Below are 144,179 nucleotides of genomic sequence, written 5' to 3' on the forward strand. Positions count from 1 at the left end.
TTGTGGTTATCTGGGTCCTGAAGATCTTTTTTGTGTAGTTCTTCTGTGTATTCTTGCCACCTCTTCTTAATATATTCTGCCTCTGTTAAGTCCATAGTGTTTCTGTCCTTTATTGTGCCCATCTTTGCATGAAATGTTCCCTTGGTGTCTCTCATTTTCTTGAAGAGATCTCTAGTCTTTCCCATTTTATTGTTTTCCTCTTTTTCTTTGCATCAATCACTGAGGAAGACTTTCTTATCTCTCCTTGCTATTCTTTGGAACTCTGCATTCAGATGGGTGTATCTTTCCTTTTCTCCTTTTCCTTTCACTTCTCTTTTTTCAGTTGTAAGGCCTTTGTAAGGCCTCCCCAGACAACTATTTTGCCTTTTTTGCATTTCTTTTTCTTGAGCATGGTCTTGATCCCTGTCTCCTGTACAGTGTCACAAACCTCTGTCCATAGTTCTTCAGGCACTCTGTCTATAAAATCTAATCCCTTGAATCTATTTGTTATTTCTACTGTGTAATCGTATGCTCCTATTTATTGAAAAATTTTTGTTTCAGTATTGAGAATTTATATAATTTTTTTTTCCTCCAGTAATGATTTATGTTTGTTCCTTCCAGCAATCTGAGGCATTTCCAATCCGTGACCACTTTAAATAAAATTCTTTCTTTTTAAAAGAAATTATTCATTTATTGGTTCACCGTGTCTTAGTTGTGTTATAAATTCCCTGACCTGGGATTGAACTCAGATCCCCTACATTGGAAGCGTGGAGTCTTAGCTATTGGACTACCAGGGTAGTCCCTAAATCAAATTCTTAAGTTGAATTTTTTGCACTGGTTGGAAACTGAGGGAAGACATGCTGTGGTTGCAAATTCCCCCCAGTATGCTATCTCAGTCTCAGCAGTAAGTTTTCCCTTGGCCAGTTTTCTGAAAATATTCCATAGTAGACATATGGGGTTAAGGATTATACCTAAATCAAAGGTGAAGAACTTTGAGTTCCCAGGAATATTGGGAAGTTTACTGGTAGCCTCTCTGCCTTGGATATTGTTTGGGCTTTTCTTCTGGCATCCATTTCCTCAAAGACTATGAAAACTCAAGCTGAATTTCTCTTGGTCAACAAAATCTTCCCCTCCATTTGTAAGTAAGCCTCAGTGCATTGTTTAGTTCTCTGAGCTACAGCTTCTACTTTCTTTTTAACCTCTTTATCTTTCTTGGTGCTTTTGTCAGTTCATTTGTGTGCTTTCAAAGACTAGAAAAATATTTTATTCAGCATTTTGAGTTGTTTTTCAGTGACAGGAGCAGGCAAAGAATCTAATCCACCATTTCTCCTGGAAACAGTTTTAATTTTGTGGGGCCTTGGCAGTACTATATATATTTCAGTTATTCAAACATTTATGTGATTGGCATGATTAATATTTAATTTGTTTAGAACAATATTTAGAACCTATTATTAAGACAGACACATTTCTTTCTGGTTATTCCAGTTGTTCTTTTATCATTGCTGTGGGCAATGGATTCTCCTGAAATGTGGTTTCACAAGGCAGTTTTCTATATTTGTCTTCTGTGATTCACTAACAGCTTGTTTGATTTTCATAACAGAAAATAATTCTCTCCATATGCCAAAAGACAACTCATTTAAATAAGCCTGGTTCATGGTTTATCAACTTGATTACATCAGCTGTTTGAAAATATAGGAGTTTATACTATGGTTTTAGAATAAATTGCCTTCTCTAGTGTCATTTATATTATACTAGAAAACAAACATGTAATTTGTAATGCTATGCCATCATACTAATAGAACAAGGAGGGATTTATCCCTCTATTCCATCAAAAAATCAAATGCATAACAAATCAGTGTCAATGATGAAAGTATTTCTTGTGCATTGTCAGGATCAAAGCAAACTAAATGACTTTCTCAAGGCAAGGCTATTGTCACCTGTTATCAGAGTGAAGCAGAGACAAGATGTAGGATGCAGAAATCTTTTGTATTTGTATTTGTAATGCCTATTTAAGTTAGGTATCTTCATCATGTAATTCATATCAAAGGAGTGTGAAAGCCTTTCCAAAATCAGAACACAGAGAATATGTTGATAAACAGTCTTTTTTTTTTTTTTTTTTTTTTTTTACAAAAGTTGTATATTCTTTCCTAATAACTTTGTGGGGACTGTGACAACAAAAGATGGTATCCCATTTGTTTTTTTCCACAAAGAATAAGAATAATATGAACTAAATATCAAATGTTTGTACCTGGTTAGAAATAGACATGTAATATCACAACTCAGTCTGATATTGTTATAATTTTGAAATTAAAAAGTTCAGAAGTCTCTACCTAAGAGTCTTCGATGGTTGTCATTACAGATAACTGATAAAGAAATATGAATCCATTTCTACAGTGATTGTTTTCTATACATATTCTTTTTTAATATATATTTTATATTTTATTGAGCCTAATTTCTTCCACAAATGGACAAACAAAAAAAAATGGTTGTGTAGTTATTTATTGCACATAGCATAATCATGATGAGAACAGTTATTCAATGGGAAACCTTTATACATTAATATATTTAATTGAAGTATAGTTGATTTAGAATATTATATTAGTTTCAGGTATAACATAGTGTTTCAGTAGTTTTGGAGGTTATGCTCCATTACAAGTTACATAAGATAATGGCCATGATTCCCTGTGGTATACAGTATATCCTTGTTGCCTATCTATTTTATATATACTAGTTTGTATCTGTTAATCCCATACCCCTTACTTGTACCTCTCCAGTCCCCTCACCCTTTGGTTGCTACAGTTTGTTACCTGTATCTGTGACTCTGTTTCTATTTTGCACACACATACATTTATATTATTTTTTAGAGTCTACATATAGGAGATAGCATACGGTATTTATCTTTGTCTTGCTTCACTAAGCATAATATTCTCTAGGTCTGTCCATGTTGCTGCAAGTGGCGGTATTTCATCCTTTTTTTTGTGGCTAATATTCCTTTGTATGTGTCTGTGTATATACATATATATACACACACACATATATATATATCACATCTTCTCCATCTAATCGACTGTTGATGGGCACTTGGGTTGCTTCCCTGTGAATATTCATATTGTCAAAAAAAATCGCCCAAGCAAAGCCAAACCAAAAGCTTAAAAAATAATTAACTTAAATTTATTATAACCTTATCAGTGATTTGTCCTTAAAAAGTGAAAGAAGGTGGGGGCAAGAAGGTACAGCATTGGAGCTGGGTGCATGGAGAGTCAGGGCAGGTGGGCTGCCTGGCCCCCCTCTATCCCCACAGAGAAAGCCCCCTCTCTACTTAAAAAAAAGGGAAAGGAATTCCCACATTATTCAAATTCCATACCAGCTTCAACTTTTTCATCTTACTGCAGTCAATGAGATAATTGTGAAATAATTAAGCTCAGAGTATATTTAAACTAGGATCTAATGCCTCTCACTCCTCCCTGACCCCAAGACTGTATCCATCATGTTAAACTAAACTTTCTTGAAATCACTGGAATGCCTTTTTGATATGTACAGAAAAGCACACTAGGAAAATACAGGGCACGGAGAATAAAATGGCATTTGAAGTATCCTTGGTTTTATAATAAAATAATAATGACGATGATGGAAGGACAAGAAGACATGATTATATTTTATTTGACATGCTAGAGTAGCACTGTTTCTTTTACTTTCCAAGTGGAATTTGTAGATTGTGCACAGTAAGGAATGTATAAAAAAAATACTATCTTATGGGTAATTTATTTCTGAGAAGTGAAGACAGAGTATCAAAAATGTCCCTGAGTTTTTTCTTCTGATTTTTTTGTAGAGTGATAAAACTATTTCTTACTTTTCACGATGCAAAATATCCTGAATGTAAGTAAATAGTTCTTATCCTCTGGCAAGTTATAATCCAACTGGGAGGGAGATAATATGTAATTTTTATTCATGGAGATATCCTTGCCTAAATGTGTCCAGGTTGCTTTTTTGACCAGCCATGAGGATAAAAGTTTGTTACTGAGGATGTTGGAGTAGAAGGTAAAGGAGGCTTGAGTCCTCAATGACATTAAATACAATATCTAAACTGAGAGTGGGCAAGCTTTTCCTATAAAGGTTTGCAGCTGCTCAACTCTGCTACTGCAGTGGAAAGCAGCTATAGACAATGCTGCTGCTGCTAAGTCACTTCAGTCGTGTCCGACTCTGTGAGACCCCATAGACGGCACCCCACCAGGCTCCCCCATCCCTGGGATTCTCCAGGCAAGAACACTGGAGTGGGTTGCCATTTCCTTCTCCAGTGCATGAAAGTGAAAAGTGAAAGTGAAGTCGCTCAGTCGTGTCCAACTCTTAGCGACCCCATGGACTGCAGCCTACCAGGCTCCTCTGTCCATGGGAGTTTCCAGGCAAGAGTACTGGAGTGGGATGCCATTGCCTTCTCCAGCTATAGACAATAGGTGTGTGAATGTCTAGAACTGTGCTCCTATAAAAAGGGCAGTGGTTTACTGATCCCTGCTCTATGCCCTTCTTGCACTGCCTACTACCATTTTTCATTTATCTGTTGAGATAAACCCTTTGGAGTTCAAGCCACCAGCATATTCATCTGAATCAGATTTAAGATAAAGAGTAATAAATAACTGAAACAACTGAACTACAAGGTAGAGATCATGTTGAGCAGAGCCCACCTGGAACTGTTTTCTTAAAGATGGGACCTAAAGTCCATCTTGAAGAAAGTCACTTTTGGTTCGTGAGAAAAGAATAGCATTCCAAGGAAAGAAAGAAATATAAAAGGAGATGTTAGAAAGTGCAGTGTATGCACTGAAGACTTTTTTGATTAGGGTGAGGACCTCAAGTAAGAAAGAAATAAAAAATAAAATTGGAATTCTATTTCTGTGGTTTTGCTGTTTAAAGGCATTGAAAGCCAGGATAAGAAATACAAATTTTCCCACTCTTTAATTACAGCTCACTGTCTTTGTCCCTCCTTTGGCTCCTGTTCTTCCCCCTCCTCTTTCCCAGCTCTATTTCTTGATCAGTGGGTCAGCCTTAGATAAACTATAGGTAAGGTGATCTAATGATGTCATCAGTGAAAGGTTTACATAGAAGTTGCCACACAGTTATTCTCCCTTGCTGCTGCTTCCAGGGGTTTGAAAGGCACTTTTCCATTGATCTTTTGCCATATGCACGGATACTGTAAGATTGTGTATTTACTTTCAAGAGATTTCTAGGTGTGAGAAGACAGTGCAGAGCAAGGCACAATGTGAGATAATTTAGAAAAAATCCAAAGGCCCTCTTCCTGTAGCCTCTGTATACCTCTCTGCCTAGTCAATTCCAACTAGTTTAAAATCTCATTTTATGTTTACTTTTCACTTCTTTCCAAAATTGGTATAAGGTATGGAAATTGTTATATATCAAGTACTAAGAATGATACTTTTTATTTTCTTTTTTGAGGTTGATGTGGTTGGGTTTAATTCTTGATGTAGGGTGATAATGCAAGGATGTATTTAAACTTTATCCCTTAATAAAAGCCTGTAAACAAAATTCTCGACCTTCTCCTTCTCTTTTAATTGCTGAATTTTCTTAACTTTTAGTAACACACACAAAGTCAATCATGTTTTAATAACTTTAAGTTGGCCAGTCTTATCAGAGCATCATTTTTCCAATATTCAGGTACAATATTTAATTGCCTAAAACAGTAGCTACACAGAAAAAAAATCATGAAGAAGTTTGGATCAAGACAGGGCAGAAGTAGAACTATGAGTTCCCTCTTTCAATTTTTTTTTTTTTCTTTTTGGCCAGATTTATTTTAAAAAATTGAACTTGAGCCATTTTCAGAGTTGTTTCACATGAAAGTAAATTTGGGAGGAGACCCACCTGGATCTTCTTTATTCCTCAGACCAAGCCCTATGTATGAAGAAAAGAATAGTGACCTCAAAGTAATAAGTGCTGCAGAGACAGTTTTTGCCTGGCTTGTGATGAAGGCTGCAGTGGGCACTCAATAAATGCTTGCTGAGTGACTAGTCCCCAGGATATTGCTATTCTTAAATCATTTCTCTGAGGAGTGGATGTATTGCTAAGTGATAGGAGTTAGTGTATCCATGTGTCTGCCACATGTTCACTGGGTTGATCTGTGAAACTCCATCACACCTATTCTACAGCTTTATGGGTGAACACATCTGGGGTTAGGTTCTTAAGCACAAAGAGATACCTACTGAACCAAAGCTGCCTTTTCTTTAAAATCTCCTGAATGTACGGACTTCATTTGACACTTCTGTCTTTTGACAGGAGAGTCCTGCTTCCTGGGTAATATTAAATAGTGCCCTGTAATAAATGTGGGCTTGGTAAGTGAATGGCATCCTTGTGTGTGCTCTCTCCAAGCCTGCGAAGACGAAACTGATGATTTATGGGAGAATAATATGGTACCCAGTCCCTGTACAGAAATTAAGTATATGGCTTTTTAGTGGGTATTTCAGGAGGCTGTCATGCTTAAGAATTTTGAGAAATGATGATCAGATAAAGGACTCTAAGAGGTGTTAAATAATGATTTAGATAGGAGTATAGGAACTAAGAGGGGAAAATCTTGAATGATCCACTCTAAAGACTATTAGTTGAAGGAGAAATTAGATTCTAAAGGTTATGATTATATTTTATATGTTGTACAAAAACTCCCACTAAATCTACTTAAGAATTCTAGCCAGGGAAGAATGGAGTAGCACAATTATTATTAGAAAAATCATGGAGAACAAATGCAGCAGTTTCACTTAGTACGAAAATCCTATCTGTACTGAGTTAAATAGCATTTGTCTTTCAGAGAAAACCTAAAATGTTGAAAGCACTGCTAATTCTAGTTTGCAGAAGGCCACTTTTGTCCTCAGAAGAATAGAGAGCTGAAAACAAAAAGAAACATAAACCACAAACCATGATTTTGCCAACATGAAAATCTGATACTCTCATATGGATGGCATGAGCATATGTTTATATGCAAAGAACACAGTATATTCAGTATTCTCTAAAATATCTAAGCATATGGGCAATTCAATGTTATTGTGATTTTAAAAACAGTATGCAAGAAAAATGAATCTCTACCCATGTAATAATCTTGGTCAAATTATATTGCCTTATATAATACAATTCTGAAATACAATGAAATTTGAATCGTAAATCATTCTTATTGATATGTTGAAAATTACACTTAATTGAATGATTTCATTCTCTTAAGGAAAATGACTTCTTTCATTTTAGTGGAATGAGGAGGATTCTCCTATTTACATCATAAATTATTAGTATTATTTTATTATATGTTACATTTATTATATAAATATATACTACTACTACTACTAAGTCGCTTCAGTCATGTCCAACTCTGTGCGACCCCGCGGACTGCAGCCTACCAGGCTTCTCCGTCCATGGGATTCTCCAGGCAAGAACACTGGAGTGGGTTGCCATTGCCTTCTCCAATGCATGAAAGTGGAAAGTGAAAGTGAAGTCGCTCAGTTGTGTCCAACTCTTAGCGACCCCATGGACTGCAGCCTACCAGGCTCCTCCATCCATGGGATTTTCTGGGCAACAGTACTGGAGCGGGGTGCCATTGCCTTCTCTGATATAAATATATAATATAATTGTTTTTCTTTCTGGCTTACTTCACTCTGTATAATCAGCTCCACTTTCATCCACCTCATTAGAACTGATTCAAATGCATTCTTTTTAATGGCTGAGTAATACTCCATTGTGTATATGTACCACAGCTTTCTTATCCATTCATCTGCCGATGGACATCTAGGTTGCTTCCATGTCCTGGCTATTGTAAACAGTGCTGCGATGAACATTGGGGTACACGTGTCTCTTTCAATTCTGGTTTCCTCAGTGTGTATGCCATGGATTGCGACCCACTGCTGGGCATACACACTGAGGAAACCAGAATTGAAAGAGACATGTGCACCCCAATGTTCATCGCAGCACTGTTTCTAATAGCCAGGACATGGAAGCAACCTAGATGTCCATCGGCAGATGAATGGATAAGAAAGCTGTGGTACATATACACAATGGAGTATTACTCAGCCATTAAAAAGAATGCATTTGAATCAGTTCTAATGAGGTGGATGAAAGTGGAGCTGATTATACAGAGTGAAGTAAGCCAGAAAGAAAAACACCAATACAGTATACTAACGCATATATATGGAATTTAGAAAGATGGTAATGATAACCCTGTGTGCGAGACAGCAAAAGAGACACAGATGTATAGAACAGTCTTTTGGAGTCTGTGGGAGAGGGAGGGGGGGATGATTTGGGAGAATGGCATTGAAACATGTATAATATCAAATAAGAAATGAATCGCCGGATTCCAGGTTTGATGCAGGATACAGGATGCTTGGGGCTGGTGCACTGAGATGACCCAGAGGGATAGTATGGGGAGGGAGGTGGAAGGGGGGTCAGGATTGGGAACACGTGTACACCTGTGGCGGATTCATGTTGATGTATGGCAAAACCAATACAATATTTTAAAGTAATTAGCCTCTAATTAAAATAAATAAAATTAAATAAAAAAAAGAAAAAAAAGTATTGTAAATTAAACTATCAATTTATAACCATATCATTATGAAATAATTATTATATTTTTAATAATAATAAGCAATAGTAATGCTTAAATGGATGGCTATTATCATCTTTACCCAGTATCTTGCCTAGTCTTCTTGCTTGCATGATATTTTTTATTATAGACACTTTTTAGTCACTTACATTTTGCCTTCCATCCTAGATTTTATGCTTGTTTGAATGTATGACCCGTGATTTATTGTTTTTGCCACCTTCACATTGTAATAAGAAAATATCTGTTTTAAAACATGATTTTTATTTTCAGGTAGCTTCTTTTATCATAACTGAAGCTATCATAATTGGCTTCTCATTAACTAACAAATTTGGAGTTAAGATAGTAAGTCTTTTTGGCAATGAAATAATCCCCTTCCCCTTCCCTTCCTTTACATTTTCCAGTAATTCTGTTTCCTTTGACTTCATATTTTATTCTTCATGCCAGTTCATCCATGGCTCTTGGAAGGCAGTACAATGACTGGCTTAAAATTCGCCTTTGTTTAGTGTCAGCTCTTGGCTCTAACCATTGTCTACTATGGCCATAGAGTGAAGTTTGTTAATCTCTCCTTACCTAGACACTGCCTACAAATCATGTTTACAAATTGTACAGAAAAAATTGTACACATGTATAAGTTTGATTGAACAATTTAGATTTTCATAACTAATGTAAAAACTATCAGTTCAGTTGCTCAGTTGTGTCCAACTCTTTGCAACCCCATGGACCGCAGCATGCCAGGCTTCCCTGTCCATCACCAACTCCTGGAGCTTGCTCAAACTCATGTCCATTGAGTCAGTGATGCCATCCAACCATTTCATCCTCTGTCGTCCCCTTCTCCTCTTGCCTTCAATTTTTCCCAGCATCAGGGTCTTTTCCAAGAAGTCAGTTCTTCACATTAGGTGGCAGAAGTATTGGAGTTTCAGCTTCAGCAAGTCCTCCCAATGAATATTCAGAACTGATTTCCATTAGGATGGACTGTATGGATCTACTTGCAGTCCAAGGGACTCTCAAGAGTCTTCTCCAACACCACAGTTCAAAAGCATCAATTCTTTGGTGCTCAGCTTTCTTTATAGTCCAATGCGCACATCCATACATGACTACTGGAAAACCATAGCTTTACCAGATGGATCTTTGTTGGCAAAGTAATGACTCTGCTTTTTAATATGCTGTCTAGGTTGGTCATAGCTTTTCTTCCAAGGAGCAAGCATCTTTTGATTTCAGAGCTGCAGTTACCCTCTGCAGTTATTTTGGAGCCCCCCAAATTAAAGTCTCTCACTGTTTCCATTGTTTCCCCATCTATTTGCCATAAAGTGTTGGGACCGGATGCCATGATCTTAGTTTTTTTGAATGTTGAGCTTTAAGCCAACTTTTTCATTCTCCTCTTTCACTTTCATCAAGAGGCTCTTTAGTTCTTCGTTTTCTGCCATAAGAGTGGTGTCATCTGCATATCTGAGGTTATTGATATTTCTCCCAGCAATCTTGATTCCAGTGTGCTTCATCCAGCCCATCATTTCACATCATGTACTCTTCATATAAGTTAAACAAGTAGGGTGACAATGTACAGCCTTGATGTACTCCTTTCCCGATTTGGAACCAATCTGTTCTGTTGTTCCTTGTCCAGTTCTAACTTGCTTCTTGACCTGCATACAGATTTCTCAAGAGGTAGGTCAAGTGGTCTGGTATTCCCATCTCTTTAAAAATTTTCCACAGTTTGTTGTGACCTACACAGTCAAAGGCTTTGGCATAATCAAAGAAGTAGAAGTATATGTTTTTCTGATATTCTCTTGCTTTTTCGATTATCCTTAAAAACTATACGGTAGAAAAACAAAATTACAGGATGGGACAAACCATGCATGTTACTTAGGATCAAAGAAGAGAGTGTTTTTTTACAGTCTTACTTTTTTTCTCTCTTGTTCCTTTGAATTTTGTAATAATGAGAAATTATGTAATTTTCATCCTTTTTGTCACTGAAACTTTTTTTCTTATGAAATGACCTTTAGAAACTGTACTATTCTATAGAAGAGTAAGTTTATGGAGAAGGCAATGGCAACCCACTCCAGTACTCTTGCCTGGAAAATCTCATGGACAGAGGGGCCTGGTGGGCTGCAGTCCAAGGGGTCACTAAGATTCGGACACAACTGAGTGACTTCACTTTCACTTTTCACTTCCATGCACTGGAGAAGGAAATGGCAACCCACTCCAGTGTTCTTGCCTGGAGAATCCCAGGGATGGGGGTAACCCTAGTGGGCTGCCGTCTATGGGGTCACACAGAGTCGGACATGACTGAAGCAACTTAGCAGCAGCAGGAGGAAATGATTAAAGATAGTATCAGGAAATAATTGTTATTGCACAATTAATGATACTTAGGTAAGAGCTCATTTTCCATAAAATCAAAACTTTTTATCAAGAAGGAAATATTTGGCCATTTTACATGTATGAGAAAATGTACATTTTTGAGCTACTTATACATTTCTCTCTCCCAAAATATCCTGGAGGACTTTGACAGTAAGTGCCAGAGTAATTGGAGAAGGCAATGGCACCCCACTCCAGTACTCTTGCCTGGAAAATCCCATGGACGGAGGAGCCTGGTAGGCTGCAGCCCATGGGGTGGCTAAGAGTCGGACATGACTGAGCGACTTCACTTTCACTTTTCACTTTCATGCCTTGGAGGAGGAAATGGCAACCCACTCCAGTGTTCTTGCCTGGAAAATCCCAGGGACGGGGGAGCCTGGTGGGCTGCCGTCTATGGGGTCGCACAGAGTTGGACACGACTGAAGTGACTTAGCAGCAGCAGCCAGAGTAATTGAGAGTTTTAACTTTTATCTTGTTGTTATTTAGATTCTTCAACTAAATATTGTTTAAAAATAGAGTATTTTTTAAGTTTTTAAAAAGAGTATTTCAAAAGTTTAAAAAATTACAACTTTAATATTGCATTAATTCAAGACATCTGTATAAAATTTATTCAATCTTCCTGAAAGTATTCATTTTAATTCTGTGATTACTCAATTAAAATATCTAAGGAATACACTTTTTTCATTAATTACATAATGCCAAAAGATAGTTTAATTTTTGTTCTTTGATCAATGTTGCAACTGTTTGTTTAATGCAGGGATTAATCTAAACAATATTATTTTGCAGAATTTATTTACATGATTGAGTGAGTAATATAAAGTAAGGTGTCTTATTTTGTTTTATATTTTGCAGTTACTTTGTCCTCTTAAAAATACAGTTAGATGTTAACATGCATATTTACTCCTCTCCTCTTTTTGTCAAGGCCATTTGTTGCAGACTTTTGTTTGCATCCCCTTGTAATATTCACCTTGAAGTTGGCATCCCCAAAGTGATGGTGTTAGGAAGTGAGGCCTTTGGGAAGTAATTATTAGGTTTAGTTATGGTTGTGAGAGTAGGGCCCCATAATGGGATTAGTGTCCTTACAAGAAGAAAAATTAATACCCCAATCTTATTTTCCCCAGCATGTGAAGACACAGCAGGAAAACAGGCTTCTGTAAGCCTTGATGGGAGTTCTCATAGATATCAATTTTGCAGACACCTGGATCTTGGACTTCCCAAATGCCATTGGTATTTTGATATACATTGCATTCAGGCTGTAGGTTGCCTTGGGCAGTATGATCATTTTAACAATATTGCTTCATCCAATACAAGAATACAGTATATCTTTCTATCTGTTTGTGTCATCTTCAGTTTCTTTCATCAGTGTCTTGTAATTTTTAGAGTCTGGGTCTTTTCCTTCCTTAGAAGGTTTATTCCTAGGTATTTTATTCTTTTTGATGAGATGGCAAATAGGATTGTTTCCTTGACTTCTCTGATACTTGTTATTAGTGTATGGAAAGTGAAAGTGAAAGTCTTCAGTTGTGACTGACTCTTTGCTACCCCATAGTCTATCAGTTCAGTTCAGTCGCTCAGTCGTGTCCAACTCTTTCAGACCCCATGAACTGCAGCACGCCAGGCGGCCCTGTCCATCACCAACTCCTGGAGTTTACTCAATCTCATGTCCATTGAGTCGGTGATGCCATCCAACCATCTCATCCTCTGTCCTCCCCTTCTCCTCCTGCCTTCAATCTTTCCCAGCATCAGGGTCTTTTCTAAGAAGTCAGTTCTTCGCATCAGGTGGCCAAAGTATTGGAGTTTCAGCTTCAGTGTCAGTCCTTCCAATGAATATTCAGAACTGATTTCCTTTAGGATGGACTGGTTAGATCTCCTTGCTATCCAAGGGACTCTCAAGATTCTTTTCCAACACCACAGTTCAAAAGCATCAATTCTTCAGTGCTTAGCTTTCTTTATAGTCCAGCTCTGACATCCATACATGACTACTGGAAAAACCATAGCTTTAACTAGATGGACCTTTGTTAGCAAACTAATATCTCTGCTTTTTAATATGCTGTCTAGGTTGGTCATAACTTTTCTTCTAGGAGCAAGTGTCTTTTAATTTCATGGCTGCAGTCACCATCTGCAGTGATTTTGGAGCCCAGAAAAATAAAGTCTGTCATTGTTTTCACAGTTTCCCCATCTATTTGCCACGATGGGACCAGATGTCATGATCTTAGTTTTCTGAATGTTGAGTTTTAAGCCAACTTGTTCACTCACCTCTTTCACTTTAATTAAGGGGCTCTTTAGTTCTTCTTTGCTTTCTGCCCTAAGAGTGATGTTGTCTGTGTATCTAAATTATTGGTATTTCTCCACTATATAGTCCATGAAATTCTCCAGGCCAGAATACTGAAGTGTGTAGCCTCTCCTTTCTCCAGGGGATCTTCCCGACCCAGGATCAAATCCATTAGTGTATAGAAATGCAACCAATTTCTAGGTATTAATTTTGTATCCTGCAACTTTACTGACTTCATTGATGAGTTCTAGTAGTTTTCTGGTAGCATCTTTAGGGTTTTCTATGGATAGTAGCATATCATCTGCAAACAGTGGCAGTTTTGCTTCTTCCTTTCCGATGTAGATTCCTCTTATTTCTTTTTCTTCCCTGATTGCTGTGGCTAGCACTTCCAAAAATATATTGATTTAAAGTGGCAAATAAGATTGTTGGATGACATTATCAACTCAGTGAACATGAGTTTGAGCAAACTCCAGGAGATAGTGAAGAACAGGGAAACCTGGTGTGCTGCAATGCATGGGCTCACAAAGAGTCAGACATGACTGAGTGGCTGAACAGCAACAAAAGTGGCAAAAGTGGGCATCCTTGTCTTGTTCCTGATCTTAAACAAATGCTTTTGGCTTTTCACCATTGAGTATGATATAAGCTATGAGTCTGTCATTTATGGCCTTTATTATGTTGAGGTATTTTTCCTCTATGACTGCTTTCTGGAGAACGTTTTTTTTCTTTTTTAAAAAATTATAAATAGATGTTGAATTTTATTGAAAGCTTTTTCTGCATCTATTGAGATGATCATATGACTTTTATTCTTCAGTTTGTTAATATGGTATATCGCATTGGTTGATTTGTGGATATTAAAAAGTTGTTACATCTTGGGATAAATCCTACTTGATGATTGTATTGTTGAATTTGGTTTGCTAATATTTTGTTGATAATTTTTGCCTCTACTGAAGGTCTATCTGAGGAATTGCATTTTAGGTGGAACTGGATGGTAAAAGAATGGGATAATAGATAGCAAAGAATGGTCTAGAGAGAGGGAAACTGGTAAATCAGAAAAGAGAATGGGTATAGATATAAAAGATGTATAGGGATAGAAATAAAGCCAGTGTGATTGAAGTACAGTGAACAATTTAGGGTGATAAAAGGTAGTAACAAAAAGGAAAACAGGGTTTAATTTATGCAAAATCTTGTAGGCTATGAGAAGGAGTTTATATTTTTATAATTGTGGAGTGTTGTAAGTGGGGAGAGGGGTTGTTGTTCATTCACTAAGTTGTGTCTGACGACAGGACGTCATTTAGACTTTGAGAGATCATTCTGGTTTCTGAGGAATGGGAACAAGAATAGAAGCAAGAAGACAAATTAGGAGGCTCTTATGGCATTCCTGGTGAATGATGATGGTGGCTTGGCTCAAGATTCTACCAGGAACAAAAATTAGTTGTCGTCCAATTCAGACACATAGTAGGTATCAATGTGTAGTGACTAATATTATTGTACATTGAACTCAGGTCAATGTGAGTCTGACAGTAAGGCAGTCTGTGAAATTGTTTCTCTGACTTGAAAGAGCACCAATTGAAACTGCCTCAGCAAAAGTATCATTTCAGGAAACAATGCTCAATAGGCTAACAGTGAAGAAAATGGCTTCTGAGTAGCCTATGGTTTATTTGATCTTTGACTTGTATCGAAATGTAAAGAGTGGAGCAGTGGCTGGTCAATTAGAATTGGTGTGTTAGGGAAGGAAAGAAACCAGGGACAAGTTAATTCTGAGATTTAATGTGTTTTTCAGTCAAGCTGTTCACTTGATACAGCTGGATATAAGAGACTGGAGGTCTTTGGTGAGGCAGGAACTGGAAAAATAATAACTTAGCTGAAATGATTACAGAAAGGGAAACTTTGATGAGCTGTTTTTCTTTTTTTCCTGAATAATTGAGAGTTGACAAGATATCTTTTTGGCCTTTAGAAAGTCTTTCCAAAATATATGTCTGCTGACCATCTTAGACATCCACAGTGCAATATTCTATGTATTGAATGCACATAACATGTCCAATGAATGCTTCCTGATTAAGTGGTTAATTAGTAGTTTATCATTCTGATACTCTTTACATTTCAGTGTTGACTGAGACATTTCTTTGGGTAAAGGGCTTACCTGGGCAATTTCTTCATCTATAAAATGAGTATAACAGCATATTTCTTGCAGGATTATCATTAATAAGGACCACACACATAGTAGGTATCAATGTGTTGTGACTATTTAATATTATTGTACATTGAATTCAGGTCAATATGAGTCTGACAGTAAGGCAGTCTGCGAAATTGTTTCTCTGAATTGAAAGAGCTCCAATTGAAACTGCCTCAGCAAAAGTATCATTTCAGGAAACAATGCTCAATAGGCTAACAGTGAAGAAAATGGCTTCTGAGTAGCCTATGGTTTATTTGATCTTTGACTTGTATCGAATACCTATATTGTTGGCTTCAAGAAACCCTGTGCTAACACGTTTGATATGTATTTTTATTAGTTATGGTTTTCCAAAGAAACAGAACTAATAACTAATAACATTATCTAGACTTAATTAACCTTAAGTCTAGATAATCCAAGGAACATAGTATGAATTTTCATGGTTCCAGTGTTCCATAACTCAGCAACCTTGTTATATTTTATCCATATGTAAGAGAGGGTCAGTTAGTTTTGTCTAGATGATATATAAATAAAAGGTAAAATAATTTTAAATGAATGAAAAAGAAATAAGGCAATTAAAAAGGGCAGATAGAATTGAGAAATACCTGTTGAAGATAATATCAGTCAGTCAGTCAGTTCAGTCGCTCAGTCATGTCCGACTCTTTGTGACCCCATGAATCACAGCACGCCAGGCCTCCCTGTCCATCACCAACTCCCGGAGTTCACCGAGACTCACATCCATCGAGTCAGTGATGCCATCCAGCCGTCTCATCCTCTGTCGTCCCCTTCTCCTCCTGCCCCCAATCCCTCCCAGCATCAGAGTCTTTTCCAATGAGTCAACTCTTCACATGAGGTGGCCAAAGTACTGGAGTTTCAGCTTCAGGATCATTCCTTCCAAAGAACACCCAGGGCTGATCTCCTTCAGAATGGACTGGTTGGATCTCCTTGCAGTCTAAGGGACTCTCAAGAGTCTTCTCCAACACCACAGTTCAAAAGCATCAATTCTTCAGTGCTCAGCTTTCCTCACAGTCCAACTCTCACATCCATACACGACCACTGGAAAAACCATAGCCTTGACTAGACGGATCTTTGTTGGCAAAGTAATGTCTCTGCTTTTCAATATGCTATCTAGGTTGGTCATAACTTTTCTTCCAAGGAGTAAGATAATATAACATACCACTATTTTTGTAAAACAAACTTACGGTTCCCAGTGGGGAAGGATGGGGGGAAAGGACAGTTAGGGAGTTTGCGATAAACAGATGCACACCTCTGTATTTAAAATAGATAACAAACAAGTGAGAGAGTCAATTCCTAGGCAGGTTGATAAGAAGTCCAGGGTCCCAGAAGAGGAAAAAGGGGTCTGAGGCTCTCGAAGAGGAGATAGGGGTCTGGAATTCTCAAGGAGGAGGAAAGGACAACAATTTTTTCTACATTCTTAGTAAGGATTATATAACAACAATGTATCCTCCTTGAGGACAGTTTCTCCTTCTTTAAAACCTTCTGACTAATCCTGTTATCTTAAAATGTGCATTATGGGAATGGATCTGGTAAAATCTTTCTGTTGTTAGTTCTAATCCTGTCATTTTAAAATACAAATTATGGGAGTGGGTCTGGTAAGATCTTTACAACCTTGAGGCATTCTTTTGATTTATTGTAATAACCAACTAAAAAAGTATATAACTCCCTTGCTTAGACTAGCGAGGAGGCATTGCCTGTCCCCCTTCTGAAGTCTATGTCAGAAGCTTTCTCTGTCCCTTTTTATACTTTAATAGAACTCTGCTACACAAAACAGAAGGCAATGGCAACCCACTCCAGTACTGTTGCCTGGAAAATCCCATGGACGGAGGACCCTGGTGGGCTGCAGTCCATGGTGTCACGAAGAGTCGGACATGACTGAGTGACTTCACTTTCACTTTTCACTTTCATGCATTGGAGAAGGAAATGGCAACCCACTCCAGTGTTCTTGCCTGGAGAATCCCAGGGACCAGGGAGTCTGGTGGGCTGCCATCTATGGGGTCTCATAGAGTCAGACACGGCTGAGGTGACTTAGCAGCAGCAGCTATACAAAAGCTCTTGAGTGATCAAGCCTGGTTCCTGGTCCCAAAGCTGAATCTTCTGTATTGGAGATCATGAATCTGACATCATTCACCATAAGCTATCATCTTGGGGGCTCGTCTTCTTGGGGGATCTTCAGGACAATGTAAGGGCACTCAGAGCTCTAGCCTCTCTGCTTTCTCAGTATACACATTTTCTGCTTTACTTTACTAACTCTTCAGTGTGCTTGTGTGAATGAATGACATGACCTGCGTGAAGCAAATGATGAGCCCTGCTCTGTGGTTTCGCAGTGCCTTGTAATGACTGAAGGCAGCCCCCAAAAGGGGAGCCTTGTCTGGGGTTTATACCGACCTGCCAATGCCAAGAGACACCCACCATCCCTGCGAAGGGAGTGGCTAGAAATGGGCGAAGCGTGTGGACCAAACTTTCCTTTCTAGTTCATGTTTTCCTGGTTTCTTTGATCATTTCATAATTGTGTGGGGAATTAGAACTACTAACCTAATCTGTCAGATTATAGACTTTCAAGGGACTTTTGATCCATGCTGTTGCTATGTACTTTTACTTAGACCCCATGCATGGAAGCGCCTAGCCTTACTAGGAGCCAAAAGTTACAGGAGCGCATTTGGAAATGAAGTGGAGCTCTAGCTTCAGCAGCGTTGTCTGTCTTGGCCGCATGCCTCAGGGGCCAGCGGCCTGAAAGTGAGTCTTTGTCTTGGCTGCGCCTCTGGTCTATGTGGTTTGAAGCACTGCAGGTGACCGTGAGGTTTCTGAGGACACAGATCAGGAATTGCAGGATCTGGTCAGATTGGAAGTGCAATGGCCTTCTTCCTTTGGTAGTGCTAGCTCTTAGCAGACCAGAGAAAGCTCTCCAGTGGCTTCTGTTTCATCTCCTTAGGTATACTTTTTGTGGAATCTGTGGAAATGAACTGGAAGGATTGGCCCTAATGCTTGAGGACAAAAATCACTTTTTCCTCACTGGCTGACTGTCCACCACCTCTTTTGCTATCACATATACTAGTGTGGTGACACTCAGAAGGGACATCTTGGTTGTTGTTCATCCCTGGGTGACTCACCGTTTCTACTGCAGTCAGGACTGTACTCAGGAATGTGCACAGGCAGAGGGAAGACGGATGCTTCCCCTAGTAGTCCTAGCTTGGGAAACATTTCAAAAGACTTCTCTGCTCCACTCTGGGCAGCATCAGAGGAGGATAAGAAATCAAACGAAGGTCTTGGTGGTAAGGAACTAAATAAGTTTGGGTTGCCATCAGGTCTACCCCTGGTGCATCTCCACCAGCTTCGGTGGTAGAACCGGGAGAGATGAGTAAGGCGCTTGTGTCAGTAAGCGACAGACTGAGTCCGACCAGGGGAGGAAAGCTTCAGTGGAAAGTCTCTCTACACCCCCACCTAGAACGGGGAGGGATGCCTCTGGTGGAAAGAATGCATGACTGTGGATGCTGCTTTTTTCTCTTTACAGATGGGAGCTAACAGTTCCAGAACCACTCTTTTAAAATGTATTTTTTAAAAAGCTGGGACAAGTTTGATCCCCAGAGTTTAAAAAAGACACACCTGATCTTCTTCTGTGATACTGAATGTCCACAGGATCCTTTGGAAGATGGGGAATGCTGGCCTGTTGAAGGGTGTCTTAATTATCATACTGTTTTATAATTAGACCTGTTTGGTTCTGTAGAAAACAAGAGAAGTGGGTAGAAGTGCCATGTGTGTTGCTCTTTATCTCTCTGCAAGACATGCCAGACTTATGTCCTAAGGGTGCAGATTTGGGTGTGAAACCTGTAGCTCCCTCCTGTCTTCTTCCTTTCCCCTGTATCTGGGGCTCCCAATTGAACAGGCTGAGAGGGCACCCTTCTAGGAGGGGTTGCCTCAGTCTCTGTAAAAATTTGAGCAGTACCAATTGCAGTTGAGGCTATTTAGGGGATCCAAAAAGTACATAGAAGCCTTTACGGAACTAGTTTTACTTTACTTGAAAACTTGAGTTTTGGGAGAAGCTACTACTTTTGGAGATGAAGGAGCACGAGATTGCTCTTCTCCCTACTGGGAGCCAAGCGGTTCCCATAACAGAGCCACTTTGCCAGATGTATTCTTGAAGGACTCAAGCAAGTGAGCACTGACTGTAAACTGTGCTGTTTCCTAGATAGACTATGGGAGGCTCTGCAAGTTTACTGACGTTGATCTCAAAATTACAGAGGGAGAAATAATTTTAAAAGATAGATTTCTCACTCAGTCAGCTCCAGATATCTGCTGTAAGTTACAAAAACAGGCGTTTGGGCCAAATCAGTCTTTAGAAAAACTGTTGCAGCTGGCCCAGATGATATATTATGGTAGAGTATAGGAGGAGGAGAATAGGAAGGGGAAAAAAAAAAATCAGGCAAAAGACTGAACCTCAACAATGGCTGTTAGACGTGCTCTGAAAGAGCCTGGGTAAAGTTCCCAGAGGGACCAAGGTGAAAAGGGATGGACTTGCTATTACTGTGAAAAGGAGGGGCATATCAAGAGGGATTGCCCTTAGGCATCTAAGCCACCCCCAACTCCCTGTCTGCTCTGCAAAGGACTAGAGAAGAGACTGTCTTCTGAGGTGTAGGCCCCAGGGGTCAGACTCTCAAGACAATTGGGACCAAAGGTGCCCAGGGCCCCCACACAAGCCCTCATCCTAATAATACCTGAGGAGCCCTGGGTATTATTAACTGTGGAGGGGCAGTCAGTCATTCCTTTTGGACACTGGGGCAACTTTCTCTGTGCTCACTGAAGTCCCTGGTCCACTTTCCTCCCAATCCACTACTGTAATGGGACTGTCGGGTCGAGCCAAATGCTCTTATTTCAGTCATCCTTTAAGCTGCAACTGGGACTCCAGTGCTATTTTCTCATGGGTTTCTAATCATGCCAGAGTCTCCCTCACCCCTTCTGGGGAGGGATATGCTGAACAAGGTCCAGCCCTCTGTTTTCATGAATATGGAACCTGCTTTTTTTAATTGAACAAAATGTACATCCTAGAGGGTGGGCTGATGGAAAAATTATGGGTCGAGCACAAAATGCGGTTCTGTTGTTATCAAGTTCAAAGACTCTCGCCCATTTTCACATCAAAAGCAGTATCCATTAAAGCCTGAGGTTAAGGAATGGGCGAAATCTTACTGTACTGACTTCTCATGATGTAAGTAGGATCTTAAACTCTAAAGTTCAGAGCAACAATGACTCCATCTTTAAAGCTGATGTAAATCAAGGGGTGTTGAAAGCTCTAGCAATAGAATATCACTTACACTGTTCCTGGAGACCCCAGTCTTGGGGAAAGGTAGAAAAAGGCTAATGGCATTAGTAAGAGTCATCTGTGTAACCTAACTCAGGAAACACAAGACAGTTGGTTTGAAGTTTTACCAATACCTTTAATGAGTGCTCTAACTGCTCCCCCAAAATGGGATTATCTCAATGACAGACAGTTTTTATGCATAGATATTTCATAGATCCTAAAGCCTTAGAATTAACCGTGTGACTCAGCTTTCAGCTTTTCAACCTCCTTATCAATTGAAGGCTTCCCATGGTGGGTCTCTCCACTTCAAGGAAAGGACTTTCTTCAAGTCTATGAATACCTTCACCAACAAAAATCATATGTGACACCTCTTCTTGATCTGATGACATCTAACAATCCTAAGATGGACTAAATGTAACTATGGACATAATGCGACTCTTAATTTTGATTATGTTTTAACTTGGTTTAATGACTATTTTGCCTTACCTCTGTGACTGTAAAATGGCGTTTGTTTCTAACTGTTTGCAACCTTTTAAGTTACAAATGTTGTCCAGGCTCCTACGAGTGCCACAGCGTTCCTCTAACTATTACTTGGGGCCCCTGGATCATAGACCCTCAATATGAGGGTTAGGAAAATATGTTGCCTCAACAACTTAAGGACAATGCCCCATCACAGAAGGAAGTAGTTATGGAATGAAAATGACGCCCCTTTCCCTTGGCAACATAATTCTCCTAAAAGAAAAGGGCGGTGGGCAGGGTGGGTGCGGGGAATGAGAGAATCAGTTCCTAGGCAGGTTGATACTTCTGGGGTCCCCAAGGAGGAGATGGAGAAGGCAATGGCACCCCACTCCAGTACTCTTGCCTGGAAAATCCCATGGATGGAGGAACCTGGTAGGCTGTAGTCCATGGGGTCGCTAAGAGTCGGACGCGACTGAGCGACTTCCCTTTCACTTTTCACTTTCATGCATTGGAGAAGGAAATGGCAACCCGCTCCAGTGTTCTTGCCTGGAGAATCCCAGGGACGGGGGAGCCTGGTGGGCTGCCGTCTATGGGGTCGCACAGAGTCGGACACTACTGAGGTGACTTAGCAGCAGCAGCAGCAAGGAGGAGAAAGGGGTCTGGGGCTCTTGAAGAGGAGATAGGGGTCTAGAATTCTCAAGGAGGAGGAAAGGACAAATTTGTTTTTCTACATTCCTTTAAATAGGGATTGTATAACAACAATGTATCCTGCTTGAGACAGTTTCTCCTTGAAAACCTGACTAATCCTGTCATCTTAAAATGTATATTATGGGAAAAGAAGAAAGAAAGAAAGTGAAGTCATTCAATCATGTCCAACTCTTTGTGATCCCATGGACTGTAGCCTACCAGGCTCCTCCATCCATGGGATTTTCTAGGCAAGAATACTGGAGTGGGTTGCCCTTTCCTTCTCGAGGAGGTTTTTCTGACCCAGGGATTGAACCCGGGTCTCCCACATGGTAGGCAGACACTTTACCACCTGAGCCACCAGGGAAGTCCATATTATGGGAGTGGGTCTAGTAAGATCTTTGCAACCTTGAGACATTCTTTTGATTTTTTCAAATAACCAATTTTAAAAGTATATAACTCCCTTGCTTAGACTAGCAAGGGGGCACTGTCCATCCCTCTTCTGATGTCTGTGTCAGAAGCTTTCTCTGTCCCTTTTTATATTTTAATAGAATTCTGCTACACAAAAGCTCTAGAGTGATCAAGCCTGGTCCCTGGTCTTGAAGCTAAATCTTCTTTGGAGATCAGGAATCTGACATCATTCACTGTAAGTTATCACAAGGACCTATTGTATAGCTCAGGGAATTCTGCTCAATCTTATGTGGCAGCCTGGATGGGAGAGGAGCTTGGAAGAGAATGGATATGTCTATATGTATGGCTGAGTCCTTTTGCTGTCCACCTGAAGCTATCACAACATTATTAATCAACTATTCTCCAATATAAAATTAAAAGTTAAAAAAAAAAATAGTACTCAGGGCTGTTCCAGGGACTTTGTATGTTGTAACTGATTTACAAAGTGTGAAACTTGCAAAAGGTCTGGAAAGGTGATGATTGAGGTGACCTACTAGGGAACTGTACCATTTTTAAAAAAATACATATTAAGTACAGATTGCTTGACAGTTTCTTGTTCACAGATGCAGAGGAGAAACTTAGATTAAGCAGCTTGTCTGAGGAAACCCAGCTTAGGAAGAGTAGAGGTGCTGATTGGAGGCCATACACTTTCTGTATTATCATACTTAGAACACTATCTTGTTAATCTTCTTTTTCAGTTCTTTTCTAAATGCTCAGTAGCTTACTCTCTTAACAGTTAAATCCTTGGAATAAGGAGAAACAAAGTTCCCACCATAACATAAATAACAATAGATTCTACTGCCAATAACACAATATCTTTAATTCACATCTTTCTGACTCAGGAAACACACAATGCACTCAGATTCTCTCACTCTTTTTTGCTTTCCATCTAAATACTGTAATTTTCATTATTCCCAAAGTAATATTACCATGTTTCTGCTTAATGAAGTTTAAAGTATTAACTTTGCTGGATTTAGAATATATGTTTTCTGCTTTATTCTTTCTCCTATTGCCACAAAGATGAGAAGGGTATTAACTGAAAGGAGATAACACTTTGGTGTCTACTCCATGTAGCTTACACATTCTGGGCTCCCACAGTGATATTTGGCCTGAACATTTTGTTAACTAAATCCCAATGTTTATACAAATAACATGCAGTAACTTTATTCTCAAGACTCTTTTATATGTATTTCTCCCTCTCTCTCTGTTAGTCACTTAGTTGTGCCCGACTCTTTGTGACCCTGTAGACTGTAGCCTGCCAGTCTACACTGTCTATGGGATTTCCCAGGCAAGAATATTGGAATGGGTTGCCATTTCCTTCACCATGTTTTTCAAAATTCTTCCACAGCTTTTCAGGCTTATATCTTAAGGTCTGCAGTATTATATTCTAGAGGCTAGATAGCCAACCTTCTTTTAATTTCCTTTTAAATCTTTGAAAATTGCAAGTTTGTTTTAGTAGATATCTTCCATGATGAGATAGAGGGAGTGTTAGACTGTGAAACAAAAGGTCAAATTCTAGTTCCTTTCTAACACTTTTTTTTTTTTTTTTGCTTTGTGACTTTCCCAGCTCAGCAGTCTATAAGCTTTTATCCCTGAGGCTGTTTAGAGAAAGTAATGTGTATCACCCACAAATTTTGTTATACCCTGGGAAGCAAGATTCAAATTAGATAGAGCTATAAAGTTGCTCGTTTGGATGCTTTTGGTCATTGTAAGTGCATGAAGTCAGAGAAAATAAAGATCAGAGGAAGGTATAATCTAGGTAGAGGAAATATAAGGTGCACAGGGCCTATTGAAAAGGGAGTACCCTTTGGATTATCAACGAATTTAAAGAAGACTAGTATGACTGGAGCACCGTAAGTGAAGAGATGGGCGAGAGTTGACAATGGGAAGTAGGCAGGGGTCAGATCATATTGCACTTTGTATGTCATGGGGGAGAGTTTGGATTTTATTTTATGTGAAAAGGAAAGGTTTATACACGGCAATGATCTGACCTGTTTCGTGTTTTCAAGTGTCTCTTCTTTAGTTATATAGAGTATGGGTTGTAGAGGGTTCAAGTGTAAACCTAAGGAATGAATGGGAGGTTACTCCAGGTGAGAGATGCTGGTGGCTGGAATTAGAGTGGCGGGCATGGAGGGAGAGAGTAGTAGGCGATTTGGGGGTAAGGTTTGAAGCATTGCTGATAGGATGTGGTGAAGGATTGGGTGTGGTTTTTAAGTAAAGAAAAAAAAATATCTAGTAACTAGAGAGGCAAACATACTGATTTTGAGATGCAGATTTAGTTAGAATACTGTTGAAAAACATCTAAAAATAACAGTGGCTGAAATAAGATAGGCTATTTCTTTGCACCAATCTGAATATAAGTAGTTCAGAACTGAAGTGATAGGGAATGATGGGAACCTAGGGGTCTATTATTGTTTTCTTCTGTTATCTTCAACATTGGGCTTCCCTGCTGGTACATGCAATGCAAGAGATGTGGGTTCAATCCTTGGGTTGGGAAGAACCCCTGGAGGAGAAAATGGCTACCCACTCCAGTATTGTTGCCTGGAAAACTCCCATGGACAGAGGAGCCTGGGTGGCTACAGTCCATGGGGTCACAAACAGTCGAACACGACTGAGCATGCATGCACACATATCGTCAACATTAAATTTTTTCCCTCTGGTTTATGGTAACTGCTTTGGATCCTTCTATCACTTTCCAAGCAGTGGAAAGGAAGAAAGGGAAGAAAGAGGGTGCATTTATTTTGTTCTTAAGAAAAGAAAACTTTCCAAGTCTAGGGAATTCCCTGGTGGTCCTGAGGTTATGACTTGGTGCTTTCACTGCCAATGCCCTGGTTCAATCCCTAGTCAGGTGCCTAAAATCCTGAAGGCTGTAAGGTATATTTCCGCCACCCCTGACCCCCCCAAAAAAGAGTACAACTCTAAAGTTACATTTACCAATTCTACTCTTATCCCACTATTCAAAATTATGTGATCTCACATACCTGCAAGCAGGGCATGGGGTTAGGAAACCGTGTCTTTAACTGGGTGGCCCCCATGACTCAGAACTATGACACCTACATCGAGGTGACATAACGAGGGCTAAGAACTGAGAGCATCTGTGTCAACATGACTTAGCTGTTTGTTTCAGCCCAGAAGAGATAAGACTGTAAATCAATAAATAACTTCACTATTTGCTTCAAGAAATTCTTATAAATCAATTTGCCTGAGACAACAGTCTGCTGCTCATCGGTTCAAACAGGTTGCTTATCAAAGTATTTCAGTACTTACTAAGACCCTTCCTTCCCTTACTATCTCCACCAATCCTGAACAGCCCTGTCTTGAACTTTGATCCCAATCACTTCCCTTCTTTGAAGAGCCTTCTTTAAATCAGTTGAGGCCAGAATCCAAACTCTATAAATATCTCACTTCTAAAATCCCCCTTGTGATACCTTAAAACTTTGTCAAGATGGTATTTCTTTCTCCCTTACTGAAGTGAGTTTAAATAATCTTAGCTTTTACTTTATTAAAGCTAGTTATTTTGAAAATTTCAGCTATCTTAAAGTTTACTGGGATCCAGCTAAGATACCTTTCAAGGCCACAGCATAAGACCTGGGAACCTCCCCTGATCAGAATGGTGGGGCAAGTCTTGAGTTGGATCTGAGTTCCAATTATTTTTCATTGAGCAACAAATGATAAGTTTATGTTGGGTTGGCCAGAAAGTTCATTCGAGTCTTTCATACAATCTTATGGAAAAACCCTAATGAACTTTTGGCCATCTCAGTTGAGAATTCTTTGGCTAATAATTGTATTGATGAAGTCTCATCTGTGGTTGAACGTTGCCTTGTTGCTAATTAAACCACTGTTTTGCTTGTCCCTGTCTACTTCTGTTTCTGTATGTTTTGAATTTACTACAGTGAATGTGTAGAAAGAGGATAGGTATAGATGTGATAATCTGTGAAACAAGTTCAGAAAGTCTTGCTGGATATCCCTGTATACTTTTTACCTTGGGTCATCTTATCTAGGCATTAGGAGATGCTCCTCAGTTTTGTTTTTATATCCCCTACAACTATTTGGATTAGTCCCATCTCCATACAGGCTGGAGTTTTGTCAGATTCTCTGTCAGGGTGATTAGTCAATTGGTTACATACTGGAGATGTGAAGTTACATGCTCAGTGCTCTTACTAATCATGACAGTACTCTATAGACTGTCTTAGTCTAAATCTAGTTTGTTCCTCCCCTGGGTCACACCCCTTACACATATTTATTCTGTAACTTTATTTGGTGTGACTATTGTACCAAATGGCACAATCTCACAAGCGTCATTTAGCATAATAAGAGCCACTTTTGTAGATTTTTAACATGAACAAAATTCATGTGAGAAGTGTTATACCATGAAAAGGTAGTAAAATTCCAAACATTCAATGGCCTTTAATTTTTTGATTAGTATGCAGAGACTTTCAAAATAAATTTTGATTCTAAAATATCTTTCTTAGAAGAGTGTTTGGCAAAGGCAAATGGAAAGTGTGGAAAATCTAAGGAGATTTCTTTTAATCTCCCCAAATCAAGAGCTGAAGCTAATGAGATAAACATTATTATTATCTTAAGTTGGCAGAGGAGGAAGCAGGCTTAAGGAGCAGGTAACTTGTCCAGTGACTGCCAGTGTGGTATGCCTAATAATGACCTCTTTTCACTCCAAAGATGTCCATGTCCTAACCTCTAGAATCTGTGGATATGTTACCTAACATGTCTAGAGGAACTTTGCAGATGTGGGTAAGGATTTTGAGATGGTGATGTTAATCTGGATTATCAAGGTGGCCTCGATTTAATCAAAGGAGTCCTTGTAAGGAAGCAGGGAGGTAGGAGGGTCGAAGTCAGAGAGAGGTTTAAAGATGCTGCACTGCTGGCTTGGAGGATGGAGGTGAGGGACATGAGCCAAGGAATGTGGGTGGCTTTGAGAAGCTGAAAAAGACAGGAGAACAGATTCTTCCCTGGAGCATCCAGAAAATATGCAGTTCTGCTCACACCTTCAAGCATGCCCAGTGGAACACATTTTGGGGTCTGACCTCAAGAAATGTGGATAAAAATTGGTATTGTTTCAAACCACCAAGTTAGTGGTGATTTACAGAGAAAGTGAAAGTTGCTCAGTCATGTCTGAATCTTTGCGACCCCTTGGACTATTCAGTCCATGGAATTCTCCAGGCCAGTATACTGGAGTGGGTAACTGTTCCCTTTTCCAGGGGATCTTCCCAACCCAGGGATCGAACTCAGGTCTCCTACGTTGCAGGCAGATTCTTTATGAGCTGAGCCACAAGGGAAACCCAAGAATACTGGAGTGGGTAGCCTATCCCTGGGATCTTCCCAGCCCAGGAATTGAACTGGGATCTGCTGCATTGCAGGCAGATTCTTTACCAGCTGAGCTACTTACAGTAGCAGTAGGTAAATAACACAGCTTGTAAATGTTGAAGCAGGTCTTTGTCTGGTTTAACACTGACACACACATTTTCAATCAGCCCCCATAGCTCCCCCCAAATGAAAAGCACCAAACAAGCAAACCTCACAAACCCAAATGGGGCTGAACACAAAAAGGAAGCCAAGGCAGAGGAACCAAAAGTAAAATCCAGTTAAAAAATACGTGTGTTTGTGTTGTGTGTGTGACTGTGATGGTAGTCAGGAGAAGCTGTAGTGAGGGAGCTGTTTTATTGTTTAAGGCCTCAAATACACATTGGTTTTATTGCACTCTGTTCAAAGTGTGTAACTGGGATGTTCAAGTAAAAAGTATCCAATTAGGGTAGGAACGATCCACAATTTTTAACACTGCAGAAATGGTTTCTTTTGAAAAATGCCCCTATTTTTAATTGATTTGCATCTCTATTCATTGCAGGAAAGCCCTTGCTAAATTTACTGTTATTAAGTTCAAAGATATTATCAATAGAAAAATATATTTATCATGTTTCCACATTCTCCTTTACGTTCTCCTGGTTAACAGAAGGATTTTTGACATTGGCTACTTCAGGCAGGGGGAGGTCACATGATAAATTGGAAAGGAGTTTATTTGGTTTTCACAATATTATATCCTTGTTCACCCACAGTGATACAATAACAGCCTGTCTAATTATTCAAAAGACCTTGATCGCCAGTGTTCTCAAGGTTCTGTGAGACTGATGCCTGTCACCTCTGCCCTCATTCCTAGAATTGCCTACAACAGTCTATAACCAGCACCCTCTTCACTCAAATGTCCCTGATTTCAGTTACATTCTAAAAAAGCTAGAAAAAGAGAAATCTTGCCATAGATCCTACTCCATATTTATATATGCTGTTGGCCTGTCCCTTTCTCCATGACTTGTATTGATGAAAACAGATTTAGAGAATCCAAATTTCTACCAAACATTTATTTTCATCTCTTAATCACTCATCTTTTTCTCTGGTTCCTAATTACATCTAGCGAATGATACTTGAGCAAATCAATGTATGGTATCATCATCATTATATTTATAAATATATAAATATTTATTTATACAAAAATGTAAATACAAAATATAAATTTGTACCAAATCTTGTACCAAAAATACAAGGCTTTGGTTTAATTTAAATTGCTATAAAGACACCGGCAACTATTTTCAGTGATGGTGCTTATGTTAACACCCTGCATAAGATACTCTTTTGTGAAACTATGATAATAAAGAGCCACGTATTCTCACTAAAAAAGCAAATTCGAATCCCTTTTCTGCCCTTTCTATTTTCCAACTGAAGTTTTGGAAAAGTGTACATTTGCTTCTCTCTCCATGAAAGAAACAAAGCATGTAGTCTGGGGACTCTCTTCAGCACTGGGTATGGACAGCACCAGGGATGACAGTCTATCCCAGACAGGAGTTGTTCTTCTTGGATAAAACAGATCCGGAGGCAGACATTGGGAATTATAATCTTCTTTAAGTAATCTCTTTGCTGCATTGGCCACATGTCAGAAGCTGCTCTTCAAATCACTGTGAGCAGGGAGAATAAAATGTTGTTCTTGTATACAATTTCTTTTTTGGTTCAGTAATGCATGCAATTGACATAAAATTCCCCAAAGTGCAAAAATATATTCTCTAGTCAATTAATTGCCTTCCACAGAGCTTGCCACTGTAGCCATCAGGCATATATTTTCTTGATGGGGCACATCAAAGCCTTTTTGTGCTAAGTAATTCCAACCAGCATTTTGGAATTACTAATAACTAATAACTAATAATAACTAATGACTTAGTTACACAATATGTGCTCAGTTGCTCAGTCAGGTCCGACTCTGTGGCTTCATGGACTGTAGTCTGCCAGGCTCCTCTGTCAATGGGATTTCCCAGGTCAGAATACTGGAGTGGGTTGCCAGTTTCTATTCCAGGGCATCTTCCCAACCCAGGGGTCGAACTTGTGTCTCTTGCATCTCGTGCTTTAGCAGGTGGATACTTTACCACCATACCACCTGGGGAAGCCCCTTGGGCAATATGCTTGGGGCCATTTTATACAGGAAAATCACCAACAAATAGCATAAAAATATAAAGAATGAGGCACTAAGCAGAGGCCCCCCAAAATACTTCTTTACAGTATAAGAAATGAAATAAGGCAGAGAATCACTTTGTTTGACTTCAGCTCTGAATATGTGCACCAGGGGGTCTCAGATTTTTTTTTTTTTGCTGCCCTGTCTGTATCCACAAGTGAATGCAGAAGTTCTTTGAGTACTGATTTTAGAGTTACAAAGAGATTTTACCAAGTAGGTGAATCTGCAAATGTGGAATCTGTGAATAATAAGGATCAATTTCCTTAACAATATACCTTGGCCATGTCTCTTAATAGTACACAAAATAGTTCACAAAATTCTTTTAAATAGTTACATTTTATTCCGTTTAGAAATGGAGCACAATGGATTTAACCAACTTCTTGTTAATCAGGATTTAGAGTATTATTTTTTGTTACTGTTGTAAACAATGCTACAAAGAAATATTCTTATAAATTTTATTTTGCCCATTTTTAAGTGTAACTGTAGTATATGTTTCTAGAAATTGGATTGCCAGATCAGAGTATACCTAAGTTTTCCATTTTGATATTTTTCCTTTGCTATTTTGTTACTTTTAAATCATAAAGCAACTCCCCTAGAATATTGCTTTCCAGATTTTGTAAGCAAACATGTCATCTTTTAATAAGAGACATATAGCCTTCCTTTAAGAAGGAATAACATATTCTCAGGTGGAAAGTCTAACACTTGAATTGATTTCTATCCTCTAGGAGAAAAGCAAGATCCTTTTGAATTGATTTTGATGCTGTGAGACAAAAATAAGTTAAAAAATAAAGAAGGTGAGTTTTGCCTCATTTCATATTGGTTACTGGGATTTGGTAAAAGTCCAATGTGTTTCAAGCAGAACATGATGATTAATAAGTGATGACAAGGTTCAAAGGCAGTCACACACCCAGGCAGCTCCCATCTCACCATGCTTCTTTTGGCAACAGACTTATTGGTACTGGAGAATGGTAACAGGAGTTCCATGAGTGTCCAGGGAAGCAGATATGCTGCAGTCTTCCTGTCAAATAAAAATGTGGAAGGAGATAGACAATGACCTTGCACACATGATAGCTGGCCTATTGAGAACTGTAAGGTTACTTATAACTGTGAGAAAAAGAGTATATTTTGGCATTACTTTTTATCAAGGCACTCTGTTTTCAACATAAACCCAAGCTGGATTTGCTAATGATATTTGACCTGAATGTTGACTTTTCCTTTGTTTGACCCGTATGACTGAGAGAAAGGGGGAAATTTGGCTCTCCAGGGAAAGAAAGAGCTTGATAAGATTCTCACTATACAGGGATCTGGAGGCATAAAAGGTTTGAAATTCAAGAAATGTTCTTTAGATAAGAAGCCCAAAGCAAACTCTAGAGTGTAGATTTAGGTAGGTGATAAATGTATGGGCTATTTATGCTAAGAAAAGAGTCAAATCAGAGCCAGGTTGCTGGAATCAGATGAACCACCCGAAAGAGGATGAAATATCAGAATTGGGTCGTGAGCCAGAACAGACAGTCTTGGAGGACCAGGAAGGCATTGAAGTTTTTGAAAATGAAAAAATGTCATGAAAATAAGCATGACACATGTGGCTTATTAACTATAGACCCACTAAAAAATGGAAAACAGTGGTAAAAGAAACCAAGGCAATTTGTGTAGGTTAAAAATTTAATACAGTGGATCCACACATTGGCTTGGAGCAGGCAATGGCAACCCACTGCAGTATTCTCTCCTGGAGAATCCTATGGACAGAGGAGACTGGTGGGCTATTGTCCATAATGGTGCAAAGAGTTGGACATGACTGAAGCAACCAATCACACATTGACTAATGAACTGTCTCATCCTTGGTACATTTAGGTTCCTGTCAGAATAAGAACTGATTTCTAAGTTTGAGTCTCCTGGCTTCTGCAGTTGAACTGAAGCGGGTACGCAAGGCAGTAAAGTAGTCTCAAAAGCTTATGGTACCATATTTGCTCAGTCTTGGAGAACTTCTACTATATCAATCTTATAAATTTTGCTTTAACAAATCCCTCGGAATTCTACTGCCTATAGGATCAGTTATAAACTCTTGAATATGTCATAGAAGGACCATCATTTTTATCCCCAGCCATCATTCTTGACTCGGTTTCCAGCTCTCCACCACATCTTCCTTAATCTCTAGCCACTTGAGAACATTTTAATTTTTTTACTGTGCCATATTCTCTCTTGCCTAAGATGTTGTACATTCTGTCTCTCCTCACAACAGCTCGCCTCCAACACCTCCCCCTTCCTATTGTCCACTTGTGAGACTAGTTACCAGTCAAGCATTACTCCTCTTTGAAGTCTCCGCTGACCATCTAAGGAAGCTAGGGGCTTCTCCTCTTCTCAGTATCCATAACATCTTCACAAGTCACTCTGTTAATCTCATCCCTGTGCTATTGATAGTGATAGAAATTGAAGCTCAAATTACATCAAAAAGGCACCTGCCCTGAATATAGTTTTCCCAAGCCATGATCACTAATGGATCTTCTCCAAGAGGTTTAATTGTCTCTACTTTCTAATATGAAGTATTCCATCCCCAGTCTCATTCTCTCTGAGTGGGATAACATGTATGCATGATTTAAAAATACAATGATAGCTAAATTTATTTTTAAAGGGAAAAGGTCAATAACCTTGAATTAAATTTCATCAAATTATATATTTCTCATGTAAGAATTTGGAGAAGGCTCTTATCTATCTCCAACTATATATCTAAATGTCATCCGGTAATCTTGTTTACATTCCCAGTCATAATCATTACAATAATACCTGGAGCTTGTGTGATTTACAAACTACTCAGAAATTCCCTGGAGCTTCCCTGGTGGCTCAGATGGTAAAGCGTCTGCCTGCAGTGTGGGAGACCGGGGTTCAATTCCTGGGTTGGGAAGATCCCTTGGAGAAGGTAATGGCAATCCACTCCAGCACTCTTGCCTGGGAAAATCCCATGGATGGAGGAGCCTGTTAGGCTACAGTCCATGGGGTTGCGAAGAGTCAGACACGACTGAGCAACTTCACTTCACTTCAGAAATTCTCTGCTCTTTTTCTTCAAAGCAAGCCAATAGGATAGTTGTTTAAGAATTATTACAGACAAGAAAGTGTTTTGTATCCAAAGTAATATTGTCAATGGTGGCAATGGGACTTGAACACAACTTTTCTCATCCTTTGTATCCTGATCTCTCTATTATGTTAAGTAAATAAATCTCCTGTTGATTGCCCACATAAATTCTCAACTAAACTTCTACAAATTAAGTATTATATGGTATCATAATAAAAAATGAGGACTTAGAATTTTATATGGGCATGAAATCACTCTGAAAACTCAAGCAAACAAGAAACAGTACATTTCTCTATTTTCCATAGATGAGTTGATTCCCACATTAAGCCCAATATCCTGTCCAGAGAGCATGGAATTTAATCTCAGTAAATCTTGGGCATCTCTTCTTTTTCAAGGTTATGTAAGAGGCCCTCCTCCTTTCCTTTTCAGCACTAAGTGATATAAATATAGTTTGTGTGGGGGTTGAAAATATGGCTGAAGGATGTCTTTCTCTGAGCTCTTCAAATCAACAGGCTTCTACTTGCAAGCTACTTTTTCAACAAACTTACTAATTTTTCTACAGACTTAAGCTTTGGAAAACCAGAAATGCTGCAGTTTACTCATTTTTTTGGTTCTTTTATGTACCTTCTTTGCTCTGAGCTGATTCCCTGTTTGCAATAGGAAGGAAGGCAGATGAAATATGTGTGGTGAGGGGAAAAGGGAATATACAGCAGGGAAAAAAAAAAAAAAAAAAAAAGACCTGTAAATCACTCACAAATCTCAAAATCACAGTATCACTGACAGTGTGTTAACCAGGAATAGGGTATAAGACTAGGAGAAAAATAAAGTATATGGCATAATTTTTAAGACATTTCAACCTCAAGCCATTGCCTCTGAAAGTACAGTTATCACATCAGATATTAACAACCACATGACTTTAAAACCTGGACTAAACAGCAAATGTGCTCACAATATTTTAATGAAAGTTTAGTCATTTAAGAAAATCTGTTTGGCTTCTGAGCTCCCATAACTGATTTTCTTTAGGAAAGAGATGAATTCTCTCTAAACACTTGATGCTTTTGTCCTGTGTCAGTGTTGAACCCTAGGGCTTCTTAGTTCCACGATAAACTTGAGTTTCCTCATAAAACTTTTGGGTGGGAAGGAAACTTCCATGACAGTTTCCATGTAGGAGGATATTCTTTGTCTAAATACTCTCAACCTTGGGTCTTAACATTTATTTCTCCCCAAGGAGGTGAGGAGAGTTCTTTCATTGTTGAGTTTGGCAGAAGTGGTGGGAATCCATCCCCCATCCTACTCTCTGGGGTCAACCTGCCTGTAGAAAACAGGCCTTTTGACCTCTGCCATGAATTAAGTTTGACAGAGAGGGGCTCCATGTGGGAAGTTTTGCCTTGCTCAGCCTCCGAGTGTGTGGGTGAATTGTCCAGCTCTGGGCAGCCTCAAGGGAGCAGTTGCAGTTCCCTCTGAAAGCCACATTAATCAGTGTTAGTTGTATCAGTAACACAGATGATTTTTTAAAATCTTCACTCTGTCAGACTTGCTGTCTTATTTCTTAATTGGTTCACCCTTTGGGTGTGGAAAAACAACAATATAATTAATTGGGCTTCTTCTAAAATATTAACTATCACTTTGAACAAGCTCTTCACTTTCTAGAGTTAGAAGCTGTGCTTCATACGGAATAAAAGCAACTGGCTGAAAAGTTCAAAGCGAAAAAAAAAAAGAGAAATTAATCAAATTTTCAACACATTGCCAAATAAGGATGGCTGTATTGTTTTTTATTACTTAATTGAATTTCTAAATTGAGGTCAGCTAAATCTAGCATTCATTTTGTTGTCATAGTTTCCGTGCCCTATACAGGTAAAATCATTTTGGGTATTTTAAAATCTTTAACTAAGAGGCAGGCTCGCATATTTCATAAATATTTTTGAACATGGCTCTGAGCTCCCATGCACACTTACAGCCTTACACCCAGTCATTTTTTTTTTCCTTCCAGCTCTTCCTTCAAACACATTTCCTACAGTGGTACTGGTTAGAATAGTCTTTGCCTTTTGGATATTTTCAATAACACTGAAAGTGGAGAATAAAAAATTTGACTTGTCCCCTCTAGATTTTGTGAATATGACTGCAGAACTGTTTCAGTACTAAATAGATATAATCTTCCCCAATATTGGTAAGCTATGATCTCAAGACAGAATTTTCAGCAGAAATCACCAATGTTATTTGGTCTTTTTTGGTACTAATTAGAAGGTGATCAGTTTGAATGAAAATAATAATAAGAATCTAATTTTATGCATTTTCCCTAGGCTTACGGATAGTTCAAATGTAGAGAACAAAGTCAATGCAGATAGGAGGAGGTTAAGTTGGTTTTCTCAATAATAATTAACATTGACTTAAAGACAACCAAAATTTTTATAATGTGATTAGCAATTGAGTATGGCTATAATTTCAGACTTTGCCTATACATATATAAACTATGTATAACTTTCTTAGATTTCTCAGATTTTAATAATAGTATTGTGTTGCTTGGTCTATGAATGTAATGGGAAAATAATAACATGAATATGCAATTAAGATTGATGGCAGGAGGAGGGGGGGACAATCAAGGGATGACATGGTTGGATGACATCACCAACTTGATGGACATGAGTTTGAACAAACTCTGGGAGTTGGTGATGGAAAGGGTAGCATGGCATGCTGTGGTGCATGGGGTTGCAAAGTCAGACTCAGCTAAGCAACTGAATTAAACTGATACAATTTAAATGGTTTTGTGCAGGTACTCATCTTATCTTTACTTACTAACTTTTCACTTAGGATGACATCATTGAAATGAATCATTGGTTTGTTCAGTAATTACCGAATAGCAATTTAAAATCCTAATTTTTACAATGTATTGGCTATCTAAGAAGTGAATTTTGGACTGAAGGCCTTTTTCTGTTACCATCCTACCCACCTGACCATTCACTCTTTCAATACTCATCTGTTCATTTTCTTAGTAATGAGATTTTTACTTTTATAAAAATTTCTCTCATTTGTGAGATCAACTATGATTATTCATTAACTATGATTAGCTCTAATAAGTTAGTAGTGGAGAAAGAGCTCTCTCTCCCATATTCTTTAGAAATGGGCAATTTAGCAGTGAGATTTTAAAGTGTTATATCAGGCTAATAGAAGACTTGTTTGTGGCATTTAGAATATAATAGGCCTATAGAATAGGTATTTGAATATTTGAAGATTTATAACTTTCATGTTATCATCTAGTCAATCATTCATACATTGAACAAACATTTCTTCAGTAGCAAGTATTGCCCGACACTATTGTACTAAAGGTTAAGGTTTCAGAGCCTCATGCAAATTCTCAGGTCATCTATTTTAGTATCCATTCCATCCAGCCGTCTCTCCATCTGTCCTTCTGTCCACCCATCTATCAATCCAATGAGTTATCCGTTAATGCGTCAGTCTCTTATTCAGTATTTGTCTTTCCTGTCAAAATATAAGTTTTACAGGGAAGGTTCCAGTATTACATGCTTGTGGTGGCTCAGATGGTAAAGAATCTGCTTGCAATGCAGGAGGCCCACGTTTAATCCCTGAGTCAGGAAGATCCCCTGGAGACGGGAATGGCAACCCACTCCAGTATTCTTGCCTGGGGATTTCCATGGACAGAAGAGCCTGGTGGACTACAGTCCTTGGGGTCACAGAGAGTCAGACACGACTGAGCGACTGACACAACCTAACATAGTATTTCGAATATGGTAGCTTACTAAAGATTTGTTGACACAGTGAATGAGTATGCCAAGTCTTGCACTTGGTGATGGGAAAATATCAAATAGCACACTGCCTTAGCAGTACTATACTTAATACCTATTTAGGAAATCATAGAAAGTTGAGTCTTGTCATCTGAGTGATTATTTCCCATCTCTTTACTATAAGTCAATATTAATTTTCCAAGTGAAAGTCTCTTAGTTGTGTCTGACTCTTTGCAACCCATGAATTATATAGTCCATGGGATTCTCCAGGCCAGAATACTGGAATGGGTAACATTTCCCTTCTCCAGGGCATCTTCCCAACCCAGGGATTGAACCCAGGTCTCCCACATTGTGGGTGGATTCTTTACCAGCTGAGCCACAAAGACTTCTTCATTAATCTAAGAATGAAGAAAGCCAGTGTCTACTGTTTAATTTCACAAGTTTATAAAGAATGTTTTACACATCTGACTTATTGCTAACACTTTTGCTCTTTCTTTTGCTCTTCTAATTAAGTTAATATAAATAAAATACTTTATGTGCTAATAGCCTTTTCTTTACCCCTCCATTCTCCTTCCATATTTCCTTCCTTCCTTCTTCCCCGTAAAGTCACCATTAAACTGGAATAACTGCGTATAGTTCTGAATTCATACTTGGTTTTTAGAATATATTTGAAGGCTGTATGAAAATCTGGCTGCCATCATTTCTTAAAAGGTTTTATTTCACTGTCACATTTGTATTTATCTACTGATATTAGAGTATTGGTAAAATTCACATATTATATCAAACAGTTAAAGGTAAATCTGTCACAGAGGTTGCACTGATCCTTAAACTGTTAGTTCAGATGTGTAAAAATTTGGCAGACTAAGCCACCTCCCCAGCGCCTCCCTTGGCAATTCATAAAGCTTAATGTCTCATTGTGCACATGTTGAAAGCGTGTCTGCACTGAGGCTTGACCAAAGGACGCACCTAATGAAACACATATTTGCATTGTTTGTGTTCACATTTAGAGCTGCCCCAAGAAATAAAGGCGTCTTCAGTGTTGTCTCGGAACAGTTTTGATTTTTCTAGGTAAAATCAAAGTGTTTCCAAGAAGCTGCGATGACGCAATGACAAACATCTGAGGAAACAAAATGTCTGTTACTAGGCAAGTACCATTAGTAGAACAACCACTTGCCAGGTGTCAGTTTGAATTAGATCACAGTTAGAACTGGTAAAGCCTCAGGAAAAACGCTGAATTTGGGGGTGGGGTGGGGACTGTTGGTGTTCTGGCCTCTCTGGATCTTTGCACAATTCAGTGACTTTTCATTAATTATGTGGTCAATGCTGTAGGCCCTGGTACCCCGAAAGAGCCTGTGACTCCTCAGAGGAAAATATAATGGAAACACTTACAAAGGATTTTCCAACCAAGTACCTGTCAGAAACACTTACTTCCTACTTTACTCCAGCACTCTTGCCTGGAAAATCCCATGGACGGAGGAGCCTGATAGGCTACAGTCCATGGGGTGGCAAAGAGTCGGACACGACTGAGCGACTTCACTTTCACTTTCTTTAAGTCAGTGTGAAAATAAAGGAAGTCAAGAAAAAAAAGTAGGGATTTTTTTTTTTTTTTTTTTTTATCTGACTGGAGATCCTTGTGTGCACAATGCAGAAAATTTGAAAGGATGTGAATTGCTTGCATGCAAATTCTTTTCCTTCCTATCCCTGGAATCCACTTAGCTTATGCAAATCTGGAAATGGTATTGTAACACTGTAGACTGCCATGAATCAGAAGTAAATCTTGTTTTCTACTTTTTGTTTAAGAAAAAATGAAAACATGAAAAATGAGCATTTCTACAGTTCATCATAGAGATGAACGGATTAGGTATTCTATCCATATTGTCAAGTGGATCAAAGGATGAAAATTTATACCTGATTTGGATAAATAGAAAAATATAAAAGTTAATATATAGTTAATATAAAGTTAACTCAAACTTTGAGGGCATTTGTATAAACAAAATAATCAGTTTGGATGGTATATCCTCACTAGGTAGTCACAAATATTAGCTTTAATTAGATACCATTAAATTTCTAGAAGAAAAGAACATATATATCGGTTGTACAATTCTTAGCATTCCGTATTTATTTTTATAGCACTCAAGAGTTTCATTATTTCTCTAATCTTCTGTTATCTGGCAAACTAAATAGAGGTGTGAATTTGGTCTGTTTTGCTTATCTTATTTCCAGTGCCTGGCACATAAAAGGATCTCAAAGTGTTGTTGAATTAATTACTATTTTGAGGATCAATTCTATTTACACTTATTGTCATAATAGTTTCTTGTTTTCCATCTTGTTTATGTTAACTCTAGGCTTCTTTGTTGGTTTCTTTATTTTCTAAATTTTGCTATATGATCTATTACTCAATTCCTGCCCACTACTACTGATCATTTGTTAGGGAGGCCTCATGTCCTCGGTTCAACTAATTATCACTGTTATAACTTCAAATAGTAATCTTAAATGTATACTTAGTATATTTCCTAATTTATAAACTTCTGAAATTAAACAGTAGACACTGACTTTATTTCCAAAGATGATGAAATTCTCCACTTTTTTTTTTTTTTTTTTTGGCTCCTTTTTTCCTGTCATACTGTAACTTATTCATTTGTGAGTTTTTTTATTTGAATATGTTCGTTGCCTAGATTGGTTTAAACATTTTTCTCTCCAGGAAATGTCTGACTGTCTGTCTATCTAATTTCACAATCCCTGAATATTTGAGACTGTCTGTTTAATCCCTTCAAATATGATTAATAACTGGACTGATGGAATGCATAATTTTGTCAAAAGACTTTTCTCATCAAAACTTTGTTATCTGAGATTACTGAGAATATTCAGGCCAGTCACATTTTTCTTCTCTGATTAGTAGATGATCTCTTTTTTCCCTATTAGGCAAGGTTTTCTTCTTGCCCCTTGAAGCTAAAGAATATCATCATTAAGGTATATCTTTTTGTAGCTCATTTTGTGTGTGTATGATAGGGAGGCCTGTTCAACTGTAGATTTGGGTCCACCTTAATCTCTTGTTTTTTTTTTTTTTTTCCTTATTTAAAAGTGCATTTTGCTTCATTTGTACACATCTCTTCTTTAGACACATCAAATAACTATATGTCAACTCATTTGTTTGCCTTCAATATTCTTCACCTTTCTTCAAAATTCGACTTCTCTTCTATTTATCTTTCTGTGTTTTTTTCTCAGAATATCTTCCCTGTCAAAATAGTGTATATTCTCTTATTCTCTATAAAGTTTTTATCCCTTCCAAGTAAAGTCTGCCATTGCATTATTATCCACTGGATTTTTTTGCTCGGTCAATAACTGATCAGTCAGTACCTGCTTTATCTTGTTCTCTTGCTGAACAACCCATTCTGAAACTTCTATTTCAGTGTCCACATCTGCCTTTATATCTTTGATAACATGAATCAGTTATATTAAAATTTCTTCTGTTTTCTGGAATAATGAATTAAGTTTCTTTTAACCTACCTTTCTTCATGGACTCTTTTTCTCCTTCCTCACACCCAACACACAACTGTAACCCATCCCGCCATACCTTTTAACTGTCAAATAGTTTTATATTTTGTTTAACTCATCTTACAATAGAGACATTTTCATTGAACTTTTATATATTCTACTTCCCTGTTATCCAAACCCTTCTCTTAAACTGGAAGCAGAGCTGGATATTGACAGTTTGTATCATTTGTTCAGTATCTCATCTGTGTAATACGTTGGAACAGTACTTTAAGCTGTGAATGATTATTTGGAAATGATTGTCTCTGGGCTTCTCTAGAATCGTCTGCATCAAGAATTGCCTTTACAAATTGCTGACATACAATTTTGAATCAGAGAAAGTTTCTTAAAGTTTTCCATAAAATCTCTCTACTCAACCTCACTGCTCTTATTGGTAAGATTGTTATTTGATTATTGTAAGTCAGGTTGGCCATAGCTATTACACTCCATTGGCTTTTGTTTTGGAGTAACTTCAAAACTATTACTGTTTGCCATGCTTGGTGTTAATAAACAACAATGTTCCCCTTAAAACTGTTTCCTAGCTATACTACTTTACCCACTTCTCAGATAAAATTTTTGCTTTTGATAAACAATGGAATAACAGGGACAATATTTAACCTCCCATCAAAAACAGCTAGAAAATAAGAAAATAATATAAAGAGTTTTTTTATATTGGGAAACATCCAGTGCAATACTGTGATTTTGGGGAGTGGGTAAGGAAACAAGGTTAACCCTAAAATCATCTCTGCTTTCTCTTTGGAAGTACCATCTAAACTTTAGATCAGGGAAAAGGATCCCAAAATAGATCATGGTTGAAAGTTGTGGGGGTAGATGTTGAAAATAAGGTATTTACATAGAACAAGTGCTCCATAAACCTGCCCAAGTACCCTATTGATTCTATTCTGAATATTAAATTGAACATGTGAAGGATGAAACTCCATAAGGTTGGACAAAGAAGTATGTGTGATCTGTGAGCTGAATTGTTTTCAGATCTTGCACAGTGAGATTGAAAGATATTTAATTTTCCAGTAGCCAGAGTTGTGAGTCCTTATTGATCATTCAAGGCATTCACTTGACATCCAAAAAGTTATTCCTTAGAAATGTGGCTAAACATTCCATATAGTGTAAGCTATTATATAAGTACTATATACTTATATAAAAGTATATAGTACTTCTCTAGAAGTACTCCCAAAAGTTAAAGTAAATCTTGAAAGGATCAAGCTTAACTTTAAATAACAAAATTGATTAGCAGAACAATAATCAACACCTTTTAAAGGTAGTAAACAAAGACAAAACATTCAACCACATGAAGTTTACAGTGTCTAATTTTCAAAGAAAAGTTTCTCAATATGCTGATAGGTGAGGCACTTTAACATAACATTGGATGAGTGTATAGAAAAAGATCCACAATTGAAAAATGAAGGGTTTACCAGTATGTTATTACAAATATACTCAACTATATAAAAGAAAATATGATAGTTGGGAAATGTAAGATATAAAAAGAACAAAATAAAATAAAACTTACAGGAAAAAAAAATCTAAGATGAAATAGTCACTGATGTTATTAGTAGAAGGCTAGAATCTCCAGAAGAAAATCAGTGAACTTAAATTCCTAGCAACAAAAACTGAAAAATCAAGCACAGTGAGAAAAAAATTCTGAAAAAAATAATGAAGAGATCTTTAGTGAATTGTGTGACAAAATTGTGTAATAAGATTCCATAAAGGGAGAGTATCAGAAAAACGATTTAAAGTGTCATATAGTATAATAAATACTTGAGCCTAATGATACTAATACTTTCATTAGATGTAAATAATCTAAACACTTCATTAGAAATAAGAGATTGTTAAATTGGATGAAAAATCCCAGTTGAACTGTCCTCAAGAAACTCTCAATATATAAAGAAACAGCTAGATGAAAATTAGAGGGATGAAACAAAATATTCAAGGTTAACAATAAATCTTAGAAACATTGACTTCACAACAAGAGATGAAGAGATGAATTTCAAATGATAGAAGGTCAGTTTATTAATTAGACGTGTGTATGTATGTTTGTGTGTGTGCTCAGTTGCTCAGTTGTGTTCAACTCTTTGTGACCTCATGGAGTGTAGCCTGCCAGGCTCCTCTGTCCATGGGAATTTCCCAGGCAAGAATACTGGAGTGGTTTGCTGTTTCCTTCTCTAGGTGATCTTCCTGACCCAGGGATCGAACCTGCATCTCTTGCGTCTCCTGCATTGGCAGGTGGATTCTTTACCACTGTGCCACATGGGAGGCCCCATTTAATTAGTTAGACTTGCTAATTCGAAATATGGGTACAATTAACAATAGAGTTTTAAAATGCGTGAATTAAATACTGACAAACTGAATCAAAAATAGCTAAACCCACAATTATATTTGGAAACTACAAGTCTTCTGCCAGTAATCAATAGAACAGGTAGACAGAAAATCAGTAAGGACACTGAAGACTAGAACAACATTGTCACCAACTTGACCTAACTGACATTATAGAATACTTCACCTAGCAATTGCAGAAAACACAGTCATTTCAAGTGTGCATGGAAACATTCTTAAAGTTAGACTACATGCAGCTATTTGAAAAGTCTCAATAAATTTAAAGGTCTAAATCCATACAAAGTATGTTCTTTGCTCATGATATAATTAAATTAGACATAATAAGATACCTTGTTGTTCAGGTAAGTAGTGTTCGATTCTTTGCAACCCATGGACTGTAGAATGCCAGGCTTCCCTGTCCTTCACTATGTCTCAGAGTTTGCTCAAAGTCATGTCCATTGAGTCAGTGATACCATCCAACCATCCCATCCTCTGTTGCCCCTTTCTCCTCCTGCCCTCAATCTTTCCAAGCATCAAGGTGTTTTCCAATATTCTAGGAAAGAGCCAAATACCCAGAAATTTAAAAATGTTTCTCTAACTAATGAGTCAAACAAGAAATAACAAGGGAAATAAAAATATTTAGAAATGGGAAAAAGTAAAAATATAAATATCTGAAATTATAGGATGCAGTTAATGTGACACCTAGAGAAATTTTAAAGCTTTAAATATTTATAGTAGAAAAGCAACAAGGTCCAAAATAAATTACTTATGTTTTCAACTTATGAAGCAAGAAAAGAAAGGGCAAATTAAATTCAACCTCAATAGAAGTAGGGATGTAAAAAGAAATCCGTGAAAGAGAAAATGAAAAGACTCAGTGTAAACAAAAGCTCTGAGAGTGACAAAGTAGAGAAACTTCTAACCAGATTAAAGAAGGGAAAAGAGGAAAGACACACACCACCAATATCACGAATGAAAGGATGTAACAGAGATTCAACAGATATTGTAGGGCTAAAAGGAAATATTATAAGCCACTGTATATTAATAAATTATAACACCCTCATGAAATAAGCAAATTCCTTAACAGACACAAATTACCGAAATTGACCCCAGAAGAAATAAAAATCTAAATAGCTTTATAACTATTAAAGAACTTGAATTAATAACTAAATTCTTCCCACAAAGACAACTGCAAGCTAGATGCATTTGTAAATTCTATCAAACAATTAAATAATAACACTAATTTCACCAAACTCTTTCAGAAAATAGAGCAGGAAGGAATTCTTTCTAGCTCATTTTATAAGGGCAGCACTTACTCAGATGTGAAAATCTGCCAAAGACATTTATACAAAAGAAAACTCTATACCAAGATCCCTCAAAAATATGTGTAAAAACTTTTAAATCCTAGCAAATCAGTAAAAAAAAAAACCCAAGAAACAAAAAAACAACATGATTGATAATATCAAGTAATTGACCAAATAATGTTAAATCAGAAATTTAATTTTGCATTTAGAAATATATTTCACCATATTAAATGAAATAAAGGAGAAAATCCATATGAAATAGAAGCAGGGAAAAAAATAATAAAAACTTAATCAATTTGTGAGAAAAACTATCACCAAATTAGACACAGAAGAGACTTTCCTCAATCTAATAAAGAGCTTTTACAGAAAAATATAGCAGTGACTGCATGCTTAGTCATCACATTGAATAGTTTTGCTCTAAAATTGGTTAAACGGTAAGATTGTCCTTTCTCTTTACTCTTATTCAACATTTCAGCAGTAACATATTTTAAAAAAGACATTCAGATTGAACAGGAAGAAGCAAAGGTGTCTGTTAATCAAATTGTTGTTTAAAAAACACTAAAAAATAGTCACCAAAGCTATTATATTTAATAAATAGATTTAACAACATTAGAGAACAATTAGTATCATTTACTAGCAGTAAATAATTAGATATAAAATCCATTGAGATAGACACAAATTTTTGACATAGGACATAAATGCCCAAACTGTAAAAGTGTAAGCTGATAAAGGTGTTTTAGTTAAAAAAATTCTCACAAAAGATAGTTAATATAATGACAGGCAAAAAATATTTCAACACATGTATCTGATGAAGGATGTGTCCAGAATATGTACAAATTCTTACTACTCGGTAATAAGTTGAGCCAATTAAAAATAGGCAAAAGATTGAATATACTTAAAATATACAAATGACTAATTATCACTTGGAAAGTTGCTCAACATCATTAGCCTTCTAAAAAAAATGCAAAGTAAAGCCACAAGTTTCATTACGTAGTTATAATAATGATTAAATGAGAGCTATAATATATACCTATGTAAAACCTTGGCCAGACACATTCGCATTTTTCATGATGCCCTTCTTTGGAAAAATATCTCAAATGTTCCTCAGTTGATGGATGGATAAGCAGATGGCTGTGTATACACACCATGGAGTACTACTCAGCAGTATAAAGGAATAAACTCACTGATACATACAGCCATATGAATAAATCACAATTAAATCCTGCTGAGCTAAAGAAGCCAGATTCAAAGCCTGATGTAAAAATTGCATTTATATGAACCTCTGCAAAAAAGGCAAGTTTAATCTAGAGTGAAAGGAAGTTGGTCAGTGTTTACCTGGGGCTGGGGGCAGAAAGAGAAGGATTGTTGGCAAGGGGTACCTGGAACATTTTGGGGTTATGGAAGTGCTCAGTATCTAGATTATGGGTAAGGTTACCCAAGTGTACAAATTTGTCAAAGGTCATTGACATGTACACCTAAAATGGGTGCATTGTATTTTATGTCAAGAAGACTTAAGATGCTATCCTTAGGTGTGTTTGCAGGGACAAGGTATCAGTAAATATTCTGGAGGGGGAGAATATAAGTGGACTTATTTATAAGCATGCACAGTGCAGACTAGGGACTCTTAAAAATGATTCAGTAGCATCGTGGGGTGTGGAGGTTGGAGCTGTAGCAGTTTATACAGGTGGATTACAGAACCAGTAAATGGTGATGTGGTAAAAAATCTGATGTGACCTCATCCATTTCTGCAGGCCAGTAAGGTCTGATGATATATGAATTACATCCAAGGGTACAAAATCCTTTCTTTTTTCCCTTAAGTTAAAAAAAGCAGTAGTTAATAGATTTTCTATTGTAATCTAATTGTGGTCCTCTCCGGAAATAGAATAATAAATGTATTACATTTCTTGAAGCATCTGTAGTGTGTTATAAATTTAATCTCCACAAATACCTATGATTAGTAGGATAATAAAAATAATTTGGAATGGTAAAGCAATATATTGAAAAGTTTATTACAGAACTGTAATTACAGAGCTAGAAAGAACCTAAAAATATCAAATCCAATTTCTTCATTTCAAATATAGTGCTAGCAGGCTCACTGGGAGTGGTGGTGGTGGCAGATTGCATCATGGTCCTTGATTTTTTTTTTTTAAATCTTTCTATCTGGGCCCTTTGACATGTGGATTTTTCAGTTTCTCACATAGAAGTGAAGTATATTCCCCAACCATTGGCTTCTGCATTTGGCCATGTGATTTGCTTTGGGTAATACAGTAAGGCAGAAGTGACAGGGTGCCAATGTCAAGCCTTGAGTGAATTCGGAATGGTTCTGTTGTGTTTCTGTTACCCCCATAAAGAGAACATGCCTGAGTTAACCTGAGGAAGTGGATGAGACAGTTGAGCAAACTTGCCCAGTGGAGCTGTCTCATCTAAGCCAGCTCTAGAATAGCTAATCCCTAGGCCACCTTATATAATTTATTGGTCAATTTAGGTGTGTGCATGTGTGAACTCTGGCTTTTCAGGAGGCTTAGCTGGTAATTAGCCACATGCCAATGCAGAAGATGCAAGTTCAGTCCCTGGTCAGAAAAATCCTCTGGAGAAGGAAATGGCAACCCACTTCCATATTCTTGACTGGGAAATTCCATGTACAGGGAGCCTGGCAGACTACAGTCCATGGGGTCGCAAAAGAGTCAGACATGATCGAGTGACTGAACAACAAAGCGACCTGCAGAAACAATGTCTTCTTATCAGTGCTTCCTCATTACTTTCCCATTGTCTAATAAAATAAGTTATTTGGAGAGCATCTGAGGTTGGTATAACATAGGCCATAGGGTTAGAGTTCAGTTCAGTTCAGTCTCTCAGTCATGTCCAACTCTTTGCAACCCCATGGACTGCAGCATGCCAGACTTCCTTGTCCATCACCAACTCCCACTGGAGAAGGGAATGGCAAACCACTTCAGTATTCTTCCCTTGAGGACCCCATGGACAGTATAGGGTTGGAAGTGCTCAGTAAACTCTAGTATTTCTCTATTAAATGGAGAACAGACTTTTACTAAAGTATATAAGAATTGAAAGCCCAAAGCAAAAAATATAAAAACAAAAACACCTTTGTTTTGATGCATGTTTAACCTATTAGAAGTTAAGTATTTTCAGGTGACCTTTAGCCTGGACTTGGAGGAGGCCTAAGAAGTCAATGTAAAGCATAGGAGACCCTAGCTGCTGCTGTTAAGTCACTTCAGTCGTGTCCGACTCTGTGTGATCCCATAGACGGCAGCCCACCAGGCTTCCCCGTCCCTGGGATTCTCCAGGCAAGAACACTGGAGTGGGTTGCCATTTCCTTCTCCAATGCATGAAAGTGAAAAGTGAAAGTGAAGTCACTCAGTCATGTCCGACCCTCAGCGACCCCATGGACTGCAGCTTTCCAGGCTCCTCCGTCCATGGGATTTTCCAGGCAAGGGTACTGGAGTGAGGTGCCATTGCCTTCAGACCCTAGCTAGGTCAGCTCAAATAACCCCACTGTAGACTGAACTAAGCACAGAAAATTCAATACACTAAAAAAATGATTTTAAGAAATCACAGGTTTTTCTGATCAGATAGAATAAAGTATTTCTGATTTAAGTAATGGGCTTCTGCCATTGGCTAGAGGTAGAGAGTCCACCTGCTAATGCAGGAGATGTAGATTCGATCTCTGAGTTGGGAAGATCCCCTGGAGAAGAAAATGGCAACCCATTCCAGTATTCTTGGCTGAAAAATCCCATGGATGGAGGAGCCTTGCAGGCTACAGTCTAGAGGGTCGCAAAAAGTCAGACATGAATTAGCACGCACGTGCACACACACACACACACACACACACACATGCTTTTAAAGCTGTTATTCTGCTACTAATACTCTTTATCTCTTATATATTCTACATTTGGCATTACTTCATTTTTTATTCTTTACCACTGCACCACCTGGGAAGCCCCTTTAAAAGCATATAAAGGTTAATCCTTACATATTTGAAATTTGACTTCAGTAAAGCAAAGGGAAAGGAATTTTACAGTCAACAAAACTGAGAAGGAAAAAAAAAATACTCTACAGTCTAGTGAATCTACCAGGAACCCTGCATCGTTAAGACTTGGAGGGGGGAATGCTGACAGCTCAACAGACTGACAGTGGGTAAAATGAACTAAGCTCTCTGGGTGAGGCTGAACTTAGGGAATTAAGGGCACGATGGAGTAAGCCTCAGTGGGCGTGGCTAGCTGCTGCCCTGTGCTTTGGGCATTAGGAGACAAAACCCACAGGAGCTAGCTAGAGCCGACAACATGACAACAAGGACAGAAAGGCATTTGTGGAGGAGACACAGAGTTCTCTTTTACAAAACTGAAGATGGTGGAGGACAGTTGGTCTTCAGCAGGACTCATGGCTGGTCCGTGCAGTCACTCCGAGCCTCACGCTTCCCAGGTCTCATGGCCTCTTGCCTCTGATTCTCTGCCTGTCTGCGTCATTCTCCATTCTTTGCAGTCTAGCTTTACCCTCCCTTCTGTGATCTTAGCAGATAATGCTAACCTCATTTTCACTGTTTTTGCATGATCTGCTTGACTAGACTGTCAGGTTAATCTAGAATCTCAAATTGGAAAATTCCAGGAAATATAATTTCACTGGTTTACTTTTCGATGCTGTGCCCACTTCCAGTCTATCCATTATGCTCAGAGAGGATATCTGCATAGTCAGGTTGTATAGACAGACTTCCAGGGACTCTGCAGGTCAGGTACCATATAAGAAAGTTGTCGTGGGATGGGAGACACTGTCTGAGTTGTTTCTCTAGTACTTTTCTTGGCTGCTCAACAGAAAAAATAACATTATTCCCACATATTCAGAGATGTTCTTGACTGCATCACTCCACCATTTTGTAATACACAACAATCCACAGGCCTAGGCAGCTGTAGTGTCCAGAGGAAATTCTGGCTCAGCTGATAAAGAATCCACCCACCATGCAGGAGACCTGGGTTCGATCCCTGGGTTGGGAAGATCCCCTGGAGAAGGGAATGGCTACACACTCCAATATTCTGGCCTGGAGAATTCCATGGACTATATAGTCCGTGGAGTTGCAAAGAGTCGGACACGACTAAGCAACTTTCACTTTCATAGAAGGAGAGGAGTAGAAGAGAAAGCTGTCATTAAAAAATTCCTACTAGCAAAGGGGGCTAAAAGCTGACATTTCCAAAACATTTCATGGAATCGTGTATCCAAAGGGTAAACAGCATGATGAAACAGGTGCACAGCAAAGTAAATGAAAGGATCACTGTTCATTGTAGCAATCTGTGTTAACTGGTTCATAAACATGAACTCTGTTTTTTTTCCTTTACTGAGTGGCTTTTTCTTGGGTAGGGTCTTTAGGAACCACTGGAAAGATTTGGGGTAGTGTCACCCTGCTTATGTAACTTATATGCAGAGTACATCATGAGAAACGCTGGGCTGGAAGAAGCACAAGCTGGAATCAAGATTGCTGGGAGAAATATCAATAATCTCAGATATGCAGATGACACCACCCTTATGGCAGAAAGTGAAGAGGAACTAAAAAGCATCTTGATGAAGGTGAAAGAGGAGAGTGAAAAAGTTGGCTTAAAACTCAACATTCAGAAAACGAAGATCATGGCATCTGGTCCCATCACTTCATGGCAAAGAGATGGGGAAACAGTGGAAACAGTGGCAGATTTTATTTTCCCGGGCTCCAAAATCACTGCAGATGGTGACTGCAGCCATGAAATTAAAAGATGCTTACTCCTTGGAAGAAAAGTTATGACCAACCTAGACAGCATATTGAAAAGCAGAGACATTACTTTGCCAACAAAGGTCCATCTAGTCAAGGCAATAGTTTTTCCAATGGTTATGTATGGATGTGAGAGTTGGACTGTGAAGAAAGCTGAGCACTGAAGAATTGGTGCTTTTGAACTGTGGTGTTGGAGAAGACTCTTGAGAGTCCCTTGGACTGCAAGGAGATCCAACCAGTCCATTCTGAAGGAGATCAGCCCTGGGATTTCTTTGGAAGGAATGATGCTGAAGCTGAAACTCCAGTACTTTGGCTACCTCATGCAAAGAGTTGACTCATTGGAAAAGACTCTGATGCTGGGAGGGATTGGGGGCAGGAGGAGAAGGGGACAACAGAGGATGAGATGGCTGGATGGCATCACTGACTCGATGGACGTGAGTCTGAGTGAACTCCGGGAGTTGGTGATGGACGGGGAGGCCTGGTGTGCTGCGATTCATGGGGTCGCAAAGAGTTGGACACGACTGAGCAACTGAACTGACTGACTGACTCTTCGGAGGTGGTACAGACACTGCTTTATATATTTGTAATCAGTCCTTGGACATGTAAAGGAGCTGTAACCCACTGCCCTAAGGTTCATCTTCTATATGTGTGCATGCTCAGTTGTGTCCAACTCTGTGCAACCCCATGCACTGTAGCCCACCAGGCTCCTCTGTCCATGGATTTCCCAGGCAAGAATGCTGGAGTGTTTTGTCATTTGCTCCTCCAAGGGATCTTCTGGACCTAGGGATCGAACCCATGTCTCATGTCTCCTGCATTGGCAGGTGGATTCTTTAACACTAGCACCATATGTGAGCTTTGGTTTGCTACAACACTTCTCAAGAATTCTTAAAAAGCCATAAGCAGGGATGTGTTAAAAGCCAGATTTGGACCATGTGTGCATGCATGATAAGTTGCTTCTGCAAGCCTATGGATTGTAGCCCACCAGGCTCCTCTGTCCATGGGATTTTCCAGGCAAGAATCCTGGAGTGGATTGCCATACCCTCCTCCAGGGGATCTTCCTGATCTGGGGATCAAACTCATATCTCTTACATCTCCTGCACTGGCAGGCAGGTTCTTTATCACTTTTGGATGGACTATAGGTAATAGAAGACTTCAGTTTCTTAGCAGCAAATTTGGATACAAGCATATTATTCATCTTCTCATTGGCCTTAATCTTAGGGCATTATTGCAAATAAAAATGTGGGGATAGTGGAGACTATTTACATTCCATCTTTAGAGATCTAGGTGTTTTGTTTTGTTTTGTTGCTTGCTTGTTTGGATTTATTTAAGTTATTTTCATTACATTCAAGCTGGATACTTGGAGGGCCCTAGTAATGATCTCAAAGTTGGATCCTTTTAGTTATTTCTACTCTAATAGCCAAGCATCTACCTTCTTTCAGTCAATTCATTAAACTTTTTTTGCAGTGTGTAAGTGGGGGAGAGTGATCAGCAAAGATAATTCTTGAATATGACAGATAAACTCCCAAATTTCAATCTAACACAGTAGAAGTTTCTAATTCTCAAGTCTAGTTGATTACTAGTGGAGAAGACAGTCATTCAAGAACTTAAGCTAATTTTGCCGTCTTAAAATATTTGCTTGCAGGGACTTCATGGGATTGTATCTCCAACTAATAGATGTGGGAAGAGAGAGATGATTGGTCCTGAGGGCTTTGCATTGCCTCTTCCAGTTGAACAGAATTCAGTCACATGACTGCACTTAATTACAAGGGAGGAAAAGTTTAGTTGTATGCCCTAGAGGAAAATCACATTAATTTGGTCAATAGCAAGCCACTTTCTGCAACTGTTGTATGAGTAGTCTTTTTGGTGACCAGGTATCTGTGGTACTCTTTTCCCCACACATGGAGATTACCCAGAGTCCCACTTGGCTTGTCATCTTCATCAGACTAAAGTTTGGCATCTTCATTCAATGACGTTGGAACTAAAGACAAGTTATCTCATCCATCTTTTCCCCCACATAACCAGCAACAGATAATAGAAATCAAACTCCTATGTAGAAACAGAAAAAAATGGTAGAAATATGGCAATAATTGGTTCATAAAAGTTACAAAATTTTATCTGAAGAGTAAGGAAATGTCCTTGATCAGAACCTGATTCTGCTCCTTTGGAGAAAATGCTTTGTTTGCTGTTCTCAATGAGCTTAGGATACATCTTCTGAGGATGCTTTCTTTTAAATTATCCTTTATGGTCAAATCTAAAACTGACACTGAAGATTATTCTCTCTAGTGGCCACATAGTTTTCAGAGTATTTCCTGCTAGTGCAAATTTGAGAACCCCAAATTTACATTAAGCTTGATACAGATAAAGATTAATTAAGTCTGGGATTTGCTTTTGGAAATACAATTCCATTATAAGTTTAGTAGGCTGCTGATGTACTTGCTTGAGTAGGTTTCATATATCAATGACCACTAGCCAATTCTTTCCTAGATATAATGCCCAAGCTTGATTTATATCTTCTTGCCCTCATGCCTCCTTCTCAGTTTGTATCTGGCTACTTGAATGCCTTCTGAAAGAATAGATGGGATGGCTGCACTCTGAATCTGATCATTTTTGTAGGGCTGAATATTAAGGGATTTTTATAGGTCAATTTTTTTTTCAGTCTTAACTCTTCTTGGGGTTTGAAATAGGCAGTGCTTTAACTGTCAAGTCTCCAAAATTTTGAACTCTATTCTTCCTCCATCTACTGCCTAGATTCAGAGAATTTAACAAAGGAATCAAAATTAGGGCATAGTAGAGCTACAGATGGATGGGCTCCCCCTGGTGGATCAGATGGTAAAGAATCTGCCTGCAATACAAGAGACCAGGGTTCAATCCCTGGTCTGGAAATAGCCTCTGAAGAAGGGAATGGCTACTCATTCCAGTATACTTGCCTGGAGAGAATTCCATGGACAGAGGAGCCTGGCAGACTATAGTCCATGAGGTCATAAAGAGTTACTGATGGCTGGAGTTTGTGTCCCTGGTATCTGTAGGATATCTTCCTAAACAGATCTTTGCTTGAGTGAGAAATAATCTTTTAGCATGTTAAGCCTGAGAAACTTTGATGTTTGTCAGAGCAGTTAGCCTGTATTTACTGATTACATGGGCAAAAAATAGAATTTTCTTACCATAAATTTATTGATGTAGACATCAGCCATCTCTAGGTATATGCTCTATTCTCTCCATTCAGTGTAAAAAAGCCTGAAATAGATTTATCTCTTTCTGGTTTGGTATACTCAAATTTCTGAGAGTTACCAATAATGTTTCCAATTCTTCCAGTTTAGTTCCAAACAGTGCTAGCTGCCAGCTTGGTGCAGGGGAAATTCTCGTAACTATGCTATTTTGGCTCAGCCAATATGACACTTTCTCTTAGAGCCTGTTGCAGGAGAAGCAACAGGTATTTCCTGGTATGAGTGTGTGGCGAGGATGCAGAGGTATTTTATAGAAGGCAAAATTAGAAAATATAGAGAAACCTTGAAACTAGAAAGTCATCAGGAACTGGGAAAAAATGCATAAGCAAAGCAGTCTATTTTGCGGTTGCCTGGTCTTTGCCTTTCTTGTTCTCTGCATATCAGCTTTAGTCCTGTCTTCTGCTGACACTTTTCATGCAGTTCTTCATCTGGCTGCCCTGCAGTTCCAGAGTTTCCATTACTTCCATCCAAGTGAATAGCTCAGACTAGAAAGAACCTCTCAGTTCTAATTCTCAAATCCTAGAGTGAGAATCCTATCAGTCTCAGTCATTTCAGCTCAGTTGTGTCCGACTCTTTGCGACCCCATGGACTGAAGCATGCCAGGCCTCCCTGTCCATCATCAACTCCCAGAATTTGCTCAAACTCATGTCCATTGAGTCTGTGATGCCATCCAACCATCTCATCTTCTGTCATCCCCTTCTCCTCCAATCTTCACTCTTTCCCAGCATCAGGGTATTTTCTACGAGTCAGTTCTTCGCATCAGGTAACCAAAGTATTAAGGTTTCATCTTCAGCATCAGTCCTTCCAATGAATATTCAGGACTGATTTCCTTTAGGATGGACTGATTGGATCTCCTTGCAGTCCAAGGGACTCTCAAGAATCTTCTCCAATACCCCACTTCAAAAGCATCAGTTCTTCAGCACTCAGCTTTCATTATAGTCCAATTTTTACATCCATTCATGACTACTGGAAAAACCATAGCTTTGGCTAGATGGACCTTTGTTGGCAAAGCAATGTCTCTGCTTTTTAATATGCTGTTTAGGTTCGTCATAACTTTTCTTCCAAGGAGCAAGCGTCTTTCAGTTTCTTGGCTGCAGTCACCATCTGCAGTGCAAAATCAGTGATTTTGGAGCCCCCCAAAATAAAGTCTGCCACTGTTTCCACTGTTTCCCCATCTATATGCCATGAAGTGATGGGACAAGATGCCATGATCTTAGTTTTATGAATGTTGAGTTTTAAGCCAACTTTTTCACTCTCCTCTTTCATGTTCTTTAAGGGGCTCTTTAGTTCTTCTATGCTTTCTGCCATAAGGGTGGTGTCATCTGTATATCTGAGGTTATTGATATTTCTTTGGGCAATCTTGATTCCAGCTTGTGCTTCTTCCAGTCCAGCGTTTCTCATGATATACTCTGCATACAAGTTAAATAAGCAGGGTGCCAATATACAGCCTTGACGTACTCCTTTCCCGATTTGGAACCAGTCTCTTGTTCTGTGTCCAGTTCTAACTGTTGCTTCCTGACCTGCATGTGATTTCTCAAGAGGCAGGTCAGGTGGTCTGGTATTCCCATCTCCTTCAGAATTTTCCAGAGTTGGTTGTGGTCCACACAGTCAAAGGCTTTGGCATAGTCAATAAAGCAGAGGTAGATTTTTTTCCTGTAACTCTCTTGTTCAATGATCCAGCAGATGTTGGCAATTTGATCTCTGGTTACTCTGCCTATTCTAAATCCAGCTTACATCTGGAAGTTCACAGTTCACTTACTGTTGAAGCCTGGTTTGGAAAATTTTGAGCATTACATTGCTAGCATGAGATAAATGCAATTGTGCAGTAGTTTGAGCATTCTTTGGCATTGCCTTTCTTTTGGATTGGAATGAAAACTGACCTTTTCCAGTCTTGTGGCCATTGCTGAGTTTTCCAAATTTGCTGGCATATTGAGTGCAGTACTTTCATAGCATCGTCTTTTAGGAGTTGAAATAGCTCAACTGGAATTCCATCACCTCCACTAGCTTTGTTCGTAGTGATGCTTCCTAAGGCTCACTTGACTTGGCATTCCAGGATGTCTGGCTCTAGGTGAGTGATCACACCATCATGATTATCTGTGTCGTGAAGATCTTTTTTGTATAGTTCTTCTGTGTATTCTTGCCACCTTTTCTTGATGTATTCTGCTTCTGTTAGGTCCATACCATTTTTGTCCTTTATTGAGCCCATCTTTGCATGAAATGTTCCCTTGGTATCTCTAATTTTCTTGAAGAGAGCTCTGGTCTTTCCCATTCTATTGTTTTTCTCTATCTCTTTACATTTATCACTGAGGAAGGCTTTCTTATCTCTCCTTGCTATTTTTTGGAACTCTGCATTCAAATGGGTATATCTTTCCTTTTCTCCTTTGCCTTTAGATTCTCTTCTATTCACAGCTATTTGTAAGGCTTCCTCAGACAACCATTTTGCCTTTTTGCAATTCTATTCCTTGTGAATGGCCTTGATCCCTGCCTCCTGTACAATGTCACGAACCTCCGTCCGTAGTTCTTCAGGCACTCTTACAGATCTAATACCTTGAATCTATTTCTCACTTCCACTGTATAATCATAAGGGATTTGATTTGGTCATATCTGAGTGGTCTAGTGGTTTCCCCTAGTTTCTTCAACTTAAGTCTGACTTTGGCAATAACGAGTTTATGGTCTGTGCCACAGTCAGTTCCGAGTCTTGCTTTTACTGACTGTATAGAACTTCCCCAATTTTGGCTGCAAATATTATAATCAATCTGATTTCAGTGTAGACCATCTGGTGATGTCCATGTGTAGAGTCTTCTCTTGTGTTGTTGGAAGAGGGTGTTTGCTATGACCAGTGCGTTCTCTTGGAAGAACTCTATTAGCCTTTGCCATGCTTCATTCTGTACTCCAAGGCCAAATTTGCCTGTTACTCCAGGTATTTCTTGACTTTCTACTTTTGCATTCCAGTCCCCTATAATGTGGAGAAGGCAATGGCACCCCACTCCAGTACTCTTGGCTGGAAAATCCCATCGATGGAGGAGCCTGGTAGGCTGCAGTCCATGGGGTCGCGAAGAGTCGGACGTGACTGAGGGACTTCACTCTCACTGTTCACTTTCATGCATTGGAGAAGGAAATGGCAACCCACTTCTTGTTCTTGCCTGGAGAATCCCAGGGATGGTGGAGGCTGGTGGGCTGCCATCTATGGGGTTGCACAGAGTCGGACATAACTGAAGCAATTTAGCAGCAGCAGCAGCAGCCCCTATAATGAAAAGGACATCTTTTTTGGGTGTTAGTTCTAGAAGGTCTTGTAGTTCTTCCTAGAACTGTTCACCTTAGTTTCTTCAGCATTGCTGGTCGGGGCATAAACTTGGATTACCATGATATTGAATGGTTTGCCTTGGAAATGAACAGAGATCATTCTGTCATTTTTGAGACTGCATCCAAGTACTGCATTTCAGACTCTTTTGTTGACTATAATGGCTACTCCATTTCTTCTAAGGGATTCTTGCCCTCGATAGTAGATATAATGGTCATCTGAATTAAATTCACCCATTCCAGTCCATTGTAGTTCACTGATTCCTAAAATGTCGATGTTCACTCTGCCATCTCCTGTTTGACCACTTGCAATTTGCCTTGATTCATGGACCTAACATTCAAGGTGCCTATGCAATATTGCTCTTTACAGCATCGGACCTTGCTTCCATCACCAGTCACATTCACACCTGTGTGTTGTTTTAGCTTTGACTCCATCTCTTCATTCTTTTTGAAGTTAGTTCTCCACTGATCTCCAATAGCATATTGAGCACCTACCAACCTGGGGAGTTCATCTTTCAGTGTCCTATCTTTTTGCCTTTTCATACTGTTCATGGGGTTCTTAAGACAAGAATACTGAAGTGGTTTGCCATTCCCTTCTCCAGTGGACCACGTTTTGTCAGAACTCTCCACTATGACCTGTCCGTTTTGGGTGTCCCCACATGGCATGGCTCATAGTTTCATTGAATTAGACAAGGCTGTGGTCCATGTGATCAGATTGGTTAGTTTCCTGTGATTGTGGTTTTCAGTCTGTCAGCCTTCTGGATTATGGAAGTTTCCTGATAGGAGACACTGACCTTGGGGGAAATTCTTCTGATGGGTGGGGCCATGTTCAGTGAATCTTTAATCCAATTTTCTGTTGATGGGTGGGGCTGTGTTCCCTCCCTGTTATTTCAGTTCAGTTCAGTTCAGCTCAGTCACTCAGTCATGTCCGACTCTTTGCGACCCCATGAATCGCAGCACGCCAGACCTCCCTGTCCATCACCAACTCCCGGAGTTCACTCAGACTCATGTCCATCGAGTCAGTGATGCCATCCAGCCATCTCATCCTCTGTCGTCCCCTTCTCCTCCTGCCCCCAATCCCTCCCAGAATCAGAGTCTTTTCCAATGAGTCAACTCTTCGCATGAGGTGGCCAAAGCACTGAAGTTTCAGCTTTAGCATCATTCCTTCCAAAGAAATCCCAGGGCTGATCTCCTTCAGAATGGACTGCTTGGATCTCCCTGCAGTCCAAGGGACTCTCAAGAGTCTTCTCCAACACCACAGTTCAAAAGCATCAATTCTTCAGCACTCAGCTTTCTTCACAGTCCAACTCTCACATCCATACATGACCACTGGAAAAACCATAGCCTTGACTAGATGGACCTTTGTTGGCAAAGTAATGTCTCTGCTTTTGAATATGCTATCTAGGTTGGTCATAACTTTTCTTCCTTTGGCCAAACTTCAGTATTCCTGCCTTGAGAACCACATGAACAGTATGAAAAGGCAAAAAGATAGGACACTGAAAGATGAACTCCCCAGGTTGGTAGGTGCTCAATATGCTATTGGAGATCAGTGGAGAAATAACTCCAGAAAGAATGAAGAGATGGAGCCAAAGCTAAGACAACACACAGGTGTGGATGTGACTGGTGATGGAAGCAAGGTCCAACGCTGTAAAGAGCAGTATTGCATAGGAACCTGGAATGTTAAGTCCATGAATCAAGGCAAATTGGAAGTGATCAAACAGGAGATGGCAAGAGTGAACATTGACATTTTAGGAATCAGCAAACTAAAATGGACTGGAATGGGTGACTTTAACTCAGATGACCATTATATCTGCTATTGAGGGCAAGAATCCCTTAGAAGAAATGGAGTATCCATCATAGTCAACAAAAGAGTCCAAAATGCAGTACTTGGATGCCATCTCAAAAACAACAGAATGATCTCTGTTCATTTCCAAGGCAAACCATTCAATATCACAGTAATCCAAGTCTATCCCCTGACCAGTAATGCTGAAGAAGCTGAATTGAACAGTTTTATGAAGACCTACAAGACCTTCTAGAACTAATACCCAAAAAAGATGTCCTTTTCATTATAGGGGACTGGAATGCAAAAGTAGAAAGTTAAGAAACACCTGGAGTAACAGGCAAATTTGGCCTTGGAGTACAAATGAAGCATGGCAAAGGCTAATAGAGTTCTGCCAAGAGAATGCACTGGTCATAGCAAACACCCTCTTGCAACAACACAAGAGAAGACTCTGTACATGGATATCACCAGATGGTCAACACCGAATCAGATTGATGATAATCTTTGCAGCCAAAGATGGAAAAGCTGTATACATTCAGTAAAAACAAGACTAGGAGCTGACTGTGGCTCAGATCATGAACTCCTTATTGCCAAATTCAGACTTAAGTTCAAGGAAGTAGGGAAAACCACTAGACCATTCAGATATGACCTATATCAAATCCCTTACGATTATACAGTGGAAGTGAAAAATATATTTAAGGAAGTAGATCTGATAGAGTGCCTGATGAACTATAATGAAGGATATACCCATTTGAATGCATAGTTCCAAAGAATAGCAAGGAGAGATAAGAAAGCCTTCCTCAATGATCAATGCAAAGAAATAGAGGAAAACAATAGAATGGGAAAGACTAGAGATCTCTTCAAGAAAATTAGGTATACCAAGGGAATATTTCATGCACAGATGGGCTCAATAAAAGACAGAAATGGGATGGACCTAACAGAAGCAGAAGATTCAGGAAGAAGTGGCAAGAAGAACTCTACAAAAAAGAGCTTCAAGGCCCAGATAATCACGATGGTGTGATCACTGACCTAGAGCCAGACATCCTGGAATGTGAAGCCAAGTGAGCCTTAGGAAGCATCCCTACGAACAAAGCTAGTGGAGGTGAGGGAATTCCAGTTGAGCTATTTCTAAATCCTAAAAGATAATGCTGTGAAAATGCTGCACTCAGTATGCTAGCAAATTTAAAAAACGCAGCGGTGGCCACAGGACTGGAAAAGGTCAGTTTTCATTCCAGTCCTGCAAAAAGATATTACCAAAGTATGCTCAAACTACCACACAATTGCACTCATCTCACATGCTAGCATAGGAATGCTCAAAGTTCTCCACACCAGGCTTCAACAGTAAGTGAAGTGTGAACTTCCAGATTTTCAAGTTGGTTTTAGAAAAGGCAGAGGAACCAGAGATCAAATTGCCAATATCTGTTGAATCATCAAAAAAGCAGGAGAGTTCCAGAAAATCATCTCTTTCTGCTTTATTGACTATGCCAAAGCCTTTGACTGTGTGGATCACAATAACTGTGGAAAATTCTGAAGGAGATGGCAATACCAGACCACCTGACCTGCCTCTTGAGAAATCTTGTGCAGGTCAGGAAGCAACAGTTAGAACTGGACACAGAACAAGAGACTGGTTCCAAATCGGAAAAGGAGTACGTCAAGGCTGTATATTGTCACCCTGCTTATTTAACTTATATGCAGAGTACATCATGAGAAACGTTGGGCTGGATGAAACACACGTTGGAATCAAGATTGCTGGGAGAAATATCAATAACCTCAGAAATGCAGATGACACCCCCTTTATGGAAGAAAGCGAAGAAGAACTAAAGAGCCTCTTGAAGAATGTGAAAGAGGAAAGTGAAAAAGTTGGCTTAAAACTCAACATTCAGAAAACTAAGATTATGGCATCCGGTTCCATCACTTCATGGCAAATAGATGGGGAAACAGTGAAAGACTTTATTTTTGGGGGCTCCAAAATCACTGCAGATGGTGATTGCAGCCATGAAATAAAAAGATGCTTGTTCCTTGGAAGAAAGGTTATGATGAACCTAGACAGCATATTAAAAAGCGGAAACATTACTTTGCCAGCAAATGTCCGTCTAGTGAAGGCTATGGATTTTCCAGTAGTCATATATGGATGTGAGAGTTGGACTATAAAGAAAACTGAGCACCGAAGAATTGATGCTTTTGAACTGTGGTATTGGAGAAGACTCTTGAGAGTCCCTTGGACTGCAGGGAGATCCTACCAGTCCATCCTAAAGGAAATCAGTCCTGAATATTCATTGGAAGGACTGATGTTGAAGTTGAAACTCCAATACTTTGGCCACCTGATGCGAAGACCTGACTCATTTGAAAAGACCCTGATGCTCGGAAAGATTGAAGACAGGAGGACAAGGGGAGGACAGAGGATGAGATAGTTGTATGGCATCACCGACTCAATGGACATGAGTTTGTGTAAACTCTGGGAATTGGTGATGGACAGGGAGGCCTGGTGTGCTACAGTCCATGGGGTTGCAAAGAGTTGGACACGACTGAGCGACTGACCTGAACTGAACTGAACTGAAACTATGGTGGAAGTACTGTAGATAATGGTGACCTCTTTCGAAAGGTCCCTTGCATGCAGTGCTACACTCAGTGCCCCCAGCCCTGCAGCAGGCCCCTTCTGCCCCAAGCCTCCACCAGAGACTCCTGGACTGTTATGGGCAAGTCTAAGTCAGTCTCTTGTGGGGTCACTGCTCCTTTCTCCTGGGTCGTGGTGTGCACAAGGTTCTGTTTGTGTCCACCAAGGGTGTGTGTCCCTGTCTTGTGTAAGTTCTGGCCACTCTATGGTGGGGTTAATGGCAACCTCCTCCAAGAACGCCTATGCCATACCCAAGTCTGCTGCACCCAGAGCCCCTGCGGCAGTCTACTGCTGACCCACACCTCCACAGGAGACACTCAAACACAGTTTCGTCTCAGTCTGTGGGGTCTCTGGGTGCTTGTGTGCACAAGGTTTGCTTGAGCCCTCTGAGCATTTCTGGCATATCAGTCTGACTTGGTCCAACTCCAGTGTCCATCTACAGCTTGTAAGCTGAAAGGTGGGTCACATAGTATGAATATGGTAGCAAGAGGTCCAGCCCATTGAAATGTCAGGGAACTTCCCAGAAATAAAAAACAGTAGGTTACAGACCAGACAGATAGTTTGTAAGATTTACATGCTAATCAACCACAATACCCAGGGAACTGTTACACTCATATTCAATCTGGGATGATGACTGAGGTCTACATTTGAGAGAAAACAATTGTGCCATTGTATACAAATAAGTAGCTATGGAATTGGAGACCCTCTGGTGTGGTTAAAAATACTCAATTTTGATTTAAAGTCAGTCAACATGGGATAAGTTATGGCTTTGCTTATGTCCAAAGTATGGCATTAGACAAACCATTTAACTTCTTTGGATCTCATATTTTAGTGTTTGAAATTGGGTTAAGGGTCTCATGGTTTCTTTTGTAGATTTGCTAGGCCCTAACTGGTTGTTTTTGATTATATAGTTTGATAAATACTAACTGTTGCTGTTCAGATGGTGATAGTTTTACTTTTTAGGCCTCGGGCTGTCTTTCTAATGAACTGAGTGAATAAATGTATTCCAAACACCAAGTTCATTTAACCTTATACCAGTCCCTATATACTAATTTCAGTGCAACAGGATCTTTCCCAAACAGGCACTAGTTTCTAAACAATCCAATGTGGAAAATCTATAAATTAAGCCTTAATTCATTATTAAAGCCATATTTGCTTAGATCAAACAACTGCCAAGTCTGAGAGCCTTATCTGCCACAAATGAGATTTGCCTAAATGTGTTTTTAATCACTTTGTTTTCCCTTTACCATAAGTGTCTTATCTAACCTAAATGAATGTTGGTACTAATTCATGGAGCAGTCAAATAGCTTCTTCCACTGTACGTTGATAGCACTCAAGGACTCTTTGATTACGTCTCCATACTGTTTCAAAAGGATCAGGGGTGAAGTTGGTGAAGTGAGTGGTTTGCCTTGTTGTTCAGTCGCTAAATCCCATCCAGCTCTTTGCGACGCCATGTACTGCAGCACTCCAGGCTTCCCTGTGCTTCACTATCTCCCTGTGTTTGCTCAAACTCATGTCCATTGAGTCAGTGATGCCATCCAACCATCTCGTCCTGTGTCACTTCCTTCTCCTCCTCCCCTCAGTCTTTCCCAGCATCAAGGTCTTTTCCAATGAGTCAGCTCTCTCATCAGGTGGCTGAAATATTGAAGCTTCAGCATCAGTCCTTCCAATGAATATTCAGGGTTGATTTCCTTTAGGATTGACTGGTTTGACTCCATGCTATCCAAGGGACTCTCAAGAGTCTTCTCCAGCACCATAGTTTGAAGGTATCAATTCTTCGGCACTCAGTCTTTTTGATTGTCCAGCTCTCACATCCATACATGACTACTAGTAAAACCATAGGTTAGACTATATGGATCTTGGTAGGCAAAGTAATGTCTCTGCTTTTTAATATAATGTCTAGGTTGGTCATAACTTTCCTCCCAAGGAGCAAGCATCTTTTAATTTCATGGCTGCAGTCACTGCCCTCAGTGGTTTTGGAGCCCCCCAAGATAAAGTCTGTCACTGTTTTCACTGTTTCCCCATCTATTTGCATGAAGTGATGGGACCAGATGCCATGATCTTCGTTTTCTGAATGGTGAGCTTTAAGCCAACTTTTTCACTCTCCACTTTGACTTTCATCAAGAGGCTTTTGAGTTCCTCTTCACTTTCTGCCATAAGGGTGGTGTTATCTGCATATCTGAGGTTATTGATATTTCTCCCAGCAATCTTGATTCCACCTTGTGGACCTATAAAATGACAGGAAATAACATTTTTTTCTTACTAGTATTAAATATGTAGAATAACAACTGAAAAAGTGTGTGTGTGTGTGTGTGTGTGTGAGTCGCTCAGTCTTGTCTGAGTCTTTGTGACCCCATGGACTGTAGCCTGCCAGGCTCCTCTGTCCTTGGGATTCTCCAGGCAAGAATACTGGAGTGGGTTGCCATTTCCTTCTCCAGGAGATCTCCCCAACCCAGGGATTGAACCCAGGGCTCCTGCATTGCAGGCAGATTCTTGACTGTCTGAGCCACCAGAGAAGTCTAGCTGTTTTTGACAACTAGCATATATAAGGAACATGAACCTATAAAATGATAGGAAATAAAATTGTTTCCTTGTTAGTATTAAATATGTAGAATAACAACTGAAAAAAATGTGTAGTAGAGTTCTTTCTAGAATGAAAAAATGCTTGACAATTTAAAAATATTGTATTTTATTAGCAGACGGTAGTGGTTGTTTCACTCCTGCCTCAACATTTTTCCTCTTATGGGCGAACAAAATAGAACATTTTCTTTTGACTTTTTAACCCTTTAGGTAACACATACTTATACTGTCCCGATTAAACATTTAGAAGACTACTCCTATAGATCATCAGTGTGCTCTGCTATTTTGGCTTGTAACTTGTCACTGTGATTGCATAAGTATGTTGTGTTTAATTCTAGCTCTTTCATGGTAACTTTAACTGTATTAGTCACAGATTTGAGTTAATAATTCTTTAAATTGCTCAGAAAAATGACTGATCCCCCCCAAATTATAATTTAGGGACAAAGGCCAAGGTACTTTAGCATGAGGTGTTGTACTTAGGATCTTCTGAATACTGTAAGTGTAAAGAAATGTTTTGTTTATTTCCTGTCTGTATAGGCCTCTGAAATGGTCCTACCTTGCCGCATTTCTGTGTTCTTTTGTAGTGCTGATGATCTATAGGTGTTCGACCAAGTGAAAATACATTCTATTGGTGCATTGGTCCATTCAGGCTGCTGTAACAAAGATGGCATAGACAGATGGCTTTAGCATCGAACATTTATTCTTTACAGTTCTGGAGGCATGAAAGTTCAAGATCAAAGTGTTAGTAGATTTGGTGTCTGATGAGGAGCCTCTCCTGGTTCATAGATGGTCATCCTCTCACTGCGTCCTCACGTGGGGAAAAATGTGAGGGAAAACTTTGGGGTCTCCTTTATAAGGGAACTAATATCATTCATGAAGGCTCTACCCTCATGACCCAATCACCTGGCAAAGTCCCCACCTCCTATTGCCATTATATTGGGGGTTAAGATTTCAACATACAAATTTTGGAGGGGAGCGCATAAACAGTCAGTCCAGTAGGTGATAAATCATGTATTAATTATATTTAGAGTTTGTTGAGGAAAGCTTAAGGAGTAAGGGCCTGGTTCCAGAATTTCCTTAACTATTATGTTGTTTATTTTTTCTGAGCTTTGTAAACAATTAAAGAAATATAGTATTGAGCTTTTTTCTTTTTTAGTTTAATGTTTTACAGAGTCTTGCTGTCTCAGTTTCTATGTCCCTTCACCAGTGTAATGATCTAGGGTGGGAAGAGCAGGTGAGGTGGGTACCTAAAGTGACCCAGATTATATTCAGCCTTGAAGGACAAAGTAGACCTAGTATTATATTCTAGACTTCAGAGGTTTTTAATCAGGAGAGAGATCTGTTCTAGGTTAAACACCACTTTGTGGCTTCAGCAATGTAGATGTCCTCGAATGACATTTATGGCTGAAAATATTCATTCCTGAGTGTTCTTCTTTATGCCCCTTGTAGTTTTCACTATCGACTGCAGTCTTGGCTGCTAAGAGTGCTGTCAGCAGGTACTTTGCCTGGCAAATGCTGCTTTCAGTTCAGTGGCCTTGTGTTATCTCAATGAACCCGAATTGCCTATAGGGCAATTACCATAGGAGATTAGACTTGAATGCCAGAGGAAACGGAGAATGTATTATAATTGCCATATGTAGCCCTTCATTTTACCTCCATATTTTTTCCCCTGAGGCAGGTAACTAATAAGGATATGACTGAATGAGTACATTTTATTTATTTAGTTACTCATTTATTTTTGGCTGTGCTAGGTCTTCGTTGCTCTGCAGGCCTTCTCTGATTGCAGCGCTCGGGCCTCTCCTTGCAAGGGCTTCTCTTGGGGAGCACTGGCTCTAGGTGCATGGGCTCAGTAGTTGTAGGGACTGGGCTCTAGACCACAGGCTCAAGAGTTGTGGCAAACAGGCTTAGTTGCTCTGTGGCATGTGGGATCTGCCAAGATCAGGGGTCAAATCTATTTCTCCTGCATTGGCAGACAGATTCTTCACCACTGAGCCACCAGGGAAGCCCCAGGTACGCTTCTTGTGAGAAAAATTTTGATTAAGTTCCTAGGTATAGAATCAGATCTTCCCTGATAGCTCAGTCAGTAAAGAATCCACCTGCAATGCAGGAGACCCTGGTTCGATTCCTGGGTCGGGAAGATCCCCTGGAGAAGGGAAAGGCTACCCACTCCAGTGTTCTGGCCTGGAGAATTCCATGGACTGTATAGTCCATGGGGTCGCAAAGAGTCAGACACGACTGAGCGACTTTCACTTTACTTATAGAATCAGTGAAAACGTTAAAGATTATCAAGTTCTCTCTTATTTTCACCCACTAGAGATTCAGAGAATGAAATTCTTCTAGATAGAATACTATTAAACTGTAGCATGAAAGTTGGTTTCTCTCTCGCAGAGGCAGCTATTTAGAGAGAAACTGACCAACTAGAGAACATTCTTTCAAGGCATGCTTGTGGAAGACAGGTCAAATGTAGACACACTCACACACACATCAAAACATAGAGCCTGTGTCCTAAAACAGTGCCTCCTGCATTTTTCACATCATGGCACACATAGGAAATGATAGCATTTGTATGGCACACTCAGATAAAAGGTTGGGCTGCTGGTTGAAGTAGGTGACTGTGACTGAATTCTGAAAAGGTGAAGGATAGGACTAGTTAAGGAAGGTTACATGCTTATATGGCACTGAATAGACAGCCAAAAGACAGTAAATACAGTTTATGAACATCTCCATAGGGAAACAAATTTGTCTCTTTGAAATGTTCTTTTCATTAACAGCTCGTTTTTTGGGTTAGCTCTCTAAAATGAGTACGTCACTCTTGAGAGGCTCCTCCTGTCACACTTGTTTGCAGTAAATAGTTCAACAATCATCAAGATACAAGCTGGCAGGGGGCTGTGCATGGGACGAGGTTTAGGCCCATAAAAAGTAGCCATGTTTCCTCAATTTGGAAGATAGCACAGTAATTTTCCACTTAAATTTCTGTCTGTGAGTCTATAATAGAAACTGTTTTCTTGTCAGTGGTTTTTGCTGCATTAACATTGTAGTTGTTTCAGGTTTGTACTGCCAGCCTCCCTTTCCTTTCATGAATTAGATACTTAATTTTATGAATTAGATCCTGCAATTGTGCAGCGTCTTTGAGAATGTATCTTAAAGGGAATTTTCTGTTTTCCAAGTTTTTGAAGCGCCTCCCCTTGTTCAGGTAAGTATTTCTTACGGCTGTATTGATTTGGGTCTAATTACTTGACCCAATTGGTGTCATTTCTCTGTATTAAGGCTCTTTTATGGCTTTTGTCTCAGGCTTTTAGTCTATGCTTCATTAATGATGTTTTCTAAAGGTTACAGACATTTTCTATTGAAAAAACTCTTCCTTAATTCATCATTTTTAAGATTTGCAGGTATATTTTCTAAGCATTAAATATGATAGTATCACTAATATTACTATCAGGATATTAGTGAAAAATGAAAGTTGCTCAGTTGTGTCTGACTCTTTGCAACCTCATGGACTATACAGTCCATGGAATTCTCCAGACCAGAATACTGAAGTGGGTAGCCTTTCCCTTTTCCAGGGGATTTTTCCAACCCAGGGATCAGACCCAGGTCTCACACACTGCAGGCGGATTCTTTACCAGCTGAGCCACAAGGGATATTAACAGGATATTAACCAAGTGTCAATACACTGGACAATCTAGAGTACACAGAGAGAAATATTCTCTCTCTACAACCAGCTAAAATTTTGTAGGAAACATTATCTTATCTCCCATTTAGTTGAAAAAAATGAAACTTTTGGCTGGATGGAGAGGAAGCTCTGACATTTCATGCATAGTGATTATTTCTTCAAATGTCTGTGGTATGAGTAGGCCAGTTGCTGTACATCTGGGAGCATAATGAAGCAGCTGGCTCCAAGACTTGTATTTTGTTCTGTTGGCAGCAGATTCAGATTCTCCTTCCTTTTGGTGTATGGTTGTTCATGTGGCATGAAGCGTTGCAGTAGTGGTAGGAGACACAGGAAGAAACATCCTGCACTTTGAAGGATACAGGTGGACTCTGACACTTACTTCTGCAACCATCTACCTTCTTACCTGTAATGCACTCTTGAAAAATGCACACAGAGGCTCCCTGAGCTTGTACATGCTAGAGAGCAACTGCCCAAAGTTCTTCTTCAGAACAGGTAGGAGAAGACAGGGAACTTTGGGCCAGGTATTTCCAATTGCTGTGTCTTCTATTCCACATCAGTGAAATCTTTCTTAAAAGTTGCAAACACAGCTTAGTAATAGTCACGCAAGTCCACTTACCGCTAAATTGTTCATCAAAGACCGTTGTGCTCACTTGGGACAGCTCCCTGGGTCCTTGAATATTATTGTGACTCTTCTGTGGAGTGTGCCAGGTCATTTGGGTTTTCTTTAACTCTGCTGTCTTCCTTATCCCAGATCCAAGTACAAGCATGCCTTTGTTTTATTGCACTTTGCTTTATTGCCCTTCAGAGATATGGCATTTTTTATAATAGGTTTGTGGCAACCCTGCGTCCAGCAAGTCTTATCAGCACCATTTTCCTGCAGCATTTCTCACCTGTGTCTCCGTGTCACATCTTGGTAATTCTTTAAATATTTCAGAACTTTTGTTATTATTGAGATTGTATTGTTATGGTTATCTGTAGTTAGTGATCTCTGATGTTACTTATTGTAACTGTTTGGGGGCACCAAGAACCATGCCCATTATAAGATGGCAGATTTAAATGATAAATGTTGTTTGTGTTCTTACTGTCCAACCAGCCAGCCCTTCCCCATCTCTCTCCCTCCTCTTGGGCTCTCTATTCCCTGAGGCAGACCAATTTGAAGTTAGGCCCATTAATAACACTGCAGTGACTTCTAAATGTTCAAGCAGAGTTGCAGGGCTCTCACTTTAAATCAAATGCTAGAAATGATAAGCTTAGTGAGGAAGGCATGTCAAAAACCTAGATACACGGAAGGCTAGGCCTCTTGTTCCAGTTAGTCATGTTGTGAATGCAACAAAAAAGTTCTTGAAGAAAATTAGAAGTGCTACTCCAGTGAACACACAAATAATAAGAACATAAAACAGCCTAATTGCTGATATGGAATAGTTTTAGTGATATGGATAAAAGAGCAAACCAGCCACAATATTCCCTTAAACCAAAGTCTAATCCAGAGCAATCTTACCTCTCTTCATTTCTATGAAGGTTTAGAGAGGCAAAGAAGCTGCCAAAGGAAAGCCTGAAGGTGGCAGAGGTTGGTCTGTAGGGTATAAGGAAAGCAGCTGTTTCCACAGCAAAACAAGTGCAAGGTGAAGCAGTAAGTGCTGATGTAGAAGGTGTAGCTTCCAGAAGTTTCCAAAACACCTAGCTCAGACAACTAATGAAGGTGGCTACACTAAGCAACACATTTTCAGTGTAGACTACACAGCCTTATATTGTAAGAAGATGCTAAATAGGACTTCATAGCTAGAGAGAAGTCAATGCCTGGCTTCAAGACTTCAAAGAACAGGCTGCCTCTCTTGTTAGGGGTTAATGCAGCTATGGGATTTAAGCTGAAGCCAGTGCTCACTTAGCATTCCAAAAATTTGAGGGCCCTGAAGAATTATGCTCAATCCACTCTGTCTGTGCTCCATAAATGGAGCAACAAAGCTTGGGTAACAACACATCAGTTTACAACACGGTTTACAGAATATTTTAAGCTCACTGTTGAGACCTACTGCTCAGGAAAAAAGAATCCTTTCAAAATATTACTGCTCATCAACAATGCACCTAGGCACTCAAGAGCTCTGATGGAGACGTACAATGAACTTAATGTTTTTATACCTGCGAACACAACATCCATTCTATAGCCTAAGGTTCAAGGAGTAATTTAGACGTTCAAGTCTTAATACCTAAGAAATACATTTCATAAAGCTATAGCTTCCATACATAGTAATTCCTCTGATAGATCTGGGCAAAGTTAATTGGAAACTTTCTGGAAAGCATACACCATTCTAGATGTCATTAAGAACATTTGTGATTTCATGGGAAGAGGTCAGAATATCAACATTAAGAGGAATTTGCAAGAAGTTGATTCCAACCCTCATGGATGACTTTAGGTGTTCAGGACTTCATGAGGGAAGTAACTGTCCATGTGGTAGAGATAGCAGAACTACAATTAGAAGCGGAGTTGCAGTCTCATGAGAAAACTTTCATAAATGAGGGGTTGCTTCTTATGGATGAGCAAAGAAATAGTTTCTGAAGATGAAATCTACTCATGCTAAAGAATGTTGAAATGACAACAGAGGATTTAGAGTATGATATAAAATTAGTTGATAAAGCAGTGCTGGGCTTGAGAGGATTAATTCCAATTTTGAAAAAAGTTCCACTGTGGGTGAAATGCTATCCAACAGCATTGCATGAAAGGAAGGGTCAATTGATGTAGCAAACCTCACTGTTGTCTTACTTTAAGAAACTTCCAAGTCACCTCAGGCTTCAGCAGCTACCATCCTGATCAGTCAGCAGCCATCACCATTATTGAGGCAAGACCCTCCACCAGCAAAATTTCACTGAAGGCTCAAATGATGGTTAGCATTTTTTAAAAAATAATAAAGTATTTTTAATTAATATTTTTAGAAGACATGATGTTATTGTATACTTAATAGAGTACAGTATAGTGTAAACATAATTTTTATTTGTACTAGAAAACCAAAACATTTGTATAACTCACTATGTTGCAGTAATTGCTTTATTGCAGTGGTTTTGAACCACACCCGCCATATCTCCAAGATGTACCTATAATACAGAGCCTTGCCATTTTTGTCTTTAAACATTTTTTCAAGTATGTCCCCTTATTCTCCATCTGCAAATGCCATCTTGGGTGACACCCTCATCATCTTACAAGCTGATCACTGAAACGGTCTTTTAACCAATTTTCCCAGCTTCAACCTTTCTCCCTTCAAATCTGTGAATGGACCTAAAATAGAAACCCAACCCTGTCATTCTTTTGTTTAAAATCCTTGAGTGGTTTCTGTTGCCTGGAGCATACAGTCTGTTTTCTCTTTTTTTAACTTTTGGCTGCTCTGGGTCTTTGTTGATGTGCACAGACTTTCTCTAGTTGCAGTGAGCGGGGCTGTTCTCTAATTGCAGAGCACGGGCTTCTCATGGCAGTGGCTTCTCTTGTGGAGCACAGGCTCTAGCTCTGTAGTTGCAGCGTGTGAGTTTTGTTGCCCCACTGCATGGGGATCTTCCTGCACAAGGGATCCAACCTGTGTCCGCTGCATTGGTAGGTGGATTCCTAACCAGTGAACACAAAAGAAGTTTCTAATCTAAGCTTTTTACTGTGCAAATCAAAGCTCTGCCTATAGACCATCCTCCCCTCTGATTCACCTCCACTCTCTGCTTCAGCAGCACTAAACACGTGTCGTGCAGTTTCTCTCTTTATGACTTTGCTCCCAATGTCCTATCTACTTGGACTAGGTCTTTTCTTGTATTCATGTCTGAATCTTTCTCATCCTTTAAAACTCTCTCAGTTATCAACTCCTCCAAGAATGCTCGCTCCTCCCTACCAGGCAGAGGTGGATGCTCTTACTCTGTACCCCATATGCGTGTAATGCACTTACCTTATAGTGGCACTCTATCATCTGTGTGCTCGTTTTCACCACTGTACTGCAAGCTCTTTGAGGACAGAGGATCTGTCTTATTTTTTGAATTCTTGGCCTCTTACCAAATACATGACTCATTAAGAACACTCAGCACATGTTTGTATAAAGAATGAATTAAAACGCCTTCTGTGGGTAGATGAAATCCCTATGAAGTGAAGAGAGCGAGAGGAGAGAACACTGGAAGGAGCCTTTACAAATTCCGACAAATTATGTTCTTTATTGTATTCTATTTCATCTGTCTGGTCTTCTTTTTATCTTTAGATCAAGGGCTATAGCTGATTTCGTGCTTTCTCAGAACCACTTCAAAAATGGATGGGATGGTTCTCAACACATACGCTGTGTGTTCAGTGACTCTTTGTGATTGACTAATAGTCCTTGGGACACCGCTGAGATATTGCTCCGTGTCAAGACTGAGCAATGTATAAGAAAAATTGGTTCAGAGCAGAGATATAAATACTCAACATTATATGGCAAGGAATGTTATTGTGCTTTATAGAAAAACATATGAGAACATTTGTGAAAGCCAGAAAAATGAAAAGCGGAAAAATCTATCCCTTTAGTCTATTTATCTTATAATTTATCATCCATCTGTTATCTTCCTCATCTATCTTACTTTACCCATCATCTGTTTTCCCACCACTAAACACTGCATTGGTTTAATTCAGTGGCATATATTTTATTTCTGTAGCACCAGTTTGATGTATTTGTAAATAGGAGGGCAAACTGAATGCCAGCTGTAATTATTTACATAATCCTACCACTTATATAGAAGCCAAGGTCATTATCTTCTTCATGACATAACTAAGTAGGTAGACAACTCTTTACCTGGAGAAACAGGAGCATTTATGTCAATCTTATATGCCTAGAAAATCAGAAATAAGTGCTTTCCATAAAATTGTTCCATGTGAAATTGGCATCAGTTAATGCACCGAACTGTTCTTACTCCCAGATGGAAGTGTCATTTAAGAAATATGAAGATACTACTTCATTGTACTAAGAGAAAAAGCTAGGCATCCGGAGGATTCTTATTCAGGCACAGGTAGCTATTAACACCTTACCTGAGGTGCCCTATAGCAGGGCCTCTTTCCCTTCCTGTCTTATCTTTGACAGCCTGTCTTAATGCAGAGTCTTAAGACCAAAGACAGGCCACAGCTCAGGAGGGGTGAACACTGTGTCTATTACACTAGGTTCTATAGTAAATACCTTCATCCATGAATCCCAACAGTCACTAGCTTTCTTTATCACCGTATATGTCTATGAGGCTCATGGCAGTTGACATCTGTCAATCAGGAAGGGTTCACTCTCCCCCCTTGCCACTCACAAGGCACTTAGAGCATTGAGGCAACACAATTCCATTGAATTGTATATTTGGCCACAAAGGATGTTTCACATTTATCTGAGGAGCAGCAAGCTAGCATGAAATGAGGCATGGTTAGTTCCAGTTATACACTTGATCTTGTCAAAAGAGATAAAATTCCTTGCTAGACTATCTGAAGCTCTTAATAAAAATTCCTGGAGGCCTGTGAACTTCTCGCCAGCATATGTAAATTTAGGAGAAAGAAAGAATCACAAATCTGTCATGCTGAAAGGGCTGATTGGGGTTTTGGGGGAACACTGGAAGAGCTACTAACAGTGGTATAGTTCTTTTCTCAGAATAATGAATATATTTAATTTTCTCTGAATAGTATCTATATCTGAAAGAAAGGAAAAGCTAATCTATAATGAAACCATGGATCTTGAAGAACCTCTTGACACACATTATAAGGAAAGTCTGGCAGATATAGGGAAATTTTGAACAAAATGAAAGAAAATACTGAGATTCACAATGACTGCAAAAGGGTGAACATGATGTTCTCAATAAAGAAAATGATAGAGTTGGGGATCATAAAAACAGTAGTCCCTGTCTTGGAAAGATAGGAATGAGGCATAGGAAGGAGCCAAGAGTGGAGTGGAGTGAGGGGCCCACTGCCTGAGGCCTATTTTCTTTTTTAGGAGAGCATGGAACTGGGCCTGAAAGAACTCTTTGGACTTTTCTATCATCTTAACTCTTCATCGGGTTTAAACAGAGAGGTGGCCTGGTTGGCGTCAAATGATGTTCTAGAGGAAGCAAAAAGAAGACAGGCATTGATGAAAGAACAGCAGGCTATCTGACAGTTTCTGGAGGAAGTGATAAATGTCGTGGCTGAGAGGTGAAGGATGTCATCTAAAGCCAAGAACTGACCAGCTCTGTGCAGAGGACAGAACAGACTTGGAACTTAGAGACAAATGTTTATACATTAGCTGTGTGTTGCCCTGAGGCATTTATTACTTCCAACTCCACAGGCAGTTAAAGATGGAACCAAAGAAACAAAATAAACAAACAGTATTTAGTTCTCCAGCTGGAGACATAGAACAATGATTCAAAAGACATGTTCTTTAAAGAAGAGGCAAGTCAATGAGGTTCACCCACACTATCTTTCTGCACAGTGTAAATCAGATGCTATGGACTCCATTTAAGGATGATTAATAAATACAAAAGATCTGGAATGCCTAATATGGCACACAAACAAATGCAGAAATGGTTCTGCATTTCATTCAAAAGACTATGAAGATTGAATTTTAGTAGAACTAGGAAAGAAAAGATTGTTAAAAAATTATCTGCATTCTCAAGGAAATTAAAGTGAGTATGGAATTTCTATGTAACAAGGGATTATATAAAATGGTATAATAGACAAATTCAGGGGAAGAAATGGAAAAGAAACATAAAATATGAAAATAGTTAAAAACCACATTAGAACTGGTACACTGAAAAAAAATAACAGTAAATACTAAAAAAAACAGGAAAGTCATATAGGAGGTAGGGAAGGTAAGATCATACACACTGCAAAAATTTTTTTTAAATAACAAAACTGATTAGAGATAAAATGATAACACACATATGTCAGAATGGCCATGTAAATACCTGTGCAATATATGATAATTAATGGATAGTTAAGAGTTCTTAGGAAGAGAAATCAACAATGTTATAAAAAAAATTAAGGAAATATAGACAAAAACTTTCTTTAAATAAAGGGAGATTTAAATATGCATATTTATCATTATCTGGGCTTCCCAGATGGTGCTAGTGGTAAAGAACCTGCCTGCCAGTGTGGGAGACTTAAGATAATACCTGGGTTTGATCCCTGGGTTGGGAAGATCCCCTGGAGAGGGCATAGCAACCCACTACAGTATTCTTGCCTGGAGAATCCCATGTTCAGAGGACCCTGGCAGGCTACAGACCATAGGGTCACAAGAGTTAGACATGACTGAAATGACTTTTTGTTGTTGTTGTTCAGTTTCTCATTCATGTTCAACTCTTTGCGACCTCATGGACTACAGCACTCCAGGCTTTCCTGTCTTTCACCATCTCCTGGAGCTTGCTCAGACTCAGGTCCATCGAGTTGGTGATGCCATCCAACCATCTTGTCCTCTGTCATCCCCTTCTACTTGCAATCTTTCCCAGCATCAGGGTCTTTTCCAACGAGTCAGTGTTTCTCATCAGGTGGCCAAAGTATTGGAGTTCAGCATCAGTCCTTCCAATGAATATCCAGGGTTGATTTCCTTTAGGATTGACTGGTTTGATTTCCTTGCTGTCCAAGGGACTCTCAAGAGCCTTCTCCAACACCACAATTCAAAGGCATAAATTCTTCAGTGCTCAGCCTTCTTTATGGTTCAACTCTCACATTCATGCATGACTACTGGAAAAACCATAGCTTTCACTATGCAGACCTTTGTTGGCAAAGTGATGTCTCTGCTTTTTAATATGCTGTCTACTTTTATCATAGCTTTTCTCCCAAGAAGCAAATGCCTTTTAATTTTGTGACTGTAGTCACCATCTGCAGTAATTTTTGAGCCCAAGAAAATTGTATCTACATCATTATCTATTGATGTAAAAGAAATTAGTCCAAATCTTAAAGACTTAAAACAATGGCAACTTAAAAAAAATACACACCTGTTTTCCTGAGTATTTCTGCTGAGGACTCTCAGCGGTAGCTAGAGCTAGAACAGCTGAGGCTGAGCAGTCCTCTCTGTTTATGGAGATTATGGCCTACCCCCGGGGGTCTCACAGTAATCTTGTTTAGGACTCTACAGAGCATCATATCCTGTTGCTGAAGACTTCCAAGAGATAATGGTTTTAAGAGAATGAGGCAGAAGTGCAGAGCATTTTCATCACCTACTCTCAAAAGTCACTTGGAGTCACAGTCACATCTAGTCACAAACCTGCCAACATTTCAGATAAAGGACCGTGCATTCCACCTCTGTATAAGTGATGGTGTCACATTTTAAGAAGGGCATGTGGGTTAGAGGATATTGTTATGGTGATTTTGAAAACGTAATGTCACCCATATTGAAAAGGGTTGCTATGAATGTAGTTAAGACAAGGAAAAATTAATAGAGAGTAATGTCAGGGCGGAGAAGGCAATGGCACCCCACTCCAGTACTCTTGCTTGGAAAAATCCCATGGATGGAGGAGCCTGGTGGGCTGCAGTCCATGGGGTTGCTAAGAGTCAGACATGACTGAGCGACTTCACTTTCACTTTTCACTTTCATGCATTGGAGAAGGAAGTGGCAACCCACTCCAGTGTTCTTGCCTGGAGAATCCCAGGGACAGGGGAGCCTGGTAGGCTGCCGTCTATGGGGTCACACAGAGTCGGACACGACTGAGGCAACTTAGCAATGGGCAGAGATGTAACAGAGTGAAATTTTAGAACTTTAAGATTGAGGAAAGAACACTATAATCATTCTGGAAGAACACATAATCACATGCAAAGGGAAATTCAGGATGGGCTGAGATTTCCACAGAGGATTGTTCAAGGACAGGACATGATGGAGCACTTTCTTTAGAGTTAGGAGAAAAGACTTTCATCCCAATAACTTATATCTGGTCTATATATACAAGTGTTGTGTATAAAAATGACAGGAAGAAATGTTTAAATATGTAAACATTCAAAGTATATTTCATCTATTAACCATTATGAAAGATCTTCCTGAAGACCAAACCTAGCCACATTAAAAATAGAAGAATGAAAATTCAAAATAAAGAAATCATGAATAGATTGTCTTGTTTGAATGTTAAAGTATAAAAATCAGCATTTTTCCCTTATCTCCTAGAATTTATCCAAAAGCACCAAGGAGAACAATGAAGGAAAGATAGAAACACCATGTCTGGTGAAATTGGAAAACAACTAACATCCAAGGTCATGAGGTATAAAGAATAGCAATAAAGAGCATATGGGAGGCAACTTTTGGAGACGATGACTACGTTTGTAGTGCAGATTGCAGTGGTAGTTTCACAGATGTATACATTAAGTTGTATATTTTAAATATGTACAACTTTTTGTTCTGCTGGTCGTACATCAATAAAATAGTTTAAAGAAATATCTGGAAGAGTGGCTTAGAACAGAAATCATGCAATGGGACGAGTAGAAAGATGCCAATAAATGGTGATGCATCAGAAAAGAGCCAGCAAAAAATACAGAATCAAAGATGAAGGTCATGCGAAGTGATAAGCCCAAGTTCCTTATTTTCAGCATTAGACAGAGTGATGCATCTGGTGTTGGTTTTATTTGACTCAGTGTGGTCCCAGGGAGCAGAGGAATTGGGACTAAATGAGCAATCCTATGGATAATCCATATGTGCAAGTGATATTGTTTCTGTTGAAGCAGAAAAGAGATTGAATTGAGAAGAGGTCCAGTGATGCCTGTCTTCATTGCAGGGGGAAAATCACACCCAGAATCCTTGATCACAAGAAGAATTCATGCTTGTCCTGAATACTATTGTTTTCTGTCTGATATATACTCCTGGCTAACGGTTGATGCAGGAAAAACTCACCTTTTCCAATGATAGAATTAATTTAAGAAAGCAACAGCACAGGATCTGTTCAAAGACAGAATTGGAAAAGAGGAAGGAAATTCATCACTATAATATTAAAAAGACATCAGTAAATTAACTCTCCTATCAAGGGTACAAAGCAAAAATGCAAAAGCTCTGGAAAGATATGTTGAGATAATAAAAGTTATCAAGTAACTGAGATTAGGGAAGTATAGAAAAAAACACAAAACTATTAAGCGTATTAAGCTGAACTTAAGAGAATTCATTTAAGAATAGACTTCTGAAAACAAAGGCTACAATGGAAAATGTAAGTGAAATTAAGTAGAAAAGTATATTAATATGAGAATTATACAATTAAGGAAAAAATGACATTTAAAATGTGACTGATTTGGAAGTTGTATGTGTAGTTGGAATCCTCTACAAAGAAATGGAAACAGTGAAACAATGAATATATAAGGATATGTTAACAACTATTTGAAATAAAAATAAACTTGCAAATTGAAAGGTACTATTGTGTTGTTCCCAGAAGAAAAATGATGGTTAACAATAGACATATTTTAGGATAGTTATTTGTCTTTTAATGTACAAAAATAATTCATCTAGAAAGCCAGATGAGACTATAAAGCAACTTATTATGTCAGTTAGTTAAACATATACTTTTCCTCAGCAGTCTTTTATGCAAGTAGTCAATAGAACAATATTTACAAAATGCTACAGAAAAGAGAATGCACCCAAGGATTTTATGTCTAACCCACCGTCACGCAAGTATTAGGGCAATCAACATGGTTTTGAGTGTTTTAAATACTTTTTGCTTACTCCCCTAAGTTTTATTTTAGAAATTAAAAAAAAATTACTAGAATATTTTGACAAACATTTGTATATATCCTCCCCTGAATTCAACAACTTGTATCTTTTTTTGGTACATTATTTCTACACCTTTAGTGTCTCCCCTCCCTCTTTATTTGAAAGTAACTTTAAGACTTCAAGTCACTTCATCCCTAATTACTTAAACATTCATTTTCCAAGGACAAGGGTAATTTCTTGTGTAACAGTATATTGTTATCGCACCTAAGAAGTAGAAAATGATTCCGTAATTTCATTTAATGTCCAGCCCATGTTAAATTTTTTAAAAAATTAATTTATTTTAATTGAAAGATAATTACTTTACAATATTGTGGTTTTCGCCATACATCAACATGAATCAGCCACAGGGGCACATATGTGCCCCCATCCTGAAGCCCCTCCCACCTCCCTCCCCACCCCATCCCTCCGGGTTGTCCCAGAGCACTGGCTTTGGCTGCCCTGCTTCATGCATCTAACTTGCACTGGTCATCCGTTTTACATATGGTAATATACATGTTTCAGGGCTAGTGTCTCAAATCATCCCACCCTCACCTTCTCCCACAGAGTCCAAAAGTCTGTTCTTTACATCTGTGTCTCTTTTGCTGCCTTGCATATAGGATCGTCATTACCATCTTTCTAAATTCCACATATATATGTTAATAAACAGTATTGGTGTTTCTCTTTCTGACTTACTTCACCGTGTATAATAGGCTCCAGTTTCATCCACCTCATTATAACTGGCTCAGATGTGTTCCTTTTTATAGCTAAGTAATATTCCATTGTGTATATAGTCCATGTTAAAATTTTATAAATCATCATAATTTATATATTTAACACTTTGCTTTTTTAAAGAACTGGGATCCAACTTAGGCTGATGCTGTGTTACTAGTGATTTTGTTTGTTTTTAGTTTCTCTTAGTGAGAAAATACCCTTGACTTAGTTTTTTTCCATTACATTCACTTTTTGAAGAATTGAGGACAAGCGACATATTTTTCCAACTCTGCATTTATATGATTGTTTTCTCTTTGTGGTATTTAACCTGCTCCTTTATCACTTCTAATTTTTATAAACTGGAAATTAGATTTAGAGGCTTGACAAGAAGTTTTTAAGTTACACAAACATGGGGACTATTTTCCCATGAATTCTTTTTGAGGAATGTACTGAAAGAAAACTTTATCAAGATGTAACTGGAAATTTTTCAAAAAAGAAAAATCAGTAATGATCACTGGATTTATTTTAGTATTACTTACAGTAGAGACTAGGGCTTCCTCGGTAGTTTAGTGGTAAAGAATCTGCCTGCAATGCAGGAGACCTGGGTTCGATCTCTGAGTTGGGAAGGTCCCCTGAGAAGGGTATGGCAACCCATTCTAGTACTCTTGACCAGAGAATCCCTTGGACAGAAGAGCCTGGCAGGCTTCAGTCCATAAGGGTCGCACAGAGTCAGATACGACTGAAGCAAGTAAGGAGTAGCAGCGTAGTGGAGGCTAAGGCAGTGTCAGAGAATGACCCCACAGACACTGCTTTAAGTTGGATAAGTTTTTGTTGTTGTTCTGTTTTCATGGAATGATCCAGGGATGAGTAGTCCAGAGCTGATGCAGAAGCTGTACTCTAGGGGATCTAAGTCTGCACATCATATTTCTTCACCATCTCCCAGGCTAACTACAGATTTCATCTGCATGGCTTACACTGCTGCTAAGTCACTTCAGTCGTGTCCGACTCTTTGCGACCCCATAGATGGCAGCCCACCAGGCTCCCCCGTCCCTGGGATTCTCCAGGCAAGAATACTGGAGTGGGTTGCCATTTCCTTCTCCAATGCGTGAAAGTGAAAAGTGAAAGGTAAGTCGCTCAGTCGTGTCTGACTCTTAGCGACCCCATGGACTGCAGCCTACCAGGCTCCACAGTCCATGGGATTTTCCAGGCAAAAGTACTGGAGTGGGGTGCCATCGCCTTCTCCATGGCCTACACTGACTTATCCCCAATCCATGCTTCTAGGGGAATATGGATGTCAAGAGCAAACAGCTTCTTCTTTAAGAAGAACATTCTCCTGGAATCTCCTGGAAGGAGAACACATTGCTTTAGTTCAGACTCAACTGGCTTGAACTTAATAAAAAAGACACACTTAAGTAGATTGGAGGCGGAGAAATTTAGCCTACTGTTTGGTGGCTATGAGCCCAGCTAAAATGAAAGGATCTCATGATTGAAATGGAAAATGATGACATTACCGTGGGACCACTAGCAATCCTTACTATAATTTGAATGTTAGTAACATTAAAAAATATGAGGATGGGGAGACTGTAGAATACGAAAGTTAAATGCACTGGCAATGTACAAAATTAGAATTAAAAGGGAAGAGAAGTAATACATACTGTCAAACAAAATGGAGTATTATCAGTATCAGATAAGATTATACACCAAGTTATAAGCGTAAACAAAGGATATATTAAAAACGTTAAAATAAGACAGTTAAATGTTTGAAAGTAACAAAATCAGAAAATATAGCATAAGCTAAATTAAACAATTATAATCTTATCAACAAATATAAATAACTAGGCATATCAAAGAAGACTTTCAGATTAGATTACAAAGCAAAAGCATGTACCATGTTGTTTATAAGAGAATTGACTTCCCAAGTAATTTAGAAAGTTTGAAAATTAAATATATAGGGATAGATATGTTGAGCAAATGCAAAAAAAGTTATGATCTTACTTTCATTCAAGTTTGAATTATGATTTACTTTCATTCAAGTTTGAATTAAAGAATTGCTAAGGTGGGCAGTTAACAGTGAAGAAGATCTAACATTATAAATGTCTATGAGGAAACAAACCTAACATTATACATAAATTAGAAATTACAGGAGATAGAGAAATGAACATATATCAGTAGCAGTAAAATATAAATTTATAGATTTTAGTCTGTGACATGTAAACAAAAATCATGTGAAGATATCAAAGACTCAAATGGTATAATTAATAAAATCAATATACTGGAAAGCTATCAAATTTTGTATGTATTAATAAAATCTTATATCCCTTTACCTATTCTTGAAGCAGTCATAAAAATAGGCCATGCATAGATTTCAAGGAAAATCCTAATAAATTAAAAAGTGTCAATTTAAGAAAATATTGAAACATTGCAAATTATAAAGTGATTGGAATACATCTCAAAATCAATTAAATACACAGGAAGTGTATTTAAAAAGTATACACTACTTTTTATAAATAAAGCAAATACATCTACAAAACAATAAAAAAATTCTTTCATTGATTCTTGGTTTAAGAGAAAATCTAATTCTCAATTGCAAAACACCAGGAATATTATAAAAATGGTAACACTACTAATTAGAAACTTAGCAATAGAACAAAAGGAGATCTTAGAGAAAATGTTATATTCTTAAATACTTATATTAGTAAGCAAACTACAATAAAAATTCAGGATTTAACTGAAAAAATAGGAAAAGAACAATATAAAAATGTTTAGGCTATCATTCATGTTGTCAGTAAAGATAAAAGTAGAAATCAATATTTAGAATACATGGAAAACTGGATCCAAGGAATAGATCCAGAAGTGTGTTCATTGAAAAAAAAAGTAAAGCAGATAAACTGCTAATCTGAGAAAAAAAAATGGGAGGACACACAAATACTTAAGATAGAAATGAGAACCACAAATACAGAGAAAACAAAACTGCTTGTTCTAGACCATATATTTAATTCTACTCAGAGATTAAAAAGAATTGAAAAACTTATTTTTGTAGGAAGATTAACCAAAACTAACTTTAGAAGTAGAAAAACAAAAACATAGGTAAAGACAAATGATCACTGAAGACATTCAGAAAGATGTCAGAGCACGATTACCCAGTGTAACACTGCTGCTGCTGCTGCTAAGTTGCTTCAGTTGTGTCCTACTCTGTGTGGCCCCATAGACAGCAGCCCACTAGGCTCCTCTGTCCCTGGGATTCTCCAGGCAAGAACACTGGAGTGGGTTGCCATTTCCTTCTCCAATGCATGAAAGTGAAAAGTGAAAGTGAAGTCGCTCAGTTGTGCCTGACTCTTAGCGACCCCATGGACTGCAGCCTACCAGGCTCCTCCGTCCATGGGATTTTCCAGGCAAGAGGACTGGAGTGGGGTGCCACACTAAGCTTATGCAATTTCAAGGGAGAATTCAGCCAAACCCTTATGATCAATATCTCCAGGGCTATTTGAATATTAACAAGACACAGAAAATTATTTTATGAAGTAAATATATTAATTGAAAGAATAAAGAATCAAACTGCCAACATATTATTTCATGACTATCAAAAAATTGATTATAAAGTTTATTTAGAGAGGCAAAGACCCAGAATAGCCAGCACAATATTGAAGAACAAAGTTGGAGTTCTGACTTAAAACTTATCATACAGCTGTAGTAATCAAGAAAATGGTGGCATTAATAAAAGAATAGACAAACAGATTGATGCAAGAGTATAGAGAACCCAGAAATGGACCCACATAAAGATAGCAACTGACGTTTCACAAAGGAGCAAAGGCAAATCAGTGAAGCAAATACAGTCTTTTCAATAAATGGTCTGGAACAACTGGACATCCATATGCAAAAAAGACAAAAACATATTCTAGATATATTTATATCCTTCACAAAAATTAAGTCAAAATGGATCATAGACCTAACTGTAAAACACAAAAATATAAAAATTCTGTAAGATAACATAGGAGAAAACCTAGATGACCTTTGGTATGGTGATGATGGTGATAACTTTTTAGATACAACACCAAAGGCATTATACATGCATAAATGATAAGCTGGACTTTATTAAACTTAAAAATGTCTGTTTTGCAAGACAATATCAAGAGATGAGAAGACAAACCACAGACTGGGAGAAAATATTTGCAAATGATAAACTGATAAAGAACTGCTATTAAAAATATACAAAGAACTTTTAAAACTCAAAATAAGAAAACAATAAATAATAACCTGATTTTAAAAAATAGACCAAAGACCTTAACGGACACTTCACCAGAGAAGATATATAGAGAGCAAAGAAACATATGAAAAGATGCTCGACATAATATGTGTCATCAAGGAAACGCGAATTAAAATGAGATACCACTATATACCTACTGAAGTCTCAAACACTGACAAAACCAAATACTGGCTAGGAGATAGAGTAGGAAAAGTAGTAGAAATGCAAAATAGTGAAACCACTTTTGAAGACAGTTTGACAGTTTCTACAAAATGATGCATAATTCTTCCATATGATCCAACAGTTGTTTTCCATGGTATTTACCCAAAGAAGCTAAAAATGTATATATATACATAAACCTGCACACAGATGTATAGCAGCTTTATTCATATTGCCAAACTTGGAAGCAACCTTGACATGCTTAGTAACTGAATAAATATATAAATTGTGATTCATGCAGGCAATGAAATGTTGTCATTTTTTAGTTGCTAAGTCACGTCTGATTCTTTTGCAACCCTATGGACTGTAGCCTGGCATCCTCCTCTGTCCATGGTACTTCCCAGGCAAGAATTTTAGAGTGGGTTGCCATTTCCTTCTCCAGGCCATCTTCCTGACCCAGGGATTGAACCCTGAGTCTTCTTCATTGACAGGGGAATTCTTTACCACTGAGGACCTCCATCAGGTAAGTCCAAACCAGGGAAGCTAAAAAAAAACATGAGCTGTCAAGCCATGAAAAGACATGGAGGAAACATAAATGCATATTACTAAGTAAAATAAGCCAATACTGAAAGTCTACATACTTGTATGATACCAACTGTATGACATTCTGGAAAGGGCAAAACTATGGAGACAATAAAAAAGTCAATGGTTGCCAGTGGTGTAGGGGGTAGATATGAATAGAGAGAAAAAAAGATTTTTAGGACACAAACTACTCTATATGATACTCAATTCAGTTCATTCACTCAGTCATGTCCAACTCTTTGCTACCCCATGAATTGCAGCACACCAGGCCTCCCTGTCCATCACCAACTCCTGGAGTTCACTCAAACTCATGTCCATCGAATTGGTGATGCCATCCAGCCATCTTATCCTCTGTCATCCCCTTCTCCTCCTGCCCCCAGTCCCTCCCAGCATTGGAGTCTTTTCCAATGAATCAACTCTTTCCATGAGGTGGTCAAAGTACTGGAGTTTCAGCTTTAGCATCATTCCTTCCCTGTATGATATAATGATAGATATAAGTGATTAAGTGAAAGTTGCTCAGTCGTGTTCGATTCTTTGCGACCCCATGGACTATAGAGTCCATGGAATTCTCCAGGCCAGAGTACTGGAATGGGTAGCCGTTTTCTTCTCCAGGGGATCTTCCAAACTAAGGGATTGAACCCAGGTCTCCTGCACTGCAGGCAGATTCTTTACCAGCTGAGCCACCAGGAAAGCCAAGGAATACTGGAGTGGGTAACATATCCCTTCTCCAGCGGATCTTCCTGACCCAAGAATTGAACAGGGGTCTTCTGCCTTTACCAGCTGAGCTATGAGAGGATGATAAATATGGGTAATATGCATTTGTCCAAAACCATATAAAGTGCAAAAACAAGGGTAAACCTTGAGGTAAATTATGGGCTTTGGGTGATTATGATGTGTCAATGTAGATTCATCCTTGGAAGAAGGAAAAAAAGTGGCATTCTGGTGCATGACATTGATGATGGGGAAGCTGTGCATGTGTGAGAATAGGGGGTATATGAGAAGTCTCAATCATTTCCTTTTGATTTTGCTGTGAACCTAAGATTACTCTTTTTATTATTATTATTATTTTTTTTTACTCTTAAAAATAAAGTTTTTTTTCAAGCAAAGAATAGCAAAAAGAAAAACACACAAACCAAGGAAGTTTTATATAAAAAAACTACAAACCCATCTATGAATATGGAAGCAAAATTCCAAAGTAATCAGCAGTTGGTATAAGACCATCATACCTGTGCAAAGTGCTATTATTTCAAGAAATGAAAGAACAATTCAATAATGACTAAAATTAATCATAGTAATTGATTTAAGAAGAAGCAGCCTTCCATAATTTCCATGCTGAAAAAGTATTTTTTAAGATTATATGTCTATTCCTGATATGAATGCTTAAAAATAAAGTCAGAATTGATGAATACAACTTCAACATGGTAAAATAAGCATCTCAGACAAAAGGTTGAAAGAATCTTTGTTGATAAAACTTTAGAAGTATTCTCCTCTATATCAGCAGCAAGCACATATTTGATTATTACCACTATTAATTGTGTAGACAGTAACCAACATATTTAGATAAATGAAAGAAGCTACAAATTTAGGAAAAAAGCTTATTACTATGCACAGATGATATGATTATATTTTTGGAAACCTTAAATTTTTAAGCTAAAACTAGTACTTCATTTGGGAATAAAGTAAGGTGGTGAGGTACAAAATTAATATACATAATCAAGAGCCTCCACTGATACAAACAATAAGTTACATGATATAATGCAATATAAGATCTCATTTATATTAGCAACAGTAAAAGACAGAATGCCTAGTATATTAGCTTTTTATGGTGGCCGTAACAAATTAGTGTTTTAAACCTAGTCACAAAATTAGTGATTAAAACAACACAAATTTATTGTCTCATACTTCTGGATGTCAGATGTCTCACTTAGAACCATGATGTTTCTAAGTGATAAGCTAAAATCAGGTCAGTCATTGCATTCTTTTTGGTTGCTCTAAGGGAAAACGCATTCCTTGCCCTTTACAGCTTCTAAAGGCAACCCAGATTTCTTGGCCCAGAACCTTTTTCTTTCACCTCCCAAACCTCTTCTGGCCAATTCTTTTTGTACTGCTAGCTTTTTTTGCGGAGAAGACAATGCCACCCCACTCCAGTACTCCTGCCTGGAAAATCCCATGGATGGAGGAACCTGGTAGGCTGCAGTCCATGGGGTTGCTGAGGGTCGGACACGACTGAGCAACTTCACTTTCACGCATTGGAGAAGGCAATGGCAACCCACTCCAGTGTTCTTGCCTGGAGAATCCCAGGGACAGGGGAGCCTGGTGGGCTGCCGTCTATGGGGTCGCAGAGAGTCAGACATGACTGAAGTGACGCAGCAGCAGCAGCAGCAGCAGCTCTCTTTGCACCTCCTCCTCTGCCGCCTCCTCCAGTTTATAAAGGAACTTTGTGATTACATTGGGCCCACCTGAGTAATCATGATAATCTCCACATTTCAAGGGCAGCTGATTAGCAATCATGATTCCATCTGCAACTTTTGTTCCCCTTTGCCATGTAACTCATATAGTCACAGTTTCTGAGCATTAGAATGTAGACATCTTTGGGGCAGGAAGAAGCATTGTTCTTCCTACCATATCTAGTAATAAAATTAACAAAACAAGGTGTAAAGTTTTGAAAACTTTGAGAAGCTTTAGAGAGCTACTAAACAGTGCTTGAGCAAATTGAAAGACATACTGTTTTCTTAGGAGTCGTGTAGTAGTGTTAGTCACTTAATTGTGTCTGACTCTTTTGCAACCCCATGGATGTGGCCTACCAGGTTCCTCTGTCCATGGGATTTTCCAGGCAAGAATACTGGAGTGGATTGCATTCCCTTCTGCAGAGGAATCATCCTGACCCAGGAATCGAACCTGGATCTCTTGCATTGCAGGCAGATTCTTTGCCATCTGAGCTACAGGGAAAATTGACTGTTTTCTTGGTTAAAGATAAACAGTGTATACTTTAATGGGAATAAACATTACAAAGTTATCAGTTCAGTTCAGTCGTTCAGTCCTGTCCGACTCTTTGCGACCCCATGAATCGCACCACGCCAGGCCTCCCTGTCCATCACTAACTCCAGGAGTTCACTCAGACTCACGTCCATCGAGTCCATGATACCATCCAGCCATCTCATCCTCTGTCATCCCCTTCTCCTCCTGCCCCCAATCCCTCCCAGCATCAGAGTCTTTTCCAATGAGTCAACTCTTTGCATGAGGTGGCCAAAGTACTGGAGTTTCAGCTTTAGCATCATTCCTTCCAAAGAAATCCCAGGGCTGATCTCCTTCAGAATGGACTGGTTGGATCTCCTTGCAGTCCAAGGGACTCTCAAGAGCCTTCTCCAACACCACAGTTCAAAAGCATCAATTCTTTGGCACTCAGCCTTCTTCACAGTCCAAGTCTCACATCTGTACATGACCACAGGAAAAACCATAGCCTTGACTAGACGAACCTTTGTTGGCAAAGTAATGTCTCTGCTTTTCAATATGCTATCTAGATTGGTCATAACTTTTCTTCCAAGGAGTAAGCATCCTTTAATTTCATGGCTTCAGTCACCATCTGCAGTGATTTTGGAGCCCCTAAAAATAAAGTCTGCCACTGTTTCCACTGTTTCCCCATCTATTTCCCATGAAGTGATGGGACCAGATGCCATGATCTTCGTTTTCTGAATGTTGAGTTTTAAGCCAACTTTTTCACTCTCCACTTCCACTTTCATCAAGAGCCTTTTTAGTTCCTCTTCATTTTCTACCATAAGGGTGGTGTCATCTCCATATCTGAGGTTATTAATATTTCTCCTGGCAATCTTGATTCCAGCTTACTTAACTTATATGCAGAGTACAAAATTATCAGTTACCCCTAAATTAACTTTTACATTTAATGTGTCATAATAGGAATTTAACTGACTCAATAATTTTAGGGACAGGTAATTCTTAAAATACATATGGGAAAAAAAAAACTAACAAGAATAAATAGGAAAATTCTGGAAAGGAAGAGTAAGGAGGTATCAGATGTAGGTTCAGTGATTCAAACACTTTCATAAATAAATAAACACATCAATGGAATCACATTAAAAAGTCCAGAAACAGGCCCTAATCAAAAAGGAATTTACTAAATGATAAAAACCACAACTTGGTGAAAAAATTATATCTTAAAACCAAATATGTTGGGACTCTTGGTAGTCATCTAGGCTGAAAAGTTTTCTTCCATGTCTCTTATTTTATACCAGAGTAACTTCCAAATGAACAAAAATGTAAAGCTAGAAATAAAACTATGAAATTACTATAAGAATCTGTGAATAAAAGTTATAAGAACAATAAAAATCATTCTATGACAGAAAAACCAGACTCCATAAGAGAAATGATTAAAATTTTGCACTACTTAACCAATAAAAACAGCCATTAAAAAAAAAGGCCTAAATTCATCACAACTAAATTAAAAATTCAGGTGGGGTAAAACTATCTGTAACTCATAGACAGTAGTCTAATTTCCCTCACATACAAAGCATTCCTCCAAATTGAAAAGTAAAGACCAATAAACAAATATTAAAAATGTAAAAAGCTATGAAAAGATAGCAAAGAAAAAGGAAAGACAATTTGGATTTTAGGTATGTGGAAATATCCTCAAACCTTTGTCTATGAGTCAAAACAAAAATAAGGAGTGAATCTATATTGAGATACCACTTGTCCCCTTTTAGGTCATCCACAATGCAAGAAGTTAATAGACTCTGCTGTGGGTGAGGGTGAAGAGAAAAGCCACATCCATTTATGGCCTGTAAGAATGTAAATTGGTACAGTCCTGTTGTGTGGAAGTATTGTCTGCTAAAATTATACATCACAAACTTTAGCATCCAACAATCCAACACCTACAATGTATCCAGTTATGTACAAATTAAAAACATTAGTAACTGCAGCGATCCTTTTCTCTTTTAATTGGAGAATAATTGCTTTACAGTATCGTGCTGGTTTCTGCCATGCATCAACATGACTCAGCCACAGGTATACATATGTCACCTCCCTCCTGAAACCCCCACCCATCACCCACCCCTCTCAGTTGTCACAGAGCACTGTGTTGAGCGCACACAGCAATCTGTTGTGTCACACAGCAAACTCCCACTCGCTATATATTTTACACGTGGTAACATACATGTTTCCATGCTATTCTCTCAATTCGTCCCACACTGTCCCTACTGTTCCCTGTGTCTCTGTTTCCACTGTTGCCCTGCCTGCAGCAATCTCTATGTTTAATACCAAAATATTTCATGAAACCTAAACAGTTCTCAGTAGGGGACTGGTTATATAAATTATGGTACACCAGACAATGGATATTATTTAGCTATAAAACATAATCATAAAAGTATTTATGTAGAGTATGGAAAGATCTCCATGACATATTTTTAAATGAAAAAAGCAAAAATAGACTAATATGTACAACACCGAGTTGTGTGAAAAGAGAAAACAAAGAATTGTACTTATAATAGCCCAGACTTACAAAACACTTCTTATCCATTTTAGTTAAGATCACTCTTTAAGGCAGGTACTGTCACTCCTTTTCTTACACCATAAGCAACACATCTGTGTTATTTCCTGTTTTATCTTCAGTATCTACCGCAGAACTTGACACAGAGAGAGTTCACTCAATATTCTGACAATGAATGAATAAAGGATTTCCTATTTAAAGAAGAAAAAACTAAAGCTCAAATAGGTTAAACAGCTTGAACCATGTCATATAAGCCATGTCGTAAGTGGAAGAGTCTCATTTCTGGTTAAACTGTCTTTTTGATTATATGAGTATATGTATACCATATGCATACATGCCCCTCACTCAAGCACACAGACTCATCCCATTAGTTATCTGTGAAGACAGGAGCTGGCTGGAGGGAGTTGGGGATTTGAATATATTCGCATATTTCAGAAAATGTACATGAAAACACAACTCATGAATACGAATGCTGGTAAATAAAACACAAGACATGAGCACAAAATTCCTTTAAAATAGAAATAATACGAATGAATTATGTAAGTTAAAGTGGTTAATATTGTTACACAAAGGACAATTCTTGAATTGTATCTTAAGATAGTTATGATTTGAAAATAACAGGCTGAAAGGAAACCTCAAATATAACTACAAAAGCTAGGGCAGAAAGTTACAAGGGAGAGAAGCACTGGGCTTCCTGTAGTTTCTCAGTCTCTCTTAGATGGTATGGTAGCCTCTCTACAGATTTTCTGAAGATGGTACATTGATACATAGGCACGTAACTATTTTATTTAAATGTATAAACATAATCTCTAATAGTATTAAAAACCATTTCCACTCCTGTGAGCAATGAAAACAAAGCATAACAAAAAATACCAGTGGAAGGAATATTATGTGAATAGTAAATGCACAATAAACCCATATGAACTCATAAATAATTCCAAATTATGTTAGCAAGTTTTCCAAAATAACTTAGAAATTTGAAATAATGGTCTAAGATATAATTAGCATATGTAAACAAAAAGGGAATATCAAGGTTACCCAAAATATAATTTTAGAAAAAAAATTATTAAATAGGACCATGGTACCTTTAAAATTGTGATAAATAAATTCTCAATGAGCCTTTCTATTCCACTGACACATCAGAATACCTGAAGGAAATATTGCGGGAAATGAAATGAGAAACAGATGGAAAAGCAACGGGAGAGAGAGAATTTAAGAGATAATTTTTTTGTCCTTGAAATATCATACACATATATACACACATATATATGGTGTTGCTACATGAAAATCTAAGCAATACTGTGAAATTTGATATGTTCTAATCAATAAGTAAACACATATATTAAAAGCTGTAATAAAAAGATAATATTTTTTCAATGGCCCCTGGAGCCTTTTACAAAAAAATGTAATCACATATTAGTCAAAAAGAAATACTCTTTAAATTCAAAAAAGGAAAAATACTTTAGATCATATTCTAAAACCACAATCTAATAAAATCAAAAATAAATGTCAAATTTTTTAAGAAACAAAAATACCAAAGCATTTGACATTTTAATGCCTTTCTTTTCTAAAGAACTCTTGTAGCAAAAGGAACTAAAACCCCACAGTTTCAGAGTATTTATTAAATAGTGACAATAATAACCTCAATATTTTTATTGCAAGCAAAAGTAATGAATAAAATCTATTAAGTAGTGAAAAAACTACACAGTGAACCTAAGGAACACAAATGAAAAAAAAATTAATGAAGAGAAAAGCATAAATTGATCAGGAAATAGAAATGATAGAATTACTAACAGCTTATTTTTAGGGAAAAAAGAATTCAAACCACTCACCCATGCAAGAGAAAAAGAGAAAATGTTGCATAAACATAAGAACATTAGATAGGAGAAAAGAAAATATTGACTACATTAAAGAATTTTAAGATATACTTTATTTCATTCAACTCTGTTAGTGAATTAATATACAAGATAGTTAAGTTATATTGAATTCAAAATTGGAATATTTAAAATGGATCTAAGAATGGAAAGAAAACATGAAACACAAAAATAAAATAACCAGAGGGAAAAACTCAAAAAATTTGTCTGAGTTAGAAATGTCACACAGTTCAGATAACTGTATGTTTTAACTTTGTCAATCTAATATCAGAACATCTAATTTTTATGCCAAATGAATGATTCCACCAAAATAGGCAAAAAAAGAGAAAAAGTTCTGCTTTCTGTTTCTTGTTGTGAAGTCATGTGTCTAAGATGGCAAAATTCAACAAATATGACACAATTCTAAAGACTAATATTTAAAAATACAGAATAGAGCTAAATATTAAATATAACTCAATATAGCTCCAGTAGGGTTTATCTTAAGGTGTGCAAATATGGTTTAATATGAGGAAATTTGTTAGTACAATTTACCACACTTAAAGAATAAAAACCATATAATTATTTTGATACACAGGAAAGGCTTTGGCTAAAATTCCTTCTTTGTTCCTGATAAAACTTTATATATACATTATAATAAGCAAACACTCCAAAACTTCAGACTCTTTTGAAAAAAAAAAAAAAAAAAAACCTGCAAGAATTTTAAACAAAACTTTGAAACTCTTTGTAAGCTTCTAAACCTAACTTTCAGTTTATAGAAAATAGAAGTGATAATGGAGTAAGTTAAACACCACCAAGAGAAAGCAATCAAATAGAATCAAGTTTTGGAAAAATATGTAAGACAATTCACATATAGAGGTAGCAATTATATTCATGGATATGGTTCTTAAGTGTTCAGTGATAAAACGTTGTTAGAACTGAAAAATTATTACTCAATCACCATTATTTTTTACATTTTTTTTTGTAGATACTTGCCAATGTCATTAAGCAAGACAAAAATTAATTGGCAAATGTTTAAAAGAATAGGGAGAAAGCAATTGTTTAGAGAGGTTATGCAAGAAGGAAAGAAAGAAAGTGAAGTCGCTCAGTCATGTGTGACTCTTTGTGTCCCCATGGACTGTAGCCTACCAGGCTCCTCCTCCTCCATCCATGGGATTTTCCAGGCAAGAGTACTGGTGTGGGTTGCCATTGCCTTCTCCAGGAGGCTCCTCCTCCTCCTTCCATGGGATTTTCCAGGCAAGAGTACTGGAGTGGGTTGCCATTGCCTTCTCCAGGAGATCTTCCCGATCCAGGGATTGAACCCGGGTCTCCCGTACTGTAGGCAGACGCTTTACCATCCGAGCCACCAGGGAAGTCTTGCAAGAGGGAAAATTTAGACTAATTTCTTGAAGGCTTGCTTCTCTAGAGAGCTCTGAGGATCTGAGACAATGTTCACAGGTTCTGTGCTTCTCTGTCAACTACAGTTGAAAAGTTTGAACTCCAATTTCATCCCACCTTTTAGAGGAATGAGTGTTTTCTTAAGCACTTGGGTTTAAGATTTACAGCTTAAAGTCTGGGAACCTCTCCCAGAGCCTGAGGTCCAGCTCTGCTAGGTCTCTGTGCTCTGCACTAGAATAAAGGAGGTAGGAGGAGAGCTGCGCCCTTGATAATCCTGCTAGCTCTGCAGTCACCTCAATAAAAGCTGTACTATCAATCTTGGGGAAATCCAAGTAAAACAACAAAAAATAAAATGTTTATAAACAATGATAAAGTGTAATTAGATTTTAATTATTATGAAAATATCATTAGCTTTGCTGTATACAAATCAGCATCTGTTAGAAAGAAAATGAAAGCCAATATCCGTATCGAAAAATAAATATGCAGCCTGTGGAAAGAGAAAAATGGAAAAATGCAGATAGTGGTATGTATGAATACTAATGATCCTTGAGAATCGCCAAGTTTTAGGAATGGCTCATAATCCTACCAGCCACAGATGTTATTTACAAATGCCAGCAGGGCAAGTGGAATCTGATTGAACAAGGAGTTTTTGAATTGATAAGAGACTAGAAGAGGTAGAATCTAGATAATCTTGATTCTTTTTTATACCATGAGGCTTCAAAAGTCATACACTTTTTCCTCCCAATCCTCATACCCAAATACCATCTTGAATATAAGCTGTTTTTGGAGAACCTACATTGCCGGGAGAAATATCAATAACCTCAGATATGCAGATGACACCACTCTTATGGCAGAAAGTGAAGATGAACTAAAAAGCCTCTTGATGAAGGTAAAAGAGCTGAGTGAAAAAGTTGACTTAAAACTCAACATTCAGAAAACGAAGATCATGGCATCCGGTCCCATCACTTCATGGGAAATAGATGGGGATACAGTGTAAACAGTGTCAGACTTTATTTTTTTGGGCTCCAAAATCACTGCGGATGGTGACTGCAGCCATGAAATTAAAAGACGCTTACTCCTTGGAAGAAAAGTTATGACCAACCTAGATAGCATATTGAAAAGCAGAGACATTACTTTGCCAACAAAGGTCCATCTAGTCAAGGCTATGGTTTTTCCAGTGGTCATGTATGGATATGAGAGTTGGACTGTGAAGAAAGCTGAGCACCTAAGAATTGATGCTTTTGAACTGTGGTGTTGGAGAAGACTCTTGAGAGTCCCTTGGACTGCAAGGAGATCCAAGCAGTCCATTCTGAAGGAGATCAGCCCTGGGATTTCTTTGGAAGGAATGATGCTAAAGCTGAAACTCCAGTACTTTGGCCACCTCATGCGAAGAGTTGACTCATTGGAAAAGACTCTGATGCTGGGAGGGATTGGGGGCAGGAGAAGAAGGGGACGACAGAGGATGAGATGGCTGGATGGCATCACTGACTCGATGGACGTGAGTCTGAGTGAACTCTGGGAGTTGGTGATGGACAGGGAGGCCTGGCGTGCTGCGATTCATGGGGTCACAAAGAGTCGGACACAACTGAGTGACTGAACTGAACTGAACTGAAGACTAAGAAATCCTAGTGATTGAATTAGCATTATTTTTCTCTAAGCACAGAACACATATACTGAGAGGTGCTCAAAGTAGCCCATGCAAAGATCAACCCATCTGAACTATGGGATGAGACTAAGCTGTACATCAGATTGGACATCATTACTTGTTTTATTCTGCAAGCTAGTTGTTGGGGATGCATGAGGAAGACTAGATTCACTGTGTAAAATGGGTGAGTTTACATTTTCTCTGAAGAACTGAGTTGTAGGGTGAGTTAAGTTTGTTATCAGAGATATATGAATGTTATAAAAGGTGCCAACAAAATATTAAAACAATAATATATGCCAACATTTTAATATGATTTTTTCATGATTGGTTAAGATTTCAGAGACCTTTCTCCTCTTATTTTTCACATCTTTCAAAATTTTTATAATATTGATTATTTTGGCAATTATGAAATGTAAACATAGTTAAATCTGAACAAAAAAGAGGATAGCAAAAAATGACAGGTAACAATTTTCAAGACATACTACATTCTAGGTAGTATACTAGGCCCTTAATATGTGATAACTTATTTAATTTTTCCATCAACTCCATGAGTTATGTTATTACTGCTGTTTTACAGAATTGAGGCTTTGCAAGACTAAGGAACTTGATCATGATCATAAAACTAGGTAAAATTGAATCATAGATTCAAAGTCAGACAGTCCAACTTCAGAGGATCTAAGTTTAACTAACTTGCTCTATTGCTTCCCCTGAGGCACAGCCGCTGCTGCTGCTAAGTCGCTTCAGTTGTGTCTGACTCTGTGGGACCCCATAGACAGCAGCCCACCAGGTTCTGCCTTCCCTGGGATTCTCCAGGCAAGAACACTGGAGTGGGTTGCCATTTCCTTCTCCAACACATGAAAGTGAAAAGTCAAAGGGAAGTCACTCAGTCGTGTCCGACTCTTAGCGACCCCATGGACTGCAGCCCACCAGGCACCTCCACCCATGGGATTTTCCAGGCAAGAGTACTCGAGTCAGTTGCCACTGCTTTCTCCACCCTAAGGCACTACAGACCATCCATAGACTGGCTATTGAACCGTTTTTCCCCCCTCTCTCATCATTTCTATGAACAAAATATCTGATTGGCTCATTTAGAACTCCAAATGTACATTATATGCTGGGGAATTGTCCACAAAATTCATTTAATGGAAATTATCAGTGGAAAAATTTGAAAGGAAGGGAGACCCTAATACCACCTGTAATTTTATTATTTACCAAACAGCATTGCTGGCATTTCCTTAAAAAAAAAAAAAAATTCAAACCCACAAGAAAGATAAGACAACATCTAGATTACCATACTCAAATCACTTCAAATTATGGTAAAATGTGTTTACCAGTGCCTAGAGCCATTCTGGCAATATATTAGAGGGATCATATGATTTATTGCTGTTATATCAGTAGCTCTTGTCTTTGTATTGATCACATATTTTCACAGATCTTTCTGGCCTCTCTTGCCCTTTGTGTATTATTTAAACAGTTCATTTATTGATCATGCATATTGTAACCATGTTTGTAGGGTGATACAAAAATAAGACTGGGTGCCTCCCTTCAGAGTGTTGTAAGCTAGTAGGGAAGATAAGGCACAATTATACTCTAGGCAGAAGGCCCTGGTGTAAATGTCTATGAAAATTTTGTGTTGAGAAAGATCCTTTTTCATCAGAGAGTAAAGACAGCTTTATGAAGAAAGCCCCATTTAAAATGAGATATGGGTAGGATTTCAACTAGAGGAAATGGGAGAAATTATGCCGGATGGAAAATCCGTATGTGCAAAGGCATAGGGATTAAACAATGAAACATATGTGCAAAGATTTGTGAGTAATCCAGGTGGATTTTAATGAAGGTAGACTAGTAGAGTGGGAGAAGGCTAAAAACATAGAGAACAGACATGTAGACACAGGGTGGGGAAAGAGCGGGAGAAATGCAAGATTGCAACTGACATATATACACTGCCATGTGTAAAATAGATAGCTAGTGGGAAGCCGCTGTGGAAACTCAGGAGGCTCAACTCCCTGCTCTGTGATGACCTAGATGGGTGAGATGGGGGGAGGGGAGACGGGAGGTGGGAGGGAGGCTCAAGAGCGAGGGGATATATGCATATATATAGCTGATTTACTTTATAGTACAGCAGAAGCTAACGCAATATTGTGAAGCAGCTACACTCCAATTAAAGAAAAAAAAAAATGGAAATTGAGAACCCATTCAAACATCACCAAATATCCAGTAAGAGAGTGTGCACTATATTCATCAACAAGGGAAGTCATTTACATTTTTTCAAAAAGTAAGTAAATCACAAGTAAAGATTTAATCCTATGACCATTACTGTTTTCATTACAGAGGAGAGAAACTAAAGGTTAAAAAAATAAATCAGATGGGGAGGGAGATGGGAGGGAGGTTCAAAAGGGAGGGGATATACGTATACCTATGGCTGATTCATGTTGAGGTTTGACAGAAAACAATGAAGTTCTGTAAAGCAGTTATCCTTCAATAAAAAAATAAATTAAAAAAATCAGAAGTTCATTTAACAGCTCAGCTAAGAATCTATAAGAGAAAGGTTGTCCTAGAAATAAGAAAAAAGAGAGCCAACAAGGCTGCAATGTCAAGAAAATCTCTGTGCGACTTTGTGACTGATTGTGAGGAATGAAAGAAATAAGAGGATATGATTCTGAGTTTGGATAGCAGGAAGAATTTGGTATTTTTGAAGACAATAGAAAAGTAGGACTAGGAACTGGTCTGAGAAGGAGAAATTGGTAATTTACCCTTGTACATGAAGCGTTTGAAATACCGGTGGTACTTGAAGATAGATATTAAAGTCCTACAAGGGGTTGGACATATCATAATACAATTGGAAAGAGTGGTTAGTTTGGTGAACTATAAATTTTGGAGTCCTTCACAATATGATAGTCATAATGTTGAAATGGTCAGGCTGTGCAAGCTGGAAGATTGAAAGGAATAATAAAGCTGTGAAAAATTTTGAGGAATGTCTAGTTTTCAGCAGCAAAAGGATTAGAAGCAATTAGGAGAAGAGACAAATGAAATGGTCAGAGACTGAGAAATAAAGTGAGAAATAATGGACATGTTAAGAGAAAGCTCTTCTTTCTTTTATGAAAGAAGAGTTGGTCACTAATTCCAAATACTGGAAAATTTTCAAATTAGAGAAGGAAAGGCATTAGAGAATAGGAATAAGTATTATTAAAAGTTATTATTGACAAATACATCAAATAGGCTAAATGAGACAAGTGAAAATGCAAAAGTTTGTGCCATGAGTTTATTACTCTCTGCTCCTTTCATTCTATAACTTGCTTTGTGTGCTGTACAGTTTTGTGGGTGCTAATCAACCAGTCCATTCTGAAGGTGATCAGCCCTGGGTGTTCTTAGGAAGGAATGATGCTAAAGCTGAAACTCCAGTACTTTGCCACCTCATGCAGAGTTGACTCATTGGAAAAGACTCTGATGCTGGGAGGGATTGGGGGCAGGAGGAGAAGGGGACGACAGAGGATGAGATGGCTGGATGGCATCACTGACTCGATGGACGTGAGTCTGAGTAAAGTCCGGGAATTGGTGATGGACAGGGAGGCCTGGCGTGGTGTGATTCATGGAGTCACAAAGAGTTGGACACGACTGAGAGACTGAACTGAACTGAATCTTATAATCTAATCTTTACTTAGATTTAGTAGCTAATAATGGCCTACCAGTTTTCTTTTGTTTCAGGAATACATTTCACGAATGATGTCAATGTTTTCAAGGATATTAATGGTGAATAATTATTTGTTGGGAGGAGCTGTATTTAAAATACAGTGGAAATTTTAGATTGGAGATATTTTAAGATATGAAGAACATAAAATTTAGGTGTTCTTAAAATCAGAAATACTGTAATGCTGATTTCAACTACTTGATAATCTACTTAGATTCTGTCTACTCAGAATATTCATACATCAACCATCAACTCTCTTTGCACCCCAAACATGAAAATATGGGGTCACCATCTCTTGAGAGTGATTAATTTCCTAAGCAAAGGAAGAGATTGTCTCTTGCATTCTTCTGACTAGGCGGAGATGAAATTTCTTAAACAACAAGATATTCACTTGAGAAGAGATCATAGGTTATTCATTAGGTGGTTAATTAACAGAGAAACACATTCTATTTTATAGATTACTCAGTTGAGATTTTTTTTTTGAAACCTTAGCAACTCTATTTTGAAATAGTTTCAAGATTCCAGGTAATTATTCAACCTTCAAAAACAATGGTTAAAGCCTATGAAATTTCCTCCTGAAGATAAATATAGACTTTTAATTGTGTGTGTATGTGATATGTGTGTGTGTGTCTGTATGAATGTTTGGAGATGATAGGATATTAATAAAAATGAAGTGAGTTAAAAAGTGAATAATTCTTAAAGAGATCAAAGCCTTCATAAAGGTGGTTTCAATATACTTTTATGAAGGACAAGTAAGAGAAAAGTAAGAATATAATAAAAAATTCACAAAGGTCAATAGAGTCCACATTAAATTTGAGAATTCTAGTTTTTTATTTCCTTTACTGCTTTCTGCAAATGGACACTGGTCTCAACTTCCTTTTTAAAATTGTATTATTTATATTATGAAAAATGAAGGAATGCCTGTATGATGTGATGATACACTAGAGAAGTAATTCAATAATTTTAATTTTAAAAAGTACATACAAAATAATTTGGTGGGTTAATCAGACATGGGCATAATATCCAGTGGATTAAATTATAATCCAGAGGAATACATTTATACATCACCAATGACTATGATTGCTCTGCAGCAAGACTTATTTATTTCTAGCCTTGAGTTAATATTTTTCTTTGATTTATATGCCAAGTATTTCCCATAAAATAATGTGCTTAATTGTTTTCTTCAACAAGCATTTTAAAAGTACAATTTGATAAAATAAAATTTATCCTTTTTAAAGTACAGTTTATTGTTTTGACAAATATGTAATTTCTGTAATTACCACCATGATCATGATAGAGAAAATTTGATTTTCTGAACATTTCCCGTGTATCCTTCTGCAGTTAGTGTTTTCCCTATACCACTGGCCTCTGACAATCACTGATCAACTCTCTGTCACTGTACTTTTCCTTTTCTATATTTTAATGCAGATGAAACTATACAGTTTGTAATCCTTTGTATTGGCCTCTTTCACTCAGCAGGATGACTTTTGAGCTTTACCCATGTGGTTGCCTGTATCCGTAGTTTATTCTTTGAATTGTTGAATAGTATTCCATTGATAACTATTCCATGATTTGCTTTCCCGTGAGGAACGTGTGAGAATTTCAATTGCTCCATGTTCTTGCCAACACTTAATCTCATGTTCATTTCCCAATGACTTTTCTCTTATTTCCACACTCTCTGCTTTCCTTAGGACGCAGGAGCATTCCTCTTTACTTAGGTAGTAAAATTTTGAGTGTATTTTCCTATCTGTATATAGCATGTGTGCAAAGTTGCTTCAGTCGTATCTCTTTGCAACCCTGTGGACTGTAGCCTGTAGGCTCCTCTGTCCATGCAATTTTCCAGGCAAGAATACTGGAGTGAGTTGCCACGGCCTCCTCCAGGGGGATCGTCCCCACTCAGGGATCAAACCCACATCTCTTATGTCTCCTGCATTGGCAGCAGGTTCTTTACCACTGTCACCACCTGGGAAGCCCATCTCCATGTAGGCCCACCTCCTAATCATATCTGACTCTATTTTCAATGACTTGCCATTATTTCACACTGAGTCCTGTTTCTTTAGCAGCACATAGCACACTTAGTCTGATTTAGAAGTTCCTTATTTACTTCTACTAAAACTGAGCTCCGCAAAAACAGAGGTTCTATCTTCATATAATTGTATCCCTTTTAGCATCAGCATGTCATAGTAAATAGATTAATGCCATTGGCTAGGGAAACAGTCAGAGAAGGCAATGGCACCCTACTCTAGTACTCTTGCCTGGAAAATCCCATGGGCGGAGAAGCCTGGTGAGCTGCAGTCCATGGGGTCGCTATGAGTCTGACACGACTGAGCGACTTCACTTTCACTTTTCACTTTCATGCATTGGGGAAGGAAATGGCAACCCATTCCAGTGTTCTTGCCTGGAGAATCCCAGGAATGGTGGAGCCTGGTGGGCTGCTGTCTATGGGGTCGCACAGAGTTGGACGCAACTGAAGCGACTTAGTAGCAGCAGCAGCAGCAGCAGGGAAACAGTACTTAGCAGTAGAAAGTTTTTAACAGAGTATCCTTGTTTTAAGAATCATTTTATATGATAGATTTATGAAGCAAGGTTCCCTGGAAGATATAAACGTGTTAGTTGGTCAGTCGTGTCTGACTCTTTGAGACCCCCATGGACTGTAGCCTGCCAGGCTCCTCTGTCCATGGAATTCTCCAGGCAAGAATACTGGAGTAGCTTGCCATTCCCTTCTGCAGAGGATCTTCCTGACCCAGGTATTGAACCCAGGTATCATTCATTGTAGGCAGATTCTTTACTGTCTGAGCTACCAGGAAAGCCAGGAGGGTATCATGAAAGCCATTAAATGATCTGAGTACAAATTGGAGATGTTTAACAATAGAAATGCTCCTTGCTTCCTGTGAAAGTAACTTGTATAACTTAGAGATGCTCTCTGTTCTGAATGGGCCAGAGAGTGAATATTTAGAGTGCTAATGACTTGGGGAGTTATATGGATGGCTGACCTGGTTCACCTGTGCCTCTCTGTTGCTTGTTTTGTTTAAATCCATTAGTAAAGCTTGATACTAGCTGTGGTAAGAATATTGGCCTATTAAGCATTAATATGTCCACATCTCAAATCTCAGTATCTGTGTATATATTATGCCCTAGAGTGCCGAAGAATTGATGCTTTTGAATTGTGGTGCTGGAGAAGAGTCTTGAGAGTCCCTTGGACTTCAAGGAGATCTAGCCAGTCCATCCTAAAGGATATCAGTCCTGAATGCTCATTGGAAGGACTGATGCTGAAGCTGCAATACTTTGGCCACCTGATGCGAAGAGCTGACTCATTGGAAAAGACGCTTTTGCTGGGAAAGATTGAGAGCAGGAGGAGAAGGGGGCAGACAGAGGTTGGATGATATCACCAAGTCAATGGACATGAATTTGGGCAAACTCCAGGAAATAGTGAGGGACTAGGAGTCCTGGCCTGCTGAAGCCCTTGGGGTTGCAAAGAGTCGGATACAACTCAGTGACTGAACAACAACAAAGGGCACAGAAGCACTAAGGCTGCAGATGTAATTAAGATGATTGTGAATCAGCTGATTTTGCCACAGGGTAATTAATGCGGATCATCAGGATTGGTCTGAGATAATCACAAGACCTCAGACTGAAGCCTACTTATATATAAGAGTATGCAGATGAGTGAGAACTATAGAAAGGGCAGAACGGTAAGGACTCAGACTCCTAACTTTGCTGCTGGCTTTGAAAATGGGGACTAGGACCACAAGGTGAGGAATGGAAGCAGCCTTTAGATGTTAGAAAAGCCAAGGTTATGGATTCTTTCCTTGCTCTCCCAAAAGGAATACAGCCCTGTTGACACCTCGATTTTAGCCCAGTGAAACCTATTTCAGACTTCTGACTTCAGAATGGTAAGATAAAATTGTGTTGTTTTTAAGTCACTGTGTTTGTGGTGATTTGTTACAACAGCAAAAGGAGACCAAAAGTAGATAAGACCTCTGATTCATGAAAACCCAGTCACTTGTTTTAGTTTAGCAACTGAAACGTAAAATAAGGTTTTCAATAATGATTTTTCGGGGTTAATGAGTGGTGCACTGTCTCTAAGATTAACTTAATCATTGTTAGGTTTTTAAGCATTTGGTATTAGAAAATCATTTATATAATGGCAGACAGGTTTACTGCTTGAAAAATTAATCTCTGACTGTTTTAAGAAGGCAGATTTGGGTAAGTGTGGTCACTATAACTCAGTTTAATTCAATAAGTATTAAACATGGTTTATGTTCAAAGCATTTTACCAAGTTGTATGAATTACTTTTTTAAAAGGCAACTGTAAGAGTCTGTCCTCCATGAAACTACCATCTTTTGGTAGCTATAGATAATATATGACAACATAAGAAGGATTAAAATATATCAATAGCTACAAAAACGCTGTATAAGTGTTGTGAAGATAAATCTGAGGCTTTGTGAAGATATGCTCTTTGATTTAATATGTAAAGAATCAGTATAACTCAGTAAAAGTCAGAGGTGGGCTATCATGTAGACTCATGTGGGCAAATATTGTGGATTAAAGCCTTACTATAGGCTTTGAGATGACTATAGTTATAGGGTGCAATTTAGAAGAGTCAAAAATATTCTGCTTTGGTGGTATTACCAAAAGAGGGGGGGGTCTGGCTGCTTGCCGCTTTAAAGCCAATCAACAGGCCGGGTTGGTGGAAAGGAAAGTTGGCTCTATTTCAGATGTCAGAAACTGGGGGCAGGGGTGGGTGAACATCTGTCCAAAGGCCGACTCCCCCATTCCCCCACCCCGGGAACCAGTGGGGCAAGAGCTTTTATAGACAGAAGTGAGAGAGGGGATTATATGCAGAAACAGCACAGTCAGCTCTGACAGTCCTCTTCAGATTGGCCATCAGTGGTGTGACCAGTGTCATCTTGATGGTTTTAGGTATAGTCAACCTTCAGTTCCAGGGTCCATTTGTTCTTTGAAGCTACTTCTAGGAATTGTGGCAGCTTATTTGGTGGATATGGTATGGTCATCACGTAGTTAACTTCTTCCACCTGAGGTTTCAGTATCTATAAAGACAACTCACTGGATATGGCTCAGAGTATTATCTATCACCCTTGAGAAGGAACTTAAGGTCCTTGACTATGCTTAATGACTACATTATTAGAATTTAGTCTGCTTTGACTGTTTTCCTTTGTTTACACATTTCTTACTTCTCTGATTTTCTTTGACTAAGGTTTTCCAAAAGGCAGGCAGAAGATGTGGGGTGGGGGAGGGCAAAGACCACAGGGTCCTGCTGTGTTTCAGTATCTTGCAAAGACAAGCCAAGTGTGTTCTGTGCTCATTAGAAAGTGTGGGTCACATTGTGCTCTGCCTTGGATCAAGCAGATGAAATTCATTTCTTACAGCAGGTGGGCAGCTGCTGAAGACGTTTGAGCAGGGTACTGCTATGATTGTAACAGTATCTGATAGGGTTTTGTGGGCAGGTGGATGTAAGAGTGATTGGAAGTAGAATGACCTCTGAGAAGGCTATTACAATTTTCAAACAGAAATTTATCAGTGCCTCTCTGAGTACTGACCACTTCCATTCATACTGCGAGTGATAGCATGTGGAATGCTGATTTTGTACACGATCAATTCTTCTGTGTGTTCTCTTACCTGCCCTTTGTAAATATTTTCTTTGCAAGATACACATTACTTTTAAGCTGTGCAATTAAATCCTGACAATTAACAAGCAGCAAGAAGAAAAAGTAATCTTCTTATGTTAAGGTCTCCTGGATCATGTTATCACTGTAAACTCATGTTTACTAAGTATCTAGGGGAGATGTATGAACTCTACTGACTTTAGTATTATCAATTAACCAAAAGCTAAATATCTGCAGTCATAAGGAACCAAGATCTTAATACCGTAGAAATAAAAAGTCTATACTTTCTTGCACAAGCAATATACCTCTATTAGTAAAGGAAATAAAGAGCTCCATTAGTACAGAGGAAATGCTATTTTAATATATTAATGGAATTTGTAATTCTTTTTCATGAAACTAGCTCTTTCTTTCATTCCCAGCCATATAGCAACCAAATGCTTATTTGTTGAAGTCAGTAATAATGAAATTAACATCAGTGTGTGTTAGCTCTACTTCAGACATTGTTCTAAGAATTTAAACACATCAAATCATTCTACTTTTGCAACAATTTTAGGATGTTCTATTATTAACTTTATTTAGAGATTTACAAGTAGGAGTACAGAAGTTGAGTAACTTGTTTAAGATCACAAAGCTACTCAGAGATGGAGCTGAGATTTGAACCCATTCAGTTCAGTTCAGTTCAGTTGCTCAGTCGTGTCCGACTCTTTGCTACCCCATGAATTGCAGCACGCCAGGCCTCCCTGTCCATCACTAACTCCCGGAGGTCACTCAGACTCACGTCCATTGAGACAGTGATGCCATCCAGCCATCTCATCCTCTGTCGTCCCCTTCTCCTCCTACCCCCAATCCCTCCCAGCATCGGAGTCTTTTGCAATGAGTCAACTCTTCACATGAGGTGGCCAAAGTACTGGAGTTTCAGCTTTAGCATCATTCCTTCCAAAGAACACCCAGGGCTGATCTCCTTCAGAATGGACTGGTTGGATCTCCTTGTAGTCCAAGGGACTCTCAAGAGCCTTCTCCAACACCACAGTTCAAAAGCATCAATTCTTCGGCGCTCAGCCTTCTTCACAGTCCAACTCTCACATCCATACATGACCACTGGAAAAACCATAGCCTTGACTAGACAGACCTTTGTTGGCAAAGTAATATCTCTGCTTTTGAAGATATCTAGGCTAGTTGGGTTCAAATTCTTACTACTTTGCCTTCCTTCCAACAGAATACTTCTTAGTGATTTTTATTTGGATTCACCATGTATTGTATCATCTTCCGATACAGTGTCAATACTGGTGTACTCCCATCCTACCTGGCTCATTTGGTAGGAGCAATAATCAGGCCTAACACTGCAAAAAGAGAAAGCGAGAGCAAAGGGACAAGAGAGACACAGAGGGAGAAAAAGGCACTGGGTGGTTGGTTTAGTCGCTGTCTGTCCTATTCTTTGCAACCCTATGGACTGTAGGTTGTCAGTCTCTTCTGTCCATGGGATTTCCCAGTCAAGAATACTGGAGTGGGTTGTTATTTCCTTCTCCAGGGGATCTTCGTTACCCAAGGATCAAACCCTGGTCTCGTACGTCTCCTGAACTGACAGGCAGATTCTTTACCTCTGAACCACCAGGAAGCCCCCGAAAAAGGCATAGGTAATTCCTAATATAAGTAATGAAACCCATTCTTCAACACAATTAAAAATTTGGATACAATATTATTTTGTAACAAAATTTATGTTCCCAAAATTAAAATAGGTGGAAAAATGGATTCCTGAGTGGTTAAGTTACTAGTCCAAGGCCATGTGCTGTTGTAACTCATGAGAGCTTTCAGTCTAATGCCATATTTTGATAAACGTGACATGGGGGGAAAAAAGCTCTTTAGAGAACTCTATGTGTATGTGGGCCTTAGGATGGTTTCATTGTCATTAGAGCATGAGAATGATCATTTCTTTTGTTGGGTTTACTTTGTTTTTTATTAAAGTTACAAATTCATGTTGTCTACACACATTCTGTATGTCCTCAGGTGAAAAACAGCATCACCACTTTCTCACTCCAAATTTCCCTTTCCCCATGCTAAGTGGTTTCTGTTGTGCCTGACTCTGCGGCCCCATGGACTGCAGTCCTCCAGGCTCCTCTGTCCATGGGATTTCCCAGGCAAGAACACTGGAGTGGGTTGCCATTTCCTCCTCCAGGGGATCTTCCCGACCTGGGGATCAAACCCATGGCTCCTGCACCTCCTGCATTGCAGGCAGATTCTTTACCACTGAGCCACCAAGGAAGCCCCACCCATTCTTCAGAGGTAACCAATTTTTTCAACTATTAAAAAAAAAAAAACCAAAACATTAACTTTACTATTCTCTCCATATCTTTAAATAACATGCTTTTTATCTCTACTCTTTGCTTTTTCAACTGCAAACATTAAATTTCAACATCTTACTGTGGAAGATGAGTCAGCTTGATCACATACACATTTCCCACGTCCTGTCCTTCCAACTCTGTTATGTCATCATTTTGGTTAGATCGGTACTCTGTGTGCTTCGCAAATTGCATTGCTTCTTGGTTCTTTTCAGCGCTTGCTTGAATTCAGCTTCTCTGTGTCTGCTGATTCATATTGCTTGTTCTATTTGGCAGGTGGCAAAACTGTGTGGCTATCAGCTTATATCCCATTTTATTTATCTTTGTATGCTTATGTCTTTACACTATCTCCTTGCTGAGGGATTTGTGTTTGTGGAAGGGATGGTAAATGTGTTCAATGTGGTCTTTTCCCAGGTCTCCTTTTATTTCCATAGTATCCATTAGAAATCTGGGGCAAAACTATAATACAGTTTTCACTTACACAGGAGCAATGCCTTGAGGATAATCAGAACTCTGAGTCAGGTAAATAAAGACAGTAGAAAATGAGCTGTGTATTTTGTAAAATGGATTTAGAATGTGGAGAACTCTGCCATGGTGCCAAACTCATTAAGTGGCAATAGTTCTTTCATAAAGGTGGTTTGGTTTGTAACACAATGTGAAAACAGCTCAAAGACTGATAATTTGGAAATATTTTTTATAAAGTGGATTAAAATTTTGTTCACATGATGCTATACCTCCCTTCTGTACAAATAGTGATACAATTAAAACCATGAAGCTGAAATTGGTAATCTCTCTTCTAAACTGACTCAAAGAGATGCCATATTCAATATAAAAGATGAAAGATATTAGTGTAGAAAAGACTGGAGTTTATAATGCTTATGGCAAAGTATTGATTTGTATTTGTTAAATTCTCAGTTCAGGTAGATAAATAAATTTGGATTAAATGTTTAGTTATTTCAAGGATTTCCTGAAAAAGCAATACTTCTTGGATACTCGCAAGTTATAGTTATGAATCATTTGAACCTATCAAGATTGTACATACTTTACTTCTTTTAATGACAGTTGTAACTTTTAGTATGTTGAATTTGGACATTCATATCCTAATACATTATGGTTACACCTTTTAAATATTGTAACGTTCTCAGATTTTTCCCTTTAAATGTTATAATATTGTTTCCTGGAATAAGCTAAACATTTTGAAAAAAATCATAACATTTCAAGAATTTGTATTATTTTTCAGGGGCAAATATGTCTGCAGAACTCATTCATATTTAGATAAAATTTTCAGCCATTTATCACCTATAAGGCAATTAATTTATCCATTTATCTAGTATTTATTGAACATACTCAATGTATGACATACCTTCATTGACCCTATCGATGCAATGAATGGCATCACTGTGGCCTTCAAGGAACTTTGAGTCTAAGAGAAATGCCATTGTTGATGTTCTTTTCAAGTAAAACCTGGAAAACTATATTTTCTATGTTTTTACATTTCTAAGAGAATGTTAATACACAAAGGAAACACTGTTGAGGACTTCAGTCTGTGGACTTTGAGGCTACTCAAGCTTTAATCCCTAGCTTTGGCAGTTACTGCTTCCCTGATGAGTCAGTTGGTAAAGAATCTGCCTGCAATGTAGGAGATCCAGGTTCGATCCCTGGGTCAGAAAGATCCCCTGGAGAAGGGAATGGCAACCCACTCCAGTATTTTTGCCTGGAGAATTCCATGGACAGAGGAGCCTGATTGACATTTCTACAGGCATGAATACCTATAGGCTCATTGTTAAGATTAAATAATTCAATATATGCAAAAGAGTGGATGTATAATAAAACTTAACAGTTTCCTTTTTTTCATTGATTTTGCCATATGCAGTATTCTCAATATAGCATTAGCTCCTTAGGTAGAGAATCGCCACTAAAGTGCCAACAATTTCCATGAGAAGACTGCAAATATTTTGAAAAAAACTTTAAACTAGAAGGGACTTTAGCAGTGATGTAATCCAGCTCCTTTGTAATTACCTGTCTCAGTCACACAGCTAACTGAATCAAAGCCAGGACAGAACAGAACTCAGATTCCTAAATTTTATGCTCTTCAACCTTTAAAATATAAAAGATATGAAAAATAATGTTCAAATGATGGTCAATTAAAAATAAAATCAAAATAATTTGGGCATTTCAGGTAGCAGTTTGTGAAATTAATGTCTTGCTGTGTAGTAAGATTGTGTTTTGGAGATTTAAGTGATAGAAAAGAGTTTACCAGATGTTTGTGCTATTCTTTCTGAGCTCCGTTTTGAAATTGTTGTGGTTGATACTGAATGTTCACTCCCAGTGCTCTGTGTTGTTAAATCAGAAACCATAAACAGCACCAGAAAACAACTTCTGATCTTACTGCACTTGTCTAACTCAGTTGATAGTTAGCTGCTTGCAGAATTGTTCTCTTTGATACCCTTTCTCTAATCTGTTCCTCCTGAGAAGAAAAATGGTCTGGCTGCTTCTGTTCAAATCAGATACCTGCGTGAGAAAAGGAAAAAAAAAAAAAAAGGCACAATGAACTGTAAGAGCATCTGTTTCTGGGGCTGTAATGATTTGGAGAGTAATGGAATGCTACCTAATTGGAGCTTCCTCAGAGCAGCTTTTAGACACAGATCACAATAAGCTGTAGTTTGAAGAACTTTCTACAACAAACAGAGATGTCCATTCTCAGGGCACACCCTGAGTTAGGCTAGGTTTTAACACGATCACAAAACAGAATCTTTTTTAAAGATGGAACTCTTGTTGCCTCTTTCCCTGGAAGGTGTTAGGGGAACACCATTCCTTAGAAGGAGGTGAACAGCTGCTTCTTCAGTCACCAAGCCTGTCAAGTTGTTCTGACTTCAGTTACGTTGACAGGCCATTGGATTTGGGGACCCCCTTTCTCCCTTGCTTTTGTTTCTTGCTCGAATAAGGGAAGTAGCTTCCATTGTGTGGGTATCTAAATCACAGTGAAATAAGCCCATGCTGGGGCAGGTTAAATACTTGGCCTTTAGGGCTCTATCCAATTCTCATTGCTTCCTATAGAGCAGCCAGAAAATGCCAATTTACGAGGAGAATAAAAGAAAGGTGGTCTCCATGGTCTTGTTTCATCCTGCAAAGCCATGATTTTTCAGATGCCTTATGGATGAATTCCCTTTTTAAAGATGAATTCCCACCCCTTCCGTTGGAATTCTCTCGTCCTTCAGATCTGGGGACAGCTTAGGTTTTGCTCTTCATTTTCTCGAGACCCACACTTGATCAGAATTGAATGATCCTCTTTGGATGCATGTGTATTATATTATCTGTCATGCATTTTCCCTCTGCAGTGAGTTGAAATAAAAGCAATTATCCTATGACTTCCCTCTCTTATTCCTCTCCTGGATTTTCTGAGTACAACTAATCAGAACGAAGCCGACATTAGCATTTTCCGCAGCAGACACTGAGCCAGTGTAGAGTCTCCTTTGAAGGAAGGAGCGTGATTGCGGCTCTCATGCTGCTGTCAGTCTCTTGCCCGAGTAAGAAATAAATGAGAAACCACCAATTCTCATAGGGAAGGTACTTTCAGACTTTTCGGTTGATGGTTAAAGTACTCTATTGCTCTCTCAAAACGTACCCACTACTAATCTCACTTTGACGGCTGACGTGTAAAATATACCGTGCAACTGGCGAGGGAAACCATTTTGAATAAAACAGAACGATACCAGTGAAGGCTCAATGATTATGAAAACTGTTTCTGGAGCTCTTTCCCCTTCATTGTTCAGATTTATTTGGTCTTGCACTGTCCCATGTACATTAATTGTTGGCTGGAAATTTCCTTGTACAACGCGGGTGGGTCCTTGTAAGCTGGCTGTTGGGAAAATGATTACAAGACCGTTGACTCTCATTCTCTCTGCACGTGGGGGTGGGGAGTAAGCGGATGTAAAGAGCTTTTAGTGTGTCATAGTGGAATGAATTGCGTCTGAACCCATGCCTCCCTCATCACCTTTTTATCTTGATATGTAAGCTTCCCTATTTCTGGCAGCAGGCACAAGGTTTGCAGGAGGCCCTTAATACGGTATGTTATGTGCTTATTTGTGGCAGAAGTGCGAACAACACATGTAATGCTTACACAGACAGATACACACACATACACTTTTTATTGACAGACTGTGTGGCAGGCCTTACATGTCAGTGAATTCATGACATATCTGTCTCTTCCCATTCATACAGTGGTTCTGGTTCCTTCAATTAACCAGTATGCCAAGGGTAACTATTCTGAGGAAGGTATTTGTATTCTCATTTAACGTGAGAAGACTTCAACCCAAGATGATTAAATTTTTTGCCTGAGTGATTGCAAAATCCTGCATTCATGCTTCTTACTCTTAATTACGCCATCACGGTGCAATTCCACCTCCCTGCCACCTCTGACTGGGTACCAGAGCTGCTCAGGCTGATCAAGACATAGGCTTCTGATATATGACCTCGAGCACATTTCGCTTCACTGCTCACAGACGCAAATGTGGAACTTTCATAGATCGAATATTTTCAAATATTTTTGCATCATCCAATGTATAAAGGAAGCTCTTTGAAAGGCCACTTAGCTGAAGTAGGACTGGGATTCAGGGCCCAGATGTTGATTTCTGACAAAGGGGCCTTTACTCATCTTGAATCAGAACCAGCTGTTCGTCAACTTGGTTCTTTCCCATGTTTTTCCTTTTGAGTATTTGCATGCATTCTAAGTTGCTCAGTCGTGTCCGACCCTTTCTGACCCCGTGTACTGTAGCCCACCAGGCTCCTCTGTCCAATGGGATTCTCTAGGTGAGAATACTGGAGTAGGTTGCCATGTCTCCCTCTGGGGAATCTTCCCAATCCAGAAATTGAACCCGCATCTCTTACATCTCTTGCAATGGCAGGCAGGTTCTTACCACTAGTGCCACCTGGGAAGCCCTTTGAGTGTTTAAATACCTATAAAGTGAACTTTCCTAGTTTTTGTTGGACAGTTAGTTGTACTATGATATATGTGTGTTTTAAAAGTTATTGTGCCATGAAAAATTATATAATGAAACCATAGGGATGATGGAACAGAATGAACTCAGGGCCACAGTACTGAAGACCTGTTACTTAAACCTGGTGAAGCTAAAGAAGACCAACCACTCCAGCTCCTCAAAGGCAGGGATCTGCCCTGATGGTCCCTTCCTGACCCTGTATATAGCCATCAGTCTGACTATCATAGTGGTTGAATGATGTGTAAGGAGACAGTTATTACTGATAAAGTTTCCATTGCTCTCTCTTTCTTTTTTGTCATCCTCTGAGACCCTGAAAGCCAAGCTCCTGCCTTGCTTGCTCCCCAAATTTCATTTATAGACAATTCAACCTAAATACTTAAGGGCTGATAACTAAAAATCTCAGGTATTACAGCTAGCATTAGTGAGAAAGATGACCATTTAGCAGGTATCAGGTGAAGTTCTTTATAATCATTACTTCCTTTCATCCTCACAACAACATAGGAGGAATAGATGATTACTCTCCATCTAGCAGATGCATAAAAGTTTAGAAAGGTTTAGGAATTCATTGCAAATCTGTAGAGGAGATCAATAGCTGATTTGAAGATTAAAACTCTGAATCGCTTGCTACTTGACTGATGCACTCAGAACACTTCACTAAGCTCTGCTGCTTCCTGAGTGGAGTCCTGGGTAACAAGCATAACCCAAGATGTCTTCATTTTCTGACCCTATTCACTTCCCACTTGTAGCTCTTTTTGCCAGATTGGATGTCCTTTTTTCCTTCTCCCTACCATTTATCCTGCCACCAGCCTATCTTTCTTAACCAGATATCTAAGGTTTCTGGGCTTGAGCTTCAGATGAACAGCATCATTTGTCACTGTGTCTAGCCTGTCTGACTTGACCCAAGAGTCACCTCTGCCACTAGTCTGGCCACTTTGTACCTAGCTGGACCTGGATTGGCTTCTCCCATTAAGGGAGCTGAGGCCTGACTTATGGGCCATTCTTCCTCCAAGGGCCCTTGCCTTATACCTAATCCTTGATGAATCTTTAATGAAACATCATTTTTGAATGTGAAATAAGGTTCATCTCCTCTGCAGACATTAGTACTTCCCTACCTGGGTTGCCCTTGAATCTTAGTAACAGACCAAGAATGCTCATGTTTCAAGTAATGTAAAACAAAGGCAAAGTCTTTTTCTTTTTCTCAGGAACCTCTCACTTCCCAACCAGAGTCCAGTTCTAGCATCAGAGTTTATTTGCTCCCTACTGCAGTTCAAGGAGCCAGATACCCGCCCTGCAGGTAGGTAAATACTGTGAGTCTTCAAGTAGGTTCAGTATTTTTTTTCCCCTTTATGTTGGAAGATATTGAGCTTTGAACAAATTTGTACTGAATTGTTCATCACTACAGGGACATTTATTATCTTCGCTATTTCTGTTTTCAAAACCAGGACACCTACTGCCCCTTCACACTCAAAATGATAGCTGTCACACTGTCACAAGTAGAATTAATGAGCATCATCAGGTTGATTTGGAAAAGGCTGGAGCAGGGACAAGATAATTGTGTCATCGACGGTAAGGATGGGAGATCGAAGCGAATGAGTTAATTGATTTGTATGCCAAACCAATCTTTTAGAATTCAAATACTTTTGAAGATTTAGGAAAGGATGGTCAATTTTTCTTGGCAGTAGACCGTGTTTTCTGCTGCACAGAGTAATTGTGTGACAAACTGTCTATCCTCTCAGAAAAAGACTTTGCTGCCTTCAGATTGCTCTCTCGTGTACAAGTTAGATTTTTGCATTGCTATTATTCCTCTTCTTTCTATTAGGAACTGAGACTTAAAGTCTTATTCTCTGGGTGATTGTTTTGGTCAGTGTTTTAGTGTAGAAATGACTCTTTTGAGGTAGTCAGAAACGAGGGCAGCAAACTGTTCAAGCAAAACTAAACAGCAACTCAAGTGTTGGGAAAACGGGGCAGGACTGAAATGTACCCTCTACCCAAGGCATCTCTCCTTTTGTCTCCGTTTTATACCTTCAAAATAATTATGCACTGCAAGTTATTTTCTGGGACAGAGAGACTCCCATAATGTACTTTTAAATGCCCTGAAGGTAAAAAAAAAGGCTGTGTGTCAGAATCTAATTGACAGAGAGAAATTGTTTTTATGTTGTTTTTGTGCATTGACAGCCAACACTTAGGGTTTTTTTTTTTTTTTAAAGGAAATGAGTGCGTGTTTTTATGCTCAGAAAATGCTATTTCCTCTCTTATTGTAAAATGAATGCTTTTTGGACAAAAAATTATTGCCCATGTCCACAGGCTCCCCAAAGTACAGAATCTTGGTTGACTGATACAATAACAGACTTCCTGCTTTGTAAAGTAAGTCCTATTGAATATTCCAATATCCTTCTTTTATTAAAAGGAAACTGGGAGGTCATCTTTCCTCCCCTTCATTTTACAGATAAATAAAAAAAATAGAAACTTCGAGAAGGTTGTCAACTCGCCGGAGTTCTTACAGCTCCTTAGAGGCTGATTGGACTATACCATTGTCACATTCTGTGAAAAAGTGGAAATGTTAGTTGCTCAGTCATGTCAGATTCTTTGCAACCTCATGGACTGTAGCCTTCCAGACTCCTCTGTCCATTGAATTCTTCAGGAAAATACAATAGAGTGGGTTGCCATTTCCTTCTCCAGGGGATCATCTCGACCCAGGGATCAAAACTGGGTCTCATGTATTGAAGGGGGATTCATTACCATCTGAGCCACTAGGGAAGGCCTACTTCTGATTATATTTTTTCTGTGAACCTCCATATACATATGGGCTTATAACTGTTAAATAAAATTTGCCCCCTGAAACTTTGCATTTTAATCCCAAGTTGGAATCAAGACTGCTGGGAGAAATATCAACAACCTCAGATGTGTATATGATACCATCCTAGTGGCGGAAAATGAAAAGGAATGAAAGAGCCTTTTGATGAAGGTGAATGAGGAAAGTGAAAAACTGGCTTAAAACTCAACATTCAAAAAACTAAATCATGGCATCCTGTCCCATCACTTCATGGCAAATAGATTGGGGAAAAATGGAAACAGTGACAAACTTTATTGTCTTGGGCTCCAAAGTCACTGCAGACAGTGACTTCAGTAGTGAAATTAAAGGATGCTTACTCCTTGGAAGAAAAGCTATGACAAACCTAGACAGCAAATTAGAAAGCAGGGACATCACCTAGCCGATAAAGGTTCGTATTATAGTCAAAGCTATGGTGTTTCCAGTAGTCATGTATGGATGTGAGAGTTAGACTATAAAGAAGGCTGAGTGCTGAAGAATTGATGCTTTCAAACTGTGGTGCTGGAGAAGTCTCTTGAGAGTCCCTTGGACAGCAAGGAGATCAAACCAGTCAATTCTAAACGAAATCAACCCTGAATATTCATTGGAAGGTTTGATGCTGAGGCTCTGATACTTTGGCCATCTGATGCAAAGTGCCAACTAATTGGAAAAGCCCCTGATGCTGGGAAAGATTGAGGTCCAGAGGAGTAGGGGACAGAGGATGAGATGGTTAGTTGGCATCACCAACTCAATGGGCATGAATTTGAACAAACTCTGGGAGATGGTGAAGGACAGGGAAGCCTGGGGTGCTGCAGATCCTGGGGTTGCAAAGAGTTGGACACGATAGAGAGACTCAACAGCAGCAACAGCTTCCCACTGGTGGAGATGCCCTGATACAGCCCCAATTCTGGACTAAGGAGACATCAAAGGAGGCTGGAGATATTCTTTAGGAAATATCCCAGGGCTTGCCCAAAAGCAGGATTATGAAGATTAAGAAAAACAGAATTCTCAAGATGAAGTCAACCCCTTATACCTTTCTTGTGTCCTTTTCCCTGTTACCTCCATTCAGTTATCCCCACTATCTTGGGCCAGTTTCCTGGAGAAATTTATATCTGCCAGGCCTTTTCAGTGACAGGGGAAAAAAAAGTACTATTGCCATTTCAACTTATCAGTTAGTTCAGTTGCTCAGTCGTGTCCAACTCTTTGCGACCCCATGGACTGCAGCAGGTCAGGCCTCCCTGTCCATCACCAACTCCCAGAGTTTACTCAAACTCATGTCAATTGAGTTGGTGATGCTATCCAACCATCTTATCCTCTGTCATCCCCTTTTTGTCAGAGATATACTAAACATCACTGATTTTATTCTTGAATATGTTTTGTCCTACATTGAAAATCTGGTTTTAACAATATCAAAATTACTGCTTATTTGCTTTATCCTAATATCCATCTAGTCAAGGCTATGGTTTTTCCAGTGGTCATGTATGGATGTGAGAGTTGGGCTGTGAAGAAAGCTGAGCACCGAAAAATTGATGCTTTTGAACTGTGGTGTTGGAGAAGACTCTTGAGAGTCCCTTGGACTGCAAGGAGATCCAACCAGTCCATTCTGAAGGAGATCAGCCCTGGGATTTCTTTGGAAGGAATGATGCTAAAGCTGAAACTCCAGTACTTTGGCCACCTCATGCAAAGAGTTGACTCATTGGAAAAGACTCTGATGCTGGGAGGGATTGGGGGCAGGAGGAGAAGGGGATGACAGAGGATGAGATGGCTGGATGGCATCACTGACTCGATGGACAAGAGTTTGAGTGAACTCGGAGAATTGGTGATGGACAGGGAGGCCTGGCGTGCTGCGATTCATGGGGTCACAAAGAGTCGGACACCACTGAGCGACTGAACTGAACTGAGTATACTAGTAATGTGCGAATTGAGAGATTGGGATTGACATATATACATTACTATGCATGAAGTAGGTAACTAGTGAAAACCTACTGTATAGCCCAGGGAACTCTGCTCAATGATATGTGGCAGCCTGGATGAGAGGGAAGTTTGGGGGAGGATAGATCTGTATATATGTATGGCTAAGTTGCTTTGCTGTGCGCCTGAAACTATCACAACACTGTTAAGGGCTATACTCCAGTATAAAACAAAAAGTTAAAAATATAGAAAATGTATTTATATTTTAATAAAATACATATTTTCATATTTATATCAATAAGATTAAATTTACTATATATTTTAAATTAGAAAATATATAAACTAAAATGAAGCATCAATTTCAATATTACTAACACCAATTAATTGTTGAGTGCAGCTTGAAATTTCCTTCTAGCTTTTTATTACCGTTAAGTACATTCTATTAAGGATGGACAATTAAGTACTGTTAATTGAAATATCTTTTTGTTTCTCTCTGAGGTGGTTGGCTATTAATTTGTTATACATTAGGTTTGCTTGTTTTGTTTTAGTTTCAATGCTATGGCTTGCTTTTTTGTTCATTTCAATTAGATTTTAAAATTTTAAAACAACAAAGTGGTCTCCCAACTAGAGCTATAAAAAAAGGCACACTTGGAAGTCTAATCTCGGTCACCACTGCACTATTCCCACTACAGTATGTATTGTATGTAATCATTATTAATTTCTGGATTATCTTTTAGGGTTTTGTGGTTGTAGCAATTGTTATTCTCGGAGAAGGCAATGGCACCCCACTGCAGTCCTCTTGCCTGGAAAATCCCATGGACGGAGGAGCCTGGTAGGCTGCAGTCCATGGGGTCGCTAGAGTTGAACACGACTGAGCGACTTCACTTTCACTTTTCACTTTCATGCATTGGAGAAGGCAATGGCAACCCACTCCAGTGTTCTTGCCTGGAGAATCCCAGGGACGGGGGAGCCTGGTGGGCTGCCGTCTATGGGGTCGCGCAGAGTCGGACACGACTGAAGTGACTTAGCAGCAGCAGCAGCAATTGTTATTACAAGGATGTATATATCACGTTTGATCTTTTTCTTCCTTTTCTTATTAAACATAGCTTGCAATTTCCATTTTCCTGCACCACATCATATTCACTTGACAGGTTGCTGTTGTTCAGTTGCCAAGGTGTGTCTGACTCTGTGCAGCGCCATGGACTGCAGCACATTGCCTCCTGTATAGTAGTATGGACCTCTGTCCATAGTTCTTTGGGTGCAGTGTTTCCTAGACCTAATCCCTTGAATCTATTTGTCACTTTCTCTGTATAGTCCTAGGGGATTTGATTTAAGTCATACCTGTCTGACCTAGTGGTCTTCCCCACTTGACAATATATTCTGAAAATTATTCATATTAGTATAGAGAGATCTTTCATGATCTTTTTTGTTGGCGGGGTGTGAGGTTGTTTTGATTTTCCAAAACTTATTTCACCAACTCTTTATTAATCATTTGATAGATTTCCAGCTTTTGCCCATTACAGATAATGATGCAGTGAATAATCTTTTCCCAGTGTCACTTTCTATCTATAGAATGTGCCTTTGGGATAGATTTCTAGAATTGGGGTTGCTGGATGAAAAAGAACATTGATCTGTAGTATTGCTAGGAGTTGCCAAATTCTTCTCAAAGGGGGAATTATTTTGTATTCCACTAGTAATGTATGAAAGTGAGTTTTTCTGAAAGTGTTGACAACCCAGTTTATAGTCATTTTAAATTTGCCAGGCTGATATGTGAAAGGTGATAATTCAGTTTTATTTTGTTTTTTAAAAATCAAGTAAAGTGAACATCGTTTTATATGTTTATATGAGATGATTTAAGGCTTGTTTTGAAGTTCAGATTTTTTTAACAGAATAGGGTTAGTTGTTGTTCAGTCGCTAAGTCATGTCTGATTCTTTGAGACTCCATGGACTGCAGCATGCCAGGCTCATCTGTCCTCTACTGTCACTTGGAGTTTGCTCAAATTCATGTCCATTGAGTCTGTGATGTTATCTATCTCATCCTCTACTGCCCCTTCTTCTTATGCCTTCAGTCTTTTCCAGCATCAGGGTCTTTTCCAATGAGCTGGCTCTTTGTATAGGTGGAGTTTGGCTCCGATGCCAAAGTATTGGACTTCAGCATCAGTCCTTCTAGTGAATATTCAGATTTGATTTCCTTTAGGATTGACTGATTTGACCTCCTTACTGCCCAAGGGACTCTCAAGAGTCTTCTCCAGCACCACAATTTGAAAGCATCAACTCTTTGGTGCTCAGCCTTCTTTATGGTTCAACTCTCACATCCATGCATGACTACTGGAAAAACCGTAGCTTTGACTATCTGGAACTTTGTTGGCAAAATGATGTCTCTGTTTTTTAACATGTAGTTTAGGTTTGTCATAGCCTTCATTCAATGGATCAAATATCTTTACTTTCATGGCTGAAATCACCACCTGCAGTGATTATAACTCTACAACAGGCTGGTTCTAAATCAGGAAAGGAGTACATCAAGGCTGTATATTATCACCCTGCTTATTTAACTTATATTCAGAGTACATCATGAGAAATGCTGGGCTAGATAAAGCACAAGCTGGAATCAAGATTGCCAGGAGAAATATCAATAATCTCAGATATGCAGATGACACCACCCTTTTGGCAGAAAGTGAAGAAGAATTAAAGTGCCCCTTGATGAAAGCAAAAGAGGAGAGTGAAAAAGTTGGCTTAAATCTCAATATTCAGAAAACTAAGATCATGCCATCTGATCCCAGAACTTCATGGCAGATAAATGTGCAAACAATGGAAACAGTGACAGACTTTATTTTTGGGGGCTCCAAAATCACTGCAGATGGTGACTGAAGCCATGAAATTAAAAGATGTTTGCTCCTTGGAAGAAAAGTTATGACCAACCTAGACAGCACATTAAAAAGTAGGGACATTACTTTGCCAACAAAGGTCCGTCTAGTCAAAGCTATAGTTTTTCCAGTAGTCATGTATGGAAGTGAGAGTTGGACTATAAAGAAAGCTGAGTGCCGAAGAATTGATGCTTTTGAACTGTGGTGTTGGAGAAGACTCTTGAGAGTCCCTTGGACTGCAAGGAGATCCAACCTGTCCATCCTAAAGGAAATCAGTCCTGAATATTCATTGGAAGGACTGACGCTGAAGCTGAAACTCCAATACTTTGCCCACCTGATGGGAAGAACTGACTCATTTGAAAAGACCCTGATGCTGGGAAGGATTGAAGATAGGAGGAGATGGGGATGACAGAAGATGAGACGGTTGCATGGCATCACTGACTCAATGGACATGAGTTTGAGCAAGCTCCAGGGGTTGGTGATGGACAGGGAAGCCTGGCGTGCTGCACTCCATGGGGTCACAAAGATTCGGCCATGACTGAGTGACTGAACAGAGCAGAAAGCTTCACAAGAATATAATCCTTATTTGTGAATTAAAAGCAATTGCACTTTACAGTATAAAAAATATGGGGATATCACCTAAAGAAACAAAACTGCTAATCACTGAACATTTGCAAAGTATGTAGAAGTGAAGACAGTTGTATCATCTAGAACCAACATGTTTTGGAATATTTTCTTTCAGCCTTTTTCTATTCTTCTGAAACATTGTCCATAGTAATATTTTTTATTTTACTAGACTTAATTTTAGAGCACTTTTAGTATTAAAGAAAAATTGAGAAGAAAAAGAGTTCCCATGATTTCCCATGGAATATCATTCCATTTGCTTAGATCTTTGATTTCTTTCATTTAATTTTTGTAGTTTTTCTCACTTAGAACGTGTATATATTTTGTTAGAACCATACCTAAGTACTTGAGCTTCTGTTGATAATATGAGTTGTGTTGCTTTTAAATTTCAATCTCTAATTGTTCATTGATGGTATTTGGGAAAGCAGATTTACTTTTGTATATTAACCTTGCATCTTGAAACCTTGCTATTATCACTTACTGGTTCCAGAAACTTTTGTTGATTCTTAGGATTTTTTTTACATAGCCAATAAATTACGGAAAGAAGGGGTTTTATATCTCCCTTTCTAATATGTATACCTTTTCTTTTCTTACTGCATTAGATAGGGTTTCCAGTACAATACTGAATAGGAATGGTGAGATTGTTTTTGCCTTGTTTCTGTTCTTAGGGAAGAGCATCTAGTTACTTACCATTAAATAAAATGTTAGCTGTAAGGCTTTTATAGAAAATATTTGTTAAATTGAGGAAGTTTCACTTCTATTTCAATTGAAGATTTTGTCCTGGATGGCTGCTGAATTTTGTGAAATGCTTTTTCTACATCTGTTAGTAATCATTATATAATCTTTCATCATTTGCCTGTTAATATGATGGATTACATTAGTTGATTTTCAATTGTTAAAGCTTGTACAACTAGAATAAATCTCATTCAGTCATAGTATATAATTTTTTTTCATATATTTTTGAATTTGACTTACTGATACTTTCTTAAAGATTCCAACTTGATCTTAAGAGATATTTGTCTGTAGTTTTCCTTTCTTGGTAATACTAGTACTTTTGTCTTATTTTGGTATTATGCTGGCTTCCCAGAATAAGTTAGGATGTATTCCCCTTTGCTTCTATTTTCTAGAATAGATTGGAGGGATTGGTATCATTTCTTTCTTAAATATTTGGTAGAATTCTCTGGTGAAAACATCTGCACTTGGTGTCTTGATCACTGATTTGATTCACCAAGAAAATCACTCTCAGTCTCTGTCTTTTAACTGGTATGGAAGTGGAAGTGAAAGTCACTCAGTCATGTCCGACTCTCTGCTATCTCATGGACTGTCCATGGAATTCTTCAGGCCAGAATACTGGAGTGGGTGGCCTTTCCTTTTTCCAGGGAATCTTCCTAACCCAAGGATTGAACCCAGGTCTCCTGCTTTTCAGGTGGATTCTTTACCAACTGAGCCACAAGGGAAGCCCTTTAACTGGTATATTTAGCACATTAATATTTAAAGTGATTATTGATATATTTGGACCAATATCTCCTCTTTTGTAACTGTTTTCTATTTGTACTTGACTTTTTCCCTCCTTTGCCATTTATGCTTTCTCTGCTTTTTAAAATTAATTAATTTCAGGTAATATTGGTTATAACATTATCTAAGTTTCAAGTGTACAAACTATTTCAACATCTGTATTATATTACGGTGTGCTTACCCTCAGAAGTTTGATTTCATTCTTTTACAATGCATTGGCCACCTTTACCCATTCTGCCCTTCCCTTCAGGTAACAACTAATCTGTTCTCTGTGTCTGTTTGCTTGTTTTTTTTTTTTGTTTTTTTTTTCATTTTATTTAATATTCCACATGTAAGTAAATTCATATGTCATTTGTCTTTTCTCTGACTGATTTTACTTAGCATAACGCCTTCGAGGTCCACCCATATTATTGTAAATGGTAAGATTTTATTTTAATGGCTGAGTTATATTTTACTGCATATATATATGTGTGTATATATATATCTCTCACATCTTCTTTATCCATTCATCCATTAGTGGGCACTTATATTGTTCATATCTTGACTATTGTAACTAATGGTGTGATGAATACAGCACTGCATGTATCTTCTTGAATTAGTGTCTGAAATTCAGTTTGCTAATATTTATTGAGAAATCCCAGGTGGCGCTAGCGGTAAAGAACCTGCCTGCCAGCACAGGAGATGTAAGAGACATGAGTCCAATCCCTGGGTCAGGAAGATCCCCTGGAGAAGGAAATGGCAACCCACTCTAGTATTCTTGCCTGGAGAATCCCATGGACAAAGGAGCATTGCAGGCTACAGTCCATGGGATCACAGAGAGTCAGACACGACTGAAGGCAACTTAGCACCAGCACTATTGAGAAATTTTGCATCCATGCTCTTCAGAGATATGGACCTGTCATTTTCTGTTTTTGTGTTGTTCTTGTTTAGTTTTGGCATAAGGGTAATTGTTGTCTTGTAAAATGAGTTAGGAAATATTCCTTCCCCCTCTGTATTTTGGAAGAGTTTCAGTTGGATAGTTATTAAATCTTCTAAGAATGTTTGGTAGAATTTACCTGTGAAGTCATATGGTCCTGAACTTACAGTTGCTTAGGAGATTTTAAATTACTGTTTCAATCTCCTCACTAGTAATTGTTCTATTTCTTCATTAATCAGTCTTCTAAGATTGTATGATTCTAAGACTGTATCCATTTCGTCTAGGTTGTCCAACTTTTTGACATATACATTTTAATAGTATTCTCTTATCCTTTGTATTTCTGTGGTATCCCTCATACATCTACTATTTTGCTTCAGATTTACCTCAGTCTTCTCTTTTTTTCTCAGTCTAGCTAAAGAATTGTCAATTTTGTTTATCTGTCCAAGGATCAGCCCTTAGTTTCATTGATCTTTTCTGTTGTCGTCTAAATCTCTCATTTATTTCCACTCTGATCTTTATTGTTTCCTTCCTTTGACTAATTTCGGGCTTTTTTTTTTTTTGATGTTCTTTTTCTAGTTTCTTTACATGTAAGGTTCGATTGTTTGATTTTTGTTTTTCTTGTTCTTGAGGTATGCCTGTATCGCTGTTAACTTCTCACTTCGTATTATTTTTGCTGTGTCCCAAATAATTTGGGACCATATTTTCATTTTCATTTGTCCTTAGATGTTTTTTGATTTCGCTTTTGATTATCTCATTGATGCAGTAGTTGTTCAGTAGTTTATTTTTGTTGTTGTTGTTTTTTCTTTTTGTTTTTGTTTTTTTTTGGGGGGGAAACACTTTTATTTTTTATTATTTTTTAAATTTAATTTAATTTTTAAACTTTACATAATTGTATTAGTTTTGCCAAATATCAAAATGAATCCGCCACAGGTATACATGTGTTCCCCATCCTGAACCCTCCTCCATCCTCCCTCCCTATACCATCACTCTGGGTCGTCCCAGTGCACCAGCCCCAAGCATCCAGTATCGTACATCGAACCTGGACTGGCAACTCATTTCATACATGATATCATACATGTTTCAATGCCATTCTCCCAAATCTTCCCACCCTCTCCCTCTCTCATAGAGTCCATAAGACTGTTCTATACATCAGTGTCTCTTTTGCTGTCTCGTACACAGGGTTATTGTTACCATCTTTCTAAATTCCATATATATGCATTAGTATACTGTATTGGTGTTTTTCTTTCTGGCTTACTTCACTCTGTATAATAGGCTCCAGTTTCATCCACCTCATTAGAACTGATTCAAATGTATTCTTTTTAATGGCTGAGTAATGTTCCATTATGTATATGTACCATAGCTTTCTTATCCATTCATCTGCTGATGGACATCTAGGTTGCTTCCATGTCCTGGCTATTATAAACAGTGCTGCGATGAACATTGGGGTATACGTGTCTCTTTCCCTTCTGGTTTCCTCAGTGTGTATGCCCAGCAGTGGGATTGCTGGATCATAAGGCAGTTCTATTTCCAGTTTTTTAAGGAATCTCCACACTGTTCTCCATAGTGGCTGTACTAGTTTGCATTCCCACCAACAGTGTAAGAGGGTTCCCTTTTCTCCACACCCTCTCCAGCATTTATTGCTTGTAGACTTTCGGATCGCAGCCATTCTGACTGGTGTGAAATGGTACCTCATAGTGGTTTTGATTTGCATTTCTCTGATAATGAGTGATGTTGAGCATCTTTTCATGTGTTTGTTAGCCATCTGTATGTCTTCTTTGGAGAAATGTCTATTTAGTTCTTTGGCCCATTTTTTGATTGGGTCATTTATTTTTCTGGAGTTGAGCTGTAGGAGTTGCTTGTATATTCTTGAGATTAGTTGTTTGTCAGTTGCTTCATTTGCTATTATCTTCTCCCATTCTGAAGGCTGTCTTTTCACCTTGCTAATAGTTTCCTTTGATGTGCAGAAGCTTTTAAGGTTAATTAGGTCCCATTTGTTTATTTTTGCTTTTATTTCCAATATTCTGGGAGGTGGGTCATAGAGGATCCTGCTGTGATGTATGTCAGAGAGTGTTTTGCCTATGTTCTCCTCTAGGAGTTTTATAGTTTCTGGTCTTACGTTGAGATCTTTAATCCATTTTGAGTTTATTTTTGTGTATGGTGTTAGAAAGTGTTCTAGTTTCATTCTTTTACAAGTGGTTAACCAGATTTCCCAGCATCACTTGTTAAAGAGATTGTCTTTTCTCCATTGTATATTCTTGCCTCCTTTGTCAAAGATAAGGTGTCCATACGTGCATGGACTTATCTCTAGGCTTTCTATTTTGTTCCATTGATCTATATTTCTGTCTTTGTGCCAGTACCAGACTGTCTTGATAACTGTGGCTTTGTAGTAGAGCCTGAAGTCAGGCAGGTTGATTCCTCCAGTTCCATTCTTCTTTCTCAAGATCGCTTTGGCTATTCGAGCTTTTTTGTATTTCCATACAAATTGTGAAATTATTTGTTCTAGCTCTGTGAAGAATGCTGTTGGTAGCTTGATAGGGATTGCATTGAATCTATAGATTGCTTTGGGTAGTATACTCATTTTCACTATATTGATTCTTCCAATCCATGAACATGGTATATTTCTCCATCTGTTAGTGTCCTCTTTGATTTCTTTCACCAGTGTTTTATAGTTTTCTATATATAGGTCTTTAGATTCTTTAGGTAGATATATTCCTAAGTATTTTATTCTTTCCGTTGCAATGGTGAATGGAATTGTTTCCTTAATTTCTCTTTCTGTTTTCTCATTATTAGTGTATAGGAATGCAAGGGATTTCTGGGTGTTGATTTTATATCCTGCAACTTTACTATAGTCATTGATTAGTTCTAGTAATTTTCTGGTGGAGTCTTTAGGGTTTTCTATGTAGAGGATCATGTCATCTGCAAATAGTGAGAGTTTTACTTTTCTTTTCCAATTTGGATTCCTTTTATTTCTTTTTCTGCTCTGATTGCTGTGGCCAAAACTTCCAAAACTATGTTGAATGGTAATGGTGAAAGTGGGCACCCTTGTCTTGTTCCTGACTTTAGAGGAAATGCTTTCAATTTTTCCCCATTGAGGATAATGTTTGCTGTGGGTTTGTCATATATAGCTTTTATTATGTTGAGGTATGTTCCTTCTATTCCTGCTTTCTGGAGAGTTTTTTTTTTTTATCATAAATGGATGTTGAATTTTGTCAAAGGCTTTCTCTGGGTCTATTGAGATAATCATATGTTTTTTATTTTTCAATTTGTTAATGTGGTGTATTACATTGATTGATTTGCGGATATTGAAGAATCCTTGCATCCCTGGGATAAAGCCCACTTGGTCATGGTGTATGATCTTTTTAATGTGTTGTTGGATTCTGATTGCTAGAATTTTGTTAAGGATTTTTGCATCTATGTTCATCAGTGATATTGGCCTGTAGCTTTCTTTTTTTGTGGGATCTTTGTCAAGTTTTGGTATTAGGGTGATGGTGGCCTCATAGAATGAGTTTGGAAGTTGACCTTCCTCTGCAATTTTCTGGAAGAGTTTGAGCAGGATAGGTGTTAGCTCTTCTCTGCATTTTTGGTAGAATTCAGCTGTGAAGCCGTCTGGACCTGGGCTTTTGTTTGCTGGAAGATTTTTGATTACAGTTTCAATTTCCGTGCTTGTGATGGGTCTGTTAAGATTTTCTATTTCTTCCTGGTCGAGTTTTGGAAAGTTGTACTTTTCTAAGAATTTGTCCATTTCTTCCACGTTGCCCATTTTATTGGCATATAATTGTTGATAGTAGTCTCTTATGATCCTTTGTGTTTCTGTGTTGTCTGTTGTGATCTCTCCATTTTCATTTCTAATTTTATGGATTTGATTTTTCTCCCTTTGTTTCTTGATGAGTCTGGCTAATGGTTTGTCAATTTTATTTATCCTTTCAAAAAACCAGCTTTTGGTTTTGTTGATTTTGCTATGATCTCTTTTGTTTCTTTTGCATTTATTTCTGCTCTAAGTTTTAAGATTTCTTTCCTTCTACTAACCCTGGGGTTCTTCATTTCTTCCTTTTCTAGTTGCTTTAGGTGTAGTTAGGTTATTTATTTGACTTTTTTCTTGTTTCTTGAGGTGTGCCTGTATTGCTATGAACTTTCCCCTTAGGACTGCTTTTACCGTGTCCCACAGGTTTTGAGTTGTTGTGTTTTCATTTTCATTTGTTTCTATGCAAATTTTGATTTCTTTTTTGATTTCTTCTGTGATTTGTTGGTTATTCAGCAGCGTGTTGTTCAGCCTCCATATATTGGAATTTTTAATAGTTATTCTCCTGTAATTGAGATCTAATCTTACTGCATTGTGGTCAGAAAAGATGCTTGGAATGATTTTTATTTTTTTGAATTTACCAAGGCTAGCTTTATGGCCCAGGATGTGATCTATCCTGGAGAAGGTTTCATGTGCACTTGAGAAAAAGGTGAAATTCATTGTTTTGGGATGAAATGTCCTATAGATATCAATTAGGTCTAACTGGTCTATTGTATCGTTTAAAGTTTGTGTTTCCTTGTTAATTTTCTGTTTAGTTGATCTATCCATAGGTGTGAGTGGGGTATTAAAGTCTCCCACTATTATTGTGTTATTGTTAATTTCTCCTTTCATACTTGTTAGCATTTGTCTTACATACTGCGGTGCTCCCGTGTTGGGTGCATATATATTTATAATTGTTATATCTTCTTCTTGGATTGATCCTTTGATCATTATGTAGTGACCTTCTTTGTCTCTTTTCACAGCCTTTGTTTTAAAGTCTATTTTATCTGATATGAGTATTGCTACTCCTGCTTTCTTTTGGTCCCTATTTGCATGGAAAATCTTTTTCCAGCCCTTCACTTTCAGTCTGTATGTGTCCCCTGTTTTGAGGTGGGTCTCTTGTAGACAACATATGTAGGAGTCTTGTTTTTGTATCCATTCAGCCAGTCTTTGTCTTTTGGTTGGGGCATTCAACCCATTTACGTTGAAGGTAATTACTGATAAGTATGACCCCGTTGCCATTTACTTTATTGTTTTGGGTTCGAATTTATACACCATTTTTGTGTTTCCTGTCTAGAGAATATCCTTTAGTATTTGTTGGAGAGCTGGTTTGGTGGTGCAGAATTCTCTCAGCTTTTGCTTGTCTGAAAAGCTTTTGATTTCTCCTTCATACTTGAATGAGATCCTTGCTGGGTACAATTATCTGGGCTGTAGGTTATTTTCTTTCATCATTTTAAGTATGTCTTGCCATTCCCTCCTGGCTTGAAGAGTTTCTATTGAAAGATCACTGTTATCCTTATGGGAATTCCCTTATGTGTTATTTGTTGTTCAGTAGTTTAGAAGCATGTTGTTTAGTCTTCACATACTTGAATTTTTTCACCTTTATTCTTGTAACTGATTTCTGGTTTTATACCATTGTGTTCAGAAAAGATGTCTGATATGATTTCAGCCCTCTTAAATTTCTTGACACTTGTTTTGTATCCTTAAAAATGGTCTATTCCTGAGACTGTACTGTGTGCACTTAAGACTGTATTCTGCTGCATTTGGATGGAATGTTCTGTATAAATCTATCAAGTTTATCGGGTCTGATATTTCCCTTAAGGCTATTTCCTTGCTAATAATCTATTGATATAAGTGGGCTGTTAAAGTTTCCTACCATTATTGTGTTGCTGTCAATTTCTCCATTTAGCTCTCTTATTACATTTCATATATTTTGATACTCTTACATTAGGTGTGTAATTATTAACACTTGTTATGTCTTCATCATGAATTGTACCCTTTATCATTATATACTGTCCATCTTTGTCTGTAGTTACGTTTTCTTGGCTTGAAGTCTATTTTATCTGATCTAAATATGGCTACACCTACTTTATTTCAGCTGAGACTTTAATATATTAATCAGAATTATTTTAAATTCATGGTCTGATAGTTCCAAAATTGCTGCCATATCTAAGTTTTGTTCTGAGGCTTGCTCTTTCTCTTCAACCTGCATTTTGGCCATTTATTATATCTTTTTTTTTTTTTTAATTGAAAGCTGGACATGATGTATTGAGTAAAAGGAGATTAGGTAAATAGAATTTTTATGTGAGGCTTTGTTATGGTTAGTAATTTAGGATGTGTTTATTCTTTGCTGTAGCTATAGCCTCAGATAATAAAATTTCCTTTAATGTCCTTATTTTTATCTCACTGCTGTCTTTGACTTTCCCTAGAGACATTTTCTTAAATAGAGCTTGAAACTTGCTTTTCTTTTAGCTGTAATCCCCTCTTATACAGAAGCCTATTGGGAGATGGTAAGGTGTGGGCAAAGGGAAAATATTTTATAATCCCTTGTTTGCTGCTGCTGCTGCTAAGTCACTTCAGTCGTGTCTGACTCCGTGCGACCCTATAAACGGCAGCTCACCAGGCTCCTCTGTCCCTGGGATTCTCCAGGCAAGAATACTGGAGTGGGTTGCCATTTCCTTCAATACATGCATGCATGCTAAGTCGCTTCAGTCATGTCCGACTCTGTGCGACCCCTCGGATATCAGTGCACCAGGCTCTTCTGTCCATAAGATTCTCTAGGCAAAGATACTGGAGTGTGTTGCCATTTCCTTCTCCAAATCCCTTGATTAGGTCTTGGTATTTTAGTGAACCTGTGTGCTTGGGCTGTGACCATCACAAATACTGCTTCGCTTTCACCCACACCCCTTCAGTAAGTAAGGAAATCTACAGGGCCTGGAGTTGTGTATTTCTTTCCCTCACTTCAAGGGCTAGAGGGGGCTGGAGTTTGAGTATTTTCTTTCTAAGGTCAGTCTGGGTCTTGGAAAAGCCTAGTGGGTTTGACTTTGGTAAAATAGTTTTCCTTGAGGATAGGCCCTTTTTAAGGAGAAGAGAAAGCTCTAGGTATATTTCAAAAGAGTTACTTTTTCGCTACCCCTGACAGAAACTTGAGGGGAATTTTCTCTAATCTTTTATCTGAGAATCTGGTAGGAGTCCAGGAGGTATTATAAATGTCATGGAAATGTGAGTATCCTTCTAAGGATGGGGCCCCAGAAATTTTAAAATCTCAAGCTAGTCCATGCTCAGCTTCTAGTAATTACTTGAATTTACTGGAAGTGTTCTTATCAATTGCTGGCTCCAATAACACTTCACAGGCAAGATGTGATTTCTCTCTATTTGCTTGTCTCTCCAGTTTTAAGTTTGCAGGCAGTAGTTTCTCACAACCTCAGTTCTCCGATGGGTCTAAAAAATTGTTATTGACATTGTTTTAGCTTTTTTGTGTGTATGTGCAGATAAAAGTGAGGACATTCAAGCCCTTCACACGTCTGACGAGAAACCAATATGTTACTAATATTTATAAACATTACAAAAAAGATGAAAATCTGGTGTATTTATTTCTAGTTTTTGTTTTCCTGATATTTTTCATGTTTTTTTATTTACAAGAGAAAATGAAAGATATGGAGATTTCACCACTGCCTTTTAACAATTGAGTGAATCTTCTTAATTAAATGATACAGAAGAACTTATTTGGAATGCAAAGTTTAAAATTTTTTCTTGCTATCTTATATGCATATAAACCTGCTTGTGAAATATTCCTAATTGAGATACCAATTGAAGCTTTTTCCAACCAAGCAATTTTCAAATATTTTCATATATGTAAATATCCACTAGATCTTGTGGGGGAAAATCATTTAAATTTTATGACTAACTTTTCTCAATGGCAACATCTATATCAATTATATGATTTCTCTTTTTATGGGTGCTAACATTCACAGTGTTATGACCAACAGAACCTCCTCTAAAATTATTGGTGATGTTGCTCTGGTAAAATCAAATTAGACTTTGGTTTTAATCTGAACCTCTTAGTGAAGCAATACTCAATTAGTATGACCTCTTTAAAATCCACAGACAACAAAGTCACATCTATTGAACGATTTTCGTTTCATAAAACAATGGATGCATCCCAACTGCTGAAGTAATACTATTAGAGTACACTGAAAAAATCTAAGTTATAAATGAGGCACATGGAGCCAACATCATCATCACTCTTTAGGGACAAAAGCGCATATGGAAACACTTCATGGATTCATTAAATATCAATCTGAAATAACATAACATCAATATTGGTAGCTCAAAAATGATAACAGCTGACAGATGGCAACCAATTAGAGCAATTAGCAATTAACTTGGGTGTCCCTGTCCCACCTTCATCCTCCTCCACTTGCTCCATGAATTCCTGCAATCCCTGGAAATGTGCCTGAGATCCAGTCTATGCTACAGACTGTTGGGATAATATGTTTGGGGCAGCTATCGAAAATGGGTTTTGAGAGAAAGAGCATGTCACTTTTTAACTTTTGCTCAAAATATGACTGTTCTTTTTAGGGAAAATCTAATTTAAAATACACCCTAAATTTTTTTCCCCTAGAATGAAAGAGTGCTATAAATATTTATAAAACTTTTCAAATATGTATATAACACATAGTTTCACTATACCAGTGGCCCTATAAAATAGTTTATTTCAAGAAAACTTTGCCAACATTATTTATTTTTCTTAAAAGCAAAAGTATAATTGTGAAATATAAGTCCACTACAACTTATTCCAAGACCCTATCTTTAGGGTTTCTTAATTGAGCAATAACATTGTTCATTTCATGACAGTCATCACTGACCATTACCAAAATTTGTGTTCATATACTCAACCACAAGACAAGTAATTTCCTTAATGTTGAGTTTGAAAAGATGCTGATGCTGGGAAAGATTGAAGGCAAGAGGAGAAGGGGATGACAGAGGATGAGATGGTGGCATGGCATCACCGACTCAATGGACATGAGTTTGAATAAACTCTGGGAGTTGGTAATGGACAGGGAGACCTGGCTTGCTGCAGTCCGTGGGGTCTCAAAGAGTCAGACATGACTGAGCGACTGAACTGAATGTTTAAACTGATTTTATAACAGCATTTACAATGACGTTCAGGTGTTTCACCTTTGACAACGTAAGCTTCCAGAATATTAACTTCCAAAATCTTTGACAACATAAGATTCCATGAACTGAGTGAAAACAAATAAATCATTATTGGAATTAACTGACTTTCTGGCTTGAAGCATCCAAAGTGACTGACATAACATTGACATTATTTAACTCTTTGCAAAGTTCCCTAAAGAAATCAACATTGGCAAACCTCGTCTTTTAAAGACCATCTTAAATTATTTTGCCATTTTAATTGTCCTCAATTAGTAAATGGAAGAACAAGAAGTTTAGAGCATGGCCATAGAGAAAGGGGAAAAAAAAATGTGCCTTACAGTAATTTGAGCCAGATACAGTTATTCCCTAAAAAAGAAACAATCTAGGTGACAAAATACAACCCTTCTCTATGCCAAAGCCATAATTGTATCATCTTGAAGAAGTGGGTGAATTTAAAAATCAGCACAAAGTCAATGACAGAGCTGCTGTTCTCCAGATGGGCCTTTTTTCTAATTCACATGATGGTTCCCTTTAGTCTAGGTGTTGCTCTGAATACAACAGTGCAGGAAAAACTTTTGAAGGATCAGAATCAAAATTGGCCTTCCCCAAATCATTTGCGTTTAGCTCCTAACATACTATATTCCCAGACACCTTTGATTAATTTAAATTTTATTTGCATAGCACTATCCTCGTAAAGTTCAACCAAGGCTACTCAACATGAAGCATATTGAGGACTTTTCCATCATTTTTGGCAATTTTTTTTTTTGGTGTTTTTGAATGTGCTTCCATATGACTAGCTGTCAAGGAATACTATCAGAAAAGTATTTCCTTTAATTTTATGGTATGTGACACTGGTTTGTTGAAGCACGTAATTTTTCCAAATACACCTTTGTTTTTCTTGGGGGGCATCAATTACAAACCTTGTAAATTTATAGGGAATTAGCATTTCAATAAAGAAACAAGAAATCATTATCAGCTATAAACCATTCCAATTAAGTAGTTTTTAGAACTAGTCTTTTCCAAGTCTTTCTTAGTCCAGCATTAAACCTAAGCTACAAGCTACAGATGGGAGGGATACATGAACTTTTGGAAGAGTAAAGAGAGGAGGAGCTTCTTTCTTCTGTTCTTTGGACAAAATTTTGCTTGTTCTTTTTCTGATTCAGAGAGAAACTGGATAACAGCTAAAGATAATTCATTAACACAATGAATTCAGCTCTCAAAAAGAATGCCTTTTATGATAAAACAGCTTTTATCTATAGAAGTCCAAATATTTAAAACATATATATAGGGCTTTTCCAAAACAGTGTGAACAGCATGACAGAATATAAATCATTAACCAGATCACAATGGTGTTATCCAGAATCAACCCTAGCAGAGCTTCCTTACAAAAAACATGCAAGATGAGGGCATGATTGTTTTCATTTTCTTCATGTTATTTTGTTCTCTTTTACTCATGCAAGATTAAAAAAAAATTGAGATATTTATTATTCCTTTATTATTTGTCATAGAGTCATCTTCATTCTGCAAAATAATAATAAAAAATCCCATATGAATTGAAATGGGATACAAGAGCTCAACAGATGTAGCTGTATCTCTCATATGAAAATAAACAGAATGTTTTCCTTAATCAATCAGAATGAATAATGTTAATGGGCTTGGCAGTGACTAAATCAGGGCTGCCAGCTCCCGCTACCCAGCGTGATTTTGTCTTTCCAACCAGACTAAAAAAATGCTCTCCCTCCTTCATACTGGACGACTTCATTTCCACTCATTCAATTTAACAAAACTCACCCGGAATTCTGAAAGCTTCGCCTGTCTCATAAAATGTTTACCAGATATCTCTTACAGGGTGGCAGATGTGCTACCATGTTTCATAAGAAGAACTCAAGTGGCCAAGTCCACTGGACTGAGGAGCATAAACAATCACACTGGTGGGAGGTTGTTTATTGTTGGTCATGCTACAAGGTCACGTTTTTCAGCACTTTTGTTTAAAACTTCATCTAAACAACTGCCTGCTGTAGAACATTGTGGACAACTGGAAGGCTGCCTTTTGTTTAAATCAGCTTTAAGAGTATGATTGAGTTGGTGACACCCCTTAACTTTCTATTTTTAGCAGGAGCTCAAATACATTTGTTTTTTGTTTTGATGTATATTTCCACAATTATTACCATAACAACCCAGTGTAAGCACATTACCAAAAAAGGAGGCACTGACCTTCTTTACCAATCTTCCTGTTTGCCACATAGTTAACTTGGTAAAACCTTCAGGGAATAAGAGGTAAGTGAATAATAAATCTAATTTGTTAAGCATTTGTTTGTGTCTTTGTTATTATAAGGATTTAAATATATTCTAGTTTGAAATAATTTACATATATTAGATTATTTATTACTCTATTGGTATTCTATGGACAATAACATTATGAATTATATATTTTATATAATTGTTATTATATAAATATCTATTATTATTCACAATTCCATTTTCAAGATGAAGAAAACTAAGGCACAGAGATTTCACTTCCTTAACCAAAGTCACACTGCTTATAAGTGGTGGAGAGAGATTCCATCCTCACCCAAACCTGATTACAGGACTCATGTACCTGATCTCTACCCTAGTTTTGTGCAGATTCACTTTTTTCTTTGATCTTCTTGAAGTATTCTTTTCTCCTCTTTCTGATGGTTCCGGGATCTCAGGGATTATCAAATCTAAGATAAGATTTACGTTTCTATTTTCATGAGTGGTGTTGGGCTGTGAGTGATGAAGAAAGATGTAGACATAAAAAATTTCCAGTAATTACCTTCCTGGATTACTAGCAGTGAAGAGAAAGGAAGTCAGGCATATTCTTTCTTCTTGAATGCTGGCATGAAGTCACACTTTGGCAGTTCTAGACTGACCCACAAGTAAACTGTGGTTTTCATCATCTTAATCCAGTCTGTAACCATGTTGTTTATTGCTAAAGAGAAGCACTCATTCTGTTATGACAGACTTGTGCCTGAGATGTCACTAGTGGGCAGAGGGTCTTCTCTGAAAGCCATGCAGCCTGTGGCCATGTAAAAAAGTATACATCCTGGAAGGTGGTCAGTCATTGCCACCTGGTGGTTAAAGTGATTTAGCCATCTATGTAGGTAGAGAAATCAGCAATGCCATGGTAGGCTGGTTCACTCAGTTTTACCGACTTTTGGCAGTGGAGACACTTATTTAGTGACAGATGGTTTTAAATGTTAATCAGAGTTAATTCCTACCCCAAATTCATTTCCAGCTCCCATATTTTTATGTCTCCTCTGATTATCTTGCTTTTCTCTTCCTGCTCTACATTCATAGAGTTGGCGAAAGATCTTACCAAAGCTCTAGAATCAGGACTTTTCACAATACAGTTCATTCTGAGATAGACTTTATTATTTCAGAAAGTATCTTCATTGCCTGAAGACATACCTAGAAATTTTCAAGGACATTATTCAAAGATTTATAGTTTCTGAAGAAGTCTGGAATCTGATATAGGAAACGTATTCTTTAAAAATAGCCTGTTGGCATGTTGTGACATGTCAGAAGCCATACGTGTTTTGGGGTCCATAAATGAAAGAGTAATGGGGTAGATACCTAAATCTAAAATGAATTATTAAATTCTTGATATTAAATAGGGATTAAAAGAGAGGAGAACCAACAGAAAAGCATACAAAATGAGTGCATATAAATTGCAGTCCTTCTGATTTCATTTAATGGTAATGTGATGGTATATGTAAAAAAGATCATGGTGCTTAAAAGAAAGGTATACTTTATTTACAAATACAATAATAAACTAATAAAGTAAATATCCTAGTTAGTTCTCACAGCTTTTTGCCCCAAGGCAAGAAAAGAGAGATGACTAAAACCACACAAATGTGATCAGCAGTCCATGCCCTTCTTTCCTTGGCTGTTCCCTGTCTCCTTAGTGGTGGAAACATCATGGTAAATCATGTGTCTCAGATGAAGTCTCTTTAAGGTATGGGAATAGCTTAGTCCACGTTTCACTCTTTTTGTGACAAATTACCACCTTAGAGAATGTTCAGTAGCTTTTATTCTGTACTGTGTGGGGTGTCTATTATTAACCCTGTTCCTTTGTCTTTGTCTTCTAGCAGGGACAGAGTGATGTGAGGAAGTATTTAAAATAAACTCACATTTTCAGTGTTATTACTAGACAATCCCAGAAGCAAGCTTTGAATCATTAAGCCAAACAGACAAACAGATAATATTTTGACAACTGTTTTAGAGACCATACTTATCTCCTAATCTTGAGCTATGGTTTCACTATCGACCTATCTGTACACATACACATATATATATATATATATATATATATTATAGAACTAGAAAGATTTTACATATATAATATTATAATAAATAATCTTTCTAGTTTTATAACCTTGCATAAAAATACAGTAAAGGGGGTTTAAACACCCTGTCCCTTGTTGTCAGCACCACATCTCATTGTACGTTTTATTTCCACAGGATCCCATAAAGACAGCTATGCATCAGCAGGAAAATATACTTCCTAACATTCAAAGTCAATGATGCAGATAATAGGGAACCAGCATCCTCAGTGTGGGATACATACTGTCCTCGGTCCCTGGCCCAGATGTTGGTAACAACCAATAAACTGTATTATACACTATATATTAAAAAAGCAGCTTGAAGGAATGGGCTGCTTAGCTTAGATTTATTAGGAGAGATCTTGAACACACCATATGGCAGCTTGGCTCTTCCAAGTAGCACAGCCTTGGAAAGGAATGGATAGAAGTGTGATGGCCAGTCCCAGCACAAGCATGGACACCCCTCCAGGGAAACAAGTGCTTGGCTGCAGGATTTTTCACCAGCATGTCACCCATGATACATGTCTTCGTAGTCCATTATGCCTCAATATGTTTTCAATCAGAGCCGGGATCTCCATTACCCCTACTGTTTAGAGAAATCTCTAGACATCTGTAGGATGGGAGATGAGAGGAAGAGAGAGCATGTCTGAGATCCATCATGTTATTTAACCTAGCTTCTGCCTTTTATTGAGACACTTTGTGTAGAAATACAAACTAGAGGATTTGCAATGTTTTTAAAAGCTATTATTCAAGTAAATGGAAAAGTGGCATTGTGTAGGTTGTTTGGAATACCAGAGAGCACAAAATAGATTTTTCTTCTACTTGAAGATGACTGTGTGAGAACTACCCCCCTTTATTAAAACATCATGAGTTCCAAACATAAAGGCTTTTATTCAGTGATCTGTATCAATTGTGTGCTTCCTTTTCATTAGCATGCAAGATAACTTTATCAATATATTAAAGCTGATAGGGAACAGTCACTATGATATATATGTAGTAACTGCATCTTTGCAAGTTAAAAATGCAAATATACTTTCTGGACAAAAGGCAGGGCAACTTTTATCATTTACATTTTTGTAAGTATTTCAGGTCCTTGCTGAGTCCAGGAGCTGGGGTTATTAAAAAGGAATGGCATAACATATTTTTCAAATGCAAACTCAGTGAATAGAGGCATATTTAAAATTAAACCATGAGAAGAATACACATCACTTTTCTGTTAATTCTGCTAAAATGAAAAATTTGAGTCTAATCATGGGTAATATTGAGCAAACACAATTCGAGGAACATTCTGAAAAATAACCAGCCTGTAATCTGCAGAACTGCCAAGGTCATGAAAGTCAGTGAATGACTAAAGAATTTTTCTGGAGTAAAGGAGATATAAGAGACATGAAAACTAAATAAAATGTAGGATTCTGAAAGGGATCATTTGGCTAATAGAGACATTACTGGGACAGTTGGTAAACTGTGACTGGGATCTGTGGCATAGGTTAAAATAATATATTAATGTAAATATTCTGATGTTGATGGTTGTATTGGGTTATGTAGGAGGTGTCCTTTTTGGTAGGATGTAGAAAATAAAATATTCAGAAGCAATGGAGTATCATGTTAAAAATTTACTCAAATGATTCTGTAGGAAGTGTTCTTACTACTATTGAACTTTTCTTTGAATTGCAATTATTTAAAACTAATAAAAATTAAGCTGCCTTTATCTCTGATTTAAAAAAATTTTTGGTGGGTTCTTGGGAATGGAAGCACTTGTTAATTCAATTGGTAAAAGCAACCAAGTCTAAGAATTTCTTTAAAGAGATAACTAGCTAATTACTTATCATTACTTTTAGAATATATTAGTGATATAAAATTAAAATAATTATGAAATAATTGCTTGAGTAAAAATAGCATTTAATATTTTAATTTGTTGCTAAATCATGATTATTTTTAGGTAATATTATTAAACTGAATAAATGCCACAGACTCTGTCTGTGAAAGTATTATGCTATTAAAATGCAATGCATTCTGTTCAATTCAGTGAAAAGTTTCTCATTAACTTTTTAAAGTGCAATTTTCTCTTTGTAGCAAGGCCAACTTCATCTATAAATATAGTGTCTTTGACAGAAAACTTGTAGTACCATAGGCACTGTCTTGTTTAGCCTTTGAGCATTAACTGATCTTTGAGTAGTGATATTTGCAGAAGAGCTGCTATGGTTTCAAGTTGACAAGTCATTAACTCTTCTTTCCCTAAAGCAACAGCTAAACAATTCACTTGAAAATTTTACAATTAGATTTTCCACTTAACTGTTTACTGCTTATTGCTTCATTCTTCCTCTGGAACCTTTGAATTCTTTAAATATCACTAGTATATTTGATTTTATTTTTTTGTCCATTTTTGCAGTTGATTGGCAACTAATAGTGGAATAAAAGACTCAACATGGGCATGCATTCAATTTGATAGTGTTCATGTTTATCTTTAATAGCAGTTTATTTTAATGTGGCGGGATGTTTACTTGAGCTTTTGAGCAAATGCATGCTAACTGAAACTTGTTGCTTGCTGAGTAGTTGATAGGGTGATTGAGTAAAGACTTTTTGCAATAATGAATGAAGAGAAAAATATAACTATACCTAGGCAGAAGTTGATAAAAATCTTAACAATCATCAAAAATTAATGTCTTTTGTCATTTTTGTTCAGTCACTCAGTCATGTCTGACTCTGCGACCCCATGGACTACAGCATGTCAGGCTTCCTTGTCCTTCATTATCTCCCTGAGTTTGCTGAAACTCATGGCGTTTGAGTCAGTGATGCCACCCAACCATCTCATCTTCTGTTGTCCCCATTTTCTTTCTGCCCTCATTATTTCCCAGCATCAGGGGCTTTTCCAATGAGTTGGCTCTTCACATCAAGTGGCCAAAGTATTGGAGCTTCAGGATCAGTCTTTCCAATGAATATTCAGGGTTGTTTTTCTTTAGGACTGACGGGTCTGATCCCCTTGCTGTCCAAGGGACTCTCAAGAGTCTTCTCCAGCGCCACAGTTCTAAAGCATCACTTCTTTGGCTCTCAGTTTCTTTATGGTTCATCTCTCGCATCTGTACATGACTACTGGAAATCATATCATGTCTTTAGTCTTCTGATATGAAGACCCTTAGACTATTTGAAGTTACAGGAGTAGTCCATGAATCCTCCTTTATCCATAGTGTTCCATGGAACCACAAGAACCAAAGAGAGATAAAAGCCCATTTACAAATGTCATACTGAGATAAGCCTTAAGGACTTTTCTATAAAGGTCTTTGTAGAATTTTAAAATCTTCTGCATTACTCTCCTTTTTCCATCCTTTTTTTTTTTTTTTTTTTTGTATGTTAAGTGGGAACTTCTTTTTGGAGGGGGGATATTCTCTTTTTATAATTTTATCCTGGTGGCCCTAGTAAGGCAAGAAACTGATGGGAAATTAGCTTTTAGTTATAAATTGGCAATTTTAAGCTTAGCAGGCCTTATTTTTCTTTGAGCTCCAAGCTGCTGACAACTTGGTCCTGTCTTTATACAGTTGTGCTTGTTCCAGGGCTAAATATTTTATCTTTCTTTTTCTTCCTCTCAGAGGAACATTTTCCGAGGTTGGGCAGTTTTCTCCTTCCTGTGACAAAAGAAACACCTGTGTTCCATCTTATTTCATCCAGGCTTTCTGTCCTGAACAGACTGGAAATAGTGTGTTTCCAGGTATTTGAGAGGACAGGGCAGGACTGTTCATATAGTTGTGTTTTCATAAGTCACCTGCCACTGGGCACCTTATGGCATCTGTCATAGGCGTCCAGCTGTGAAGAGAGGTGGATGGAGGAAGTCCCTTTTACTCTCTGGTCTGAAGGATTTTTTAAATTCATTTTGAGTGTAATATAAATATCTAAGTGAGTTGATAACAAAAATTGTAGGAGACATATAGTAGGACTATTATTTACAAGCCATATTTATTGTTTTCCAAATAAAGGGCACAAAGAAAAAGTGTTATTTTCTTTGCTTTATATTTTCATAATGGGAAATTTTTAGATAGCTTATGTTTTCCTAATAAGCATTTAACCAATTATAAGGGAGAGATGTGGGAAGAATGTATTTTTGTCTAGTTCTGGGGTATAAGATCAGGAAGCAAAGAAATTATCTGAAATCTAACTTCCTTTTAGTTGTGACTAGATCATTTTAGCATTCCAAATATTTATGTACAGGCTTTATGTTCACACATTTTTGTCTAAAATTATTGACGTTATTAAAATCAGAAGATACTGGGCCTTATTTTTTAATCAAATTTTTTCATACTTTAACACATTATGTATAGTACATTTAAATTCTAAAAGAAACTTCTGTTGTAGAGAATTTTGAAGCTAAAATAAATACTGTTTGAGGTCTATAGTCAAAGAAAAGAACATTTCTCAAGGAAATTGTTGTAGCAATAACATTTTTCAAACTTTTAAGCTCAATAGTGTTTACTCTACAATCTGACCCATTTCATCTGGAGGTGGGGTGTCAATATGAAATATCAATTTGAAAGTTAGCATTTAATACAGGTAAGAGATTTATTTCCATGAAACTTAAATATCTGATTTTAGAATGTTAAACTATTGAAATATTGTCTAATATCACTGGTTATTTAAACCCAACCAAAAATTTTAAATTTGAAGTAACTTAAGAGTCCCCAAAACAAAAATTATTAAAGTGGAGCTAAACTATTAAAAATGATAGATAAGGAAGAAGCAGATCATTAGAGCTTTCTTCAAAATTTTAAAAAATCCTCCTGATTATTAAAACCACAATGTTGCTTTACCTCTTATAGCTATGAGACAGCTTCTGGTAGTCTGCTTCTTTTACATTTAGACATATCCAGTAATGTTAAATAAATCAGCTGGTATGCTGTCTTGATTCAAGTAAATTAAGGATATTTTTTTCTTTATATGTTTAAACATGCCCCTGGATGGGTCATTTGGAAGAATCTGCCTGCAGTGCAGGAGACCCTGGTTCAATCCCTGGGTCCTGAAGATATGCTGGAGGAGGAAATGGCAACCCATTCCAGTATTTTTGCCTGGAAAATCCCCATGAACAGAGGAGCCTGGTGGGCTACAGTCCATGGAGTTGCAAAGGAATTAGACAAAACTTCGTGGGTAAACCAAGCATGCCCCAACCTCTGAATTAATTATATGCAAATATTTTTTTTTTATATTTAGAATGTATTATTCTGTAAGAACAATGATTTAAACAGTGATTTGGATCATGGCAAATCTTATTCTATTCCTGTTTTTGGCTGAAAGGTGGCATGTTTTAGTCTGTTCAAGATGCTATAACAAAAACTGTAGTCAGGAAGCTTATAAAAAATGAGAAATTTATCTCTCACCTATCTGGAGGCTGAGAAGTTCAAGTCCAGGTGCAGGCAGATTGTGTGTCTGGTGAGTGCCCACTTCCTGGTTCATGGACTAACATCTTTTCACATGTTCTTTCTTGTTGGAATGTGAAGGGGACCCTCTGTTGTCACTTTTTCAAGGGCTCTAATCTCATTAATGGGGACTCTGCCCTGGTAACCTAAACACCTCTCGGAGCGAGCTGCTGCTGCTGCTAAGTCGCTTCAGTTGTGTCTGACTGTGTGACCCCATAGACGGCAGCCCACGAGGCTCCCCTGTCCCTGGGATTCTCCAGGCAAGAACACTGAGGTGGGTTGCCATTTCCTTCTCCAATGCATGAAAATGAAAAGTGAAAGTGAAGTCGCTGAGTCTTGTCTGACTCTTAGCGACCCCATGGACTGCAGCCCACCAGGCTCCTCCATCCATGGGATTTTCCAGGCAAGAGTACTGGAGTGAGATGCCATTGTCTTCTATCGAGGAGCTAAGTTGATTCAGTTGTGTCCAACTCTTTGCGACCCTATGGACTGTAGCCTGTCAGACACCTCTCTCCATGGGATTCTCCAGGCAAGAATACTAGAGTGGGTTGCTATGCCCTCCTCCAGGGGATCTTCCGGACCCAGAGATAGAACCCACATCTCTTATGTCTCCTTCACTGGCAGGTGGGTTCTTTACCACTAGCGCCACCTGGGAGGTCCTGCTAATACCATGATATTGGGAATTAGCTTTTAATACAGAGATTTCAGGGGGACACATATTAAGTCCATAGCATAGTGCTAGTACTTTTCTTGTGTAATGTTTATAACAATGTTTCTTGTTATCTTAGAAATATTGGAGGTGCATCTTGATTCACAGGTGTACTTTTTTTATTTGCCTACTCCCATTCCCCAAGTATTTGCCTACACTCTTTACTACTTCCCCAGCTTATGGAGGACAGTCAAGTGCTCAAACAGAAACTGATGTTAGATGTCACAGCTCCAGAATTGTTAGAAAAGGAGCAAGGCCTCTCACTATTAAGATGGAGTAAAGTCTTCTCTGGAGGTTGAGGCAGGAAATATGGGTTTAAGAAATGGAAGAATGGCAGAAGAGTCCACAGAGGAAGCTAGGTTCCTGCTGGTAGAAGAAAAATGTCAGTATTAGAAGAAGGGTTTTGAGAGTTTTGCTACTCAAGGTGTGGTTCCTTGACCAGCAGAGCAGAAGCAGCATCACTGCAAGTCTTGTCAGAAGAGCAGAATCTTAGGCCCCACTCCAGACCTGGAGAATCAGAGCAACTCCACAGACTAGCCTGCCAGGCTTCTCTGTCCATGGAATTTTCCAGGCAAGAATACTGGAATCGGTTGCCATTTCCTCTTACAGGGTATCTTCTGGACCCAGGGATCAAACTTAAGTCTCCTGCATTGCAAGCAGATTCTTTACCACCTGAGCCATACTTGTATATTATTTTGATTTAAGAAGAATTTAATTTGAGAAGCATTGCTTGGGAGGAGTGCAAGATTTTATGTCTGGGAGGACAGTGTATGCTCTCACTGCGCTTTAATCAGCCAAGCACACTCATGTATCTTTGAACAAATATTTTAGCATTGTTTTTGGAAACTGACTTAGAGCCTCTGGATTATCACTAAATCAATGGAGCTCTCATCTGAATTTATTCCGTTTTTTTTTTTTTTTTTCCCAACCATCAAGAGTTTCTACCCTTTGGACTTTTGTTTCTGTATTAACTCTTAGCTTCTGTTCACGGTCTTGATGTATTCTCCCTTTACGTGCTTTTCTTCTTAGAATTACCACTGGTATTTATTTTGTTTTCCTCCCCCAATTTGCTTTGTTAGACTCTGTGTAAGACATTCTAAGTGAATAACCCCCGTGTTTGCCAGGCATCCTTTTGAGGTAAGAAAGCAGAACATGTATCTTCTTTGCATCAGACTTGTCAGAAAGAGGAAAAATACTACTACTAATACTAATAATAACACAAAGAAAGAGGAATAATACTCATATTGATGATTAGAAGGTGTCTTAGTTTGCTCAGGCTCCCATGACAAAGTATCATAGACCAGGTGGCTTATGAAACACAGACATTTATTTCTTAGAGTCCTTGAGGCTGGAAGTCTGAGATTAGAGTGCTAGCATGGTCAGGTAGGTTCTGGCAAGACAGCTCTTCTGAGTAGCGGGTGCCTACATCTTATGGTATCCTCACATGGTTTGGAGCAGTGAGTGAAACAGGAGGTCTCATATAACGGCACTAGTTCCATTCATGACTTCATCTTCATTATCTCCCAAGGTTTCTCCTAATACTATCACACTGAAAGCAGGGATAGTATCTCAGTATATGAATTTGGGGGAATCATAAAGTCCCTAATGGGAGGCAATAGTGTGAGTTCATATATATTCAGATTAAATATATGAGATGAAAGGGAATCTTGGACCAAGAGTGGTCAAATGATTTAAAATTTTTCACTTAGTGAGAAGGATGAACTTGGTGCCCAATTCATTTTTGTTCTATCACTGTGGTAACTGCTAGTTCTGAGGCTGACTTGTATTATATATTTCAGTTCAGTTCAGTTGAGTCGCTCAGTTGTGTCCGACTCTTTGTGACCCCATGAATCGCAGCATGCCAGGCCTCCCTGTCCATCACCAACTCCCGGAGTTCACTCAGACTCACGTCCATCGAGTCAGTGATGCCATCCAGCCATCTCATCGTCTGTCGTCCCCTTCTCCTCCTGCCCCTAATCCCTCCCAGCATCAGAGTCTTTTTTCAATGAGTCAACTCTTTGCATGAGGTGGCCAAAGTACTGGAGTTTCAGCTTCAGCATCATTCCTTCCAATGAACACCCAGGGCTGATCTTCAGAATGGACTTGTTGGATCTCCTTGCAGTCCAAGGGACTCTCAAGAGTCTTCTCCAACACCACAGTTCAAAAGCATCAATTCTTTGGTGCTCAGCTTTCTTCACAGTCCAACTTTCACATCCATACATGACCACAGGAAAAACCATAGCCTTGACTAAACGGACCTTTGTTGGCAAAGTAATGTCTCTGCTTTTCAATATGCTATCTAGGTTAGTCATAACTTTCCTTCCAAGGAGTAAGCGTCTTTTAATTTCATGGCTGCAGTCACCATCTGCAGTGATTTTGGAGCCCCCAAAACAAAGTCTGACACTGTTTCCACTATTTCCCCATCTATTTCCCATGAAGTGAGGGGACCAGATGCCATGATCTTCATTTCCTGAATGTTGAGCTGTAAGCCAACTTTTTCACTCTCCACTTTCACTTTCATCAATATATATTTAGACTAATAAAAAGACTCATAATGAACGGAGGTACTTGTTTTAATTTCTACTACCTATATGGCACTGTTTTGGGCACTGTATATCCATGTATCTATATAGCTAGTATTATATATATATGTGTGTGTGTGTGTGTGTATTTTATAATCTTCACATTAACCCACTCAGGCATTCCCTTTTTTATTTTTAAAAGAGAAAACTAGTTTGGGAAAGTCATTTCACTTATCGAATATCATATACTTAGTTATTGACAGAATCAGAATTTGAACCCCTTTCTAAATCAGCTGGAAAAACTTTAAATCAAACTTTAAATCAGTTTTGAACTACTAACTTTCATTATTCCTTGAGACTTATCTCTGATCATAGTTGCAACTTGGGTCATCAATTCATCTTAAAAGGTAGACTAATATAGTGGTTGGAATGCATAGACCCTGGAGCCAGAACCTGGTGCAAATTCCAGATGTATGTTTGTCAATTGTGTGATCTCTAGCAAGTTATACAACTCTGTGCCTCAGTTTCCTTCAATGTAAATGGAAATGATAACCAGAGCATTTATCTAATAGAGTTGTTATCAGTTCAGTCGCTCAGCTGTGTCCAACTCTTTGGGACCCCATCAACTGTAGCATGCCAGACCCCCCTGTCCATTACCAACTCCCGGAGTCCACCCAAATCCGTGTCCATCGAGTCGATGATGTCATCCAGCCATCTCATCCTCTGTCGTCCCCTTCTCCTCCTGCCCCCATTCCCTCCCAGCATCAGGGTCTTTTCCATGAGTCAGCTCTTCGCATCAGGTGGCCAAAGTATTGGAATTTCAGCCTCAACATCAGTCCTTCCAATGAACACTCAGGACTGATCTCCTTTAGGATGGACTGATTCGATCTTCTTGCAGTCCAAGGGACCTTCAAGAGTTTTCTCCAACACCACAGTTCAAAAGCATCAATTCTTTGGTGCCCAGCTGTCTTCACAGCCCAACTCTCACATCCATACACGACCCCTGGAAAAACCATAGCCTTGACTAGACAAACCTTTGTTGACTAGGTAATGTCTCTGTTTTTGAATATGCTATCTAGGTTGGTCATAACTTTCCTTCCAAGGAGTAAGTGTCTTTTAATTTCATGGCTCCAATCGCCATCTGCAGTGATTTTGGAGCCCAGAAAAATAAAGTCTGACACTGTTTCCACTGTTTCCCCATCTATTTCCCATGAAGTGATGGGACCGGATGCCATGATCTTCGTTTTCTGAATGTTGAGCTTTAAGCCAACTTTTTCACTCTCCACTTTCACCTTCATCAAGAGGCTTTTGAGTTCCTCTTCACTTTCTGCCATAAGGGTGGTGTCATCTGTATATCTGAGGTTATTGATATTTCTCCCGGCAATCTTGATTCCAGCTTGTGCTTCCTCCAGCCCAGCATTTCTCATGATGTACTCTCAATATAATTTAAATAAGCAGGGTGACAATATACAGCCTTGACATACTCCTTTTCCTATTTGGAACCAGTCTGTTGTTCCATGTCCAGTTCTAACTGTTGCTTCCTGACCTGCATACAGGTTTCTCAGGAGGCAGGTCAGGTGGTCTGGTATTCCTATCTCTTGAG

Source organism: Bubalus bubalis, chromosome 13, assembly GCF_019923935.1.
Source record: "Bubalus bubalis isolate 160015118507 breed Murrah chromosome 13, NDDB_SH_1, whole genome shotgun sequence".
Lineage (NCBI taxonomy): Eukaryota > Metazoa > Chordata > Mammalia > Artiodactyla > Bovidae > Bubalus > Bubalus bubalis.